This window comes from Enhydra lutris, unplaced genomic scaffold, assembly GCF_002288905.1.
Source record: "Enhydra lutris kenyoni isolate GAN:26980312 unplaced genomic scaffold, ASM228890v2 scaffoldscaffold5, whole genome shotgun sequence".
Taxonomy (NCBI): Eukaryota; Metazoa; Chordata; class Mammalia; order Carnivora; family Mustelidae; genus Enhydra; species Enhydra lutris.
This window is the reverse complement of record NW_019154089.1, coordinates 16,454,171-16,572,707: the sequence shown is the minus strand read 5'-3', so window position 1 is coordinate 16,572,707 and position 118,537 is coordinate 16,454,171. Positions and strand designations below refer to the sequence as shown.

Below are 118,537 nucleotides of genomic sequence, written 5' to 3'. Positions count from 1 at the left end.
CCTCCCACCCCCCCGGCCAACTCCAAAACAGGAATATTCCAGTGGCTAAGGGTGCTCAGTAACACACTGCTACCCACATGAATCCAGGGAGGCTTCGACCTGAGTTGCTCTCAGGATTTTGACATGGTTTCTATAGTTTCTTTACACTGTCCAAAGTATGGTACTACACTGTGGGTTGCCACTCCAAAACAGAACAAGCAGAGCAGATGTTTTGTAAAAGTAGGCGATGTATTTGAGGAAGCGTGAGTTGAGAAGCTAAGTGTGACTTTACAAGCCACAAAAGCTTTTCAACAACATTCAACAGGTATTTTCAGCTCTTGTTCTTTGTCTTGATGTTAGCTGCTTGAGATCGTGGGAAGCAGAAGAGACTCAGCCCTGAGCTCCTGGAGTTTAGAGTTTAGTGGGGACAGACAACTGACTCCCAGGCGCTCCCGGTGGGTGGAGCCCATGATAGCCAGGTGCAGTGCCTTGGACGTAGGGTGCTGGGTTAAGAGCACTAGAAACACTAATGGTGGGGGAAGGCTTCTTGAAGGAAATAACCCTTAAGGGTAAACCCAGAGGATGATTAAGAGCTAGGTCAACAACTGATGAAGCTGTCGTGAGAGTCTCAGAGGGAGAAGTAGCTTGGATTATGGTGATAGGAATGAAGTGAAGTTAAAGAAGAAGTGTATTGGGGGCTAGCACATATCGTACATAAAGGTGATTGGATGGATGTTGCGGGGAAGGAGGTTGTAAGGGACAGGAAGGAGTCAAGGACTACAAGCAGGTTCCCAGCCGGGTGGACACTGGAGCCTTTCACTGAGATGGGGGCAGTGATGAGTTCGGCTGTGAACGAGGAGAATTTGCAGGTGCCCAAGGTAGGCACGAACAGATACCCAGTGGGCCATTGTTACGTGGGTCTGGAAGTTGGGCAGGAAGACCAGGCTGGGCATGGGGGTATGGAGCACTAGCATGGAGATTACTGAACCTGTGGGTGCAGATAAGGGGGCCGAGAAGAGTGTGTAGAGTGAGAAGAGATCTAATCTAGGCTGGAGACCTTAGGAGCACCCACTCTTCAGTGGTGGGCAAAGAAAGAGGAATCTAGAGATCTAAGATAAACGCCATGGCTTGAACAGCAGCCAGCACCACCCTCCTCCAGCTTCCTAACGTACATTATCTTATGAATAAGGGGGACCCAGTCCTATTTTACAGTTGGAGACGCTGAGGTTATGTGACTTAATCCAGTTTCACTCAGAGGTTATCCCCTGAAATCATCTGGGAAATTAGGTGCGTGTATACTTGTGGGTGTTTTCCTGGGGAGTAAGTATATGGCCTTCATCAGACCCCTAGAAAAGTTCAGAACTGTTGTTAATAATCATACCAACAATAGGGATGTCTGGCTGGCTCAGGGGGGCATGTGACTCTCCATATCGGGGTCGTGGATTTGAGCCCTGCACTGGATGTAGAGTTTACCTAAACCAACAATATCAGCAATGGCTGACCTGTACTCGCTGCTAGCCGTGTGCCAGACCCGAAGGACTTTACCCTTCACCAGGCTATAATTGGGGCAGGACAGGCCAAAGAGCAGTATTGTGCATCTCTCTCCTTTCTACTAGTCCCTACTTCTCTGTGTCCCCCACCCCCAGGGAGGAGAAAAGACCACCAACCTAGTGTTTTCTCCCATGGTGTTTATAGGAGCCTAAACCTGTTAATGCTTCCTTCCTTAGAACAGGAAAACTGCCCCTTTGTCCTAATCTCACTTCAGGTTCGACCTTTACTCCCAATTTTCCCAAAGGCGACTTCCTCTTTTGCCAAGCTGGGAAGAGATGCTTGGATAAGTGGGCAGGAAGCCCCCTCCTGCTGAGCCGACTGGTTGTAGGGGCACCAGTGAAGCTGTGTGGCTGGTTTACCAGGATTCCTGCAGCCATAATCCTTCTGGCTTTCACCTGAGTGACGGGTGTGCCTCCTGGGTCGACAAGGTGCCCTGAGGCTCTGAATGGAAAGGCAGGTAGCCCCACAGGAGGCGAGGTGGGCACTGAGGCATGGGGGCTGAGGCGTACGGCTTCCTCCTGGGACTGCCCTTCCTAACAAGATATTATCTGCCCTTGGCATTCGGGTTTGTTACCATGCTTTTATGTCTCACTGCCGACTGGTGTGTGAAAACAGGTGCGGAGTATGACAACTATTTCTTTTACACCTCTCACTCTTGGGCTGAGCCCTGTGAAGACAGGAGGAAAACTCAACACTGGCGGCCACCGTTCCTGGATTCGCTATTGCACGAGGGAAATTGATGACATCGTGAATTTGTGGGAAAAACAAAAACCGTGGATACAAGGACCCCCCCTCCCAACTTCACTCTTTGTTCTCTGAACTTTTTATTATTACTTCTCTCTCTTAGCAACCCCTCTGGACTATTCACTTCCTGGATGTGGAAGTCCAGCTTTGTAGTTTTACACTGGATCTGTGCTCTTGGAGTGTGTCTCCATCTATATAGTTCAACAAACTGTTATCATAACTACAGGTCTTGGTTCCTGCTGCTTATCGATCTGTTCCTCCACTTGCTGTTTTTATCGGCCTACTTTGGGCCTCACCAACAAGAATGTCTTATTGTACCTGTCCTTTGGGAGTATTTCCTACAACAAATGCTAGATTGTTCTCACTCCCTGGCTTCCTGGCTTGCTATCAGTTAAGAGTTGCTGATACTAACAGTGTATGTTCAGCTCAGTGCTGACAAAAAACAAAACCAAGCCAGAAAACAAAACCCCACAGGAGCTACTAGTTGTCCTAGAAGTTTTCACTCATAGTGAAACAGACAAAACAATTTTGATAGGAATGCTGCCTTGGAAGATAATGGAGTCACAAAGCAGTCTGAGTTGCTGGCTGCCTTCTCTTGCCATATTACTTTCCCTTTGCTGCTGCTTCTCTTCTAAGAAGCTTCTGGTCACATTCCTCCCTGGAAGGTCAGTGAGGGGCGGGGGGGGGGGGGGGGTGGACCAACACTTTAGCACTATGATTCATCAGGTTCTGCATTTGATATTCAGAATCAATCTGATGCACGACAGAAATCAAGAACAGTCAACTTAGTATCTTGCCCAAACAAGTTAGCAAGAAAGTGGCCTGGAAACACTTAGGTATCATGTTGTTAACCCCTGCAACAGGGCCTCCCCTCTTATAAACTCTGTTGTACTGTAAGCTTTCCACGTCACTCTCCTTCAGGTTCTGAGTTCCTCCAGGGTGAGGACTGTGTCTTCATGTACACGTTAGACACTCCTCAGATGTCAGTTTACTTCTGTCTCTTCTCTTCCCCTAATCCATCACGAAACACAAGCTTGATTATGCTATCTAGTGACATGCCTTGCATTCTCCATAATTCAAATGTAGTAGTGGTATACCACTTGATTTAACTGAGGACATAATAACACACATGATATGAACAGTATAAAGCAACAGGTTCTTTACGTGCTCAGTTGGGTTGTAGAGGAAAGGATATTAATGAGGGTAGTAATAGACATGGTAGAAATAGACTTCATAAAAGATGTGGGGTCAGGGCGCCTGGGCGGCTCAGTGGGTTAAGCCTCTGCCTTTGGCTCAGGTCATGATCTCAGGGTCCTGGGATTGAGTCCCACATCGGGCTCTCTACTCGGTGGGGAGCCTGCTTCCCCTCTCTCCCTGCCTACTTGTGATCTCTTTCTCTCTTGCGCGCGCGCTCTATGTCGAATAAATAAATAAAAATATTTAAAAAAAAAATAAAAGATGTGGGATCTTGAGTCATGGAGGACTAAGAGGATTGGGACCACAGCAGTTACCTAGTTCTGCCTATGGGGAGTGAGGAATCGGGGTAAATAAATAATGGATAGACTAGAGAAGAACCTTGGGGCTGAACTTGGTGCTTTCCAAAAGTAAGAAACCAAAGCTCAGAACTGTTACATAAAGAGTACTCCATCCCATTGAGAGGTTAAGGCAAGGGGAAAAACTGAACTCTTCTTCCCCCAAAGAATATTTTCTAGGAGAGGTGAATGAGGGATGGGTGCCAATTGCCAACCATCAGTATCTTTTAGATTCACCCTCCGCAATGCTCCAGTCTCCTCAGGAAGAAAATAAGTTTTTAAAAGTGTGAGAAGGACACAGCTTTTCCTGGAGATCTTCCAGCTTTGAGTTAATTAATCTCACTTCTGAAGCTGTGAAATGTTAAGGTATCACACAGGTCCAGAGGGGTGCAGAAAGAAAACACTTAGACTCAAAAGGTTAACACTCATTTAGATGTGTACATAATCAGCAGGCAGGGCTCAGTCTGTGCTCTAATGAAGAACTGCAAACTTTAGGTTGTAAGGAAAGTTAGGACCTGTGGCAACTCTTTTAATTTTCAGGAGAACTCAATGTTAAAAGTTAGAAGATTGGGGAGAACATCCACTTCAAGTCCAGATTTCTCGTGGTGAAGAAAGGGAAGAAAGTGGAACCCTGCGAGGTCCCACCCCTCATCCTGGATCTCATAGTAAGTAGAGCTCAAATTGAAGTGTTGGGTCCAAGAACTGCGTTTTGAATACCTCAAGGTTTAAAGGATATGAAATGTCAGCATATCAGAAAATACCACTGGGAGGATACACGGAGCATGGGTATTTCTGGTTGCTTCTAAGAGGGGAAAATGAATGGCCAGGGAACAGGAGTGGGAGAGAGATTTAATATTCGCTGAATATCTTTTTGTACCTTTTGAATTTTGTGCTGTGTATATGTTAATCAAAAAATAAATAATTTATTTTTAAGAGTTCAGTGGAGTCCTAACTATTGCTTTGTTTCCCCCATTCTGTCATGTTTGTGTAGCACATTTTTTGGTTCAGGCTTTTGATTCTGCAAAAGCAAGGTTAAGCACTTTGGAAGAGGTGATGGCAGTTGGTTACTACTTTGTGGCTAGAACAAGAAGAGCTCCTGTACCTCAAGCCAGTGCTATTCCACAGTCCCAGTCCTGCCAGTTTTGACTTTGGCACAATCTGGCAGAATAAAACCCAGAGAAACACAAATGAATTAGTAGTCAGTGATTTCATTCACTTCAGAGCAGAATATGGTCATTAACCATGATGGGAAGGTCTCCATTAGCTAACACTGTCCTTTCTGAGACAAGGGAAGATGCAAAGGCGGGAATCCAACATAATTCACTAGTAAGCTCCTTCAATGGCAGAGCCACGTGCTAGAAGAATCAGGCTGTCCTTGACCCAAGCAGACTGTTGCCCAGCAGAAGTATGAAAATGACCGCCAAAAGGGCAGTGGAACAGTTGAAGAGCTAGCCACCTGCTGGAATTTTTCCAAACAAGGTATTATGAGAAAGGATCCTTGGTATGGTATCCCATGGGGATTTAATGCAAGAATCGAATATGAACGAGTAAGAGGACACTGGCTCAAACTTCCCAAGCCAGTTTTTCTTTTGGTGTTTCAATTTTAAACTCCAGTCGATATGGAAAATTAGAATGTCGTATGTTAGACTTAAAAAAGAAAATAATGATAATCCTGCTACTTCCTGTGCAGTAGGGAAAATACTCCTTCACTGGGTGCTGAGACCCTAAGGAATTTTGAAGGATGCAGAGGTGGGATTTACTTTATTTTCCCCTTAGGTATCTACATATAACCACCTATTAATACTGTTTACCTAAGTAGTATTTTAGTGGCAGTTAAACTGGTAAAGTCTAGAATTATCCTTACTTGCTATTTAGCTTACAGTATGTCTTCTAAATGATGTCTTTGAAACAATCTAATAATACTACCATTCATTAAATGCCCACTATATGCAACACACTGTGGTAGGTGCTTTATATGAAATTTTCCACTCGATTCTCAAATCAACCCCGTGAGTTACTTACAGAGGAGCCTTACGGAAATTAAATAATTTGTGCTGGTTAACACGTGGTAGAGCAAAGATTCATATCCAGGCTGTTATTTGACCAGTATTTAATGATTGCCTGTGTGGCAGGTATGAAAGGCAGAGGAGAAACAGCAGGGCTAATCTCTGCCCTCTTGAAACTTAGGATCTTTAGAAGTCTTCTAATTCCAAAGTCCATGGTTTTGACATTAACACTATACTACTTCCGTAGATCTGTGCAAAGGAGAGCAACAATTTCTAAGACAGTGACTCCTTTGAGAAAACTGGCATCCTGAGGGAATCTGGCCAAGCATTTCTGTGCTCTAATCCAACTTTCTTCATGCTTACTAAAGTCATTATTTCTGTTCTGTTCTCAGAAGATAAATTCTGTGCCCTTAAGAAGTATAAAGAGCAGGCTGTGGCAACAGACTTGGGTTCTGGGCCCGGCTGGTTCATTTACTAGCTTCCTGACCGGGAGCGAGTAATCCCTATGAGCCTCAATTTCCCCATCTGCAAAAATCGGCATGTTACCATTCAGTGTACCTGTAGGATTAACTAAATGAGATGATGAGCCCACTACATAGTACACGTTCGGTAGTAGAAGGTCGCTGTTGTTAACAGGATTAGGGAGCACAAGGAAACCTCGGGCACATGTGTTATGAAGGTTTGCTAGGCGCTTCTGGTAGCATTCTGTTTGTACAGTAGTGTACAGGTGTTCTTTCTCTTAAAGGTGCACGCAATCTGATCGATCCCAGTGTCTCGGGTTTACGTACGCAATAAATACTAGTTGAATGAACGAATGACTGAAGGCAAGGTCAGTCTCAGCGAATTAAGAGGTTCAGATGTGGAAGACATACATAAAACAGAAAGTTGATGCAATCCCTCTCAAGTCAGTGCCCTGGGTTCCCGTGAGTTTCACTAACTTAGAATGTAAATGCAAATGGACATAAAGGTAAATATAAATGGGTATACGACACTTCGGGCCTCACTGTGCAGTTGTGAGATCAGATTAAATGCTGCATGGGAGAGTTTTTGTAAACGAACCTCCTTTACAAACATGAGTGTGGCTCTGTATCAAAGACGGCCCACGCCCACGCTGCAGTGGCAGGCGCCGAGCCCCCGCTCCGCCCCCTCTTCCTGGTTTTTCCCGGCAATCCGCCCCTCCGGTGTCATGTGACAGGGGTGCCCAGCCGGGACCAGCTCCTGATAGGCCGGATTGCGGAACGCCTCCCGATTGGCCGGAGGCCGGCGGGCCCCCGCCTCCCTCCTCCTCCTCGCCGCGGCCCACGTGAGGGGGGCGAGTCACGCGATTTCCGGGAACCCGTCAGGAAGGACATAAACAAAACAAACCGAGGCAGCATGGAGAGGGGCCGCGGCCCCTGCAGCGGAATCGGACCCAGCCCTTGAGCCGCCCCCACACCCACAGGTGAGCTCTGCTGCTCTCCGCTCGGAGCCTGCAGGGGCCTGGGCTGGGGGACTAGCCGGGCGGGGGGCGGAGGAGGGCCGCTGGCCTACGAGGCAGCAGCACCGGGGCTCTGAGCCGGGCGGGCGCGGGGCAGCCGGGACCAGGGCCGAGTCTGGGGGCGCGCGGGCCTCAGGCTGCCTCCTGCAGGTCACGGGGTCTCCGGTTCCCCTCCCCCACCCCGGGCCCGGGACGGTTATATAAAAGCGCAGCGCGGCTGTAGAGGGGACCCACGGGTGGGCGGCAGGCTAGGCCAGGGGTGGGCAACGCCAGGCGTCTGCCCTGCCAGGCCGCCCGGCCCTTAACTGCTGCCTCTGAGCCTGGGGCCGTGGCTGCCGGCTACCGGCCTGTCAGAGAAGCGAGCGGGTGGGAGGGGCCGGGGAAGGGAGGGGAGGCGAGGCTGGCGGGGGAGGAGAGAGAGGGGCGTGTGAGGAAGGGCCGGGGCCGCGAAGGTTGGAACTGGGCAGGCAGGAGACGAGGAAGCGCTGGCTGGGGGTTGGGGGGGGATCCAGGCAGGGGTGTCTCTGGGGTAGCCGCTCCCCCTTCGCGTCTCCGCCCCAGGGACGGGCGAGAGGGGCCTCCCTCCGGGATTTGTTTATATGTCTTCTCAAAGCAGCTTGAAGCGGCTCGTAGGCGGAGCCCTCAGCGCGGAGTGGCAGGCCTCGCCGTCCAATGGGACCGGCGGATGAAGGCTGCTGCGCCAATGGACGTGAGGGAGGCGGTGCCGCGGGCCCCCCAGTTTCTTAGGCTGTGCCGGGGGTGGGCCGGGTGGGGCGGCCATGTTAGATGGGAGGGGACCGGTGGTGGTGGGTCACTGAGAGGGGAGGAGACAGGGCAAAGGGCGAGGGAGCCGGGCCGGGGGCGTTTCGGGTGTCCGAAGGCGAGTCCAATCGGACCAGGAAGTAGCTCAGGGGAGCCAGACCCCGACCCACCGCTCTCCCCTCCCGAGCAGAGGAGGCAGGGAAGTACCGAGGGCAGTCTAGCCGCCCCTGGGGGTGGTTCCTGGGACTAGATGGAGCTCAATCTCTGGATTCTCCCTCTTTCTCGGCCCTACCCTTCCTGACAAACACGGCCGCCAAACCCTGTAATTGCTCTCCTCTAACCCAAGAAAGCAAACCTTTTTGCTGTTTCTGAGCGGACTCGAGCTTTAAGACTACGTTAAGAAGGTGCTTGGATAGCTAGCGGTCTGAATTTCGGCACAAGGCCTCACATAGAGGCAAACAGTGAGGAGGAAGTTCTGCTTTTCTGGATTTTGCACAGAAAACCGGGACTAGAAAAAGCCGAGAAAGTTAAGAGCTGGGTGGGGTTTCCATTTTTTTCGTCAGGGTACCTTCTTAAGATTGCCCCCGCACTTTCTAGTCCTAGTCCTAGTAGTAATTTGCCCCTCCTGCTTACATAAATTTGTAGCTCACGTGAGTCAAGTTCATAAGAAAACTGAGCCTTGAGAAAATTACTTTGATTTGAAGGTTCTTTAGGACTTTGTCTTGTGAATATCCTGCAGGTGAGGAATAGGATCAAAAACTGACTTATTTCTTTTTAAAAAGCAGAAAATATGGTTTTTATATAAATCTGGTAATCTGTGGTAAACTGGTTGTCACTTCATTGTACTTTTAAATATTTTTTTTCCCCATTTTCTTTTCATCCAAAATAGCTGGGAAAACACCAGAGATGAAGGGGGAAATGGTATGAGTAATTAGAAAATCATTTATTTTACTTGTTTTCTGATCATTTTGGCATCCTGTCAACCTTATTAAATGCTTGATTTATGTTAGCATAACCTTACAACCTGTGACTGCGCTGGTATTGTCAAGGGTACCAGGCTCTTTTATTGATGCACTTCTGTTAAGCACGTCGGGTATCCTGCAGAGGCCATTCAGGAGTTGACTGTATTCAGGAATTTGCATTATCTCCTATTTTGTTAACCAGAGGAAAAATAATAATTGGTAAATAAATGATTTGTCGATTTCTGTATTGTTTTGACGTGCTTGAGTCAGTTCTGTTAAGAATGATATGTAAAAATATAATCCCTGATTTTTTAATAGACTTCAGTTCTTAAATATAACTGTTACAGCAAATAAAAGTATTAGTTTATTATTTATTGATTTTTCTTAAGAATGGCAAAGAGAGAGGCGCCTGGCTAGGTAGTGGGATATGCCGCTCTTGATCTCCGGTTGTGAGTTCAAGCACCACATTGGGTCTACCGCTTACTTTAAAGAATAAAGTAAGAATGGCAAAGAGAGCCGACGTGAGTTACTTGGGTATAATTCTTTTATATGACCTATATCAGCTTTGAAATTTTTAGGCTAGTAAGCATAGAAGAGACTAAATACATCCAGGAGGAGAGATTTTGGATGTTCCACTTACCATCCCTTCTCTGTCTGGACAAGTGAAAACAGACCCTTAGAAAGACTGTGTCCTACTTGGTTTACTAGTTCACTCTGTGTGGGTTCTTGGATGCCAGTTTAAAGACTGAGAGAATAACTTGTATGGTTCCCTGATGGTGGTTAACAATACAAGTGACCGTGAAAGTACAATGAGTTTGTATGTTTATTATTGTAGCACAGTTTTTAAAAGGGTTAAACTAAATCCACTGTTTGCTTTTAAATATAGTTTGTAGTCAGGATTGACAATTTTATGACTTGGAATTAATCAGCGGGGTTTGTTTCCGTGTGGGTGTTGACTTGGATGTTTGAGAGAAAAATTCTCTTTCATTGTATTCAGTAGTTCATCTAACAGGCTAGATAAACTCTTAAGCTAGATATAATTTGTCTGGTTGTTAGTCTGATGATTCTAAGATAGGGGTCGACAAGACTTTTTCTGTTCACGGTCAGATAGTAAATATTTAGGCTTGTGGGCCATGTAGTCTCTCTCAGCTCTGCAAATTGTAGCATGAAAACAACCATAGATAATATGTTTGGGGCTGTATTCTAATAAAATTTATTTACAAGAACTGGCTGTGGTTGAAGGTTGTAGTTTGTTTATCAACCCCTGTCCTAAGACATCAGTCACTGGGTTTTAATTACTTAGATGTAAAGATACTGCACAATATATAAACATGCACTTCAGCTAATAATTTGAGCACTTGCAGAATATACATTATCTCTGGCCCTGAAGAATTTTTAGAATAAAAGCACAAGGCAGCACTGTAGTCTGTATTTTTATTTCATTTGCGAATAGATGTTTTCCTGAAAAAAACACTTTATTTTTTTAGTTTTTTAAAGTAGGCTCCACGTTCAGTGGGGAGATCGAGAGTCAGATGCTTAACCCACTGAGCCACCCAGGTGCCCCTGAAAAAAACATTTTAAAGCAAATGTTGGAATGTTAAGTCCTTTTTATCTTAGAGATGCATTCTCATTGAAAAGTTTTTTGCTTTTTAAGATTATGATACCTAAGAACCTTAATATAGTAAAGGGTATAGTCTCATTGAGGTCTTAAAGTGGCATTTAGTGTATCATTCCTAACAAAACTGTTCACAGCTGTTTGAAGAGATGTTAGTCAAGTGAGTAAATACTTAACTCTCTGAGTTCTTTGATACATCATGCAGTTAATTTGGACGCCATACCCATGGTGCCGCTGCCTGAGATTTTGTAGAGTTACCTAAATAGGGTAGGATACTTTTTCAGACAAGATCCCAAAAGATACAGGTTGCTACCCCTCCCTTTCCTTGGAAAATGTGAAGTAGAGCTAAGTGTCCACTGAAGTGGAGATGCTAAAACCCTAAAAATATCACATAGACAAATACTTAATTTTTTCATGGGTAGCTTTTTGCTTTGTTTCTGTGTAGTATTTCTCCAGTTTTGTTGACTCGAACTGGGTTTTAAGCGCAATCGTGACAGTTGAGAAAGGAGAATATATTGACCTCTTAAAATGGAAAAGCATCATGTGGCCTGTAATTGTGTTTCTAGTTCTAGTTAGCCTACTATTTGGCTGGGTGACTGTGGGTAATTCAGTTTATTAATTTGTAATGGGAGAGATTAATGATGTTTTCTATCTCAGTGGGATACTGGGAAATTGTCAGTTATTGTATTCTCAACCTCTTGTAGTTTGACTATGCCAATATTTCTGGCTGATTAGAACCACCTCTCAAATCTCTATTCAGTTTTTGTTTTCATAGTTTAATGACCTCTCAGTTTACCTTTATTAGCACTTGTTCCACAGTACAGTATTTACCCATTTATGTTACCTGCCTGGTGAGCAACTTGAGCTCAGAGTCTGCCTCTTTATTTTTATATCCCCAGTGCCTCACTCTGTGCCTGACACCTTTTAGTGTTTCTGAACTTCCTAAATAAATGAGTGCATTGCTAAAAACTCCTTATCTGGAAGGTAGTAAGTCAGTCTACTATTAGTAGAGATGTTGGACTTAGTTGGAAGGGAGGAATTAATCACCATCTGCTGAAACAAAAAGCCTTCATTTAAAAATTGACCCTTTTCTTTTGAGAAAGTTTATGGAAAAGCTATTTTGATGATGTTTAAAAATCCCTTGAATTCTTTTGTTAATTTTTTTCAGATACATTCTATTATTTAGACTTGTTGAATATTCCTTCTAAGCATGACCCCCCCACACACAACCTGTGCTTTTTCTTTAGATTTGTCATTAGCTCTTGGCACACTTGGATCTCTGGGTGTTTAGCAAATATGATTGAAACCTCTTATTTATTAGAGTTTGTGACAATTATTTGTCTGTATAGCAGTGTTTGTCATCTTGGGGAAATACTGTAAAATCATTCTTGTTAATAAGTCTGATTCAGCCCAGGGAGGGGTGACATGGAGAGGGCTAGTCATGGAGAGCGTTTCTTGCAGGGGACTGCAGTGGGATTTGGTGACTGCAGTGGGACTTGGTGACTACAGTACTATCCCATTGTGTTGCTGGCCAAGGCTTATGTGCTTTTTCACCAGTTCATGACCTTTCTCCCAAAATCTATATTGAAACTCTCCTCCCCAAACAACTTTTTAAATCACCTATCTTCCCACTAATTCCCAGCAACTCTATTTTCATCCTGCTGTTCTGGCCTTTTAACACCAAACCTACTTTTACATCTTTTGTTACAAAGTCATGTTTTACGTACTTATCTTTGGGTATTGTTGATGTTGGCAGTTTCCCATGAAAGCACTATGAGCTTGCTGATTTTGTGTCCTCCAGTTTTCTTCAGATTCTTCTTGCACATTTATTTTCTTTAGTATATAATGTTCTGCCTTTGAGAGTTTAAGGTGCTTTTGTTTTTATTTTAGAGAGGAATTTTCTTCTCTGACTGCTACATACTATTCCTGATGCAGTTTGCCTTCTCTGTTATATTTTTGCCATTCAGTAGAAATTTAAAGCATTTTAAAAATAAAACTTTAAGGAAAGGTCCTTGATGGTATGGGGAGAAACTAGGGGTAGGATGCCTGTATTCTTGTTCAAAAGATTCAATATAGAATTCCTTTAAACAGCAAGGCTTCTAGCTTCCTACTTGTGTTGTATAAGATGTAAAAATTTCTTGCTTATAAAAGGACTTTACGGTTTTGTGAAATGCTTCTTAGTAAGGGTTTTCATCCTTACTGGTGAATCCTTTACTAGAATTGCCTGTAGACTACTAGAGGAAACAAGACCTTACATTTTAACATTAGGTTAATTTTTAGAACAACATGTTCTGAAAATACGGAGAGGAACTACTAACTCTGCCTTAGAAAGTTGTTGGAAAGTTGTGGAGAAGCTTCGCGAAAAGGTTCATTTAAACTCGGTTTTGAAGACCAGTGAAGGAAGCATTCTAGTCTAGTCAAGGAGGTATAAAAGGTATATGCGGGGCACCTGGCTGGTGCAGTCGGAGCATGTGACTCTCGATCTCAGGGTCATGAGTTTGAGCCCCACATTGGGCATAGAGCCTACTTAAAAAATAAAAGATGTATGTGATGTGTGGGGTGGGCTTGGATATGAGAAGGCTTCACCTAGGACAGGGCCATGGAGAGGGGATAGATGGAAGAGGAGGAGAAAACTACTTGGTGAGACTTAGGAGGAAAGGGCTTTTTTGTTTTCCTCTTGTTCTCTATTTCTCGTAGGTCTGCTCAACACTGTCAAGTCCCTGGTTCCTTTACTCTGTGGGTTTGACTTCGATTAGATGGTCTCTTTCCCCATAGTTTTTGGTTTTTCTTTTAGTCCTTCATCAAGGTCTGACACACCTCTCTTCTCTCTTGTAATCTGTCAATACCAAGATACCTATTAATTCTGATGTAATGTGTCCCTGACCTTTATTTTACTACCTTGCTTCCATCCCTTCCGATATTCCCTTTGGGTTTCTTTCCCCCCTTTTTTTGACTCTTACTTTTTTCATTATTTTTTAAGATTTTATTTATTATTTGTCAGAGAGAGAGAGAGCATGCACAAGCAAGGAGAGCAGGAGGCAGAGGGAGAAGCAGGCTCCCCACTGAATAAGAAGCCTGATGAGGGACTCGAACCTAGGACCCCAGGATCATGACCTGAGCCGAAGGCAAATGCCTAACCAACTGAGCCACCCAGGCCTCCCTTGACTCTTACTTTTCCTCTTCATTTTGCTTCATTTAAAAATAAAAACATTAGGGGACACCTGGGTGGCTCAGTGGGTTAAAGCCTCTGCCTTTGGCTCAGGTCATGATCCCAGGGTCCTGGGAACGAGCCCCACATCGGGCTCTCTGCTCAGCAGGGAGCTTGCTTCCTCCTCTCTCACTCTCTGCCTGCCTCTCTGCCCACTTGTGATCTCTGTCAAATAAATAAATAAAATCTTAAAAAAAAATAAAAAATAAAAAATAAAAACATTATTTAACACTATCTGCTTCTTTGCATTTGAACAGCAACATATGTCTGAGTTGATTCCCTTTTGGGAAATCTTGTGAGATCAACTTGGTTTTGATACCTTTCCAAGTACTAATTATCCATCTATGTGAATTTCCTTTTATGAAGCATTTTCCTTTGTATTCAGAGATGCCATTTCTCATAGGCTACAGTGCAGAATATGACCACTTATATGCTGTGTTTTCCACTTCTTAATACACCTTTAAATTGTTCTACAATAAGACTCAATTCAAAGCTTACATTTTCCTGAAACTTTCCCAAACTTACCAGGTAGAGATGGTAGTACTTTATAGTGTTTTCTAAACACCTCAGCTTTACTGAGGTGTAACTGACTTAAATGAAAATTTACCTAACTTTTTAGTTTTGAAAAATCTATGCAGTCATCTGACTACCTCTACAGTCATGATATGGAACATTCCCATCACCGCAAAAAGTTCCCTCATTGACCCTGCTTCACCCCTTGCCCCAGTTACTGATTTACTTCCTATTACTGTACATTTGTCTTCTGAAATTTCATTTAAATGCAGTCATAGAATGTTTTGTCTTTTGAGTCTGATTACTTTTTAATGTTAATAATGTTTTTGAGATTTCATGTCATTTCGAGTATCATTTGGGTACTTGTTATTGCATGGATCCCAAAATCCGTCCATCCATTTTGGGTTTGCTTCCAGATTTTAGGCCATTGTGAATAAAGCTATTTCGAACCTTCATGTACAGGTCTTTTAAATACTTCTCTTACCGTTAACTGTCTTTTATTTGGAGGTCCAGTGAAAGTCCTGAAGTTAACTGTGTTCACGAACAGGCTTTTTGCTGGTGCTGTGGTTTTAACAGTACCTCATCCATAAGCTTAGACACCTGTCGGCTTAGGTCCTCATCTGTGAAATGGAACTGGGTAGAGAATGGAGCAAGCTGGGGAGCACAGGCCAGTTTAAAGGGATAATTTGTTTCAGTTCAAGTGATCTTGCTGGGAATATGTACCCAATGATTTTTTTTTTCTCCAAGAGCGTGGCATTTGTTAACAGGACTCAGAAATCTTATATGAAATTTCCAATTTAAATGCTGGCAGTTAAATTTTAATTTTTTAAAAACACCAGTGAATGAGCCCAACAAAACCCATATGTAGGCATTGATTTGTGGCTGTAGTCCAGTTTGAGGCTTTTAGTTTAAATCCTCAGTTAACTTTGTATTTCCTTTTAAATTGTATGTAGTCCTGGTAGAGTGATCTTATTGGGACTTTGCTACCTAATGGTTTAGCATAATAACTTGCTGGTTGTCCAGACTCCTAAGTTAAAAAACTAATGAATTACTATAAACGAATTTTATTCTTTCCTCTACTAGGAATGATATAAGAATTCTGAGTGTCTGATGGAGGGTGGGATCAGGTTCTTGTTACTCTTTGTACTTCTCTGATAGGACAGATCATGCATGGTTATGTTTTCCCAGCACTTGGGGTAGTCCGTCTCCTTTGGTTTATTCTGAATCCTGTTGAGACAAGTATAGTATAAACTGTGTATTTGTAAGAATTAGAAACTGTGTAAGGTGTTATGGATATAAAGATAAATTTTGTGTAGGTCCATTTCCTTGGGTTACCCAGCATATCTGGTAAAGCCAGTATAACTAAGTATAAAAAAAAGATAAGCTGTATGTAATTGTTTGAATAATTAGAGCAATAATCTCTCTGAAGAAACCCTTTCCTCTTGTAATTTACTTACCAAGAATTTTTTTTTAAAGATTTTTTTTAAAGTAATTTCTGCACCCAGTTTCGGGCTTGAACTCAGAACCGGAGATCTAGAGTCCCCTGCTCCATGGACTGAACCAGCCAGGCGCCCCTACTTGCCAGTTCTTATTGTGTACAGAGATAACTAGTTTGAAGCTTATGAATTACTTTGTGAATCAAAAGATTTTTTTTGCTGACTAAACCAGCATAATTGACGTTGACCCTCATGAAGCCAAGGCAGGGATGTTAAATGACCTGTGTTGCCTGCAGATCCCTTACTTACCCTAGTTCCAAGCAGTTGGGTTTTTGTGATAATTAAGTGTGGAATTTAGACAATCTAGGATTCTGAGTTGAGTTCGGGTTTACACTTTCAGTAGCTGCAACACTCCAGGAACATCTTATATAACAAGAAAGGAATCTTAGGATAAAAAATAACCACGATTTATTGAGTATCTGTTTTGTGTCAGGGCACATATTATTGTGAATCACAAAATCCCTGTAAAGTAAGACAGGGAATTCTTGTATTTACAAATAAAAGAAGGCAAGTAAGAATCTGGAATAAAATTCCAAATACTCATAAAGCGGAACCTTTTATCTCGAATCTAGAGTTTGCTTCTCACAGAGCAAGCCTGTAGGAGTAGTAGAGCCAAAGAGGCAGCCAACCTTTCTCAGTGTTGAAATAAATGATTGCAAAACTGTATTCACAACCTCTTTGTAGCCTTATGCCAAAACCTCTGTACCAGCTGTTGTATAGCCCAGTGCCAGTGGTGTAGCCCATTTCGCATAATAGGAAGGAATTTGAAGAGGATTTCAAAATTGTATATATTCTTGCTACTTTTGAAAAGTGTCAAATCGGGAAAGGAGGGAGGAGACAGAGTTTGAGGAAGAGCCTAGGTTTCTGATCACGGGAGTGCTGAAGTTGTTAGGATATGTCCAGAGTGTCTTGGGGCAGCTCTTCCCCTGGAATCTTGCAGTATGGCTCAAATGTGTTTGCCTGCAGCACTGTCTGTTTCTGTGCTGCTGCCTTTAATCCTGTTCCCTTTTTACATTTTGTAGATTTCTGCTGAACAGCTCAGAAAACTAAATGATTCTTTAAATTTCAGTGTTTAATCTGCATAAAATATTTTGTCTTAATTAAAATGGGGGTGGGGAGAGAAAGAACAGTGTAACCTGTATTAGTCCAGTGCCTGGATTCAGTTGGTTTAAATAAATATTGATCCTACTCCTTCTTCTACCCTCTCCTCACTAGACAAGAATTCTCTCTGGTCTTCAGAATCGACTGAAATTCAAATAATACTTCTCCTGGAAGTGTAAAAGGAAATTCAGGAGTACAATTTTAAGTATTTCTGTTATATGATACTATAGTGGTTCAAGACTCAAAATTAACAAGCTAACTTACTAGATAATTTCAGAGCACATAAAAGATGATAAACATACAGTTGACCTTTGAACAACATGGGGGTTAGGGGGCACCGACCATCCCTCTCCCCCCATGCAGTTGAAACTCTTGTGTATAACTGTTGACGCTCCCAAAACTTAACTACCAATAGCCTGCTGTTAACCAGAAGCCTTATGGAGAACATAAACAGTTAACACATATTTTGTATGTGTATTCTTACAATAAAGTAAGCTGAAGAAAATACGAAGAAAATCGTAAGGAAGAGAACATACATATACAGTACTAATACTGTACTTATTGAAAAAAATCACGTACAAGTGGACCCACACTATTCAAACCTGTTATCCAAGGGTCAGCTGTATATAAATGACTGACTGACTTGCAGTGTTCTCTTTGTATATGCAAAAAGTTGCATGTCTGAAGAACCTATGGTCTTAGGGGATTTTCCATTCATTGTCCGTCAACTCTTGTGTGGATGCCTCTGCTGGGCAAGGCATTGCTTCTGGCGCTAATGAAATAGAGAGGAGATATAATGGTTGTTCTCAAAAGACCTTACAGTCTGGTAGTGGAGACAAGGAATTAGGGAGGAGGAAAAGAAAAACCACTGTGAGCAAAGGGCATGAAAGACCAGAGCCTCACTGTTGGAAATTCTGAGTGGAGGAAAGTGATTTTAAGTACCTCAAGGATTTGGTGAAATTGTGAGATCAACCAAGTATTAGTGCTGTAGAAGAGTAGTGGGAGATGAGATTGGAAAGATAGTTTCATTGTGTCTGAGTATTTTGATTATGCAAGAAATGTTTGGGAGTTTCTTAGAGAAACTCTTATCATGAGTATGGCGCTAATACCAAGTGGTGGTTTAGGGAGAAAATAGAATGGAACATAAGAACTTGAGAGAGAGGGGCTGGCGACAGGAAGATCTGTAGGGCAACTATTAGAATGGTAAATATATAATGGTGAGGCCCAAGTAAAGGGTTGAGAAAATGGGAAGGGCAAAGACGAACAGATGCATGTGTGCTGAGTACAAGGTAAGTTGTCAGTATATCTTTGTTAAAGAGAACTGGCATGATTTAACAAAGAACTGGGGAGGAGAAAGAAAAGAGTCAGTGTTGAGATCAGTGTTCCATGCCTGGATGTCTGAGAATGATGATAGTACTGACAGAATGGAAATGTTTTAAGAGGATGGTGGCATGTTGTGTGTGTCTAAGGTCATGGGATGTGAATGAACATGGGAATACCTGGTTCTCAGATGGCAAGGCTCATGCATTCATGTGTTGAGACTGAAGATGCAGACTTGGGAGCCCTCTGGAGAAAAGTTACTGCAAGTAGAGGTGGTCTCTATAATGATGGGTTTGCACAGAAACATTTGCTGAATGACCTCAGATAAATCTGTTACCCTTGTTGAACTTTTTTAATTAATGTAAAAATGGTTGGACGGAGGGTAGTGGATGACCATGATGCTAATACCCTAACTACTTTACCAAGTTGTTTTATCAAATGACAAGGCATAGCAATGCGTTTGTAGTCTATAAACAGTGATACAAATATAATCTGTGAATATTTTATTGCCAGTGGTAACCAAGTATGGCTGGGGTTAGAAATACATTATTTGGTTCTATCTAAAACTGTCCCATGCTCTCACTCTTGTGCTCTGAACAACTTAATCGACAGATATCAATGCTGCAGAAAAACCGTAATATCTTGTGATTGATAAGTTTTCAGAAATAAAAAGTAGCTCTTCCTGCTCAGCTCTCATTGATCCAGACACCTACTTTAATGATCTTTTTGGTTCCCAAAGGGTTTCTTAAATTAAGATCCCATATATTTCTCTGTAGCCAAAAGGTTAAAGTTCAGCAGAAGCCTTTGGAAAGGAATGGAATAAAACTCTGAGAGGTCTTGTGTCTTCCTACAACAGTGCATTCTAAGGAGAGATATTTTTGAGGTTTAGTATCTTTTCTTAGCTCCTCAGGATTCTTAGTAAAATAATTTTGTTTAATGAAATGTTTGTGGCAAACCTAACTCTCAACCCCCACATTTTTAAAACTCTCTGAGTGTGAGGATAAAAGGGTACTATTGGATTGATCCAGGGATAAAGAGTGTACAAAGCGGTATGATAAAAGGATCATATCTGCTTATAGGGTCACGATGAGTACTGCTTGGCTAGGAAAATGATGTTTTCTCTGAGGGAAAAGATAGGTCTTCTCTCTCTTTAGCCTCCTCTTTTCTTCAAGACCATCAGCAGCAGGGTTTGGAAAATAAATAATGAGCGTCTTTTGCTGGTAATTCCAAACATAAACTATAATCATCTAGTTAGAAGTGTACTTACCTGTTATCTATATTCTGGAGTCCAGAGAACTGCTGTTGAAGGGTAGAAAGTAGGGATTCACCTGAAGGTGTGTTCACAGAATGTATATCACATAATAAAGGGAGAATGTGGTACCCGCCATTTACCCAGTGTGTTTGTTGCATGAGCAGCATATGTTTCCTCTGTGGTTTGGGAATTTGTGGATCTCTGATTTCTGCTGTGCCATGAAGCAGGTAGTGGCTTGATTCAGTAAACATCTGAAGAACTATTTTCAGTAGAACTGTTTTGTTCACTATTTTGCTGCGCCGTTTTCTTTTTTAAAAGATTTTATTTATTTATTTGACAGAGAGACAGATCACAAGTAGGCAGAGAGGCAGGCAGATGGGCGAGGGGGACAGGCTCCCCAATGAGCAGAGAGCCCGATGCAGGGCTCGATCCCAAGATCCTGGGATCATGACCTGAGCTGAAGGCAGAGGCTTTAACCCACTGAGCCACCCAGGCATCCCTACTTGTGTGGTTTTCAAAAGGAGAGGAATTGTTGAGTGGGACAAATGAAGTATGGCAGGATGGATGGAACGTGAGTGCTGGGTCCTGGTTTGAAAAGGAGCTTGGGCAAACTGACAAACTGTCTTTCTTGCTAAACGGGAAACTCACGGGGTATATATATGGGATGTATAAACTTAAATTACCAAGTCAGTGGTCGTTCCTCCTGTCCCTTCCTTTTCTTCCCTTTCTTCATCTTTGCTTGGGGATTAAGCCTCAGGAGAAAGGACTTACTTAAGTTGGGGGTTAAGTAACAGGACAGTTACCACATCTTAGAACTGTGGATCTCGTACAGTTTAAAGACAACAGAGAGAGAACCCAGGAACTCTGCACACATGAAAGAAATGATGAGCATGAACCAACAAAGATTAGGAAAGATCAAAATAAACCATAGTATAGGAATTACATAATGGTATAAATGTGTTGGTATTTCTTCCCTCAAAAATTTTTTAAAATACCTTTCATTGTGAAACAATTTTTTCCATTTAAACCATTTTTAAACGTACAGTCCTGTGTATCTATTTCTAGAACACTTTCCTCATCTTAGACAGAATCCTAGGCAGATTCTAAACAGAAAACTCTGCCCATTAAACAGTAACTCTCCTGGTGTCTGGTAACTGATGTTGTTTCTCACAGGAAAATTTCACTCCTTTTTATGGCCGAATAATGTTCTCTTGCATGAATTATTATATTTTGTTTATCCATTCATCTGTTGATGGGTGCTAGGGTTGTTTCCACCTTCTGAATATTGTGAATAATGTAGCTGTGAATGTGGGTGTGCATGTATCTGTTTGAGTCCCTGCTGATTCTTTTGGGTATGTATGCAGATGTGGAATTGCTGGATGTATAACTTCGTGTGGAACTGCTAAAGATGCCTAGCAGCACCACTTTGCATTCCTACCAGCATTGCACAAGGGTTCCAGTTTTTCCACATCCTCCTCAACATCCTCAATTTGTTACTTTCCATTTTTTGGATAATAACCATCCTAATGGGTGTGTCAAAAAATTTTTTAACATCTACTCTGATAAATGTTGGATGACTCAAAAGTGCTACTTACTATTGTGAGAGCCAGTTCCCTTGAGTTAACCAACTAAATGGGAACAGTGTCCTAAGCCAGTGGCTTATAAAAGGGGAGCTGTAGGGATTTGAGCCATCATATATATAGTATCTGCTTTTTCATAAGACATTTTCATTTATAGTTTATATTTTTCAACCTTTGAAAAATATGTGGACTCTCGGGAATTAGCTGAAACTCTCAGTTTCAGAAGAGGCAAAATTTGGGGGCTCTTGGATGTGTGTAAGCTGCATGGGGCACTCTGGTCAGCTCTTGGGTGTGGCTTTCAAAGTTTGGATTAATGGCTTAAGCAGTCCCAGGGATGAGCTTTTGTAAAAGTCCTTTGGTCTTACCTGTCATCTTACTTCACCTTTTGCCTTGCCTAATGTACATAGTAAGCCTCAGCATATTTTCAGGTGGAGAACCAAAAAATCCAGGGAAGGACCTGGTAGAAAAGGCTATATGAAAGATATTGAGCTGTGGCCATCTTCAAATGATACCATTACTGCTCATAAATCAGTCATTTGCTCCATATTACTTGTAGGGGAGGAAAACTTTTCCTCTCTTCCCTTCTAGGTTCTTTGGCTGGTTTGATATAATTAAATTGACACAAGGCAGATTAACAGGAGAAAAACAAATTATTTTAATTTTATATGTATGGGAGCTCATCAAAATATGAAATTCAAAGAAGTGACCAAAGTAGGCAGCTTTTATACCTTTGAGACAAAGAGGCAATAAATCCGTTAAGAGTTGAAAAGACAAAGATGTTTGGGCTTGGGGTACCAAATTAATGAAGAAATAACAAGGTTTATTTATATAGCCTTCTTTGTCCTGCATTGCCTATCTCTGGCAGTAAGGATGCTTTCTATCTCCCAGATGCAGGGAGGGTACCTCTCACATGGGGAAATTTATTTCTTGGTTTCAGGGTAACAGGAAAGTCAGAGTGTCTTTCTTGCACTAGCTCTTTCTTGAGTAACTTCAATTAAAAATAATATGTGAGGGTGGCATATTGGGGCAGCCTGCTCTGAGCTAGTTTCCTGTTAACAGTATTTTCCTGTGCCTCGGAGCTGTTGTTGAGTTGAATGAGCCCAGGTACAGAAAATCTGTTGACAAATATTTCTGATAGACAACAGTCTTCTCTCCCTTGAAAAACCCACAAAACTGTATTGAGAACTGGTGAATCAGAGCTGTGAAAAAAAGGAATTCATGGGATTCGTGGGTAGCTCATTCCTACTGGGATAGGGTCCCATGTTGGGCTCTCTGCTCAGCAGGGAATCTGCATCTCCCTCTGCCTCTCCTTCTGTGCGGGCTTTCTCTCAAGTAAATAAAAATCTTCGAAAAAAAAAAAAAAAGGAATTCATAACTAGGGAAATTGATTTAGCCTTTCCTTTAGGGTGTTGTGGGGTTTTTTGTTGTTTTTAATAACACTAGTCTTGGGATCTGCTTGAGGGCAGGGTAGAGGATTTTAAGATCAAGTAAGTTTGGGAAATCATATCTGCTCTAGTCACCTATTGGTGATTAATAATGCACATTAGCACCTAGCACCTTAAGGTTTGCAAGAAGCCTTACGTAGAGTCAGTATATCTGTTTTATTTAATGTGGTGTTTTCCAGATCTCTTAACCCTTTTACTGAATAACCATTTAACGTTCCTTAGAACAAATGTTTCTTAGGGTACATATTGGGAAAGTAGACTATTGCTTTTAGTGTACATGACTTTAATATCAAAGTTTTGAATAAAATATGGGTATTCTTGAGCCCAAAGAAGTGTGAAGGCATTCTGAAGAGCCAGTTGTTACACTTTCCTCTTGTTGTTTGGCCATCTAAATATCAGTGTACCTTTGTATTTGGCTCCCTGGTATAGGAGATGATTTGGGAGCAGTGTATCATTATGGAAGATTCTGTGCAGTGGTAATTGCTGTAGAAACCTTTATTCTTTTTTCTTTTCCTTCCACTTTTTTCTTTTCCTTCCACTTTCGTTGTTCATGGTCTTTCACAATGAATGTTTGGAGTGGTACCAGGCATTTTGGAAAATGGGTGCAAAACCTTGGAGATAAAGATAATTGGTTGTGACCTTGGGTCATCAGTTTTAGAGAATTAAAAGACCTTCTACTGCTTGGGGTAGCATTGGCCCTTCACTCATCCTGTTTGCTGCTACCTGAGGGACTGGGAGAAGCAACTAAGGACCTTTAACTATCCCAGGAAGATGTGCTCAACTCTTCACATGGTGGATACCCTCACCTTGGGAATTGGTGTCTATAAAACATTCAGCCTTGCTGCCAATAGCTGTCACAGATGTCGAGTTTCTGAGATGGATGAGCTGTGGAACAAAAAAGCATTGCCAAAATGTACCTATTGATAATCATCACTTTTTATTTTATTGGTACATCCTAATTTAATATCTCATTCAATTCTCATAACATCCCTTTTATAGTTAAAGGAGAATATTTGTGATTCCTCAGTAGGGTGCTAAGACACAAACTTAAATAACTTGCTCAGATTCATAAGCCTGCTTAGTTTTAATTACGGGATCAAAACTGGATTCCAGGTCTCCTGTCAAGTGCTCCAAACAAGTGCTCTTTTTGCTAACTGCATTGACAACCTAGTTTTGAGGTCAAGTGTTTAAATTAAAAAAAATAATAATAAAAGGTTTCTCCTGCTCTGCAAAAGTAGAGTGCTCCTATGAAACCTTTCAAAAGCCGAAATGGCATAAAGTGGAGAAGCACTTACCATTAATTACGTGGAAAATTTTTTGAGCGTTCCCAGGCTCAGGGTATAACCTCTCATAGGATTTTCTGATACCTTAGGATACACCTAGCTAATGCATGCACAAGATAAATTGGTATAAAGCACAGATGTTCATAGACACAGTTCAGACCTGTGGCAGCTTGGTGCTGCGATGCTGGGTGGTTCCTGGGGAAGGAGCTGGGCGGGGCATTTGTTCCTCTGCTTGGGATGTGTTCTGTCTCTTCAAGGGCCCCAAACACAACAAACACTTAACACTATTTTTACCTATTTTCATAAAAACAAAAATCCTCTTTGGATTTCCTTCAGTTAGCAAAAATAGGTACCAGGGTAGGTCTTTGTTAAAGCGAAGTGCTGTAACATGGACTTCAAAAAGTGGGGTCACCTCTATTTGCATTTGTATTTTATGGTTTTATGGCTTAGAAAATTCGATGGCTAGGAAACTAGTATTATTAGTAGTATTGTGTTCTTTTTAGAAATGAGAAAAATGAGGCCTAGAAAGATTGACCTACCCAGTGTTACGTAGTTTGCAAGTGAGAGCTGCGACTGAAACTTAGCTCCTTTTTTGTCCAATGTTTTCCCAGATAAACCAAGCTGTTGGTAGATGGTGTCTTTAGTTGAGGACAATAAGTATTTGTTTAATAGAACTTAATCTTTTTGCGAAGTCTTCAGCCCTGTTGCTTAGTAAAGGTAAACTTAAGATTTTAGAGAGTATTAGACTTTTCTCTCATATCCAGGCTATAGACCAGGATTATACTGACCCACTTCATTGAATGTATCACTTGAATCACACACCTTTTTGGAGTTGAAGTAATAGGTCTAGAAAAGGTAGGTGACTGGGGATGCCTAGATGGCGCAGTCAGTTAAGCATCTGACTCTGGATTTTGGCTGAGGTCATGATCTCAGGGTTGTGAGATCTAGCCCCACATCGCTAAGATTCTCTTTCTTCTTCTCCCTCTGTCCCTCCCCACCCTTAAAGGAAGAAATGAAGGGAGGAAAGGAGGGAGGGAGGAAGGGCAACTGATGTTGTTTCTCACAGGAATCAAGGGAAGAATTAGGACTGAGATTGTATGTCAGCAGTAGGATCAAGGCATGAGGCCACATAAGGAGGAACTGGACCAGAATTGGCCTTTGTCAGGAGCCTAAACTGTAGCATGGGATTGAAATGCATAGTTAATTCTGTTTGTAGGCTCAGCCTGGGCACTTGATGATGTTTCCTAGGCCAGAACAGCAAGGTAGGAATGACAGCCCACCAGAGGGGAGAGCCTAGCAAAGATCCAGGAAATAGAAGTGGTTGTCAATTTACCCATCTAATTATGTGGAACAGTTATTGAATCTCTTGTTGATAGTCTCTTTCTTGTTCTGCAGAGGCCTTTGAAATTGATGTAACACTCTGACCCTCCAGTCCAGATGTATTAGGTATGAAGCAGCTCAGCTTAAATTGGCTCTTTACATCAGTCTATGAAAGGATATTGCAACTAGACTGAATGAGAGCAAGGTGCTGAGTGTAGGTCAGTGGTTCTCAAATTTTAGGGAGAGTCAGAATCACCTAGAGGACTTGTTAAAACACTTAACTGGGAGAAGAGTTTCTGCTTTAGTTGGTCTAGGCTAGAGCTCAAAATTTTGTAGTTGTAACACAATCCAAGTTGTTACTGATTCTGCTGGTCTTGGGATCACACTTTGAGGACCACTGATGTAGAAAAAGATGATAAAGTGGGTATAGCTGTTTAGTCCCCCTTAATTAAGGCCTTCGCAGAGGAGGGAAAGGGAATTAACATTTAAATTTAAGGCTCTACCATAGTCAAGACTCTGTGGAGGTGATTTACAATCATTATTTAATCCTTGAAACCCCTCTGTGGAGTATTTTCCTATTTCCCCCCAACATAAACATGTTAAAAACTTATTGGAATAATTCCTTTTTTAACATTTTTTAAAAGATTTTATTTATTTGTCAGAGAGCAAGAGAGCAAGCGCACAAGCAAGGGGAACAGCGGGCAGAGGGAGAAGCAGGCTCTCCACTGAGCAAGGAGCCTGACCGAGACTTGATCCCAGGACTCTGGGATCATGACCTGAGCCAAAGCAGACGCTTAACTGACTGAGCCACCCAGGCACCATTGTTGATTTTTATGTATTCATTACTCTTTTTCTTTTTTTTTTTTTTTAAAGGATTTATTTATTTGTCAGAGAGACAGAGAGAGTACAAGCAGGCAGAGTGGCAGGCAGAAGCAGAGGGAGAAGCAGGGTCCCCATGGAGCAAGGAGCCCAATGTGGGACTCAGTCCCAGGATGCTGGGATCATGACCTGAGCGGGAAGGCAGCCTCTTAACTGACTGAGCCACCCAGGTGTCCCTCTTGTAGATATATAACAGATTTAAAATGTGGGTTAATTTTGCAGGAATGATTATGCAATACATGGAATTAAATATTGAGAATACTTTCTCATGCAGAACATAAAGTGAAGGGGAGCTTTACTTTAACATTAAATACATCTTTCAGATCACAGGAAAAGATAGACCTCAGTTAATTTTGTCAGGGTGTTTTTTTTTTTTTTTTTCTCTTTTAATGTTGCCAATTGGTTATTGACCTATCCTTTTTTAGAAACAGAGAGAGGAATGGTGAATTTCAGAATAGTTGCTACTAAGAAATGACCAAATTCTTGAGATTGCAACCATTAAGCCTTACTCTTCTAAAGTGTTCTTTGTTAATGTCATTTTTGAAAGGTCAGCTTGTTTTTAATGGTGCTCAGTGAAGTTACTTTGTGTTGTTGTTTGACAGATTCACACAGAAATACTAAAACATAAATAAAAAGCACTGATCCAAACGTTTGAATTGAAGGCATTCTGGGAAAACCTGCCTTTTATTGTGAAAATCGTCTTTGATCTTGAAATTAAAAGTAAAGCTGGAAAAGAATTTACAAACGAGGAAAAAACAAAGTTTGGGATCGGACTCACAGGATCTGGGCTTGGAAATGCCTCAGGTAAATCATACAGAGTAGGTGCAAAGTTTTATATTTTCCCACTGCAGAAAGTCCATACTATTGGTTCTGTAAGTTCTCTGAATCTTAACACAGCTTGACAAACTCCCTTTTTAAGACATTTTATTTCTGATCTCAGCTAGTTTTGAATACATGTCCATCCTTCCATTGCTTCTGTTTCCTCCTTTGCTACACTTTGAAATGTAATGAGCTTGACGTGGGGAAATGTGGTGAATGAAAATTTGGTTAGAAGTGGGGGCCAGATCTGCTGGCTTTAAGGAGGCTCACCCAACTCCCCTGAAAATTAATCTGCCACAGAAAGCCCACTTCCATCTCCTTGTCTGCTTCCTGTTTCCCAGTTATTCCTTTATTCCTTTCCATTTATGCCTTTTGAATTTAAAAGTAGTTAGGAAATGGTGAGAGATTTCAACCTTTCTCTTTCATATATACACATATACTCCCCATACGTATATATACTTTTCAGAAAAGGTTACTGAGAATGATTAGATCTATTTATATTGTGGTAACTACTTTGAATTGATCAGTCCTGGTTTGAGGCAATCTCTGAAGTAAAAAAAGAAGCCCTGTTTTTCCCCACTGCACATCCAGACTTCTTCCTGTCCTCCTCCAATGGTTAGCTCTTACCCTCTTCCCTCTTTGGGTTCAGTGCTGAGGAGAAACGCAGAAATAAGGAGAGGGCAAGGACTCTTAGGTGGCTTCATGTAGGGCCAGGCAGAATTATGCCTTGAGCACAGAAAATAAGCACCTTGCTGGGATTATCCAGTGGCTCAGAGGCAGGCAGCAGAGGCAAAGAAAGGGGATTTGCTAGTTGATATTAAGAAGACCAGCGGCCTAGCTCCACCCCAATCTCCTGGCCAAGTGGATTACACATACTGATTGGGAGTTCTTTCCCATTTAGAGTTTAGTTTGGTGCTTGCGGACTACTTGAAGTTAGAGCTATAACACACTTACTTTGAGCTTGCAGCCTGGTAGGGTTGGGGAAAATTAGAGAAAGAAAAGACTGGATTGGGAAGTACCAGTGAAGAAAAACATGATGGGAGAGTATGTAAGAAGGCCAGTTTGTGGTAGGTAGAAGGTATATGAATAGAGAAATGTAAGCAAATAGATTAATAGAATCTTTTAAGTTTTAGCAAAAATTTGCAGATTAAGAACAAAAAGGCAAAGAGGGAATTTTTATTCTTTCACATCCTCTTCCTTCATCGAAGTTAGATTCCAGAGTGAGGCCTTTCACTTGTTTGGGCTGCTTTATGAGTGTGGGCCCTGACTTCCTTCTGGAGTGATTTGTATAGATGTTGAAATGGAAAAGTGGGTTGGAGAGAAAAGAAGGAGCATCATCTCTTGGTGCCAAGTCTTTTTCCCCTTATTTATTAAAGAATGACTTGTACCCTTTTCTGGGATCAGGATTAAGGCTGCTGAGCTCATGCCCAAGTTTCTGGTCTCACCAGTAAGATTTTGGGATATTTGGCTGATCCTGTATCTTCATCATCACATTCCAGGAGGCATTGGTTGCACTAAAGGTGCCCAAATTGTCTTTCAGATTGTTTGTGGAAATAAGACACTGGAGTCACTTAGGAGTACAGAATGAGACCAACCTGCTATTTCTGCAGACCCCAGGAAATAGGAGGGAGTGCTCAATATTGGGAAGATAGAAGAGGAAGTGTTGTTACAGATGGGTTTGAAGAAATGTTATATAGCCGAATAAAAGTACTCATTAGGTAGTGAATGCTGATTCTAGTGGCTGAATAAGCTTTAGTTTTTAGAAGTTAGGTATTAGTAACAGTTGCTACTCTTTTTCTATTTTTAGTGCATCTTCATTATTTTCCTAATTTAAGTTCACAATGTAAAGCTAGTTAAATTTCTCAAATGTGCTAAAGAGTAGAAAATATACAGAATTGTTGTAAAACTAAGAAGTTAGTAGGTGTCGGAGTTATGTGTAATAAATTGGTCTTGGAGTAGTCTTTAACTTTCTAAAGTTAAAATCATTCTGTTGTAGCCTAGTGTAAGCGGAATGGATCCGCCTTTTGGGGATGCCTTTCGAAGCCACACCTTTTCAGAGCAGACTCTGATGAGCACAGATCTCTTAGCAAACAGTTCAGATCCAGATTTCATGTATGAACTGGTAAGTAACATTTTCTTGGATTCTGCTTTAAGTTATTTGGGGTAAAAATATTGTGGTGTAGTTTTTTTTTTTTTTTTTATTTATAAATGCCTGAAAAGAAAAAAGGATATCAAGTTTGATTTTTTGACTGTCAGTCTAGTAATTTTAGAAGGCTTTATGAACCCATTGAAAAATAGTAAGAGCAGGGGAGGTGGGTGAGGGGATGGGTGAAACAGGTGAAGGGGATTAAGAGTACACTTACCATGATAAGCACTGAGTAATGTGTAGAATTGTTGGATCACTATATTGTACACCTGAAACTAAAATAACACTATATGTTAATTATATTGGAATTTTAAAATATGCATATGATTATAAAAGTAGTTATTTATATATAAATACATGCACACACACATAAAAGAAAATAGTAAGGGAAGAGTTTAAATATCTCCCAGTTCAGTTTTTGATGATGAGGATGGGAAGCTGTCTTTTTTGATATGCTGGACTGTTAAAGGACTCTTCAACTGGGATATTTAGGAATGATAACATTGAGCAAAGCATATGACACAGAGAATATGAGGTAAAAATAGCAATTCCAAGCAGTATACTTACCACTTATTCCCAAGGTAAATAGAAACCTAAGATTCCTAAGAAGAACATTTAAAAAATAATTTTAATTACATACAGCTTAAGCAACATGGAAGTATATAAAAACTGCAAGACTAAATATACAAATCTGTTAATTTACTGAAAATCATTGAATTGTACACTTAATACAGGTGAATTTTGTGGTCTGCAAACTGTACTTCTTTAAAGCTCTTAGAACACAGAGACACACACCCATAAGCAAAAACGAAGCAAGAAAGCCCCCACACAAATGCAAAAATCAAAACAAACTGGAAAAATGAAAATGTCCTCGTTTCCTTCCTGCACCTCCACCTTCTAAACCTTTTCCCCAAAGATAAGTACTCCTAACAGAGTCCTTCTGTTCATATGTAAATACATGAGTATTTTAAGTTGGATGACACATTCATAGATACTGTATACTGTAACTTAATCCTTTGAATGTAAAGACATCTGGTAAGCAGCCTCTCTTGCTAGTACATTAGACTTTAACTGCATTCTTTTTAATGGCTGCATGGTCTCACTAACACATTTTTAAAATCCTATCTCTGTCACACTCGTGAGGAGTATTGTAGTCCCCATGCCCAAGCGCTGTTAGCCAGGTCTAATCAAAGATCTTACCCTTCTGTGGTGGAATTTCAACTCCTCTTTGATTGGCTCTTTGCCTCTATTTTTAAGTTCTCACTTCAGAAGACAGTTTCTTCTGTGATGAAGGTAAGGTCTTCATTATTTGCTTTTAATTGAAGCTTGTTTCAAAGGAGAGCCTCAAATTTTTCTAAGTCAAAGATAAAGAAACGTAAACCTTTTTGAGAAAGAGTGTTTGTAGTAAAGTTTAAGAGTCCTTGATATTTAGACCAAACCTAAGCCTCTTGAGGGGCATATTTTCCCTTTGTTTTCCTTGTCCAAGAAAATGATATTATATGGACTGGTAAAGTGACATGTAAAGAGCCTTTATCTTAAAATAAAACAGACCAGAGGTCAAATACTGACTTGTCATTTTGGTACATGGATGTGAGGATGGAGGTGAATACTTCTTTCCTAAAATATGGTGTGTGATTTTTTTTTTTTAACTTTTCTCAGGATAGAGAGATGAACTATCAACAGAATCCTAGAGACAGCTTCCTTTCTTTGGAGGACTGCAAAGACATTGAAAATCTGGAGTCTTTCACAGATGTCCTGGATAATGAGGGTGCTTTAACCTCAAACTGGGAACAGTGGGATACGTACTGTGAAGACTTAACAAAGTACACCAAGCTAACCAGCTGTGACATCTGGGGAACAAAAGAAGTGGATTACTTGGGTCTTGATGACTTTTCTAGCCCTTACCAAGATGAAGAGGTCATAAGTAAAACTCCAACTTTGGCACAGCTTAATAGCGAGGACTCTCAGTCTGTTTCTGATTCCCTTTATTACCCTGATTCACTTTTCAGTGTCAAACAGAATCCCTTGCCCTCTTCATTCCCTAGTAAAAAGATCTCAAGCAGAGCGGCTGCCCCTGTGTGTTCTTCTAAAACTCTTCAGGCTGAGGTCCCTTTGTCAGACTGTGTCCAAAAAGCAAGTAAACCCACTTCAAGCACACAGATCATGGTGAAGACCAATGTGTATCATAATGAAAAGGTGAACTTTCATGTTGAATGTAAAGACTATGTAAAAAAGGCAAAGGTAAAGATCAATCCAGTGCAGCAGAGTCGGCCCTTGTTGAGCCAGATTCACGCAGACGCAGCAAAGGAGAACACCTGCTACTGTGGTGCAGTAGCAAAGAGACCCGAAAAGAAAGGGGTGGAGCCTCTTCAGGGACACGTCACTCCAGCTTTGCCTTTTAAAGAAACCCAGGAACTGTTACTCAGTCCCCTGTCCCAGGAGGGTCCTGGGTCAATTGCAGCAGGAGAGAGTAGCAGCCTTTCCGCCAGCACATTGGTCTCCGATTCATCCCAGAAAAAAGAAGAGCACAATTACTCCCTTTTTGTCTCTGACAACTTGGGTGAACAGCCAACCAAATGCAGTCCTGAAGAAGATGAGGAAGACGAGGACGATGTTGATGATGAGGACCATGATGAAGGATTTGGTAGTGAGCACGAACTTTCTGAAAATGAGGAGGAGGAGGAGGAGGAAGAGGATTATGAAGATGACAAAGATGATGATATTAGTGACACTTTCTCTGAGCCAGGTATGGTAATGCTTGGAGGCTTACCAAACTGACCTTTCTCCTGTCTTGAGATATGGGTGTTTCCTTTGCCTTAGTTTGGGGATTAAATGACTTACTATCTTGGCTCAAATAAGTAATTGCTTTTTTTCTATTCAGGCAGCTCTAAAATAATCACTTTCGCTCATATAGTGATTCAAAGGCTGATTCTTCGAGGGCTTCTTCTTAATTTATGTTAAGAGACTAATTTGTTACTCTCTGAGCAGCTGTGCAAAGATGCCAAGAATTGATTTAAAAATATTTCTATTTATATACATGTCCCTCTGTTACAGTCGAGGCAAGTTAAGAGTGCCCCAGTGGTAAACCAAGTGATGGTGCTTTATATTATTCATGCTTATAACCAACAAGACCTACTTCCTGAATAATGTAAAAAAAAAAAAAAAAAAACTTTTTGTGTCTGTCCCATCTTTCATTCACACAGTTTTTTTCCATTTAAGAAAAATACATGCTGTAATTTAATGAGCATGAAGGATTCTCTGCTTTTTTTTTAATACACAGCACATATAAATAAAAGGGAGGAAGAAAATGAAACCTGTGGGAATTGATTCACTTCATTCAGTATTTACATGCTTGAGCTGTTGCCACTGTTGGCTTGTGCAGTATTTATGAAAATGGTATTGCCAAGTGGCACACAGTTTAAAATGCACAAAGAAGTGAAGATCTTCAAATTTAAGCAAAAGTTGTTTTCTTCAAAAATAGTGTTGATGCTGTAACTTGTATGTAAAAAAAATAGTGTTGATGCTGTAACTTGTATGTAAAAAAAAACTAAGTTATTTTTAAAACCTTAGAAATTGCAAGAGCGCTCTTTTGTTATAATTGCTGGAATTTCTGGCAGTATGAAGATTGGTATTTAATTTTCAGAAAGGTTTTTAAGCCGTAGTAGATATATGGTATAGCTGGCGAAGCACTATTATTGCTAGAAAAAAGACTTTGCTTTAGTGAAATCTTTCTATTACACAAATGCTTAGATTTGTTTATTTGATACAACCAAATTTGACTTAGGTGGAGTTTCAAGTAAGGAAAAAGTACTTTAATCCGGAGGAAAAGGGCTTATGCCTTTTTTTGGTTTACTTTAGAACTCTGCATAGTTTAGATACAACAATTATTTTTTCTGCTTAGCAGGAAGATTTTTCTCTCAACAACTTAATAAAATTTGCTTTGAGGGGCACTTGGCTGGCTCAGTCAGTAGAGAGCATGTGACTCTTGATCTCAGGGTTATGAGTTCAAGCCCCATGTTGGGTGTAGAGATTACTTTAAAAAAAATCTTTAAAAAAATCTGCTTTGAGGTGTTTCAGGAAAAGTTGTGTTTGTAGCTAGTGGTAAGTTATATAGCTCCCTCCCATGGTAAGCCCAGACTGCTGTCTATGAGTAATCTTCAAGGTCTGACCGATCAGCCCTATCGCTTTGAGTTCCATATTTAGGATCAGGGTAGGAGGGTAGGGGAAGGGTGAGACAGCGGGAAGATGGGTAATAACTTAGGGAAATGGAAAATGTGGAGAAGGAGGGGTTTGTCCCAGTAGATGCTTAAAGAAACATGTAAGTCAGAGGGAGTCAGTAAATCCTGCCATCACCAAGGACTATGCTGTCTACCCGACTTCTGGTTGTAGTTTTGCTTTTATCTTGTAGTGTGTTTTTACCTGGATAAGTGTGTTGAGAGATGACTAGGTCTGTGAAGAGAGATCACTTAGTAAGTTGACCCTCATTTGCATTTTGTCAACCTTTTAACTCTCATGGGTGGGAGAGAGGAACCAGTGTTATAGCTGGTGTTGTCCTGTCATGCCACATTCCCTTGCCTTGTCTTCTCTAGAAGAATCCTGTTGTGTGAGCTTGTTGGTGGTAACCAACACTACTTTGAAACAGAGATGCATTGGCTGGGTAAAACTCTCCTCTTGACTCTGTTTAACAATGCTGAATGTTTGGATGGCATTTAATTCACTCCCTTCTAGTTGACCTGAAGTAAAGCCCCTTTGGTTAGTATTACTTGGCCAGTTCTCACAAATGTTAATGAATGACATGATTTAACCACAAAATCAACACAATTTTGTGGTATTATTTGGGCTCTATTCATATTTGCTAATGAAAATTTCCCTTTTTCTTAGAAGAAAGAGCTAAACAAGTGACTTCAGGAACGCAGAAGTGAATTATTGGTGGGAAGCAGGAAGAAATTCTTTGAAGCAAAAAAGTGAGGATAGTTACGGTTTTTTCAGAGTGCTAGTTTTAGAGTGGGTTGATTGGTTTAATTTGCAGCAGTTTACAAAGGCCCTTTTGTGATGACTAGCTCCCTTGATGCTGTTTCTTGGCAGTTGGCTACAACAGTGCCTGAGCCTACAAAGCTCCAGGAAAGGTGTAAAATGGAGTTTCAGTCCCTCCTCTGGCCTCGCTCCCAAGTTTTAATAGAGCCTATTCTGTGGACAGGCTCTGACTGTTTGGGGTCATTGGGATTACATGGTGTAATACTAAGAATTGGGCCCCCAGAATGAAAGTTTATTTTGTAATCTGTACTAAACATTTTCACGATTGACTTTACCAATAGTCTGCACTAACCAAAGCTGTATGGTTAGAATTTGACACAATAAATGTAGCCTTTTTGACTTACATTTGATAATCATGTCAGATAAGCTCAATAGAAGCTAGACTCCTTGCGTCATGGGACTTGAGTCAGTTCTAGCTCTGCCAAATCACTTAAAGCCTCCATGAGCATGTTTCTTTTTGTAAATGGGGTTAATGATACCTTTTTTACTGGGCTGTCAGAAGTCTCAGAGTATCTCTAAGTGAAATATATAAGTATATTAAATGAAAAGGACAGTGTTTTGCCAGAAGTCCAGGCCACCTGAGGAGGGTTGCTAAATTGGGGAGAATATCAAAACAGTTATCAGAGGGATGGGATGCCTGAGGAAGTTGTATATGAAAAAGTTTCCTTTATGCTTTGGGCCAGGGTAGATTTAAATATGGAATACTAGTTCTTCTATTTTTTTAATTGAAGTATAATTGACATACAATATCCTTTTAGTTTCAGGTGTGCATCATAATGACTGTGCATCATAATTACAACATGATCCCCATGATAAGTCAGGTTACTGTCTGCCACCATACAGAGGGTTGGGTTTTTTTTTTTTTTTTACTTATTTTTTTAAGTTTTTATTTATTTTTAGTTAAGTATGGTTGGTATATAATATTAGTTTCAGTATATAATATAGTGATTCAATATTTATGTACATTACAAAATGATCTCTACATTAAGTCTGGTTACCAACTGTTGCCATACAAAATTATTACATTATTGACTATTTCCTAAGTTGTACTTTATATCCCATGACTGACTGGCTTTATAACTGGAAATTTATACCTCTTAATCCCCTTTACCTATTTTCCTCCTCCGTATCTTGTATATGGTTTGTTTTTTGTATTGTGAATCTGTTTCTGTTTTGGTTTGGTTGTTTTGTTTTTGTGGAACACCAGTTCTTGACATTGGTAGGCAGTTGGAAGTGTTTTTGTTGGTCCATCTGCTTGTGTTGAGGTGGTCCCAGCCATACTAGGTTAATCTCTCTGAGCCAGTAGTTTGTTCAAGCCAGTAAGTTTTTCTTGGCCTGGTGGAGCCAGGTGTTTGGAAAATGCCATTTCTGGTAGCACCGTGTGGCCCTTGCATCTTTCCGAAAGCTAGGTTGATCACTGTAACAAGATGAAATCCTTAATTTGAAGTGTGGCATTGGCACAAATAAATAGGCCAAAGTTATTGTTTTATGTATCTAACACAAGTTCTAAAAATCTGACTTCTAGAAATGATGGTGTGACTTGTTCATCATTTCTTCGTAAGAAACTAGAGTTCACTGTCACACTCCTTGCCATATTGTTTTAAACTACCACATTTGCACTTTAATGCTGTTAATACCAGCATTTCTACAGAAACTTCTCTTGATTGTTGCCTTTGAAATCATTCTGGTCTCCACATTGATTCTTTTTTAAAAGGTTATGTTTATTGAAGTATAGGAAGTATAAATATGAAATTCGCCCTTCTTTAAGTGTACACTTCTGTGAGTTTTGAAAAGTGCTTGTAGTGCTGGTAACCGCTACCACCATCAAGATACAGAAGAGTTTCATCAACCCCCCCTAAATTTCCCTTGTGTTCCTTTATTTATTATTTTTTAAAAGTTTTATTTATTAATTTGACAGATCAAGCAAGCAAGAACACAAGCAGGGGAAGCAGCAGGCAGAGGGAGAAGCAGGCTCCCCCCGTGAGCAGGGCCCTGGGATCATGACCTGACCTGAAGGCAGACACTTAACCGACTCCCACCCAGGCGCCCCTGCCTTGTATTTTTTTAGAGTCAGCCCTCCCTCCACTCCCAACGCCTGGCCCACCGCTTTCTAGTTTTGCCTGTAGTTTTGGCTTTTCCAGAATGTCATACAAATGGAGCTATATTTCTGCAGATACCATCACTTTTTTAGTGTCAGTTCCAGAGAAGTCATGTTTTTAGGAGACAAAATGGTCATTCTGCTTTGTCAGTGCTACCCAAGTTTTCCTGTCCACCTTAGTGTTATATACATCCTACGTGGCGTCCATCTCCACTCCTCCATGTACTTAGCAGTAATGACGGGGCGTACACTAAGATGGGCATTCTCTGAGGGTATTTTAGATTTGTAGGTCATCCTGGTGAGGTCTGACCAACAGTTCTAGCAGCTCAAAATTAAGTTTTTTTCTGAAACTCTCCCTTAGTAAGGAAAATAACTTCTTAAAAAAAAGTGAAGTAAATGCATATTGCTTCCAGTAAAATATTAAACTAGGCATATGTGTTTTTATTTGTGAGTCTGTGAGAGCACTCTCATTTTTGTACTTTTACAAAAGGGGTAGGGTGGGAGGTAGGCAGAAAACCTATTCTATGGACAGGTTACTGCCTCACAAAACTCTGGTAGGATACAATCATAGAAATGCACACACTTGTCTGTCTGGGAGTGTTTTGGATGCATAAATTTTAGAAGGAAGGCATTTTAAATCATAGTGTAGGGTCTTAGTACCATGATCTAATGGTGCATTTGACATTCCTGGAGCTATATTTCATTATTCTCTCAGTGAGCGCCTATGTAAAGATATTTTAAAAAGATTTCCTACACTAACTCATACGAACCAGAGAGAACTATAAGGAGGATAAACAGTATAGTTACCTATGATTATTAGTCTCTGAATATTTTATGAGTTAGAGAGCTCCATATTAAAAGTCATTTTATAAACCTGGTCTGTTATCTTTGATATGCCAGTGATGTTTTCAGATGAAAGGAAATATATCAAGTGACAAATGGAAGAGATCTTTTTATTTGCCTTGATTGCTTTATTGAAATTTATAGACCTTAAGAAATTGGGGATGGGGGGCTTTCCTTTTTTTTTAAGGCTATGAAAATGATTCTGTGGAAGACTTGAAGGAGATGACTTCAATATCCTCTCGGAAGAGAGGTAAAAGAAGGTACTTCTGGGAGTATAGTGAACAGCTCACCCCATCACAGCAAGAGAGGATGCTAAGGCCATCTGAATGGAACCGAGACACCTTGCCAAGTAATATGTACCAGAAAAATGGCTTACATCATGGTAAGAGGGAATTGTGGTCAAACATTTCATGTCACTAATACAGAGATCATAAACCATGTTTCCTGTCCATGTACCTACGTACTCAGCCCTTACTAGTGAAGTGGAGAGGGGAACAGGAGAGCTGCTGTATTAGCTATCTCTGCAGAGATACTCACAAATAGCATTTACTGTTAGTGAGAGCCATCACCTAAACAGGGAGGAAGCTCTGTGCAGAAATGATTTCTGGTCACTTCCTATTCTATTTACCCTGCCCAGGAAGGGACCAGTAGACTGCTGATTGATTGCTGACCTGCCACAGTTGCAATAGACCAAAAGGGTTGGGGAGAAAGGGAATGGGCTCCAGCATCTTTCTCTTCTGTTCTTGTCCAGTCTCCAGGCTGAAATGTAAATAGGGAGATTGGAATCAAATGGTGGTGGGAAGAAAAGAGGAAGCAGAGGAAAGGTAATAATTGTAGAGAAAAGAAATGGAGAGATAAGAGTTGAATGGTAGGAGTTGGGAGAAGCTTATAATCTTAGGCGAAGTTTACCTCGGAAGATGTAATTAAGTAGAATTTCTTCTTTTATTTTGTATGATCCAAAATCTGTACCGAAAGGGCGGAGAGCACTAGTAAGTTTGGCACTCAATGAACAGTTTTAGTAATCTCTCATGCTACAGATGTAAGTTGCTAAGCAATTTTGTTTTGACACAGGAATTATATCAGAAGTATATTTGTGCCTCATGTTCCCTCTCCACTGGCACTCAGTCTGTACGGTACTGTTCTTAGTGAATAGACCTGGTTTTGGCCTTCACATTAGTTTTCTACGAGAAATGAAAAGACAGGTCCAGTAAATGGTAGGTAGCACATGGCCAGTATGAGGAAAATTGTTTGGTATATTGTAGTTCAGAAGGCCAGGCCATCTCTGTTGCCCTCAGTGATAGGGCAAGACCCCCAAGTCTTCTGTAATGTTATTTATCAAACTAACCAAGGAAGAGCTTTCACAAAAGGCAATACTTACTTTTTGGCCTTTTGAGTCCAGCACCAGAGTATATGTCTGGGAAATTTTCAGTCGCAGCATCAAAACATCTCGGTTTGAGTAAAATCTGTTTCTTTTCTGGGTGTATGTTCCACCCTTGCCCTGATTTTTGGGTACAATGAACTTACGCTCCAGTCCCAAGGTTTGTGATGCTTATTACCACTATGCATGTAATTAAGATTCTGTAATACCAGGGCTAGAAACTTTAAGGTGGAGAAGGACTTGGCAGGGACTGGAGCTGTGCCATATTTCCCCAATTTCTTGGAGGCACAGGTGGGAAGGAGAGGAGGCTAGCCCTTTTAGCATATCATGCTGAGACTTCTGAAACATGCCAGGACTTGACGGAAGGGTGAAATGTGGTTTTAAAATATGGCTGTAGAATATATCTTTGGTGAAATAAAATGATCTAATTTAAACTTCTTTTAAACCATCTGTAGGGAAATATGCAGTAAAGAAGTCACGGAGAACTGATGTAGAAGACCTGACTCCAAATCCTAAAAAATTACTCCAGATAGGCAATGAACTACGGAAACTGAATAAGGTGATTAGTGATCTGACTCCGGTCAGTGAGCTACCCTTAACAGCCCGGCCAAGGTCAAGGAAGGAAAAAAATAAGCTGGCTTCCAGGTAAATGCTAATCATGTTCACCTGTGTAAATAAAGTCTTGGTGGTGAGATTTTAGACTTTCAGTGAGCTTTTATAGATGATCATCAATCATTTATTCAGAAATATGCTTTTATAAATATTATAATGAGAATATTGTAATTTTTCCTTTAAAAATAAAAGATGGTATTTATGCTTTGTTTATGCTTCATAATACCAAAAGATGGTGTTCTGCTTTTAAAGGGGAGAGGTGAATGGACTCAAGTGCATTGTATTATAAAAATGTAAAAATTTATCATAGTTTTACTTTTTCTTTGTTTTATGATAGGTCATTTTTTAAATTGGGGTTATGATTTACTTGAAGTAAAATGTTTACCTTTTAATGTACACTTTTATGGGGTTTTTAAAAAAGATTTACTTAGAGAGAAAGTGAGTGCCAGTAGGGGGAGGGGCAGAGGGAGAGGGAGAGAGAGAATCCCAAGCAGACTCCAAGTTGAGCATTGGAGCCCAGTGTGAGGCCTGATCTCACAACCCTGAAATTACGACCTAAGCGAAAACCAAGAGTCTGTTGTTTAACCAACTGAGCCACCCAGGCTTGTCTATGGTACACTTCTTTGGGTTTTGACAAACGTATCCAATCATATAAACACCACCACAATCACCAGTAATCATCCATTTAAAAAATTTCCTCATGCCTCCTTGTAAAGGAAACTCCTTCTGTCACCCCTAATCCCTCCAACCACTGATCTGTTTTCTGTCCCCAGAGTTTTGCTTTTTCTAGAATGTCATATAGATGGAATCCTATGATATGTAGCCTTTTGACTCTGGCTTCTTTGATTTAACATGATGAATTTGAGATTCATGTTTATCCATGTTGTTGAGTAATAGTTTGTTCCTTTTTATTGCTGAATAGTATTCCTTTTTAGGGATATACTACAGTGTGTCCATTCACCAACTGAAGGATATTGGACCAGCTTCCACTTTTTGGCAATTATATGTTTATAAGAAATTGCCAAAGTAGCTATTTCTGAAGTAATAATGTAAAATTTTTTAAAAAATCACTGTTTTTCAAAGTAGCAGCATGTGGTATTTTATATCCCAATTAGCAATATGTGATGGTTCCACTTACTTTACATTCTCTTGGTATTGTCAGTTTTTGTTGTTTATTTTAGTGTATTTGTCATTATTTTTGGATGTGTGCTAAAATTTTCAAAAGTCGTTTGGATTAATGATTATATTGTATGTTTTTTGGAAACTGAGTTCCTTGATAGAAACATCAGTAGGCAGTGATTTTTGGTTGTTATTAGAAAATGTTTGACAGCAGCAAAAAGAAGTATATTCTGAATGTTCACTTAAAAAAAGAAGTGAACTAATTGCTCCTTCCTTTCACAGGGCTTGTCGATTAAAGAAAAAAGCCCAGTATGAAGCTAATAAAGTGAAATTATGGGGCCTCAACACAGAATATGGTAAACCTAAACTTTTAAGAATTTGATTAATCTCCTATTACTTTGCCAACCATTCTCTTTTTCTTTGGTTTTGTTATCTGCCTTCCCTGTATCCTGCCAAGTTTTAGGCCAGCCTCCTTTTCATTCATTCAGTAAGCTACGTACTCACTCTTATTCATTCATGTTCTCCTTTTAGTGAGTGTCTGTATCTGTGGCTCCCCATGCCAGATCTCCTCTCTCTCCTAAAGAGCTTCTCTACTTGTGACCACAATAATCTCCTACTTCATTTTACAATTATGTTGCTGTGTTAGCCAGTTTTAGTGACTAGTGTTTATTTTAATCTCTGAGTGGATAATTTAGATGTGTATTTTACAAATTTGACTGCTCATTAGAATCATCTGTGTACATGCTAACGTACAGATTTCTAGGCTTCTCCCCAGATCCAATGAATTGGAATCTGTGCAAGTAGAACTCAAGAGTACATATTTTTAACACTACCCCCATATTACACTTAGGCAACTATCTTAGCACTTATTTGGTAACTGTTGGTTTAGCTCGGTACCGCCCAGTCTATGACAACATGGCACATGTAAAAATTATCATCACTGAGGTATCTTGGAATTTATCAGAGTAGGCTGCTCATGGGAAGGGAGGCCCCTGTGGGCTGAGAGGATTAGCATCTCAAACACCTGGAACCCTTTTACCGTACACTAGAGGTTTGGAAAGCTGTGGTTTTGATCTTCTGTAATAACCACCTTTCCTTTCCTCCTTGCTCTCTTACTATTCCTTAAGCCTGGTGTCATAAGAGTTCGTATGTTCTTTTGCCTCTAAAATTGTCGTCTTCACTGTATAGCTCTTGGGCTAAGTTGTATCTGAAAGTGGATGAGTGATAAAATGATAAGTTACTATTTGTTTCTAGAGACTTTCTGAAGTCCAGCACAACATCTGGCCCATAAGTGCTCAGTAAACTTTGTGCAGTTTTCTTAATTTGTATCTTGATTATCTTGTTTCCATTTGTGAGGGCAGAAAGAGGATTTCCTATTGTGAAGTTTACAACTTGTGAAATGAGCTGATGGTTTTATATATTAATGGCCACTCAGGAACTCTCATCAGGTAAATGAATTAGGTAAAACAATAGTTGGTTTGTTGGAAAGGAAATCTACCCATTTTCCTATTATTCTTTCTTGCTGTTGAAGCGTTCGGACCTTGAGCTATGTGAGTATATATACACATAATGATTACAATATCGTATACATTCATATTCTCTTTTAGAACCAGATGACTTGGGCTCCAGGGAGATGTGGTGGGCTATTGGGAGCCTTCTGGGTCTGTGTTTCCTTGGACAGTTGTAGGCATCTGTATGTGTTTTATTCAGTTAACGTATTTATCCATAATTATGTATATATGTATATCCATAATTATTTATAGTCAGATATTTTTGCATTTGTCTGCTAATGCACAGCCCCCCACACATGCTTTGGTCTGTGATGTAAATATATTCTGGGTTAGGGAACACCTGGGACGTTGGTAATGGCCAGGAGTATGTGTGCTTCTGGATGTGTTGTTCTATCTCAAATTGAGTTATGGTAGCTGTCTTAAATTTTTCTGGTTTCTAAAGCTGACTTAAAGCATCTTATATTTTCATGTAGGAAAAGGCCCATCTTTAAAAGGTACCATTTTCTTCTCAATTAGCATGAAGGAGGACAGGCTCTTACCATTCATTTATTTCTCTTCCACTTCTGTCTTACTAGCTTCTCTTCTCCAGTTTCTGGGAAAGAACAGCCAGCCTTAACTATTGGTTTAGAAGTCATTTCAAAACCTATGAGATGCTCTTGTGCAGTTTGCCATGTGTAGTTTGAAAAATCTTCCTAGAGTTTCTGGTACATTTCTCAAGAGAATGGTGTCCTCGATTCCTTGAAATATCTGTCAGATGGTCTGTTATTGTTTTGTGGAACACTTATTACCCACTACCTGCCTATTAACCCAGTAGTTTCTGGAATTTGTAACTCACAAGTCAGTGACATTTGAATACAAGGAGGGATGTTTTAGCACTAAAAAATTGAGACAAATAATCTCAGAATGAAATAAACTTTATGAAAAATTTACTCCATTATCCTTATCCTTTTTATTTATTTATATTCTGAAGGTCTTAGTTACTCTGCATTATATGTTTTATACTACATACAATTAAGCACAACACAATACCCTGCCTTTCTAATCCCTTTATTTTAGGATTAAAGAGTTTGTATCCCTTAAGATGTTAAAATGGAATTTACCTGGCATTTAGAGGGTGAAGGATTAACAATATGTAAACACAGGAGTTAATGAATCATCATCGTTTCTGCTAAAGATTAAGTGCCCAAGTAAATAGAAAAGACCACACTGAGAAGGGACATCCCTAAGACATCCCCAATTGGAAAATGAACCAAGTCATGGAAACTGTGGTAACCCAAGAGCTACCAAAGAGCAAAAATTTTTAATTCTGATGAACTCCAGTTTGCCAGGCTTTCCTTTTATATTTCTTAGTTTTAGTGTTCTTAAAAACTTTGCCAACTCCAAAATGCAAATACTTTTTTGTATGTTTTCTCTCAGAGTTCATATAGTTTTAGGTTTTACGTTTAGGTTTATGATCCATTTTAGGTTAATTTTTATTTATGGTATAGGTTGAGAATTGATGTTAATTTTTTTCCCATATGACTATCCAGTTGATCAAACACCATTCATTAAAAAGACCTTCCTTTTCCTGTTCAGTTGTTTTTTTTCACCTTTGTCAAATCAGTTGACCCTAAACATGTAAGTCCACTTCTGGACTCTGTATTCTGTTCAACTGATCATTTGTCTACCTTTATGTGGGTACAAACTGTTTTGATTATTGTAGTTTTATAGTAAATCTTAGGTAAGTATAAGTTCTTGTTAGTCCTACAATTTTGTTTTTTCAGAGTTGCATTGGCTGTGCTAGGTCATTTACATGACCATATACATTTTGGAATCACTCTTTACAAAAAAAGCTTAATGAAATTTGGATTGGGATTGCTTTCAATCTGTAGATCAATTTGGAGTGAATTACCATTTCAACAAAATGTAGTCTTCTAATCCATGAACTTGGTATTTCATTTGTTAATTTGCCTTTAATTTCTCTGTGCCTTGTTTCATAGTTTTCAGTGTAGAATGCCCAACATCTTTTGTTAGATCTATTCCTGGGTGTTTTATATTTTTTGGTGCACTGTAATTGGAATTATTTTTGAAAAATTTTTTTAAGCTCTGCTGCTAATATATAAAATGGATTTTTGCATATTATTATTGTATCCCGTTATCTTGCTAAATTTGTTTATTAGTTCCAGTGGTAGGTGTATAGATGCCCTGGATTTTCTGTTTAAGCAGTCATCATCTGCAAATAGGGATGGCTTTATTTCTTTTCTGATACTAATGCCTTTGCAAACAAGGCAATCACCATGTCCGTCCAATGTCCTAGATATTACAATAAGGCAAGAAAAATAAATCCGTCTTGGGTGTGGGGAACCTTTCACCTTAAAGTATGATGTTGGCAGTAGGCTTTTTTGTAAGATGAGATGCCCTCTATCACTTTAAGTTCTCCCCTTTTTTTTTGTAGTTTCATTTATCACAAATGGGTGTTGAATATTATCATATGGTCTTTTTTGCATCTGTTGGAGCAGTCATGTTCTCCTTTATTCGGGTAATATATCACATATTTACCTCTTAATATGGTAAATTACATTAACTGATTTTTGAATATTAAACCAACCTTGCATTCTTGGAATAAACTCTACTTGGTTGTGATATATCATCCTTTTTATATTAGAGTCTATTGAAAATATTCTATAAGATTCTGTTCTAGAACATTAAGTTGGATTTTGTGTTAATATTTTGTTAAGGATTTGTGTATCTGTATTCAAGAGAGATATTGGTCTGTGATTTTCTTTTTTTTTGTAATGTTTTTGTCAGGTTTTAGAATTTGGGCTATTTTGACCTTAACAGTGTGAATTGAGCCATGATCTTTCCTCCTCTTTTTTGAAAAGTTTAATAAGATCAGTTTTATTCTTCATGTATATTTGATACAATTTTCTATTAAAACCATTCTTTGAGGAATATTTTTGGATAAATTAATTCCTTTACTTGAAATAAGCTGTTCATATTTTTCATTTCTTCTTGTGTCAATTTTTTAAGTTGCATTTTCAAGGAATGTGACCATTTTTACCAAGTTACTTAATTTGTTGACATAGCATTTTCTTATTATCTTTTCAATAGCTCTAGATTCTTAAGTGATAACCCCTTTTTCATTCCAGATATAGGTGATCAATCTATTTAGCTAGGGATAGGGGGGTGGGAGCGGATATCAATTTTGTTGCTGTTTTTAGGGAATCACTTTTGGCTTTGTTAACTTTCTCTGTTGTATGTTTCTGTTGTTTTATTGATTTCTGCTCTTTATGATTTACCTCTTTCTATTTACTTTTGGTTAACTTTCTTCTTAAACTGGGGATAGTTTTTAAAGTTTTGTCTTTGGAGGACTTGAAGGACTTCATTTGATTTATTTAGTAAATATTTACTAAGATCCTGTGATTCATTATACAGGCACTATTATAGTTCTTAAAGCCATGAAGACAATAAAGTTGCTTACAGGATAGTAGACATTGATACATGTCTACAGTGTGTCATCAAAACCGGCACATCATTTGAAATTTGTTTCTTTGGATTAAAAAAAAAGCTTATAACTGAACTCTACATCTAAAACTAGTGGTGTACTATATGCTGGCTAATTGAATTTAAATTTTAAAAAAGCTTATAACCATAACTACTTAATATTTTCTTACAAGTTTTCCATTTTTAACTGAATAACTGTTATTACACAATAAAAAGAAAATTCTTCCATATTAGTGGCATGTTCCAAATGTCTTGTTCTGTCTTCCAGATAATTTATTATTTGTAATCAACTCCATCAAGCAAGAGATTGTAAACCGAGTACAGAATCCAAGAGAGGAGAGAGGACCCAACATGGGGCAGAAGCTTGAAATGCTCATTAAGGATACTCTTGGTAAGAATATTGGATGAATTCCTAACAGTAACATGTGGTGTAAGGCACATGATTTAAGGAGATATTAAACATTCTTTTAAGGAAAAACTCAAATGTTCTTAATTGTAGTTACTCTTCTTTTTTTTTTTTTAAAGATTTTATTTATTTATTTGTCAGAGAGACAGGCACAGCGAGAGAGGGAACACAAGCAGGGGGAGTGAGAGAGGGAGAAGCAGGCTTCCCGCAGAGGAAGCAGCCCCATGTGGGGCTGGATCCCAGGACGCTGGGACCACGACCTGAGCTGAAGGCAGACGCTTAACGACTGAGCCACCCAGGCGCCCCTGTAGTTACTCTTCTTTACAAGTTGTTTTGTCTTTTGAGATTTTGCATTCATAAACATGTATTGCTGGTTGCCCTGATTTGTTATTTAGACTTCATCGCTGGACTGTTTTAATACTTAGGAAAGATGAACTTCTAGCTCCTTTAACCTTTTATGGGAAAAATAAAGATCCCTGAGCTGTCAAGCCTGCAATTTATATTTTGGTAGAGGTTCTTACCTCTATGTTTTACTCAGTAATACAGTTCACAGGGTTCTAATAAACTTAATTATCTGTTTTTTCCCTGAATAGATTATATAACATGAGGAAGAACAGAGGCAGAGTACTACCTGACAGGGAGGGGAGAGGTAGCTAATACAGGAGAACTCTAGAGGTGCAAGAGCTTAGTTGCCATAAGAGCAGATCACCTTACAGATAAGTAGCATCCCAAGGACATTGTAGCATAATACAATCCATGAAAACCCTGAAGCATCATAAAATTGGCTCAGCTGTTTTATGTGTTTTATTTAGCAATATGTATTGTAGGATTGTCTTTGAAAACTGTTCTTATGCAGTCATTGTGTAGAGTGGCAAACTTCAGTTACCTGAGAATTTTCTTCATTTTTCCCCAGTATGCTATGTATTGAATCAGATCACTTAAAGGAATTAGAGCTTAGTTTTTAATAATTATTTAGTTTCTTACCTGAGTTTTAGGGTAATGAACACTATAAATTGTTCTATTTTTTTTTAATTATAAATATCTTGGAATTTTTTTTTTTACATTTCTGTTAGGATGATTTTTCTTACTTCCAGTTACTATAAATTCATTCATCAAAGTTTCTCCAGTGCCTACTATATGCCAGGTGTTGGGGAATACAGGGATGAATAAGAGAGATTTGATAACTACTCTTAGGAAGCTTGTAGTCTAAAAATGGAAGGCAAAGAATAAACGGGAAAAAATAACGGATTGTGGCAATTCCTGTGAAAAAATCAAGATGTTTAGATGGAGTAGAGTGAGGAATAGTAGTTTATTTCTGTTAACAGAGAAATACTTCTCACCGCTACCAAGGTGATTGAATTTTCTTTAATAAAAAATAAATACACATTGAATGCTTCCATGCACTTCTTAGTAGGTTTCTCATGTCTTTGCAGTTACTAGTTTAGCATTGTGTTCATACTGCATATGAAATATTCTGGTGTTTTTGAAGGGCAATTCGGAATCATTAATAAAATTAGCAATGCATAAAGATTTTGACAAAACAGTTTAACAAATTGACAGCATTCATGTTTGAAGGCCAAAGGAGAAGATTTAAAGGAGAGATCAAGAGCCCGGAAAGGATTGCTTGAGTGTTAGGAAAGGATAAACAGCTGAAATTTATGGGTATTTACTAAGATCCAGTACCTTTCTGTCAAGGTTGGTTAGTTATCGACTTTCACAGCTCTGTGAAGGAGGTATTATTATTATTCTGATTTTACAAGTGAGGAATTAGAAACACGGGAAGGTATTAAAGTAACTTGACGATAAGTTATACGATCAATAAATGGCTGAACCAGGCATAGAATTAAGTTCTTTGAGTTCCAGTGTTCACACTGCCCCCACATGCCATCCCTTAGGCCTGTCATCTAACACCCATCTGTGTAATAGTTGACCTGAGTAGTTCACGTGTGGCCTGCTAATCACTTCATCCTGTAGGCTTGCTTGAGAATTTCTTTTTCTTGACATTCTTTGTAACATTTGACACTTTTGAGCATTTATCTTCATTATTGAAACATTTTCTTTATGGTAAGATACCTTAGGTCTGCATGCCTTGTTTCCTGTCCTTTTACCAAAAAAGGCTAGGTTTCTCTGTGGTTCCAGCAATAGCCACTGGTCTAAAAATTAAAATCGTGTTTTAAAAAAATAAAAGCTTGTTTATTGTAGTGGTTAAAATCAGAGTATTTGAAGTCAGTTTGAGATTTAACTCTTGGCCCTGCTACTTACTACATTAGGACCCTAGGGAAATGACATGACTTCCCTCAACCTCATTTTCTTCATCTGTAAAATATGAACAATGGGTGGATTAAATGGGAAGAGTGCATATAAACACTTAGCACCCTGCTAAGCACATAAATTCTCAATACTCAGTATTAGTTGTTACCATATTACATCTTCACCACTTAGATTTTTTTTAAGAGTTTTGTTTCCACCTTGTTCCTGTAATCCATCACTCATACTTTAGAAAATTAAAGATTTTGTTCATGACAGAGCCAGTTAAGATCATGACCTGGGCCAAAGGTAGAGGCTTAACCCACTGAGCCACCCAGGCGCCCCTCAGTGATTATTTCTTATCAGTAGTTAATTCTCTTTTGCCAAGCTTTGGGAAATGACTTTATATATATAGTGACTAGGTAAGTTCTTAGGATACTAAAATGAATTGAATATGCAGTTATATTTACAGAATGACTTTTTCAAAGTGGAATTGTAAATACATACCAAAATAGAGTACATACAAAATGAAACAAAACTAAGGACAGTATATTTATACAAAAAATTAACACTATGAAACATTAGAAGTCTATTTTGAACAAAACTATCTTTATATGGAGAATAATCTTAGGCAAAGAGTAGTTCCTAAATATCAATACTTTCCTGAACAACCAGTTACTTTTTACCTCTACTTAGATTATTAATTCAGTACCCAAATAGGAAGTCCTGGTGAATTTGCTTCACTTTTTCTTCAAATGAACTGAGGCTGTTTTAATATTTTATGTATTCTTTCAGTCCATTTCTGTCTTTCATGTTCTTTAAAATCATTTTCAGTTCCTTTATTAGGTAGAGGGAGGAACTTAACTGTACAAGTAAAGATTATTTTTATGGGGCACCTGGGTGGCTCAGAGGGTTAAGCCTCTGCTTTCGGCTCAGGTCATGATCTCAGGGTCCTGGGATCGAGCCCTGCATCGGGCTCTCTGTTCATCAGGGAGCCTGCTTCCGCCTCTCTCTCTGCCTGCCTCTCTGCCTACTTATGATCTCTCTCTGTCAAATAAATAATCTTTTTTTAAAAGATTTTTTTTTGTTTTTAATGTAAAGACCTTGTATGTTGATAAGTTTGTATATTCTCCTTACATACAAAAAAGTCAGTTTTACCAGATTCAAAATCCTTGACTTATATTTTTTTTCTTTATTTTAAATGATTTTCTGTTTTTCTTTTGGCATAAAATATTGCTATTAAAAAGTTAATAATCCCCCCCCTAAAAAAACCTAATAGTCACCTTACTTTTTTTCCTTATAACTCATTTGCTATTTTTGCCAATGTCAATAGGATTTTTTCTTTTTCTTTCATTCCCAGTAATTTTAGTAAACTTTGTCTTGGAGTTGTTCATTTTAGTTGATATTCTCATGGGTACACTGTGCTCTTTTAATAGGTAGTTCAGATCTTTTTAGTATTTGATCTGTTTCCTTGCTGGGTTTTTTTTTTTTTTTTTTAAGCTATGTGTGGACCCCACTGCAGGGCTTGAACTCACGACCCTGAGATCAAAACCTGAGCTGAGATCAAGAGTTGGGTGCTTAACTGACTGACCCACCCAGGCACCCCTCCTTGCTTTGTTTTTGTTGTTGTTATTGTTGTTCAGGGACTTACTATTTGTGGATGGGATCTTCTTTGCCTATCTTTAGTATTTTCTGAGGCAAGTTCACTTTTGGTCAATTTTTTTATCTCTTAATTTCTTTAAAGTTCTTTCTTCTTTGTACCCCTCCTTCTCTTAAAAGCATTATTGTTGTGTTTATTTGCTACTCTTATGTTTCTTTGGTTTTGTCTTTTTTTAATTATTTAAATTCAGTTTAACAAGTACTGTATTATTAGTCTCAGGCATAGAATTTAGAGACACAACTGATGCATCAAGTGTCCTCCTTAATGCCCATCACCCACTTAGCCCATCCCCCCACCTGCCTCCCCTCCAGCAACCCTCACTTTGTTTCCTAGAGTTCAGGGTCTCTTATGCTTTGCCTCCCTATCTTCATCTTATTTTATTTTTCCTTTCCTTCCCCTGTGTTCATCTGTTTTGTTTCTTAAATTCCACATATGAGTTGAAATCATATGATATTTGTCTTTCTCTGACATTTTGCTTAACATAATACTCTCTTTTTCCATCCACATCGTTAAAAATGGCAAGAGTTCATTCTTTTTGATGGGTAAGTAATATTCCAGTGTGTGTGTGTGTGTGTGTGTGTGTGTGTGTGTGTGTGTGTTTGTGTGTGTGTGTCCCCACACTACATCTTCTTTATTCGTTCATTCTTTCAGTTCATTTTGAAATTCATTGAGTTCTTTCTGAAATAATAGTGGGTTGTAACCATTTGGGATAATAGTGGGATATGGGTGTTTATAGTCATATCTTTCAGGCACACTTTCATTGTAGGAGTCTTCTCTTTTATCTTACAATAACCTGTTTTTAAAGATTTTTTTTTTATCCATTTGAAAGAGAACATGAGCAGGGGGTAGGAGCAGAGGGAGAGACTTCCCGCTGATCAGGAAACCCAATACGGGCTCGATCCCAGGACCCTAAGATCATGACCTGAGCCAAAGGCAGATACTTAACTGACTGAGCCACCCAGGTGCCCCACTTAAAATAACTTTTTATGGGATTTTTTATCTTAATACATGTAAAACTGTTTTTTCTAAACCTTGAAAAGAAAGTTTAGTTCACGACTGCTTTCCTAACTTCAGATTTTAGAGTCCTCTGTTTTCAGTTAATACAAAACTGTGTTTTGTATTCATTTATGAGATGGTCATTCAATCCAGCCTAAGAAAGGGACACAGGAGAAGAGCAGGAAGAAAGTTTACCATAGAGAAACAAAGTGACCACATGCCACAGGGAGCCAAAAGGAGGGAACAGTAAGGGAAAGGGTTTAACAAAGCAGATAGGAAGGAGACAGAGAGAGCAAGTGGAAGAAAAACAAAGGAACCTGTGGGCAAGTGCCTTTGGAATTAGCAGTGATGTTCAAAAGCAGAAGGTGTGAGGGGATTTTGCTGGTACATGTGTATGTCCCTAGCCCACAGTCAAGTGGGGGCAAGAAGAAGAACCTGTGGCAGGGCAGGTGCACATGGCAGCTTGCTTTCTGAAATTTCTTGTTCTGTGCTCCTTTCCCATTTTATCCTGGCCATCTCTATCTTTCATATTTGTTTTTCCTGTCTTGCCTAATTTTGATTCTTACCAGTCCTGCCTCCTATACTGCAAGGGAGTCCTGGTTGGTCAGTTTTTAGTTCACAGAGCTAGACTGCTTTAGCCCCTCAACATCTTATTGTTGGCTTCTTACACTCCCCTTTTACTCACTGTTCATTTGGACCATTCTCTCACAATTTCAGCTGTTTTCTCATGTTGGTCTCCTGTGGGTTCCAGGGAGTAACCTGTTGGCTATGTTTGACTTCTTTTGTTTCAGGTACATTAATCCCTTTGACTCATCCTACACCAATAGTGGTAATGTTAATGCCATACAGGTCTTGTAGCTTTTGGAAGTTTGTGTCCACCATTTTGAATTTTGGGGTCTGTAGAGGTATGTTGTCACTCGATAATGTTTTCCATGGGTTGATGGTTTCTGTTTAATCTCTCTTTTTAAAATTTATTTGATAGAGATCACAAGTAGGCAGAGAGGTAGGCAGAGAGAGGGAAGCAGGCTCCCTGCTGAGCAGACAGCCTGATGTGGGACTCAATCCCAGGACCCTGAGATCATGACCTGAGCCGAAGGCAGAGGCTAAACCCACTGAGCCACCCAGGCACCCTTTAATCTCTGTTTTTATATGGGGCATTGGGAAGATTAAAAAATCTGTGCTGCCATACAGCAGTCTTTCCAGAACTTCTCTCTGGAGCACTTTACATAAATTGGAGTTTCTTTTTCTTAAAGATTTGGTAGAACACTCTTTGAAACTACCTGGTCCAGTGTGTTTTTATGATTAACTCTTTGAAAACTTTCTCTGTGTCCTCTATGATAATTTTTATGTCAGATTACAAGCTCTTCTGAAGTCTGTTTGATTAGTTTGTATATTCTTAGAAAATTATCCACTTCCTCCATGACCTCAAATTTATTAAAATCGTCTTTGTTTTTTAATAGCTTCTATATCAGTGGCTAGTGCTTCATTTCCATTTCTTACTTTATGTCTACTGTGTTTGTCTTCACTTCTTGAATTGGTTAATTATAGGTCGTTCTACTTTCCGTCCAAAGAACCCGCTCTTGAATCCATCAGTTCTTCTAATTTCTTAAATTAGATGCTTCATTCACTTCTTTTTTATTCTTCGTTGTTCATTGATAATAATAAAAACCTTAGAAATTTCTCCTTAGAGCTGCCTTAGCTATTTTCATAAATTCTGATATGTCATATTTGTTTTCTAAGTAATTTGGAATTTTAAGTTTGATTTATTCTGTGTCCCAAGAATTGAGAGAGATTTAAAATTTTCCCGATGGTAGACATTATCATTTTCTAGTTTTGTTATTAACTTTTCTTTTTTTTTTTTGTGATTCAGATTTTTTTAGCTACCTAACATGGTTACATTTATTTACATTGTTATGTTTATTACAACCTAATTAACCATTCTGTAGACATTTAAAAAGTATATATATTTTCTGTTTTATGTTAAGACTCCATTATATGTTGATTAGGTAATCTTAGTTAGGTCTTTTTTTCCTTTTAATTTTTATAGAAGGTGTCCAATTTACTCTGTGTAAAACTGAGAAAGGTCCCTGCTAATGTGTTTCAGTTTTTTCTAATATTTTCTGTGGTTTTATTTGAATGATGGAGTGCTTGAATAGAATTCCTTACTGCTAGGTCTTCATTACGGATTATAATCTCTGTCATCATGAAGCATACTTCTTTGGTCTTGTTTATAACTTTTTCTCTGAATTCAGTTCTGTCTGATACTGCAATCATGAATCTAGATTTCTTATTATTTATATATCCTTAGTGTACCTTTGCCTACCCTTTAATTTTCAGTCTGAATCACTTTATACTAGATACATCTCTTTTTTTTTAATTTTTTATTTCTTTTCAGTGTAACAGTATTCATTGTTTTTGCACCACACCCAGTGCTCCATTCAGTCTGTGCCCTAATACCCACCACCTTGTTCCCCCAACCTCCCACCCCCCCGCCCCTTCAAAACCCCCAGATTGTTTTTCAGAGTCCATAGTCTCTCATGGTTCACCTCCCCTTCCAATTTCCCTCAACTCCCTTCTACTCTCCATCTCCCCTTGTCCTCCATGCTATTTGTTATGCTCCACAAATAAGTGAAACCGTATGATAATTGACTCTCTCTGCTTGACTTATTTCACTCAGCATAATCTCTTCCAGTCCCGTCCATGTTGCTACAAAAGTTGGGTATTCATCCTTTCTGATGGAGGCATAATACTCCATAGTGTATATGGACCACATTTTCCTTATCCATTCATCCGTTGAAGGACATCTTGGTTCTTTCCACAGTTTGGCAGCCGTGGCCATTGCTGCTATAAACATTGGGGTACAGATGGCCCTTCTTTTCACTACATCTGTATCTTTGGGGTAAATACCCAGTAGTGCGATTGCAGGGTCATAGGGAAGCTCTGTTTTTAATTTCTTGAGGAATCTCCACACTGTTTTCCAAAGTGGCTGCACCAACTTGCATTCCCACCAACAGTGTAAGAGGGTTCCCCTTTCTCCACATCCTCTCCAACACACGTTGTTTCCTGTTTTGCTAATTTTGGCCATTCTAACTGGTGTAAGGTGGTATCTCAATGTGGTTTTAATTTGAATCTCCCTGATGGCTAGTGATGATGAACATTTTTTCATGTGTCTGATAGCCATTTGTATGTCTTCTTTGGAGAAGTGTCTGTTCATATCTTCTGCCCATTTTTTTGTATGATTGTCTGTTTTGTGTGTGTTGAGTTTGAGGAGTTCTTTATAGATCCTGGATAGATACATCTCTTTTAAAAATATTCAAGTTGGGGCTCCTGGGTGGCTCAGTGGATTAAAGCCTCTGCCTTCAGCTCAGGTCATGATCCCAGGGTCCTGGGATGGAGCCCCACATGGGGCTCTCTGCTCAGCAGGGAGCCTGCTTCCTCCTCTCTCTCTCTGCCTGCCTCTCTGCCTGCTTGTGATCTCTGTCTGTCAAATAAATAAAATCTTAAAAAAAAAAAATTAGAATGACTGAAAGGTCCAGCTCTAACATACATAATCTTGGGTGGTTTCTTTAGTGGAAAACTATGAAATCATTCCAAATGTTAGAAAAGAACATTCAATGCCTGGAGAAATGTTTATAAGTCATTAAGTGAAATGTTTCAGAACACTAGACAGAATAAGTCCCTATTTGTAAAAAAAAAAAAAAAAAAAAAAATTAAATTAAAAAAACATTCAAGTTAAAATTTAATTTTGATAAGTATAGCATAAAATTCACTTCTGGATTTTTATACATAGCATAAAGTTGAATTTTATTTGTTAGACTGGGAGTTTTTCTTCAATAGGTGAGTTTAGGTCATTTTTTATTTATTGGTACATGTTTGATTTTAGTTTTGTCATCAAAAGTTGTTAGGCTTTGTTGATATGGCTTTTTCCTTTTTATGTCATTCACTATATGATCCATTATTATAGTTGCAGTTTTTATGTGTTCTCTGATAATTTTTAAGCTCTTCATTTTTGACCTGTGAGTTGAATTTTTAACTAAAACATAACATATATATTTAATATTTTTCCCTTTTCATTTAAGACTTCAATCCTATAAGAAAAGTAGAAATGGTATATGAACGTCTGCTTATCATTCAGCTAGATTCACCAGTAGTTAATATTTTGCTACATTTGTTTTATTTTTGTCTGTATCTACATGTTTTTCTTCCTAAGTATTTGAAGGTAACTTCTTAACAAATTCGTCATCCCTAACTAGTTCAGCATGTGTTTCTTAAGAACAAGGACATTTTCTTACTTGGGAACAATACCAGTATCACACCCAAGTACTTCAACACTATTATAATATCTGTATGGAGTCCATATTTAAACTTCCCCAGTTGTCTCAGTAATGTCCTTTATAGCCTTTTTGTTTGTTAAGGATCATGCATTGCATTTATTTATATCTTTTTGCCCTCTTTAATCTAGATCAGTCTACAAGCCCTTTTTTTTTACCCCCCATGAAAAATTCAGGTAGTTGGTCTTGTAAAATGTCCCAACATCTGGGGTTGTCTGTTTCCTCCTAACTAAATGCAGTTAAATTTTCTTGGCAAGAATCATCATAGGTGATTATCATTTTCATTCCATCACTCAGGAGGTACATACTATCAAGTTTGTCCCATTATTAGTCACGCTGCATTTAATCACATGGCTCAGAGAGCATCAGTACTTTGTTTCTTACAGTATCTTTTGACTTCTTCCTATGAGCAATGATGAGACATTTTTCTGTTCCATCTCATTTTAATCATTTATGTTCTCATTACCTTTAAAACATGCTTATACCTTTGTTATTTAACTTACTGATCTGAAGTATCTTTTGACCTCAGCTGTAGAAGATAAGGAAGATGAAAAATTCACATTACACTATTTCCCACCTTTTCCCCCCTCTTCTCTTCCGCCTTTGTTTATTCATTCACTTTTCTTTAAAATGAAGAAAAGGAAACCTAGAAAACATACATCAAGTCAGTGTTTTCAGTTGTGTGGATAAAGCCCACCCATGGGACGCACTGAGGCTGGAGCAGTCGGAAGAGACTGGCTTACAGAACAGGGCGGACGTGGTCAGTTGGGGAACGACGCTTGTTGACAGCTCTGGGGTTTGGGTTTGGACTGTTGCTGCTTGTCATCTACCACGCTTTAAAATGTTGATTAACCATTCTTCATTCCTGGCTTGACCTTTCTAATCTAAAAATTGCAAGCTCTAATCTGGTGAGTAGAATTAATTTCTGGGTTGCAGTAGCGAGCCGCTGAGTACTTGGCTGGGACCAGTATCAAGCTGGGGGCCACGCCTGACCCTCAGATCTGCCTCCTTCTCACCTTCCTTTTATGCCCTCTCCATTTCTGTGCCTAAGTGTGCTGCCTTTCTTTTTCTTCAGGTCTCCCAGTCGCTGGGCAAACCTCCGAATTTGTTAACCAAGTGTTAGAGAAGACTGCAGAAGGCAATCCCACTGGAGGCCTTGTAGGACTAAGGATACCAACATCAAAAGTGTAATCAGCCTCATTGGACCACTGGTCAGAAATGTCTGTGTTTGTCACGTTATTCCTTGTAAATTTTCATTCTGTTTTGCATGTCAGTTTAGCATTATGTAAACATTTATGATTAGGTTACATTGTTTTAAGAACTAAGTAGCATAAGTGAAGCATGATCCAAAATACTTGATTATTGCATTTTCAGAGCATAAACCATGGTTAAAACCGCTACTGTCATCAGAATCGAAACTCAAACATTTAAGTAAATGTTTAGATACAGAGTGCAAAAATCTGTTAAAGTAAAACATTTGGGAGGAGTGAAGACATTAGTAAAAGCCAAATATTGTGGCAGGTTTATGCTCTGAACCACACAAAAAAATTGAGGAAGCATTTTTTTAAACAGTCAGTTTAGATTGTTTTTAGAATTATTCCTTTTGTTCTAATTTTCCACAAACATTAATCTCACTTGTACATGGCACAACCCAGCACTCACACCCATGTGCCATATTAGAAGTTCATTTTCTGAGCTCAATATGGTATATATAAATATATATAAATATATATATAATGTCTGTGCAAGTAAGAAAAAAAGCATATTCTTTGTGCCTTGTATTTTGGGGAAACTATAAAACTGGTAATATTTTGTATGATGAAAACCCTAATGAGGAAACACAAGATATATAGATGGAAAAATTATGGGGTTTAAATGTTTTTTTTGTTCCAACTCTTTTTCAAATTTTTTGAATGTATATAGGACTATGTTGAAATGTAGATATATGCCACAGAGTCTGTGTATTGTATAAAAAACAAAACAAAAAACAAACAAAAAAAAGATGGCTCTAGAAAACTCATATTTCGGTACTTGACCGGAAGAAGACAAATACTTGCACATTATTGCGATTGTTTTATTTTTTGTACCAAAGACAAATGCAACTGATATGGCAAACTGCCAGTCTAAGTAAAGTTTTGCACAGCTTACATGATACTGTATGAATGTATGAAAAAAAGGAGAAAAAAAAAAGAAAAATGAAAAGGTCAGGGTTAGGGATCTTACTGAACTGTGAATTTTATTTCTGTTTGGGTCCAATTATCTACAGAAGGAGCATCCACACACACAAATATTATTTTGCTGTTCCTCTAGTTCGCTTCCATAGTAGATAAGTTGGTGGCCATTTAGATGTCTGTAAGTCTTTTTATTTCTGCACTTAATTGTAGGAAATTTTAATATATTTCATTTTAGTAAGCTATTGGTAAAATAGTTTTTGACCTTGAAAATTAAAACGTTTATTTAGCTTATTGTAGTATACTTCCACCAAACAACCAAAATACAGATTATTTTTATTGTATTATGTATATATATATATGTAAAGAAAGAAAAAAAGCTAAAAATCTCTAATTCTTTAGTTGCCACTTTTCCAATTGATGTATTATTGTGCATGTAATATTTTCAAAGATCAACACAAGCTTAAAACAAAAACAATTTATAGATTTTTATATTTTTGTACAGGTATTTTCAAACTAGCTTCTTCAAACTTACATGTGACTTATTCTTCTTCTATAGTTTCTAGAACTGAGAAATATTAACACATTTAGTTTTTAGGTGCTCTTTTTTGCTCACGTAAAACAGCTTCATTAGTCAGTGTTTTAACTGTGTTAAAGCTTTACCTCTGATGAGAAATTTTTTGTGTCAAGGCAGCATTATAAACCTTCCCCACAGACCTTCCCATTCTGTCTCTCTTACTGTTTGATCCTCAGATCTTGTGTTTTGAACTCTGAAAACTGGTGGCTTAAAAACTATACTTTAAAAAAGATCCTATCTAGCCAGAAAAAAATACCAAAAATTTCAGACCTAGCTGCTGGGAAATTACCTGTTTCTCCAACTGTTTCTCCATTACCCCCTGGAGAATTTATTCTTTAATTATATTTTGTCTTTATAGTGTGTTTTCTTTTCTTCTACTTTATCCCTTCTCCCCCACTCCCCTACTTGTAAGCCTAGCATATGAAGCTATAGCTTATAAAGTTTGATTCTAAAACACAGTAACAACTGAACAATGTTGCTTATATGCTTCTTTGACATCATGAAAAGGAAACTTCTAGAAGGATTGTCTTAACACCTTAGCTGAACTGTGATGCACAAGATTTTCCTGTGTGCTTGGTGGAAATGTACCTGGTTAGTGCATTCATGCTGAACAGATGATAAGCTCAGAGCTAATGGTTTAAAAGAATGTAAGCTCATTGTTTAAAGTTTTTCCTTTTTAGATGGGAGAAGGCAAAGCACAGGCTTATAAATTGGAAGTATATGAAGTTTTGACAGAGTGTGTTTAGTAAATTGAAACATGTCCCAAAATGTGGCAGTTTTGCAATCAGGTGAAAATCACTTCATGATAGAGATTCAGCTGATGAGGTTTATAAAATTGCCCCTTTCTAGCTGCTCTGTTAGGAATTCTGGTTTTTGATACTTTTTTCCTGTCTGCAAACCAGAATTTGATTTTTTGGTCTTGCATTTCAAAAAAAAAAAAAAAAAAAAAGACTTTGAATCTGTTTAGTAGATTCCATATCCTTGCATTTCAGTGTTTTATATGTACTACTTAAGTTAAATAGTTAAAAGCTTTTAAATAGTTGAGCTTTTTAATGTTGACACTTTATTTTGTACCTATTTATATATGTATGTATATCTTAGAAAAGCACTTTGTTAAAAAAAAAATTGCATTTTATATGATTCCTGCCATTTGCTGCTAAATCTGGGCTGGTCAGAATGCTGCAGCGATACTTGATCTAAATAAAAACCTGGCAGTAAAATGTAGAGTGAAAGTTAAATCCTCTTGCTGTTTTAACTTTATCATCAAGATGACATAGGCAAGCTGTGCAGCTTTACATTTTAACCAGGGGACTCTGTGGCATTTAAAACCGTCTAGAAATGGTTGTACTTTAATGCCAGTAATAATCTGCTTCCTCTATTGTCATTAAAATATATACGTTTAGTGTATCACACAAACAAATCTTATAAGGGTAACGTAAAAACCCCAACAATTGTACATGTTCTGTTTTTGAAAATTGTGGCATGTATTTTTGGGTGAAGATCATTAGAGAAGAGCTCTCTAAAGGTTTTCTGTGTTCATACATGGTATACAGATAGCTCATAATGAAGTCCAGAATCTTACTTTAAGTGAAGGCATTGTGAATTCACCTCAAATAAACCCGTTGTTCCAAAAGCAATTATAAACTTTGACTCTAGTACTACTATGATTGAAAAAAAAACAAAAAACAAAAAACGTTCTTCCTCATTACAGATACACTGGATTCTTTATAGAGTTTGTCTCCATATGAAAGCATGCTGTCCAGTTGTTCTTGTTAAGATCTTGTCTGAGTTTTGAATTGGGCGCCACACTTTTTCAGTCAATATGATTGCTTGTTCTACTGTACCATGTATGATTCTTGTCCTTTCCTATATCCTTCATGACAGATTATGATGTGGCTTTATATTGTGCCTTACTTGTACATTTAAACTTAACGTCTTCATTCCCTTCCAATTCCTATACCGTTCACTTTGACCTTTTTGGTAAGAGAATCAGAGCAATTATAAAAACATCATGAAGGATTTCAGATGGGTATGGTTTCCAATTCCCTCTCTTTATAGTTATTTTATATTTGTATGAAAGACCAGTTTTGAATGGTCTTTAAACCAGAGAGGGAAAGACTAGCAGTCATTTCACTACATCCCTTGTTTCTGACTTTCATGAATTTGTCCGACATCTTCTTTCTGATGCTTGACTTGATTTGCTTCTTAGCAATAGTCTGCATTTAAAGAAAGGTGTGTTCAGTCCATCAGCTTGAAATTGACTATTTCATCTTTCCAGAATTTTTTAGGAGAAGAATACCCGTTTTGTTTGTTTTATAAAACAGATGACTAGTCTCTTTAAAAGAAACAGAAGTACAGTACTTTTGAAATACAATGCTGTTAGTTTGGATTTCTTTTTTTATATATAATATTCATACAATTATCTGATGTTTGCCTTCATTAATAAAGCTGTTAGTTTATTCACCAAAATGTCAAGAATGGATGTGCTTTTCTTTATTCCATACATTTAAAAATATTTTAGCTGCTAAGATTTAGTTAACTTTCTAAGAAACAAATTCAAGTTGCCTTCAGCAGGAATTAACAAAAGCTTATGTTCCCTTTCTTTATATAGTCTTCCTACAATTCTGTTCAAGTATTTTCTAATTAATTATGTAAGAGAATGTTAGCATCTCTCCAAATCTTGAAACTTGAATTTTGAGAATGCATTGAATTATGCTTTCAGTGTTAAAGTAAAAGGTTTCAATTATCCTTCTAGTGAAGTCTATTGTGGAATACCATTTCCCATGGAACTGAGGCCATTTCCACAACTTTGCACAGAACTGCAGTCTTGTTCTTCCCTTAGATCATGACAAGTCTCACACAGTGCCGTAATACTTGTGGATTCTTTTGTAATCTTTGTAATCTTAATAAGGGCATTATGAGAAGATGACTCCATGTTTTTTTAATATTTCAAACACATTGGGATGTAACAATGAATGTCAACTGTAGGAATGGTTGTTTCGTTTTAAGGAATAAGTATGTTGGGGAAAGATGATGAAAATGTACTACTGACAGTTTTACACTTCCATAGGCAAGTGGGATTATGTGTTGAAGCATAATCCTCGTGCTTAGTAAACTGACCGAAAATTGTAGAAATTACACCTAGGAACTGAATTATGCCAAATTGCCATTTTTCTTTAGAAAAGAGAGGTTAGGGTGTAGTAGTGAGGGAGTAGAACCTTAAAACTACTTCCAAGTAATATTCTGGAATTGAAGACTTGGTGACTAGTGAAGAACATCAGAGTTGGGTATTTCAGTGTGCCAAGTGTGGGTGAACTAGATTTGCCTCTTTCATAACAATGTAAACACAATGGTGTAGTTAATTAAATTCTGGGCGGATGGGAGCGGGACTGATTACTGTGTCTTGCCCTTCGCCCTGTGTTTTTTTCGGAACCAAATAACAGAAATGTGTATGTGTGTACTGTATCTGCCTTTCCACCACATTTTTATGACACTGTATTCTACTGCCTGCTTTTTTTTTTTTTTTTTTACCTTCTTTCCCTAGGATTTGTCCTATATCTTAGCATTTGTGATTAACAATGATACTAGGGCTGACCGCACATAAGAAGTCACAAGAGAAGAGCGGAAGGGCAAGAATTCAGAGCATTTGTTCATATAATGTGGCAACCTCTTTTGCATAGTGGCGTAGGATCCTGTTTGTAATGCTATCATAAATATTCTGTAGTTTTGTTTCCCCATTCCCCCAACTGGAGCTATGAAACTTTTTATTGGATTCAGTCTTGTCTTTTGTCTAGAAAGAATTTTATCTTGTTGACGCATGAGCTGTTTAAAAATTATTCTATTAAATGTTGGTTAATAGTTGTGCAGTTTTTCTTTTCAGAAGAAAAGGCAATTCAAATGTTGCCTTTGTTTTCTGTCACCTTCCAACCCCTCAGCACTTCTAGTCAGATACAGATTCATCAGTGTATGCAACATCCTTTGTAATTTAAAATAAAAAAAGATGAAAAGGTTTTGAATTGTTTGCCTCATGTTTTCTCCCTTTCTCTGTTGCTTTTCTGTCGCTTACCAAGGTAACCATCTGCTTTTCTGCAAGATAATCCACTGCAAAGAAATTCCAGACTAAAGACAGCCATGAGCTGTGGCTTGTGGTGCCCCTCTCCCTGGTGTAGGGCATAAGAACTAACATTCTGGATACTTTGGGCTGATTTTTCAGTACTCTAGTGAAATGTAGCTATTATGGAGAATTACTTATTGATGAAAACATTTGCATTCTTCATAGTTTGGAGCACAGTTTAGTTTACAGGTATTTTTTCCTCTTTGATTGGGTAAGCAAGGGAGATAAACTGTTTTGAGTCTCTCCTCATTTGTTATGTGTTTAATAATTCATAGTAAGTCTCTGAGATAGGCTGGGCATATACACAATCTTTTTTTTCTTCAAGATTTTATTTATTCGAGAGAGAGAGCACAAGCAGGGGAAGGGGCAGAGGGAGAAGCAGTCTCCCCCACTGAGCAGGGAGCCCGGGATCCTGGGATCATGACCTGAGCTGAAGGCAGACGGTTAACCAACTGAGCCACGCAGGTGTCTCCATATACATAAAGTCTTATGTCAGGGGACCTGAGTGAACACCACTGAACAGTGTGTTCCTTCAAATCCTAAACATTTGTTTAGCATATACTCTGCCAAGACGTGTGCTAGGCACTGGACTATAAGGAGATTAGAGAGAGATTCAGGAGCTCCGAGTTTGCTGAGGGGAGACAGCATGTGAATAAGACAAGAGCTGTTACACATGCAGAGGATTCTGGGTATATTATTGCCGAGATACTTGCGAGGACACAGGAACCACATCCGGTAGGGTATACAAGAGAAGAATTGACAGGCTTGTGTGCATGACATCCCAGGATTCTTGAAGTTCTTTTTGCTTCATTCAGGTGACATTGGGGCTGTCAGAAAGCAAATTGGAGATAACCTCTCATGGACTTGACCTCCGTCAAGACCACTCCTCACAGGAGTCTCCATCATGGTCTGGGAACTTTTAAGGAGCTGAGTGAGCCGGGTCAGTATAGTCCTTAGGAAACAACATTTTGTGGGTAGCACCCAGTTCAATGGGTCATTCACTTGCCCCTCCTTTCAGAACCAGAAGAGCCCTTTAGCCAGAAAGACATAAAGTTGGGAAATGTTTTAATATCCCAGCTGAAAGGTTTATAATGAGGAAGGAGTGTTAGGAAGTCTAGAAGGCTAGAGTGGCTGGCATTCATGACACCCCCTAGGTGCTTTTCTGTCAGGTAACTCAGCTCTCAACGGTGCATTGAGGTGGATGGCCATGTCCATTTTACAAAAGAGAATAGACTCAGATAAGGGGACTCACCTCAGACCCAGCTTATATGATAGTCCCAATTCAAACTCCAGTCTGCTCCTGCACTCAGAGACAATTCATACTCCTAAAGGACCAGGCCAGGTCACAAGTAATATTTGCATGGATATCTGTGTATGAAGAAGGTAATAGGCTTAGAATCTGAAACAGAACTCAAGCCAAAAACTAGCAGATGTAGTAACCAAAAGCTCATCTCAGGATCTGAGGGTAAAGGTGATAAAAGCAAAATAACATTGGCAATAAGTCAGAGTGTGGGTCACCACATTGTACATCTATTCCTCAAAGATGGCCTCTAGCTTGAGGGCTTAGAATTGGGTCTGTTTGTTAGAAGGGAGCATGTTGGAGGGTGGAGAAAAAAGGAGCTATGTTTTTTTCTTTAACTACTGCAGAAAAACTGCGTGGAAACTGTCAGCTACATAGGAATTTCCAGCAAGAAGCCAGATGTGAAAGGGGCCCAAGGTCATGTGTCTAAATAGGGAGCTTCCATCTGAGGATCCAAAACTTTTGAGTGACCTGAAAAATGTCCGTTTCTTGAAAAGATTTTAGTCTTAAAACATTACCAGAAATGAACTTAAAATGTACAAGGTCTAGATAAAGAAAACTTTAACATGAAGGACACAGAAGAAGACATGAACAAATGGAAAAAAAGACCCAAGTTCTTGAACCAGAGCAGCCAACAACATGAAGCTGTCAGTCTTCAAAATTATATTAAAAATGTAATGCTATCTCAAAAAATATAAATGGGGTTAAAAAAAAAACCCACAAAGTTCATAGGGGAAAAAATAATTGGGAGATGCTGGGAGGAGAAAAAGATTGGGCATTTAAACCAAACACATGAAAACCCGTAAAACTATAAACTGTCATTTTGGTCCATAAATAGGCCAACAGAACAGAATGGAAGGTTTAGAAATAGATTAAAACGTAAGAATTTATTATGGTAGATGTAGCATCCAGAACCAGTGAGAAAAAGATGGATTCCTCAGAAAACAGGGTTGGAACAACTAGGAAACTCTGCAAAAGAAAAGTTGGCTCTGTATCTCACACAGTAAGCCAGTATGTATCTCAAAATGTATAAATGAACAAATAACAGAAGGAAATGTGGGCAATTCCTTTAAAACCCATGGGGTGGGGATGGGGAGGCCTTTCTAACTTGGATCCCAAATCCAGGAGTCATAAATGAAGATCGACAAATTCTATGTGAAATAAAAATTTAAAAAAAGCTTCTTTAAGGCCAAAACCATCATAAGGCAAGTCGAAATTCTATAGTCTATGCAAAAAGCTAAGGGCTAATCCTCCTACTATATAAAGAGCTTCTGGAAACTGGTATGAAAAAGAACAACCACACTGTAGAGAAGTGAGCAAAGTAAATACAAAGAGCACTCAATCTCATTCATGATAAAAGAAATGCAAGTTTTAAAAATCTTAGTATTTGTTAACACAGCACGTTGGCGGGAAAGCAGGCATTTGTACCACACTGCTGTGGGACTATAAATGGATATAAACTGTCTGAAGAGCAATTTGGTAGTATGTATCCAAATTTTAAAATGCACATATCTTTCGACTAGCACTTTCTGCACTGGGCAAGTCATTCTCTCTGTGCTGTTTCTTCACGTGTAAAATGTGGATAATTCTACCTCATAGGTTTGCCATGAGAGTTCAGTTCGATGACACACATTAAGAACCTAGCACAAAGTGCCTGGCACATAGGCAGCGTTCCAAAAATGTCAGTAATGTCATAGCAGCTAATGCCTGTTGAGTTCTTAAACACATGCCACACTGCTGCACTATGCTTGGCGCTCTTCATGTACTACCTCATTTAATCCTCCAGACAACCCTGTGATTACCACCAGTTAGCGTCCGGAGGATTCTGAGGCACAGAGATGTGAAGTGGGTCGTCCAGCAGGAGTCAAGCAGGGTTGACTCCCAAGCCTGCAATACCGTGCCTGATAGGTGTGGTGGGATGATGAACACCTTTTTTTTTTTTTTAATTTTTTTTTTTTAATTTATTTGACAGAGAATACAAGTAGACAGAGAGGCAGGCAGAGAGAGGAAGGAAAGCAGGCTCCCCGCTAAGCAGAGAGCCCGATGCGGGGCTCGATCCCAGGACCCTGGGATCATGACCTAAGCCAAAAGCAGAGGCTTTAACCCACTGAGCCACCCAGGCGCCCCGGGATGATGAACACCTTAAGGGGCAGTGTGGAACAATGGAGAAACAGATGGGCAAGCTACATAACCCCGTGTGTACAACACTACCCAAGGGGCTATATTTGGTTTTTGAGAGAAGACATGGCTTTCAGTGAAGGCTCTGCCACGTTCAAGTTAGGTAACCATGGGGCAGGGGTGTTCAGTTTTGATTTCGCTGTCATCTACTCTTCGTCCATCTACTGAGCTGTAAAACTGGGGCACTGCCTATTTCAGCTGTGGCTGAAGGATTAAGAGAAATACACAGCTAGGCATTCAGGTCTTCATAATTTATGCTTGCTGATGTGAACAAAAGTACATGGGGGTAGGAGCGAGAGGGGGGAAGCCTTCTAAGAAAAGGGAACAGCACATTCCAAAGCTACAGATCCAAAAAGAGCTTGAGGAATCCAGGAGAGGGATGGGCTGAGGAGCTCACGGCCTTGAAGACCAGCTAAGAAACTTGGGACTATTTAATAATAAAAATGAAACAAAAGAGCCACCATTTGTTGAGGGTCTGCTCTTAATTATTTCCATCAAAACTACTCCAGCGAGGTAGATTTAATAAATACACCTGTACACAAAAAGAAACTGCCAGGAGCCATAGAAGAGGTATAGGCAGGGAGGTGGCTTGATCAGTTGTGATTTTAGAACCCTTGGACCAAGTGTTGAACTGGCAGGGGTGCTTTAAGAGACCTGCCTTGAATTCCATACATTAGAAGTAGTAATACCATTTTTCTTTTTTTTTTCATTCGCTTCACAATTTATATTCACTGTACAACATATGAAAAATACAAGAAAATTTAAAGAAATATAAAAAATTGTTAACTCCTCCTTTCAGAGACATCCCAATTGATATTTTCCTTCCAGTCTTTTTTTTTCCCCCCTTATGAAAAAATATGGAGTCATTAGAATGGCTCTTAGATATAAGATGGGGAAAAGCCACTGTTAAAACGCCCTTGATACTCCCTCTCTTCTCCGTTTTCCTAGGACCACGGCAAGAGGCCAAGCTGAATCCATCCCGAGTTTTCACGAAAAATCCCCCAGGACTTACCGCCTGGACCCTCGCTCGCCTCAGGCCGGTCTCTAGAGGGCGCTGCCGAAAGACCGCACGCGAAGGAACGCGACGCGAAACGCGCATAAATTTGGGCGCCGCCGCTGCCCGTCGCTGGCGTCCTCAAGATGGCGGCCCCGCAAGATGTCCACGTCCGTATCTGTAACCAAGAGATTGTCAAATTCGACCTGGAGGTGAAAGCGCTTATTCAGGTACTAATTCCCCAGACCCTGTCGGGCTCCAGCATCCCTAAACCCAGGCTCCTGTGGCCTCCTATGAACTCGGTGGTCTGCCTCCCGAGCTTTAACCACTTGGTCAAGTCTCTGAGGTCGTTGGTCCCGCCCCACGGCCGGCTACCTCGTTGTGGTGCCCCTTTGGTCCCGTCTCCTTGACCGTTGGCCCTGTTCCTCCCTTCACTTGCTGTTGTCTTGCCCTGTCCGGACAGTCCCATGTTCCCCGGCCCCTGACCAGGCTTCCCCTTTGTGGCCCTCATTGGCCGCCCCCTCACACTTCTCTGCGACGACCACCGCACAACATACCTGCCACCCTGGTAGGCCCCGCCTTCTGACACCAACTTCCCCACCATTTGGTGGCGTCCTGGGAGCCATTAGCCCCACCCCTTCCTGGCCAGCTGGTCAGGGTGTGGTGTCCCTTGGTACCAAAGGCTACCTGACACGGGAGGCACCCGATGAAATGAACTTTGTAAATGAGGAAATCGGGTAAAATGCGAAGGCCTGAATCAGAAGGCCTATGGTGGCAGGACTGCGACCGGACGGGGAAAGTCAGCCTAGAGAAGGGACTTAGGGAGTATCTACAACTTTGTTGAACAGATGGGGTAATTGCGATGCTTTGCCTTAAGCCATTTAAGGGCAGAAGGCAGCAGAGCAGTAACCAGTTGGCATAGGCAAGAGTTAGGAATGTAGAAATGGTTCCTAGAATTTAGCAGAAAGAAACTGGGAGTTTTAAACCTTGATTTTAGGCGTCATTTCCCTTTCCAACAAATGTTACCAAACATTAGATGTAGACTTAGCTTGCAACTAGCTGTGGCAAAAAGTGAAGGACAGTAGGACTCTACATGGAAACCAGACGCAGAATAAACGTTACAGTGGTGCCAGGGTGTGTGATTTAACAACTAAGCCAGGGAGTTAAGTGAGGAAACTTGAGGCAAACATGTAAACGTCTTCAACTTCACTTCTTCATACACATTGCAGAATTTCTGGGATGAGTCTAGAAAAATAAATTTAGGATTCATACAAATAAAATTGTCTTTTCACATAATCTAAGTTGCTTTAGTCCCCTTCTGTACTCTCTAATAAGACTCCTCTTATTAGATGTCTGTGTGGTGGGCAATGTGATGAGGAAACTGAAGCAGAGAGAACTCAAGTGACTTTTTGTTACACAGCCAAAAAGTTGCTACAGCCAGAATTTGAATCCACATACCCTGGGTCTAAGGCCTGCTCTAAAACTTGACGCCAGTAATTTTGAATGTCCAGAAACAAATTCTAAATCTACCCTTGAACATGGCTCTAAACAGTGTGATTTATAATAGATGGTTTGTAAAATCAGGTTGAAATTAACCTTGTCCTATGATGCCATGAATTGAGCATCCTGATTTTCAAGTTGGAAAGATCTAAAGTTTAAGTATCACCTTCGGATGTCCATTCTTTTTGGACATACAAGCTGCTTTAAGCCTTTTTATACTGACCGGGCGGCGTTTTGTTAAACTTTAGGAACTAATAAGTCAAGACAGTCGTGTTTCTTTTTATGCTTTTATATTACCTGCTCAAAATTAATTTAAAGAGATATGAAAGAAATGTAAATGATAATGTTTTTGCTTGTGTTGCAGAGGTAAGCACAAAGATCAGGATGAATTATAGTCAGTAGGCCAGCCTTAGTTGTGGTCTAAGCCAACTCTCACTGTACAGATGGTATCATTTCATTTTATTGCCTCGAGAAAGGCTCCCCTCACCTCTTCAATGTCTCCTAGGATATTCGAGATTGTTCAGGACCATTAAGTGCACTTACTGAACTAAATACTAAAGTAAAAGAGAAGTTTCAGCAATTGCGGCACAGAATACAGGTGAGTAGCTGCAGAGCTGAGATGTGGGGAGATTGGGGAACAATGAGGAGGCTCCATCCTGGCAGTAACCTCTGCTTGAGAGCTGTCTGGGTTCTTTAGTAAACATTTTGACAGTGCGAGTAACTGTACTACCGTGTTCTCCAGGTAAAAGTAAGGAACTCTTGAATGCATCGTCAGTGTTTCCTGGGGTTTTTTAATCCTGTGTTTTTCCTAGCCTCTTCCTTCCTGTTTCTAAGGTGTGCAGTCACTTCATATGCACATACAGCACTCCCGAATCCAGCTAAGGTATATGTGCTATCTCAAAAACCACTGGAGTGAGAAGTACCCATTTGCATAGCCTGTTTCTGCTGCTGTGCCCTAGTGAGAATAAGATGGGTGCATGGATCTGCCCATCCCTAAGTGGGCCTTGGGGCACCTGGTCTCACTGCTTGTGGTGCTGGGATTTAAAGACTTGTGATTTTCCTGTGACATGGCCCCAGATGCTCCTGACAACTTCCGTTGTTCAACAGAGGACAATCTGTTTCAAACCTGGACGAAAACCTGGCCATTCAGAAGTAGTATGTCTGGGTCTGGTGCGTTGCCTTCTTAAGGGATTTGCAAGGCAATTGTGAAAATAAGCAGTTTCTTTCATAAGAGTTTACTTAAGAATTTTAGCAATATCACTGAACCTAGCTGATCTTTTTGCCTTCACTCTAGCACTGATTTAATCATTTAGTTTTTATTTTTGAAAGGCTGTTATTTTCACATGTTTTATATATATGAATGTATGTGTGTAAATATGGGCACACAGTGAACCTTCAAATTGTTTGCTACTAGTCGATAACGAAATAGCTGCAGGGTTTGAGAGTGAGCATTTAGACATGTAGCAGTTTGGTATTTCCATGTTATCTCCAAGTGGGACCAGGGGGCTCCTATTTACTAACTTTTTATTCCCTTTTCATTCCAGGTGTGCCCTAGATTATAGGAGTGAATCTCTCATTCCAGGGCAGCTGTGCATAGCTCACAGGTTGAGCGCTCTGGTTCTTAGTTCCCTTCTCTCCCTGGGGTCCTGAGGATTATCCTTACTTTCTTGCAAGTCAGCCATATACTTATAAGGATGTTTGTTCTCTGTTACCTGGCATTCCTAAGTGTTCTCTCTTTATTTTTTTTTAAAGATTTTATTTATTTATTTGATAGACACACAGCGAGAGAGGGAATACAAGCAGTGGGAGTGGGAGAGGGAGAAACAGGCTTCCTGCCAAGCAGGAAGCCCGATGTGGGGCTCAATCCCAGGACTCTGGGATCATGACCTAAGCCAAAGGCAGACACTTAACAACTGAGCCACCCAGGCACCCCTCTAAGTGTTCTCTTTTTTAGAAGGGTTTTCAAGTGCTATTGTATAACCGCCTAGAAAGAGAAGTGCTCTTTGGTTTTTATATTGGGTTTTAAAATTATTTTAATATAGACCTCTTTTCCCCCAAAGGAGCTTGAGCAGTCAGCTAAAGAGCAAGACAAAGAGTCAGAGAAACAAGTTCTGCTCCAGGAAGTGGAGAATCACAAAAAGCAGATGCTCAGGTAGGTGGGGCCTGTGCTAGGTCACTGGCTCCCTGGGAGGCTTGTACAAGGGTTTGCCTAACAAACCTGGCTTAATGATTTAATTGTGTCATTTATACACAGACTGAGTGTCTTCTCTAGATCAATAGTTCTCAAAGCAGGGGCCAGCAGTGGTTGTTGGTAGGTCAAATTGTGTATAGTTTATAAAAGCATATTTACCATTATATTATATATATATATTTTAAGACAAAAGGTTGCTTTTGTGATACAGGGTCTTTTTTTAATTAATAATTTTTATTTACTTATAATACATTATTTGCCCCAGGGATACAGGTCTGTGAATAGTCAGGCTTGCACATTTCATAGCACTCACCGCAGGGTCTTTTTTCTTTAAGGGTAATTGCTACCAGAGAAAGTCCTGCTTAAGATGGACCAAAATTTAGAAAGTTTTAAATGGAACTTTATCTTAAAAAATAAAACACCCCAAAATATAAAATGTTATACTATGTTAAATGGTGGTTATTGTTGTAGCTGTGTGCTAACCTTTGTATAATTAAGGTATGTGCTATTTCTGGGTATTGAGTTGTGGGACTTTCCAACAAAATTGTCTGATAGCATGAAAGAGTACCCGTCCCTTCACATTTGACTTTTGTATCATAATCATAAGTGTTGTGGCAAAAATATTTGAGGGCTCCATCAGCTTTCCCAGTCCTCTGGTAGGCAAGTCGTTCTCTTTTGAAGCCCCTGCTAATCCTCCTCCTCCTGGGTGTTCCCTTCAAACTTGTTAATTGCTCTAACTCTGCCAGATCTGTATTTGTCTCTGGTTTTGCTTCTGATTTGAATAATTCTCCAGCATCATCCTTGCTGAGCAACAGCTGTGTTTAAGAAAGGTGTTTGCTTCCGTTGGCCACCAAGGATACTCAGATTATAAACACTAAGTCAGGAAGACCCCTTGTATAAAGTATAGTAAGTTACACCAGATAAGATGGGCTTCGCATGGGTTTAAAGCTGAGAATGGCCACTCACAATGTGGAGTTACAGGGGAGATAGAGAGACAGCAGTAAATGAATACTTAGGCAGTTGTGTGTGAAAACTGGTTGTGCTTGCCTGGGTTATCATGCTTATCACACTGTTCAGCAAATGTTTGTTTGCTTGTCCTTTTCCCCAGTAAATTGAGCCCCCTTGAAGGCAGCCACTGTGGTTTAACTCATTTCTGTGTCACAAGGCCCGGCAGAACCCCCTTGCTAACAGTTCAAAAATTGAATGGATTCTTTTTAAATATCAGGTGTAGAGTGGCATAGCATTGCTGTTCTGGTGGCAGAGATCTCATTTTAATGTTTTAAGCACAGAGGTGCTCTTAGAAAAACACCCTGCCAGTTCACATGCCCTGTGTTTGACTTTGTAAATATCTCAGGGGTTAGCACAGTTGATGTGAACCAGCTCCCCAAGAGCTCTAGTTCTTGAGTTTGATTCTCCGAGGGGCGCAGTTAATATTTTTATAGTCCCATCGACAAAGGCTGCACTGCTAACCCCAGGGAGCTGTTCACCAAATTTGAGTTGTCTCTCATAAGGGAAGTCAGGTAAAGAAAGAATAAATCCCATGAAACTGGGCTCTGCTTAATACCTTGTGTTTATCTTATTCGTGATTGTTCTGGGTGTCTAAAGACAAATCTTAAAAAAATACTGAGCAAGACCAAAGTGCTGAATCACTGTATTGCACACTTGAAACTAATATTCCACTGTATGTATCTAACTGGAATTTAAATAATTTAGGAGCGCCTGGTTGGCTCAGTCAGTTGAGCGCCCAACACCTGATTTTGGCTCAGGTCATGATCTCAGGGCGCTGGGATCAAGCCCTGTGTCAGGGCTCTGTGCTGAGCATGGAGCCTGCTTGAGATTTTCTCCCTCTCCCTTTGCCTCTCACCCTGCTCTCGCCCTCACACGTGCTCTTTCTCTCTCTCAAAAAAGAAAAAAAATTAAAACTTTAAAAAGAAAAGAAATATTGAGGAAAACTACTTTCCTATGATTTTCCTACTTCTCATAATACCTATTGATTGGCTAATGGGCCAGAAACTATTGTTCTGGGTAGGTACTGGTGATCCAGGGATGAGGAAGACATGGTTGTTTTTCATGGTTCTTCCATTTCTTAAAGAAGTGGAACCAACCAGTGCACAAGGCAGAGAGCAATAAAATGTTAGTGATAACTTGACAGAGCAGGGCCTCGTACCCCCAAGGCGAGTTTGAAGTCTGAAACCACTGCAGGCTGTCAGCACAGAAGTACCATGGCCAGACTGCTCCCTCTTGCTGCCCTGGAAGGAAAGGGATAGCTATAGACAGTAGGGCAGTAGGAGAACATCCCAGAGGCAGCCACCAGGGTCCAGACCAGAGATGTCGTTGCCTGAGCTGGAGCAGTTGCTGGGGCAACCAAGAGGGGGAAGTGGCCGGAGGTATGGACTCTCTGGTGTCCACTCCTGGGTGGCCTTCCCCCTCACTCCCTTGCCAGAAGGAAGAACTGCTGTGACTTGATCTGACAGAAACTCATGCAAGACCCTTCTGATTTCAGCAATCAGACCTCATGGAGAAAGGCTAATCTCACTTGCAAAATCGCTATCGACAATCTAGAGAAAGCACAACTTCTCCAGGGAGGAGACCTCTTAAGGCAAAGGTATCGGTCTTTCTGTCTTTCTGGGCCCTGATGAAAGAACAGATAGCAATCGGCAAGCTGCAAAACCTGCATAGGAAACCCCTTCTTGTTTTCAGTGTAAAACTGGCACTTTATTGTATAGGTAATTTTTTTTAAGTATGAAAGAAATACATGCTTACTTGTAATTAATTGGTAAAATAAAGAAAAATGGTAATGACAAACAAACCATACTGTCACTGTGTTGCACGCGTTTTGATATATTGCCTCCTCCCACCATTTTTTTTTTACAAAGTCAGAATCATACCGTATATAAAACATAGGGCCCTGCTCTTCTTCACATAGTATAGTAGCACAAAGATTTGCTTGTTATTTTAGAACTCTAAAACAAAGTTTAAGAGTACATAGTATTCCCCTGTGTTAGCTAATCCTGTTTGTGTCTGTTTACATTTCTGGTTTGTCAGTATTGTAAATAATACACAAGGCCACATCTTAGGACATAAGGCTTTGTCCACATTTTGGATTTTTCCATTGGAGAGTTTCCCAGAGATGAGATTATTGAGCCAAAGGCATAAATGTTTCTAAGGCTCCTAATACGTATTGCCAAATTGCTTTACAGAAGGTAGCAACAGATTGCATTCCTACTAGTAGTCTTCAGGGGTATGGTATCTGCATACCTTTGCGGGTGTTGACTGTGATCATTGATATTTAAATATGTTATTTTGATAGATAAAAAAAATGGGATCTCATTTGAAGATGGGTTTTCTTGCGGCCAGGGTTTTGTTGACATGCCTCCTCCCACTCTGGACTTATAGGAAAACCACCAAAGAGAGCCTGGCCCAGACGTCCAGTGCCATCACGGAGAGCCTCATGGGGATCAGCAGGATGATGTCCCAGCAGGTCCAGCAGAGCGAGGAAGCCATGCAGACGCTAGGTAAAGCGAGACCTGGAGTTAGAAGCTTCTCTCAAAGCCCTTGCTCTGACACCTGCCACCAGGCTCTTCCACCTTTGCCCCTTCTTCACAGCCTCATCTCCAAGCTTACTGACTTGTGTGGCTTCTCACTTCTTCAACAGTGTGGTGTTACCCAGAGTGGGGTGTGTTGCTCTTACTTCTCTTTTTGGTTTTGTAGTTGTCCTGGAAGATCTGCACAGCCCTGTCAAAATGTTTCCCCAGCAGAAGCACTCCCAGGGCCTCATGTGAAAAGCAGAATTCCCAGGCCTTCTCCTGGAGAGTGGGTGCCAACAGGGTTGGGGGAGGAGCCTGGCAGTCTGTTTTTTTCTCTTGAGTTCTGTGGACCATGTGACCAGACAGGTTGGGGAATCATTGCTTGAGGAGATGTTTAGTGTATTGGCTGCTAGTTGGTCTGCTAGGGCCTCAGCATGTGATATACTGTCCGGTGTTATATTTACTGTGAGCACCTTTTAAAAGATTCAGTGAGAGGCCACAAAAGAAGCCACTTGAGCACCTGGTTCTCTCCAGCAGCCTTCCCATGTTGTCTCCCTTATAGTGTAGAAGAGAATTGACCCTCTTCAGGGTCGTCTGTATAGGAAAACAGGAGAGAGTTTACTGTTTGAGACAGTTTAGGAAGATTTCACGAAGAGACAAAAGCAGAGAGCACAGTACGCAGTTGTTAGCTCCTGGCCAGTCTTGTTTCAGCCCCACCCTTCCTGGGCCTCCATCTGGATTATTTCGAAGCAAATCACAGACATCATCTATAAATATCTCAATGTATCTCTCTAAAAGATAAGAAACTCTTGAAACAAAAAACAAACAAAACCAAACCACAATACCATTATCACCCTTAAAAGGTATCTATAATTTTGAGCCACTTTTTTTTCAGTGCACTGCTCAAACAGCAGGAAGGAAAAGCAAAGCAAGCAACTTGTCCCCAGGGTCATTTACCTGGGCATTTAGGCTCAGTACCAGGTGATCACCTCTGCTACATGTATGCTGGGGGCGGGGCTCACGCCTTGGAAGAGGCCTGGAGAATCTGCAAAATAGGAGGCCACCTGGCCTTTGAGTGGAGGGCTTTTCTGCTTTGATGCAGGTGACAGGATCCTCCCCCGCCCCCACCTGCACACACACACACAGTTAATACACACATCAGAAACAGATGAGATAGTTAAGTGGTAAGAAGGGTGCACAGATGCTGAATGGCTACTGGGGTGCTGAGGGCTGTTCTTAGGGCCCATTTTGTAGGAGGGAAATCTATTGAAGAGAGAAGAATGCATTCTTAATCCTTTCCTTAGAGCTCACAAATTCAGCTTGATTTAAGAGCCTAATAGGACTACAGTTTTGTTTTGTTTTGTTTTCTTAAGCATATAAGGGATATAGTGTCTGGAATTTGCTGGAATTGGGTGGGGTAGTATGGGGACCAGAGTGCCAGGGAGTTGGTGGTTCTTGGTTATGGGTAATGGGCACAGGGCATTTCATGATACTGTTCTGTCTACTTTGGTGATGCTTTAAAATTCTCTATAATATGAAGTTGAAAAAGAAAGGCCTATGAGATTTTTTTGAGCTGACTCTTACTTAGGCTTTTTGGGATGGCAGTAGGCATGGAGAAAGGGCCAAGAGAGGGATTTTTTATCCGAGTGTGTGTTTATTTTTCCCCTTCATCTGTCTTTGTATAAATGCTGCTCTGTTTCCTCTGGTAATTTCTTTTACTTATTTATTGACTTTTAATTTTATGAAAGGTGATATGCATTACATGATTAAGAAAAAAGCCTCTAGGCCTGTATTGTCCAACAGAAATAGAATGTGAGCCATGTATTTAACTTTAAATTTTCCAGTAGGCACCTTAAAAAAGGTAAAAGAAACCTATGAATTTATTTAACCCATTACGTATAAGATATTACCATTTTAGTATGTAATTAATATCAAAATCTACTGAGATATTTTATCTTCCTTTTTCTCATACTGAGTCTTTGAAATCATGTGTGTACTTTGCACCTAGGGACATCTCAGCTTGGTTTAGCCACATAACACATGCTCATGTGCCACCTGTGTCTAGGGGCTGCGTTATTGGACTGCACAGCCCTGGACATAGCTCTCTCTTCTGACCCCTGGCCATCAAGTCTACTCCCCAAGGGCAACCACTGTTAACAGTTTCTTTTATATGCTCTGAGCTCCTCCAAGCATGTATAGCACAAGCAAATATTGTTTATCCCCCTCTTTCTTAACAAATGGAAATTTTCACATATGCTCTTTCATACCTCACTCTTCCACTTAACAACATATTTTTATTCTGTGGATGTTCTGATGATGTTACGTTTTTGGGAAGAATCTTACCAGGCAGACCTTCTTACCCAAGTGTCTGGCTCAAATACCCATACTCAGAAGTACATTTGTCTCCTAGGCACAGTGAGCCTTAAGGCACATGCACCTCTCCTTAGATTTCATACAGTGGCCTGAGCCTAAGTGTGACGTAGGCGTGACATCTTTAAAGCTACAGCAGTGTCCCAGCACTGAAGAACTGATAATGTGTGGGGCTGGTGGTAGGGACCAGCCCAACTCTTTTGGATTCCACCAAGAGCAGATCTGACTCTCAGGGGTCCTGGTAGGGTGCACCTCAGGTGGAAAGTCTTGGTAACTTCTAGCTTCTGACCCAAAAAGACTTAAGAGTGCCTGGCCACAGTCACCCAGGTTCATCTTGGGACCGGTGGTTCTTCTCACCAGCGCCTGCCTGCTTTGGAAAACTGAGATCAATGGTCAGGAAAGGAACTTTCTTCTTTTTTCCCTGGTGATGTTCACATTGAAAAATACCTAGTTGTGGCCCCGTGACATTGTATATAAACAAATCATGTCACTCTGAGCTGGATGGGACCTAGAGAGGTGCTTTCCTTATAATACCCTTGTTCATTGCTCCTCTGGATTGTTTCTGCGCACATCTTTGCTTGTGGCTGAGGGGAAAGTGCTACAGAGTGCAATGTTATTTGCTGGTAACCCAGCCAGCAGGGCAAAGTCTTTGGATTTGGTGCTCTACAGTCTCTGAGTCGGGCTCCCTCCCTCTTTTGTTTCAGCCAATTCTTCCCGGACTATCCTGGATGCAAATGAAGAGTTTAAGTCCATGTCAGGGACCATCCAGTTGGGACGGAAGCTTATCACAAAATATAATCGCCGAGAGCTGACGGACAAGCTTCTCATTTTCCTTGCCCTGGCCCTTTTCCTTGCTACGGTCCTTTATATTGTAAAAAAGCGGCTCTTTCCATTTTTGTAAGATCTGGAATTACCAGCTTTTGCCCATTAAGCTCCAGTGTCAGGATCTGTCCATGCTTCTGAGCTCAGCCCAGGCTGCCAAACCGGTGCACACCTCGTACACCTCTGCGGCCTGCTCAAAGTGCTCATCAGGTGGTTTGCGGACCCAGCCCCCCAGCTTTCTGCAGGCAGCCGGCTGGCCTGTGGAAGGTGAGTAGAGCAAGAGGAAGCCTGTTACCAGGACACCTGCAGGACACAGGGACTCCAGGAGCCATCACCCGGTGTGTGTGGCTGTCCCATGGGGCATGCAGAGGCCAGCCTTCAGGATTGGATCCTCCTCACTCTACTTCTCCTGCTATAGCCTTAATGCCAGATCTGGAAGGAAGAGAGAATTGGGGAGAAGAAGGATAAGGAAAACTCATGTCCATTCCTTGAATAAACTTGACTAGATTTAATAGAATGAAATGCATGTGGATTTATAAGGTATCCTTCTGGGAATGTGTATCCTGTTTTTGATGTCCAGATTTCTTTGACATAAACTTAGATCATTTATTTGTTCATTCAACAAAGGATTATTAAGCGATAGCCACATGCAATGTATTACAGACACTGCTGACTGTTACAAATACTTGGTAAAGCAGCTGTGGTTCCTCCCTCAGGGAGCAAGAAGAACAAGGTCTCGTATGCGCTAAAAAAGTAGGTTACAGAAAGCCCCCACAGGAGGTGGCTGACACCACATCTAAAAAGGCTCAGGCAGACATCCTTCTCTTTCTGTGTACCGTGGTGGGCCTGGCCTGGGGGTGTGCCATGTCTTGGGGGCTGGCGCATGTCTCTCTGAGGTCCAGAGCTAAATATAACCATGAGAGCAGGGCTAGTGATAAGCTGAGGCCTGTCTGGACCTGAGTTCTGTTGAGGCCTGGGGGATACTAGGGCTCAGGCTGGGAGATGTTAGTGTCTCCTTATGCTATAGGCCTGACTGGCCTCACTTATGAAATCCAGCCTCCCCACTATTTATAGCCCCAGAGGCCCTGGGAGGTGTAACGTAAAGGCAGAGGGGAAAGTGGAAAGAACATGGACTTTGAACCTTGGTTTTGAGTCTCGGCTCTACTATAAGGGACTATGTGACCACAGGCAAGTTACCTTGTGTCACTAAGCCTCAGTTTCCCCACGTGTAAAGTGGGGGTGCTAGTCCATGTAGACATTTGTAGAGTCAAAATGAGAATCAGACAAGAATGTAAAGTAACAAATGCAGCTTCTGTCTGACTGGACAGTGGGCTTCCCGAATGGGGCCACCTCCAGGACTCTGGGCCCTGAGGTTTCCTGCAGCAAACGGGCTTCAGTGAAAGCTGGCCTGGGCATCGGAGGTTCTGTTTAGATCTGCTTGAGCAGAGGGAGGGTGTGAACAGTTACGGCTTCAGTTACGAAGTGCCAGATTGTCACAGGACCAAGTATGTAAGAGATTGGCTGCACACCTCAGACTAGTTAATGAGCACGTTCTAGGTTAAGTGTGTGTGTGTGTTTGTGTGTGTACATGGTACAGATACACACTTCTCTATATATATCATTCTTAAACAATTTCTGGCCTCAGAAGACACTCAGTGCAAAATGTACACGCATGTGTCTTATTTATAGTCAAATTAAAGCTGAGAATAAAGCACAGATGGGAAATTCCCACTCAGATTCCAGCTGTAAGTGCAGCAGATGGATGTTATCAATTTAGGATTTTCTTGTCTTAACATTTTTCTTTACTACTTCCCACTAATTGTCAACATCCTCCTTACAATATGGGAATGTGTGGGCTCTGTACTCCTTAAAAAAATCTCCCTTTGACTTTATTCTTCTTTAACTTACTTCCTTCTCCAAATAGGTTGAATTTGAAATGTCATCAGTAGCATTATGTCTTGCAACCCCAATCACCCAGCCACGGGGATTCAAAATCATCCCCAAGTGAGTGGGCTGGCTGGGCAGAAAGCAGCCATTGCCATGTTCAACCGTGAGGGGGCAGTGTTCACATTTGCTCTGTGGTCTTGCTGTGTTTAGGACTCCCCATCAGTCGACGTGGAATATTCATTTTTTTTTAACATTTTTTTATTTTATTTTATTTTTTTAAAGATTTTATTTATTTATTTGACAGAGATCACAAGTAGACAGAGAGGCAGGCAGAGACAGAGAGAGAGAGGGAAGCAGGCTCCCTGCTGAGCAGAGAGCCCGATGCGGGGCTCGATCCCAGGACCCTGAGATCATGACCGGAGCTGAAGGCAGCGGCTTAACCCACTCAGCCACCCAGGCGCCCCTTTTTTAACATTTTTTAAAAAGATTTATTTATTTGACAGACATCACAAGTAGGCAGAGAGGCAGAGAGAGAGAGAGGAGGAAGCAGGCTCCCCGCTGAGCAGAGAGCCCGATGTGGGGCTTGATCCCAGGACCCAGGGATCATGACCTGAGCTGAAGGCAGAGGTTTTAACCCACTGAGCCACCCAGGTGCCCCTACGTGGAATATTCTTACGGATTTTTTTTTTCCAGATACCAGACTTTGAAAAAAAAACAAAAAACAAAACACCATACAAATGTACAAAGTTTACCTATATAGCTTTTGGGAGATGTTTCATAAATGATTTTAATTTTCACTGTTAACAGGCAAACTTATATTCCACATTTTGCTAAGACGACAGTCGAAGAGTTAAAAGGACAGAGCAGCTGTCAAGAGGTTGTTCATTCAAGTATTTACTGAGAACCTACTTTGTATCAGGTACTGTGCTAGTGCACTCAGTGAACAAAGAAAGATTCCCTGTCCGTCATGGAACGTACAGTATGTGGGGGAGGACAGGCAGCTGATAAACAATTACGATACTAAGTCATTCATTCTGTTAGAAAACAAGTGTTTTAGGGAAAAGTGAATCCGGCTAATGGAGACCTAGAATGTAGGTGTGGGGATAGTATGCAGTATTAAGGGGGATGGTCAAAGAGGGCGGCCTCATTGAGGTAAGATCTGAGCAAAGGCTTATTGAGGAGGGAGATGCCTTAGCCATGTGGACTGCTCAGGGAGGAGGGGTCCACACAGGGGCCAGCTGTAACTAGTGCAGAGGCCTACATTGGGAGCATCTGTGACACTGATTTACCATCAGAAATCTATATTTGGTGTCCCCAGTCCTGGCACAGAGCTGCTAAATCCCTTGGGCTTTCCTACAATGAGAGTGATAAAGGTTTCTTTTGTTGTCTTCATGAGGCAACTTTTGGAAAGCACTAAGGATGGGGCTAGTTGCCACTGGGCCTCAGAGGAGGGGAGAGGGGCTAGAGATGGAGTCCAGTCACCGATGGCCAGTGATTTAATCAGTCATGCCTGTAATGTAATGAAGCCTCCACAAAACCCAAAAGGACTGGGTTCAGAGATCTTCCAGGTTGGTGAGGACGTGGAGATTGAGGGAAGATGGCGCACTTGGATAGGGCATGGAAGCTCTGCATCCTTTCTTCATGCCTTGTCCTGGTATCTCTTCCATCTGGCTGCTCCTCAGTTACAGCCTCTTGTAATAAACTGGTAATCTAGTCAGTAAAATGTTTCCTTCATTTCTTTGAACATCTCCAGCAAATTAATTAAACCGAAGAGGAGGTGCTCATGGGAACCTCTTATCTGTGGCCTGTTGGTCAGAAGCCTCCGTGACAACCTAGACTTGAGATGGGCAGCTGAAGTGTGGGTGGGAGGGCCACAGTTTTGTGGCACTGAGCCGTTAACCTGTGGGATCTGATGACCAGGTAGGTAGTGTCCAAATTGAGTTGAATTATAGGACTAGAATTCCAGCTAGAATTGCTTATTGGTGTGGGGGAAAAAACCCATACATCAGAAATGTTTCCATGCATGTACTGGAGCATGCCTGTGGGGGAACAGCAAGGAAGCTCGTGTGGCTAGAGCAGAGTGTGAGGAGTGGTAGAGAAGTGACACAGGACATCAGCCAGAGTGGGGAACAAAATCATGAAAAGCCTTGTAGGTCATTGGAATGATTGAGCTTGTACTTTGAGGGACATGGGGAGCCACTTGGGGCAGAGGAGTGACTTGATATGACCTATGTGTAGATAAGAAAGTGAATGAGACGAGTGCAGAGCAGGGTGGCCAATTGGAAGGACCATTGCACATGTCCAGGTGACAGATTGATGGTGGCTTGTATGTGGCTGAGCAGTAGAAGTGGTGAAAAGTAGTCATATTCTGTATATATTTTGAAGACAGAACCAATGGGATAACATTTCTTGAAGAAATGGTATCATTCTTGAAGGAATGAGAGCTAAAACTATGACATTCATTTTTTTTTAAATGTCCCTTTAATCTGTATGCCCAACCTGGGGCTTGAATTTACAATCCTGAGACAAGAGTCTCATGCTCTACCAAGTGAGCCAGCCAAGCGCTCCAAAACTATGAAATTCTTGGCCTAAGTAAGTAAAGGAGGAAGAGATCTGGAGTTGGGTTTTGGACATGTTGGGCTCGAGATGTCTGTTAGACCTCCTAGTCAAGATGCCAGGTACACATGTAGTTATGTGTGAGTCTAGGGTTTGGGAGAGCAGTCAGGGCTCATGGTATAAATGTGGAAGAAGACACATAGATGAGATTTATAGCCATGAGGTTGGAAGAGATTGCCCAGAGATTTGAGTGTAGATAAAGAAGAAATAATGACCCAAAAAAGAGGAAACAGCACATGAGAACGAGGAGGAATGCCCAGAGACAGAGGAGCCACTCTTACCAGTTAGACTTCTTAGGGAGTCTGTTCTTTTTTTTTTTTTTTTTTTTTTTAAAGATTTTATTTCTTTGACAGAGATCACAAGTAGACAGGCAGGCAGAGAGAGAGGGAGGGAAGCAGGCTCCCCGCTGAGCAGAGAGCCTGATGCGGGGCTCGATCCCAGGACCCTGAGATCATGACCTGAGCCGAAGGCAGCGGCCTAACCCACTGAGCCACCCAGGCGCCCCGGGAGTCTGTTCTTTTAATCCCCAAAACAGGAGACTTTCTGTTCTGCAAGAATCTGTTTTTCATCGTCGTCTTCATCCATCCTTGTCATTATCAGTGTCATCGTCAAAAGCATCTCGTGCTTGTTGAGCTCCCTCTGTGTGTTAATTACCTGAGGACTGCACCTAACTATAGCCGCCCCCCCTGCCTTTAAGGACGACACAGAATGACCGTGGTTGCTGTGCACTGGCTGCCACAGGGGATCTGTGGAGGGAGGGAACAATCTTCTGCGATGGGACAGGGACGATGATGCCTTCCCCCCAGAGCCACTGCTCTGTCTTCTCCCCTTTACTGCTCAACTTATACGACACCGTCGGTCTCCTCACCTCCCACTTCCCCGTCCACCTCAGTCTGATTTCTCCTACAGTCACTCTCCCTGAAACAAGCCTCCCTGGGGTCATCAGTTACCTCCAGGCTGTTCTTCTGAAGGATGTCTGCCCCCACCTACCTCATCCTTAGCATTTGTGGACCATGGTGGGCATTCGTTCTTCCCAGAAACCTCCTGCTTCTGCCATACCACCCTCTCGGTTTTCCTCTTGTTCTCTGGCAACTCCTCCTCACTCTTCTTTCTTCACCTTCTCTTCAGCCTTAAGTGCTGGCTTATTAGAGCTGCTTCCCTCTTCTTCTATGTATTCCCTCACAGGCAAGGTCATTGTTATCCCCCCCCAGTTTCACAATCATCTAGAGAATCGCTGTCAATAATTTCAAAGTTCTGTCTCCATGACTGACTCTCAGGTGAGCTCCAGTTCTCTCTCATCTCCACCTTCTATCATCTCCACTCAGATGTCTCTGTCTCTGAGACTCCTCCACTTCAGGAGGGACCTCTCCCTTATAGGCACTGGCCTGGCTCTTCTCCGGCTTCCCTGTCTTCCCTGACACACCTCCCATTTCCCCTCCCAGGGCTTCCTTTTCCCTTCACCAAGCCGTCTGCTTCACACCTCTTGCCACTTGCCCAAGAGATGAGACTTCATTCAACAATTCAATATTGTTCTGAAGGAAGACAGATACAATGCGTTAGTGAATTCAGGAGGGCAGAAGGCTCCGCTGGAGGCAGTTTGGCAGGGTGACCCAATTTGATATTTTTCTAAAGAAAAAAAAAAAAAGATAGTAAAATGTAAAAGAAGCTTCCTTTTCTTCCTTGACTAATGGTGGTCTCCCCTGGGGGCCCTGCCTTGAGTTTGCCCAAGCTGTGTTTCTTCCCTAAACAAGGGCAGAATAAAAATAGCTGGGGGCTAATCTAAGAGATACCAGCCTGGAGTCTCAGCAGTTGTCAGGAATGAAGGGCTGCAGGCTGGGGTGAGGAGAAGGGTGGCTCTTATCTACCCTCCCAGCTGCCCCCCCCAACCCCAGTCCCCAACAGCAGAGCCCCAGGGCCCCTGGTATTGGTCAACTTGGATTCTCAATGGCTTTACTGTACACAGGGTCCCATATCTGCCCTTTGGTTAGAGAGGGGACTGGGTTCTAATTGTAGTCTTCCTGGCCATATGCCCCTGGGCAGGGATCATCCCTCCGTTGTTTCCTCATCTGGAACACAGGGATACCCAACAGCATTGACCTCTTAGGAGTGCTGAGAGATTAAAGGACAAAAGTCACCCAAGAACCCACAGTGGAGCTCACACAGTCACCCCGATGGCCATTGCATTCATTCCCAAAAAAACGTGGAATGACCTCATTCCCCTTTCTCTTTGGAGCTTCATTTTGTGGGAAGTGGTGGTGAGGTGAAGAGGGTGCTGGAGTTAGCAGGGAATCAGGCCCAAGGATGGAGCAGAGTTTCTCAGATGGCAGAGAGCTGAATGGGACAAAGCAGGTGGTGGCAAATTGGCCATCTTTCTCAAAACATTAAAAAAAAAAAATCAACGGGAAGAATTAGCTCAATGTAAAATGTTCTGTTTATTATTATTAAATCTTTGCTCTCCTCTCTCTCCTCCCCCGCCCCCTGCAATCTTGTTCACTGGCAAAGAATGCTCCTGGGTGAAATGAATCTATAAAGTAGCAAATGAATATGGACTGGAAAATGAAGAAATGGTCAATCAATTTTAATCTGACAGCTTGATTGGTAGGAATAACAGGGGACTCCTGACAGAAATGTCACAATATCTAAGAAAGGAGTTCTTAGTTTGCAAAAGATGGCTTGGCCATTGCATTCTCTGCCACTACCTGAACAGGTTTGAGACCAGTGGATTCAAGGACCGAGGGGAGGTGCATTGTTAGACTCTGCAAGCTCCTGGCTGCCTTGTTGAAATGACCTCAACCCACTCCACCCCCCAATCCATTCCAGAATCGTACCACACGTGTGCTTCCGCTACACTCTGTGCTGGGCTCTAAGGACAGAAGAATAAGATTCCAACTGCTTTGCGGAGACCACAGCCTGTTGGAGACAGACCTGGAGCTAGATAGTTACCCCAGAGGGTGCTAAGTGTCCTAAAGGGAGCCACAGGGGCCTTGGGGAGCACAAAGTGACAACTCCTTTAGACTGCTTAGAAGCAGCAAATGGCAGTCAAAATAAAATTAATAATAAGCACTTCTAATGAGGTCCAAAAGCAGTGCTTGGTGAGGTGTTCAGTAGGTGATGATGTTAATAAATTTATTGAGTGCTTACTATGTGCCAGGCACTGCATTATTTCACTTAGGAATTCTACCACTAGGTAGTGTTATTACAGCTGAGGCAACCGAGACCCAGAAAGGTCCAGAAACATACCCAAGGTCACACAGCTGGTGGAACTAGAGTTCAAACCAAGCCAGCTAGGCTCAAGAGTCGCTAGACTTCTCCTGACAGTAGGGATAAGAGAGGCCCACAAAGTTCTGGGGGCAGAGGCCCATTCGTGCAGATGCCGCCCAGCAACCATAATGATCTAAAGGGGAAGGTGGAGATGGAGGAGTTGAGGGTGCGGGGTTAGCAGACCCCTGTGTGAGGGCTCCTGCTGAGCCCGGTCAGCACAGGAGCTTCAGGAACGGGACAGTCGCATAAGCAAAAGAAAGAATTCGCTGGTTCACCTAATGGTAAGTGGCTTTAGACACACCTGGATACAGATGTTCTACCAAGGATGTTAGAAACTGGCATCCGTTGTTCCCTCTCCTGTTTCTCTCCACTTGGCTTTCTTCTGAGGTAGACTCTGACCAGGTAGCAGGTTTTCCCCTTCCTCCGTGGGCAGCTTCAGCCTTATATCCACTTTGCTTGGAGTCCCTGAGAAAGAGCCTTTTCCTTAAGAGGTCCTGAAAATCTGTCAGTGGCTCCCTGCCCGAGTCCCTGTGGCCAGGGTTCCAGGATGTCCTGATTGGTGAAGCCCTGGTCACGTGGCCAGCATGGGTGTGGGCGTGGCGTCAGCCCTGCCTGGACCAACCACAGAGTGGTACGTGGGAGGGGATGGTTCCTGCAAGGAAATAAGCGCAGTTGAGCTGCGTTTTTGCAGGTAAGGTTGTGTTCACGCCGCAGGTTGTGTCCGGGCTGGGGCTTATTTCCTTTGTAGGAAGGAGCATCCTTTAACCGGTGGATTGCTTTATTAGGAAAGCAATACATGTTCATTGCAGGGAAATTAGAAAACATGTTTAACTCCTCCTTCCAAAGGAGATAAGAATTCGTATCTAAAGATTTAATAATCCTGTCTAGAGAGAATTGCTGGAAATATTTGGGAGTCGATGCTGTATTTTTCTTTCTTCTTTTCTACCTTCGATATATATATGGGATCATGTTATACATCCTGGTTTGTTTGTTTTGTTTGTTTGTTTGTTTTGCTTTAAAAAATAGTTGGTCAAGATATAATTTATAATAAACTGCACATAATTAAACTGCACAATTTGATGATGTTTGTCATGTGTACCACCGCAATCAAGGGAATGAGCATATCGGTTACCTCCAGAATGTTTTGGTGACCCTTTGTAATATTTAGTATATGTGCTACGGAAGTGAGTTTGCTGCCACCGCTCCCATACTTTCTCCAGAGGCCCACTGATCTGCTTTCTCTCACTGTAGACTCCATTGTACTTTTCATCACCTTATATAAATGGATCATATATGTATTATTTTGGGGGTGTGGCTTTTTTTAGTCGGTATAATTATCTAATTATTGACCTTTTACCTTAGTATAATTATTTGAGTATTATTTCATTTGTGTTGTTAAATGTGTCGATAGTTCCTTTGTGTAGTGGAGTACTATTCTGTTATATGGACAAATCACAGTTTGTTTATCCGACCTGGATAGTGGGCTTGCACACCCATGTTCATAGCGGCATTATTCACAGTAGCCTAAATGTGGAAATAACCCAAGTGTCCCATCAATGAATGAATGGATAAACAAAATGTGGTTATACATACAACGGAATATTAATAAGCCTTAAAGAGGAATGAAATTCTGCCACGCACACTACATGGATGACATATTTTGACGACATTATACTAAGTGAAATAAGCTAGAGGCAAGAAGACAAACACTGTATGATCTCACACAAGATGTCTTTTTTTAAAAGATTTTATTTATTTATTTGACACACAGAGAGAGATCACAGGTAGCCAGAGAGGCAGGCAGAGAGAAAGGGGGAAGCAGGCTCCCCGCTGAGCAGAGAGCCCGACTTGGGGCTCGATCCCAGGACCCTGAGATCATGACCTGAGCCGAAGGCAGAGGCTTTAACCCACTGAGCCACCCAGGCGCCCCACAAGATGTCTTTTTTTTTTTTTTTTAAGATTTTATTTATTTATTTGTCAGAGAGAGTGAGCTCAGGCAGACAGAGTGGCAGGCAGAGGCAGAGGGAGAAGCAGGCTCCCTGCTGAGCAGGGAGCCCGATGTGGGACTCGATCCCAGGACGCTGGGATCATGACCTGAGCCGAAGGCAGCCGCTTAACCAACTGAGCCACCCAGGCGTCCCACCACAAGATGTCTTTGTAGTCAAATTCATAGAGACAAAGTAGAAGGGTGCAGCTCTTGGGGGAGGGGAGAATGAGAAGGGACAATGGGGAGTTGCAGTTTAGTGTTTAATGGGGACAGTGTTTCCATTTAGGGTGATTTCAGTTTAGGAAAAGTCTGGAGATGGATCCTGGTGATCATACAATAGTGTGAATGTGCTTAATGCCACTGAATTGTATAATCCAAAAGGGTTGAATTGATAAATTTTGTTTTATGTATATTTTACCCCCAAAAAATTGTCCTAAAGCAGAAGGGTGGATTTCCTGGCAATGCACAGGAGTGGCTCCAGATCTGAAGGAGAGCTGTCGTAGCCTGGCAGCTGTGGGCCTGAGTCCTGAACAAGTCGTGACTCAAAGCACTTGTGGCCCTAGCAAGTGCCCCTGCTGCCTCCAATCTCTTCTCTTTGGAAGGCTTCGTCCTCTCAGCCTCTTCGTGGCGGAACATGTGACCACTTGCTGTTCTGAGATTTAAGAAGACAAAACTTTCCCACATTTAGTAAGAAAGATAGTAGGGAAGGCTTCATGGAATGCAGACACCAAAATCCTCAAAGTCACGTTCAGAACTCCCTTTTTTATCCTCATATCACACCTCCAAGGTTGTGGCCATTCTTTTCCAAAGTGAAGTTTTCTTTGACTCTCTCCCTTTTCCTACTGCCCCAATTAGACTTGGGCTGGCTTATTGCAATAACTTAATTTATTAATTTATTTATTTGTTTGAGGAGGGCGTGGGGGCAGAGGGAGAGAGAATCGGAAGTAGGCTCCATGCCAGTGTGGAGCCTGACCTGGGGTTCAATCTCAGTCTCACAACCCTGAGAGTATGACCTGAGCTGCAATCAAGAGTCAGATGCTTAATTGACTGAGCCATCAAGGTGCTGCATGCATTAACTTCCTGAGGTCTCCCTACCCTAGGCTCTGAGGGATGGGCTTACGTAAGATGAAGAAACTTAGCACATTTCAAGAATGTGTGGGTGAATGGAGAGGAAGGTAGGCAAGGTCATGAAGGAGGTGAGGGGAGAGGGTTCACCTTGGGAAGGGGGTTCATGTTCCACTGTAAGAACATTTTGAGAGAGTGTATATATGTGTAGGGACATCTACTGTCTTTGGTTTCTCTTTCATGAGGGTTCAAGGTGAGGTTAGGGGTGCTGAAAAGATGGATAAGATAGGAACTCATGGGATGGTGGGTAGGATGGCTAGTAGTGTTGGAGCTTTGTGGAGGTTCTGGGAACCTTGGTTCAGGAAAACGCTGTACAATCATTTTAAAAGATGTTTGCAAATTTCTTGACATTCTTCCCATCAAAAAGTGTAGTCTAAATCCTCTCCCTTTGAATATGGGCTGACTTTCATGATGATCTTATAATAACAAATTGCAGTGGAAGTGATGCTGCGTGACATCTGAGACAAGATCATAAAACAATATAGTGTCCATCTGGCTCTCTTGGGACACTCACCCTTAGAACCCAGCCACCATGCTGGGAAGATGCCCCGGCCAAACAGGGAGGCCATTTACTGGTGTTAGAGCCCAGCTGAGGTCTCTGCTGACAGCCAGCATCGAATGCCCATGTGAATGAGGAGGACTTCAAAATGACTCCAGCACCAGCTACCACCTGACTGCAACTGCATGAGCACAAGAGGCCCCAAGGAAGAAACGTTGGCCGAACCCAAGGATCCCCAGAACCGTGAGACAAGATAGCAACGGCCAAGTGTCATTTTGCACCACTGTGTCCGGGGTCATTTGTTACACAGCAATAGAGAGCTGGAGAACGCTGCCAGTCTGACCTCAGAACATCAGCTCCTGTGGTAGACATTGTCCTTATTGAAGTAACATTCATGTTTTGATAGTAAAGTGATTCATTTCATGGTAAAAGTGATAGAGGGTCTTGTGAGAAAACTTGGAAAACAAAATCAAAGAAGAAAAAAATTACCTGAAAACCTACTACCCAAGATAACCCCTAGTACATAATAGCCCCTCAATAAATATTTACTGGGGGAAGTGAATGAACCTGATGCCCCCCCCCCACCCCACACCTCATCCATTTTGGAGCATGTAGGTTGTTTGCAGGTTTTGGGAATGTTAGGTTTTTGACCTCTAGATTTCACTGTGCTGAGCGAGATGGAAGCAGGGCATGGTGAATCAGTTGGGCAAGCCATTCTAAGGTTTGCAACCTTAACATTTGTCTTTCCCAGGTAGAAAAGCATTCCCTGGAGCCTTCAGCTTCCTCCCATCTGGGGCGTTGACTCACCCCAGCTCAGAAAAGAGATCGCAAACATCTTCCTTCTGGAAAATGGATTTACATAGGAAGGTGAGCTTTTAGGGATAATATTTATATCCATCTTTCAGTTGTGCTGCTCATGTTACTAGCGTCATGCTGACTTCAAACACTTCTCCCCAGTAAGTATAGGCATTGCTATCAGCTATTCTCAGGAACAAATGTGGTCGTGTAATCCCAGGGCCTACAAAGAATGTGGCAGCAACTGAAACCAAATTATTTAACCATTTTCTGAACCAAAAACCAGAAAGCAAATAGCAGGGGTACTTTTGAGCAGATAATATTAGTGACCCAAAATTTTATCAATCCTCTGACCAAAATACATGTAGTTCCTTCTGACTTGAAAGAGTCCACTTACAAGGTTAATGTTTTTCCTTATATATTTTAACACACTTGACATTGCTTTCTTCCGTAGTGTCTTGCAGTGATGAAAATGGTAGAAGCAGAGCAGAGTTCAAAGGGGAGGCCTCCCTGGCTAACCAGGTGTACTTTCCTCCTTTAGAGACAGGAAATAGGTATAGCTAAGCACAGATGAGGTTATTTGGTTATGGTAGGAAGTTGTCTGGGAGAAGGACCCATATTCCTTTTCCTTGGGCAGGAAAGGATGTCCCTCTCCCCCAGCCTCAGGGTTGAGAGGCAGATGCCCTGGGGTGGGCATCTGCTGTGTCTTTGTGTCCTATATCTGTTCCCCTTCAGCTGGGAATATCCCACCTCTGCCAGTTTTTCTTTGGGAAACTACCCTTTCCTACTCTCAGTCCACATGGTTAGAGTAGAGTTCACACAACACTTAATACCAGGGGTTGGAGATGTGACCTGGACAATCAGGGTCAGATTGGCTCAGTGATTGGCTCATGTAACCAAAGTCAGGCAACCAAGCATCAGTCCTGGGATGTTTACTGGAATTCTCCAGAGAGAAACATTCTCTTTCTCTGGGATTGCTAAGCTCATAGGAAGGGACCCTGAAACTACTATCTTTGGGGAAGCCTGTCTAGATGAGAGCCGAGATACAGAGGGACAAAGAGACAGCTTCTTCCTGACATAATTAAGCCCCAGGAACCAGCCATGCCTGAAACCAGCTGTATTTCTGGTCTTCCTATTTAGGGCCTCCAAAAATTAAATTATTTTACTTTGGCTTCTGTCACTTACAACTCAAAGGGCTCTTACTCATACAGCCCCTGTGTACTGGAGGAGGGAGAAATTAAAGGAGGAAATTGGCAGGCAAACCCCCTTCCCAAAAAAGGCTTCCAGACAAGGGCCCTCCACATCAGTATGGCCTAAACCATAACAGTTTTTGTCCAGACCTTTCCCGACAAAGGCTCCAGGCCCCATTGGCCTTGTGGTTTACTTCGACCACCAGTTGTTCAGTTGACTGTGAACTAGTCTTAACCTAGAGTTGGGATGCTAATTGCCCCCAAAGTCTGGGATTTGGCCCTTGTTGACGTTAAGCCTGACCCTTGGCTTACCACAGGTTTGTGCCCCAAGACCAGGCCCTACTTGACCACAGAGATGAGAATGGGATGCCTGCTTCAATCTGACCATTGACCAAGAATAAAGAAATTGGGCATCAAAAGCTTTACCAGCCCCAGTGTGTTTCCTGTTTGGGTTGCAAGCTCATTACCATCATGCAGCTTCCCCACCCTGTCACTGGCCCCCAGCGCCCAAACCAGAAACTCAGCCTCCTTCCCATCTCCTTTGTCTCTGATCTCTTCTGACTAGTCATGAGCCCCACTCCACTTCCACAGAAATACTTGATATGAAGAAACGTGACCAGATTCAAAATCCAAAGAAGTTCCTATATTATAATTGCCAAATGAAAGAAAAGAGAGGTTCTTTAAATGTAGTTTTGAGCATCGTAAATTTTTTGACATGGCAAGACAAAATTTTCTAAATCTTTTTTTTTTTTTTTTTTAACTACTTGTGAAAACAAAACCTCTTGGCAGTGCTGGCTCTGAAGAATTTGAAGCACTCGTCATTAAAACAGGGATTGTAGGTGGCCACGAGCCTAAAGCCTGACACGAAAGTTACATTCATGGAAGGAAATTCTCAGTCAGACTTTTGACAATATTTCATTCCATTTTCCTTTTTTTTAAGATTTTATTTATTTATTTGACACAGAGAGAGAGAGAGATCACAAGTAGGCAGAGAGGCAGGCAGAGAGAGAGGAGGAACCAGGCAGAGCAGAGAGCCCCATGCAGTGCTCGATCCCAGGACCCTGGGATCATGACCCAAGCCGAAGACAGAGGCTTAACCCACTGAACCACCCAGGAGCCCCTCCATTTTCCTTTTAAGTAAGTTTTCTCCTCTTTGTAATTTATTTTAAAATCAGAATTACATCATATGAAAGTGTGATGAATTTTTTTCACGAAGCTCCAGAGAGACAGGTCTAAAACCCCTCTTGTCCGCTGCAGCTGCCATAGCGAAATTACCATCTTGGTTAAACTACTTTCTACCCTTGATGGGTCTGATGTATCTCTTTAAAAAGTCTGACAACTAGGAATCCAGAAGCTTGGGTCATCCTTACTGCCATCATCTTTCTAATCTAGACCCAGCACACTCAGCGTTTTCTCCCCATCCTCATCTCAGGATCCCACTGAAAGCCTGCAGCTAGCCCGCTAGGAGAGTGAGAAACAAAACCATGTCAACCACGGAGTTTAACGTTGTTGCATGTGGAATGGAGGTGCAATGCCTGTCTCTTCTCTACTTTTCAAACTGGTAAGGGAGAATAACCTGATTATCTCTTGAATCATACTGACATATAGATACGCTCTCGTATGCAAATTCTGTATGGAAGAGGCCCCATTTCCAAAACCCATGTGAGAACAAGATGACTTCCCTTTAGAAAAGTGACTGCACGGCATGTAAAACACAAAATCTGAAGTCCTTGCAGATTGTAACTCCTTGGCAGATGTGTGCCAGAGAACAGAGAAGCTTAAAACTGCATGTTCACTAGGGCACTTATCCCAGAGAAATGAAAGTTTACATCCTCAAAGAAACCTGTAGATGAGTATTCAGAGTGGCTTTAATAGCTCCAAGCCAGAAACAACTCAAATGTCCTCCAACAGGTGAATGGCTAATCAAATTCTACTATATCCTTGCAGAAGAACACAACTCAGCAACAAACTGTCCATCTGTGCAACAACCTGGGTGGGTGTCATGGGAATGATGCTTTGTGAAGAAAGCCAGTCTCAAAGGTCTGTGTGCCCTCTGAGCCTGTTGTTGGAACCGTCTCAAAATGACAAAACTAAGGAGAAAGAGAACAGATTAGAGAATGCCAGGGGACAGATGTGGGGGTCTCTGGCTGTGAAGGGGTAGAATGAGGGAATTCCTATGTGGGGATGGAATGGGTCCATGTCTTAATTACAGTGGTGGTTATATCCATGGGATAAGATAACACAGAAACACACGTGCATGCACACGCACGCGTGCGCACACACACACACACACACACACACACACACTCAAGAACATGTAAAAACTGGTACAGAATAAGATCAGTGGTCTAGTCAACAATACTACATCCACGTCAGTCTCCTTTGATGTTGGACTACTGCTCTAGAAGATGTTACCATTGGGGGAGGCTGGGTAAAGGGTCCATGGAATCCTATGTACTTTTTTTGCAACTTCCTGGGAGTCTATAATGATTTCCAAATACAAGGTTTTTGAAAACCCTAAACATTAGGGATTACTACAGAAGAATATAAATCAGAAAAGAAGGCTTCTCGCTAGGCTCTGGGGTTCAGGTTACTTGTGCTTGACTAAGTACTGTTCAGGGGCACAAGTCCAAGTGCAAAGTGTCATGTGCCTTATGTACTTGTGAATTTGAGTTGTCTGTTCCCCCTAGAAAAGATCAGGCTGCAGCTCGTCAACTGAAATGAAACACGGCTTTAATTCCTGGACTCTCAGTCCCCCTCCCCCCAGCCCCACAGTCATCCATTTGGTTGGAGACTAGAGGTCACTGATGGCAGAAGTACATCCCTCCTGTCTCACTTCTCACCCTCCTGGCAGGGGCCATGGATCCTTTTAACAGAGTGGCCCTTCCAGGTGTGGCCCCCTGTGTGCTTCTATCTTTCCCTTGTGGGTGTGGTACGCACTCAGGAGGCCATCCAGTGCCCCCATCATTGGCTTGAAAGGCAGCCCTTTCAAGGAAGCAGACAGAGCTCAGCTGTCCGTGCCCTGAGAATGGTTATGAATTGGGGCGGGAATTCTCGAGAATCATAACCAGCTCCGATTCCCATGCTTAGGGCCACTCAAACCACCTGGCTTTGAAGCCCCAGCTGGGGTGTCTGCTTCCAGCAGAGCAGAGTTCAGGGAAGGAAAACAGATGGCTGAGTCTTTAGCGGAGGATGGGGGACAACATCCTCAGGCCAAGAATCCAGAGCTCTAGATTGGTTTCAGCATCCCCTGGGGAAGCTCTGAGCCTCTGGAGGAATAATCCAGGGATGCTGCCAGCCTCAATGGCACCTTTGAGAGGTTAGAAAAGTGTGCCCCTTTGGCGGGGTGGTCATGGGTCCTCAGCCCACAGGTGGACAGCGAGTGGCATCTCCTGTGAGAGTATTCAGCTGGTTCAGGGAAAGGCGGATGGCCAGAGGAGAAGGTTGGAATGTAGGCTGGGACAGGCTGTGAAGAACTTTGATTTTCATACCAAGGGGTTTGAACCTCATTCAGTGCTTGAGCAGAGGGCTGGGTGTTGTCAGTCAAGTGAGGCATACCCTAAAACCTAGACCTGAGGAAAATCTGGTTTTCTACCTAGTGGCCATAATTGACTCTGGTGGTTTTGAAACACAGTCGTGGGTCCACTGACACTTCTCTTTTGGAGTAGTCTCCATGTCCTTAGGCTCCATGTCCTTCTTCTTGAAACTCTGAAGGCTTAGGACTATTTTGATGATTGGAGTACAGTGGAAGTGATTCTATATAACTTTTAAGGGTAGGTGATGAAAGGCTGTACAGCTTCCACCTGGTTCTTCTGAGCCCTTGCCCTTGGAAAACTGAGCTGCCATGTAAGAAGTTCAATAATGCTGAGGCCACCATGCTGTGAGCATCCCAATCCACATGGAGAAGCCAGTGTAGATGCTTGGGCTGTCAGTTCCCACTAGGGCCAGTCTTTGGGTCATCCCAGCCTAGGTACCAGACAAATGAGTGAAGAAGGCTGCAGGTAGTCCCAGTCCCTGGCCATTGCAGTCTTCCCAGCTAGGGCCCCAGACATCATGGAGTAGAGACAAGTCATCCACACCGTGCTTCATCTGGGTTCTTGGCCCACAGGAGGGTTAAATTGTTGTTATTGTCTTATGGCACTCAGTTTGGGGTGGTTTGTTACACAGCAATAGATAACTGGAACTTTATCAATAACCTGAGTAAGCCAGAGATCTTAACCTCAATACTTTCACTTGGGCAAGGCATGAAGTAAGAATGTGAGAATGAGGCCTAGTGAGGGAGTGGTGGGGCCAGCAAAAACACTGTACCCAGCAGGGAGCACCCACCCGATGGCCCTGGGGTGGAGCCTTTGTGGTATCTGGATTAAACCAGTGTCACCTTGGCGAATGTGAATGAAGAGTTGGAGCACACCCCAAACTCCAACCAACGTCACCTGGGGCGATCTCAGGGTCTCCCAGCTATTGTATGAGACTGTATTTCATGACACAGAAGTCTCACCAATTTCCATTTAGAGAAACAAGCTGGTAATCACTTCAGCCATGAGGATAGGAAAGAGCAGCCCCCACCCCAAGGCGTCACCCCACAGTACCTCCAGACCCTGTCCCTCAGGGAGAAGTGGGTCCTCACCTCCCTTGCCTCTGTTTTCCGCCTCACCCGCAAATGCCTCTTCATGATGGGAGTGCCCTTGTCCTGTCACCCCTGACCCAGGCTCTTCACCAGCCTACCTACAACCCCCACCTCTGGGCTTCTAGGCCTCCACATGGAGTCCCCATGATCTAGCACAGTGTCTACACATAGTAGCTACTCGCTAAGTACTTGGTATATGAGCAGAAGCCTTAAAAACACAGAAAATCACTGTCATATAATTCTAGAGGCTAGAAGTCTGAAATCAAGGTGTTGACAGGGCCGTGCTCCCTCTGACAGCTTGAAGGGAGATTCCTTCCTTGCTTCCTCTAGCTTCTGGTAATTGCCAGCAATCTCTGGCATTCCTTGGCTTGTAGACACGTCACTCCAGTCTTGGCCTACACCACCACATGGCCATCCTCTCCCTCTGTGTCTTCATGTCATCTTCCCTTGGTGCACAGCTATCTCTGTGTCCAATTTACCCTTTTACTAAAGGCACCAGTCATACTGGATTAAAGCCTACCCTAATGACAACATATTCATTAATTATGTGAACAATGGCCCTATTTTCAAATAAGGTCACATTCTGAGGTACTGGGTGTTGGGACCTCACATATGTTTGTGGGGGGCAAAATTCAACCTATAACAGTTTAGATAACACAAGTCCAGCCCTGAGATAAGGATCTTCTCCCAGGATGCTGATCAAAAGCCTTCTGAGACAGCAGGATAAGGATGAGAACCCAGTCTGGTGGCCAGTGGAGGCACCCCAAAGCTTCAGCTACACCATAACCTTATCATCCCATGTTAAGGTGCCCCCTTTTATTGCCTTTCAGCACATCTCTTCATAGGGCAGCACTCACTACCATATGTCATTATTTTCTTCACTATAAGCTCCAACAGGGACAGGGTCCTTATATCTTGTTAACTCTTATATGCCTAATTCCCAGCACAGTGTATCAATAAACTGATTCAGTGCATACATGAACGAATAAATGAATAGTGACTTGTTGGAGGGAAAAGAGATTTCAGAAAGCTCCCTTTGAACCACTGTGCAGGGGCAGAGACTGAAATCGAGGGGACCAAGGAGGTGGGCGCAGCCATAGGCTGGTGCATAGAAAGCATTTGGAAATTGATTTGTGGAGGTTTCAACCTGAAAACAAAATTGCTGCCCATATGGCCCAGGAGATGAGACATGTTTATGCAGTGATAATGGCACCCTTGGGAACCAGGGCAGGGCTGGGTAGGGGTCAGCACACGCCTAGTGCTCCCGACAGACCAGCAGGTGGGAAATGTAGAACAGCGTGAGAGCAGGCAGTGGCCTTCCCCCGGCTCCCTCCTTTCAAAGTGTGTGATGATCAAAGATGACCCAGTGAGGCTTGTTAACCCACCCCTTTCCAGACCTATCTTGCCCATTATATCCTTCCTTTCCAGTCTGCAGCCACGGTGAGCAGGGATAGGGAGAGCAGAGCCCACATATGTACTCAGCAAACCCTCTTGCAAGAGCTAGGATAATAAATGGGCCAGTGGGTGCTAAAACCAGTGCTTTTGCCACTATCCTTTCCAGAGGAAGACCACCCCACACCTCCCGGTATACTCCCTGAGACAACAGAACCTTGTCCATCCCACAGGCCCTGTTTGCCTGTGGCTGTAGGATGGGGCTGTTCCTCCCACCCAGGACTGGGCTCTGTGGAGATAAGAGGGTGGGGACTGTTGGGCTGGGTTGGGCTGGGTGGCATTTAGGGATGGGAACAGCCCTTATGCTGGCCAAGGCCCAGCTGGAGAGGGACCCCAGGTGACCACAGTCCTCAGGAGCCTTTCTCATAGATTCAGAGTGAGGATAATCTGCAGACATCCAAAGAAGGTTGATAAGGCCCTGGGATGAGACAGCCTTAGTGATGGCCCCTGAGCCCCAGTGGCCTACCTCGTTCACCACATATTTACCCAGCCTTGGGCAGAGGGGAGGGGAAAGGAGGAAGGGAAGAAGGAGGAGAGGGCAGGTTCAGAGGCTGAATGCTTGGGTTCTTAAGTCAGACTGCCTGGGCTTACACTGTGGCTCTCACTGTGGTGCTGCCATCACCACACTTGCCGTGTCCTCTTATACTGGCTTTTTGCAATTCCTTCTTTTGGTATCAGTTGACTGTGGTCACAATAATGCTGCGTAACAACAATAAAACCACTGAACCTTGGTGGCACCCAACAATACATGTTAAATTAACTCTCTGGCTCTTCTGGGCCCTCTCGGTCTGGCTGGGGGTGGGCTGATGTAGCCTGGCTGGCCCACTCCATGTGTCTCTCCCCTCCTTCAGCAACCAGCAGACCAGCCTGGGCTTGCCCTTCTCATGGAGAAGGCAGAAACACAGGCGCACAAGACCAGTCGGGCAAGCGAAGTACCCCTCCAACCTCTGCTGCCTGTTCATTTGCTAACATCCTATTGGCCAACAAAGTCACATGACCAAGTACAGCATCAGGATCCAGGGACGTCTGCTCTGCCGGTGGAGGTAGGGGGATGAGAGCAAATACATGGGAATAATAAGCAGATCCACCACACATCCCCTCCACACTGTGAGTTCCAGTGGGATGCTTATTGACTGCTGGATTTCTAGTCCCTGTCATAGGCCTGGACACAGCCTAGGTTCTCAATAAATGATAATTATGAGAGCTAATATATGAGAGCCCTTAAATATAAGCTAAGAGGACCCATGGTGTGCCAGGCACTGTGCTAGCAGCTTTACTTCTATGTTCTCATTTAAATGTCTTACTGTGATGTAGGTCCTGATAGTCCCATTTTACAGATGAGAGCACAGAAATCTAAGGCAGCTAAATGAATGGCCCCAGGTCACATGACTGTGTAAGTGAGGATCAGAACACAGTCTAGGCAGCCTGGCATCAGATCTTAGCTCCTACAAACTATAAAATGAGCCCGAGGGGGAGATGCCGAGCTTAGCTGTGGCAGGTGGCAGTGGCATGATAGAGAAGGCATACTTTGCCCTAGATTTGAAGAATGGAGTCAGGTTGGGGAGTGCATTCCAGACAGAGGGAAGGGTATATGCAAAAGCACCAAATTTCTGACTGAGATATGTGGGAAATGAGGCTGGGGAGATGAGCGGGGTAAATCAAGTGGCAGAAATTGCTCATTGTCTCCTCTTTGTGCTGTAACAATTTTTGGGTGGGCACGAGCATAGACACCAACTTATCTACATTTGTCAGCCTTCCTTGCAGCTAGGTATGTACGGTGAAGCAACTACTTTCAGATAATGGGACAAGAGTGCAAGTTCTAAACTTTGAGACTGTGTCCTTAAAGGAAGACAAGGGCCCTGCTCTACTTGTCCCTCGTCCCCCTGACTAGAATGCTGATGGGACAGCCGAGCCATCTCAGAGCCTGAGGTGCTTGCTGCATATTGAAAACAAATTGCAGAACAAGATAGAAAAGAGCCCAGATTCCCAAACCCATCCAGTCATAAATTGGAACAAACTTGGCCTGAAAGAGAAATAAACTTCTCATTTGCTTAAGCCATTCTAGTTTGGGGGTCAAAGGCAGTTATAGCGCCTTTGATCCTAATTAGAGTGTCATACAACTTCATCATCCCCTGCAGAGGAGTTTAGTTCTAGCCCCAGAGCAGGGGATCCAAAGGCTTAGAGGCACCAGGCCAGCCATGCCAATGAGTAAAGCAAACTGGGTACTGTTTTCCCCAAGAAATATCTGCTTTCCTGTTTGAAATACAGGATCCTCTTCACCTAGCTTTAATTTTTTCCAGTTTTGCAAGACAAGGCCAAAAGAAATCTTTCTCTGTTCTCAACTCTGCTCTAAGAGGAACAGCTGGTGCTACCTCATTGTCAGGGACAATAGGGAGTGGTGGGGACTGTGGCAAATTGGAGAGCAGAGGCCTACGCAGCCTCTCCTAGTGCCTGCCTCAGGGGACCATGAGCTCCCCTGGCGAGATAACTCAGTTTTTCAAATTTAATAATCTGAGTGTTTAAATCTAGCACCGTCTGTGTCGTGGAGGAGCACAGAGCCCTCCGAGAGAGCAGCCAAGCACAGAGGCTTCACAGGGTAAGAGCGTGGGTCTGGTGGACAGTCCCACAGCTCCACGGCTTCTCCAAACAGCAGTGCGAGGCCAGTGCACACGAGGCCACTGGGGACCAAAATGATATGCGACAAATTGCAGGGAGTCTGGACCCGCCCTGTCTTGAGCTTCACCCTTACAAGGAGGAGGAACCACAAGGCATTTATTTTCCAAGCTCCTGGCATAATCTTTATAGGAGTTACATAAATATTCAGGAAAATCACATACACTGTGTTCATTTAAAGAGAGAGCGAGAACCCTTCGTGGGCTAAACATTGCAGTTTACAACCTCAACTCTGGTGACCGGAGAGCATGATAGAATTTTGAAAAAGGACCTTGTGGGGAGAGAATTGTGTGGAGAACCGACTGCAGAATGAGAGACAGGGTCAGTGTCCCAGGCTGGTAGGAGACAAGGTGGTGACCGTGGGCACAGAGAGGACAGACAGGTCAGGGCCCCCGGCTGCTGCAGGACGGGGAGAGGACTGGCCTGCAGGCATCGGGCTGTGCCTCTGGGAGGCGCTCTGGCTGGCCCTGTGGTGCGGGCTTGGGAAGGTTCGGGGGAAGCTCTCTCAGGAGCCTCATCCGGGAAGCACCGCAGCGTCAACAGCAGCCCATCTGGAAGCTACCCAGGAGCTCGGCGTGGGTGAGGGCGCAGTTCCCACGGTGTGGTTCCCACAGGGCGAGGCACAGGTCCCGGGGGCATGAAGGACAGTTGTAGATGGTGCACAGAAAACATTTTCTTTTCAGTAGTTCGGTCCATATTTTCCCGTACCTTTGGGAAGTGTGACTGGCATGTCAAAGCTGCGGTCTCACAGGTATTACTGTTCAGGATCAGGCAAGTAAAAGCAGTGAGCCGCCTAAGGTGAACTTAGGGAAACTGTCAAGCAAATAACCACCTGAACGGGTGTGAGTGGACCTGGGAGAGACAGTGAAAGTGAGGCTTGAAGGATAGGGCTGGCTGGCCTTCCGGGTTCCAGTCCAGCCAACCATCTTTCCTTGCTTTTGGTTGTTTTGTGTAGGCTGGATGCCGGCTCGGGGTCTGTGCTCAGATAGGTCACTCACTGCGCACAAGTCAGCCTGCTCAGTCTTTTTCGTCCTCATTTGAGGACAAGAAAGCCTAAATGTCAAGTACTGGCCCGGACACTGACTCAAAGCCAGTGTCTGGCTGTTTGGGACAGTGTGATGGGGGTCATTCTTCTGTGAACAGCTCCAAGAGGCTGGGCTGGAGGACGGCTGGCTGGGCTGAGGGGCTGAGCTGGGCCCTTCAGGGAAGAACAACACTAAATGAGGTGTTGAGCACTTATCAGAGTTGTTCTGAGGACCCTTGCAGGGACAGCCAGACTTTGTTTTGCTTTTCAGTGTAAAATGTGTTTTTGTTAGTTTTTCAAGGAAATATATGGTCATTCCAAAATTCAAAAAGAAGGAAGGAAACAGACACACATAATCCCACCAGAGCTGATCACCATTAATGACAGCCAGATATTTTGGTCCAGGTTCATAATCTCAGAATCTAGTGGAAAGCGTTTTCCTTCCTAGGAGAAATGTCCCCCCATATGTCCCGCTTTTCTGGTACTCCATCAGGCTGCCTCCCAAACATTAACAAAACTTGACAGGTCTGAGGACTTTTCCTCATCTAAGAGATTGTTCTGGTTTCTACTTCTTGATTTCTGGTGTTCCCCACTGTCATGCTCTGTTGTCTCTCCTCCCTTCCAGCTGTCCTAACCCCATCGGTCCATGCCACAAGGCTATACAGAGCTTGGCCTGACAGCTTCGGCATTGAGAACACCGGACTTTCCAGTGCCTTCTGAAGAGGGCGATGATCCTAGCCCAGCTCAGAACAAAATACACAGTGTTTCTGGTAAAGAGATTAGGAACATAAAAAGGAGCAAGTATCTGGGCATGGGAGCTAATTGCTTGCGAGGCCTCGCCCACCGTGGGCTCTGCGGCTCACCCCACACTTGACTCCGGACCGCAGGTCCCAGAGGCTGTGGATGAAAGAGCAGAGAGGATGAATTCCAGCATCTTGATTTCAGCCCACAGCTTGGACAGCTGCTGAAGCAGGCCCCTGACTCCACCAGGGGAAGGCGGCCCAGCCATCTGGTTGGTGGGAGTCAGGGGCACGATTAGCTGCTTCTAAATGCCGTGCTTAAACCAGGTTCTCTGGCTTTGAAGATGATTCCTGTAGGACCAAATAGTTCATTTCCTTGAGGGGAAACACTGTCAGGTTTAAAAGCCATCATTCTCCAGGGAGGCCGGGTGGCTCTCTACTGGTCTGTAAACACTGTGAAGGAGGGGCTTGGTTTCTGTTCTAACAGCTCCTTGAGATTTACACTTAATGGGAGCAGGGTGGCACAGGAAACAGATGGACAGTGGGACCATCTACGGCCCCCAGACAATTTGGTCTCGTCATCTTTTGATTGTCATGTGTGCAGTTTTTTTCAACCAATGCAGCTGTGCTCTCTCCTGTGTAACTACTGTTCTTGCAATCAGGGCACACCATGCTCAACCCTGGCATTGCGCCTCCAGAGAACACCCATCCATTTGCCATGCATTTATTGAGCAGCTACTGTGTGCCAGATGGTGTGAACCAAACAGAGCCCTGGAATCCAGAGGATAGAAGCGTGGGCTCTGGACCAAGCCTGCCTGGGCCCTGAGTTCAGTCCTGACTCTGCCCCTTATTCTCCAAGTCCTGGGCACTAAAATGTTAGGCCTGATCTGTAGCAGCAAGATAATGATGGTGTCTGTCTACAGGGTTATGGTGAGGATCAAATATGGTGTTGCAAATGCAGCCTGACTGTTCGTATTTGCTCCATGAGTATGGACTATGATGGCGTAGTCCCCGCCTTCCATGGGATATAGTCTAGAAGGGATGACAACAAACCAATGCACTTGCAAATGTGTGGAATAGACTGTAGGAAGTGGCACCCAGCTTAGACAAGGGCTCAGGAAGGCCCTTTCTGAGAAAGCTGCTTGTAGGAGTGGGTGATGCTGCTGGCGATGTGGGCAGGCCTTGCCGCCTGGGGAAAGAGATTCAGATTGCCTACAAATACCAGGGAACACTGGGGGTGCCTCGTGCAAGGAAGTGACAGCATCCGACTTCTCGATCCCTGTCTGTGTGGACACTAGACCATAGGGAAACATGTTCCTTTTCTATTACCACAAACTCAGTGGCTTCAAACAATACAAGTGTATTCTCTTACAGTTCTTGAAGTTGGAAGTTCTAACATCAAGGTGTCAGCAGGGCCACATTCCTCTTGGAGGCTCTAGGGAAAAACTTTTCCCTGCCTTTTCTAGTTTCTAGAGGCTGCCCATCTTTATCAGCTCCCGGGTGCGTTCACTGCCACCTCTGTCACCATTGTCACATTTCTTTCTCTGACTCCAATCCTTTCTCTTATAAGGCCCCTGGTGATGACATTGGGCCCACCGATAATCCAGAATAATCTGCCCATTTCAAGACGCTTATCCTAATCATACCTACAAAGGTTTTGGTGGTGTGTGCATGTCTGGTTTGTTTTGGTTTTCGTTTTGCCATATGAAACAAAATTTTCACAAGTTCTGGGGATTAGGACATAGACATTATGGACCTCATTGCAGGAGACTTTTATTCTGTCTAACACAGGGAGCAGGAATGGAAAAGAGGAGACTGGCTAGGAGGCTGCTGTGATCATATATGCGAGAGAGGACGGTAGCCTGGATGAGGTTGGGAGCAGTGAAAGTGGAGAGAAGCAAGTGGAATTAGAAAGATTTATTGGTTGCCTGGCAGAGGGAAAATGGGAGATTGAGTAGTGTTCTGGCTCTTAAAGCTTTCTTCTGGAATTGACATATTAATATCACTTCTGCTCACAAGTGACATGGGCGTGCTGACTTTAAGTTAGTGGGGAAATGCAATCATGTTATGTGTCCCACAGGAAGACAAACAGAGTGTGTGTGACTGCTACATCTGTTGTAGAGACCCTGAAGCTAAGGGCCATCTAAGGCAGCATTCGTCCAGCTGGCTTCTCTTGCTCCTTGAAATAAAATCCCAGCTCCCTACAGTGGCTTCATATTAGTTAACGATAGCCAAAATAGTGCTGTGAAACAATCCCTTTCCACCAATCCGGTGGCTTAAAACCATCAGGTTGTGTGTGTGTGTGTGTGTGTGTGTGTGTGTGTGTGTGTGTGTTTCTTTCATACATCTTTGGGTTGGCTGGAGTTTGGCTGAGGTTGGGTGGGCTTGGCCCAGGCTCTAGTTAGGCCCGGGCCTGCTCCAGGTGTCTCTCATCCTCCTTGAAGCAGTGGGCTGGCAGAAGCCCAAGACAGCAAGCCCCTCCATGAAAGCATCTATCAAGCCTCTGCTGTGTCCTATGTGCTAACATCTCATTCGTCAAAACAACTCCCCTGGGCAAGCCCAAAGTCAAGAGTCAGGGAAGTTCATGGACAGATGTAAATGCCATACAGGGGAGTGAAGACTTATGACCAATCTGCCCCGTGTCCACAGGCTAACTTCTCTAACCCCATGTCTAGTCCTCTACCCATCCACTGATCCAAACATCCAAGTGCTCACTAAGCACAGACCACACTCATTTCATGTCAAAGTCATTCCTACCTCAGGGCCTTTGCACAAGCTTCTCCTTCTGCCTTGAACTCTCTTCCGCAGACCCTTCCATGGCTGCTACATCTAAAAACTCAGGACTTAACTAAAATGTTACTTCTAATATATGGCCTTACCAGACCGCAGTGCTTAAAACACCTCTCTCTCCCCCCATCTCACCCACTTCCAAGCACCCTCTATCATGTCACCCAGCTGAAATTTTTTTCTTAGTACTACAACCTCAAATGATCCCATATATGTATTGGTTTATTTGTTTATTGTCAGCCCCCTCCCCAGAACCCACAATGCATGATGGCAGGGATCTTGCTCACTGTTGGGCTCCCTAGTGCCCTACACATGTTTGAAAAAAGTGTATCGAAGGAATTTCAGCAATGCCAGGAAGGAGCAGGAGGGAGGGATGGGGGCAGGGAGATTGAAAGGGTGATGAGTAAATTGCAGACAGTCATATTGTTTAATTCTGACCCCAGAAGTGCATTTCTTCATCTTGAAAGTCAGAATGAATGAATAGACTCTTTCATGCAGGCAACACGTATTTATGACATGGTTGCAATGATGCAGGCTCTGTACCAGGGGAACCTCTTTCCCCCTAGGTTGCCCGTGACTTAGCAACAAGACAGAATGGCAAAGATTTACAAATGCCATGACTGGTACAGAAAACAAGTGCAGGAGATTATGAGTCTGCAAGTGTTACTGCTTCCCACATACAGGCTTCATTCATTCACTTATTCATACATTCAGCATATATGAGCACCTACTATGACCATAGTGTGTTCTATATTAAGCACCATGGGCATAGAGATGCATCAGATTTCTAATGGTAACCACCGTGTTACAAAGTCAACTTTCGAACCCTGGGGAATGCCTCTCAGAAAGGGTGGGCCATGTGACATGCACCTTAATGGGTGAGTCAGAGTTCACCAGGGAGAAAGGAGGAACTTCAGACACAAGAGTGCAGGGTATATAAGAGAAAGTACTGGTTTTGAGACCATGAGAAGAGAAGAGGGGGTCATCATTTTAAGGAAAACTCATGCTAGAAAAAAGGGCTATTTAAAATAAATGGAGGGTTGGGATGCCTGGGTGGCTCAGTTGGTTGAGCGGCTGCCTTCAGCTTGGGTCATGATCCCAGCGTCCTGGGATTGAGTCCCAAATCCGGCTCCTTGCTCGGCAGAGAGCCTGCTTTGCCCTCTGCCTCTGCCTGCCACTCTGTCTGCCGGTGCTCGCTTTCCCTCTCTCTCTCTCTAATAGGTAAATAAAATCTTAAAAAAAAAAAAAAGATAAATAAATAAATAAATAAAATAAATGGAGGGCCGCCTGGGTGGCTTAGTCAGTTAAGCATCTGCCTTCAGCTGAGGTCATGATCTCAGGGTCCTGGGATTGAGTCCTACATCAGGCTCCGTGCTCAGTGGGGAGCCTGCTTCTGACCTCTACCTGCTGCTCTCCCTGCTTGTGCTCTCTCTATCTCTGACAAATAAATAAATAAAATCTTTTTAAAAATAAAATAAAATAAATGGAGTCCAAAATGTGAAAAAAAAAATTCTGAAAGAAAAAAAAAAGATAGTTTGGGACTTTGTCTTGAAGAAAAGAAATGAAAAATTAAGAAAATAAGTTCATCTAATAGTGAACAAATGTTGTTACATTGACAGTTATTTTAATTCTTTTTTATTAAGATTTTATTTGGTTTTTTTTTTTTTTTTTTCGAGAGAGAGAGAGAGAGAGAAAGCTCAGAAGAAGAGTGAGAGGGAGAAGCAGACTCCCCAGTGAGCAGAGAGCCCAGTGTGGAACTTGATCCCGGGACCCTGAGACTGTGACCTGAGCCAAAGGCAAACACTTAACTGAGTCACCCAGGCACCCCAACAGTTGTTTTAATTCTTAAAGGAAACCAATATGGAATCCAACAATCCAACATTGATTTTGGGAAAGATGTGATTTTCTGGCCTGGCCAAGTTCACCACATCCTTCAGTTTGCATTTGATTTCAGAGCACAGGCCGCTGGGCAGGTAGGTTTCCCTGGGAACTCTCCTTCCCGCTGGCTTATTGAAGCAGAAGCATTCTTTTGAAGCTGCCTGTCTCAGCATTTTCCTTATCATGTTTCTCTTTGTGGATGGTTGTCCACTCTCCTTCTCCGCCAGACCCCAGTTGCCCAGGACGGAGCTGGGCTGCGTGAGATTCTCTGATGCCGCAGTCCTCAACGTCTGGCCTCCTGTGTCCTTTGCCAGACTTGTCTTTTTATTTTGTTCCTGATTTGCACCACATCATCAGAATGCTTGCCAGCCAACTCACAGAGATGAGCGAGATTACCAGTAGCCTTGTTGGGGACTAGGGGGTGGTTCGAGGCAGGTAGGGCACCTGTTTGGGGTGGATGTGATGCCTGGTCTGCTTCCCTGTGCCTCAATATAGGGACTTGCACAGGCAAACCCTCTGTATATGCTGTCTGTGGCTTAAGACATGGGGGAGAGGACACGGGCTGAGGCTGGGAATGGACAGGGGGAAGCTCTGGCAACCTCATATGCCTGCTTTTCCTTGAGGGTAACAGGAGCCCTGGAGAGTCTAAACAGGGTAAGCCATGTCAGATTAGACTTCAGAAACCTCCTCCTCTGAGACAAATCAATTTGCTTGGAGGGTGCAGGGAGGGGCCTGGAGTCCCAACCAGAATGGGACTCTCCAGAGTTGCCCTCCCCTGTGGCAGCCAGTAGCCCAGGAGACCTCCCTCTTGCAGCCTCAGGTCCCTCTTTCGTATGAGTTATACTTGAAGGACAGATGCCCACCCTCAGCTGAGAAGGGATTCTTCTGGAATCAGGGATTGTCAAAGTAGGAGATACAGAGAAGTTAGAAAGGGGGTGGATTATTTTGGATAGGGTGGCCACAGAAGCCTCTGTGAGGAGTACTTCTTTTTTTTTTTTTTTTAAAGATTTTATTTATTTATTTGTCAGAGAGAGAGAGAGGGAGAGAGAGCAAGCACAGGCAGACAGAATGGCAGGCAGAGGCAGAGGGAGAAGCAGGCTCCCTGATGAGCAAGGAGCCCGATGTGGGACTCGATCCCAGGACGCCGGGATCATGACCTGAGCCGAAGGCAGCTGCTTAACCAACTGAGCCACCCAGGCGTCCCGAGGAGTACTTCTTAAACAGGAAACCAGAAGGTCAAGAAGGGGCCAGTCAAGCAATGCATATGTGGAAGGAGCTCCTGCAGAGAGAAGAGCATGTGCAAAGGTCCTGAGGCAGGGTGGGGCTTCACTGGTTCAAGAGACAGACTGCAGATTGGTACACTTCGTGCAAGAAGGGGATGGGCTAGGGTAAAGCTGGAGAAACAGACACAGGCTGGAGCAGCAGGCCCAAGAATTTGGTCCTAAGTTTAAGTCATTGATGGCCTTTAATTAGGGGAGTGATATGATTCCATCTGACTTGTGTCTTTGTAGGATTCCACTAGCTAGAGGTCGGCAGAGGGGAGCAAGGAGACTGGAGGTTGTGGCTAGAATCCCAGTGGGACCAGATAGTTGCTTGACCTAGGGTGGTAGTAGTGGAAATGGAAAAGAGTGAACAGATGTGAGGTGTAGTTTAGAGGGTCCTCCAGCTGGACTTTCTGACATCTGTCCCAAAATCTGTCCACATCTCTGCTCCACCTCTCACTTCAGAGGCAACAGAATGTGCTAAAAACAGCCTGGGTTTCCGAGTGAGACAGGCCTGGGTTACACTTACTCCAGAGTGTTGCCCGTCCTTCTGCCTTTCTGAAACTTGGGTTGTTTTTTTTTAAGATTTTATTTATTTGTTAGAGAGATAGCAACAGAGATAGTGAGACACAGCACAAGTGGGGATGGGAGGTTTTGTCAGAGCAGAGAGAAAATCACGGAGGCAGAATGTGTGATAAAGATCGCATTGGTTATCAAAGCAGACAGTGGAGTAATCAAAACAGGAATTAGGGCAAGAGCGTGCCAGTTGGTTAGAGGATGGAAGAGGATGGGATAATCTTTGGTGTCTGTCTTTTGGGAAGAGCTATGAACAGGGCTTAGAATGGATCTAATGAGCAGGGCTGAGTTAGGCTTTGACCACCTTGCCTGAAGCAGAGGGAAGGAGCCCCCCTCGCATCAGGGGACGCTTCTACCTGCAGCGAAGATGAGTTGAAAAGACTGAGATGCCATTGGCTGCATGGGAGGTGGGCGAAGATGAAACTGGACCCGCGTACAGAAACACCTGGTGTGGGGCAGGGCCAGCCCCTCCTGGAGGAACCATCAGCTGGTTCTCCGGGGCGACTGGGCATCACACAGGCTCAGATTGTAAAACTGTGTCTAGAGGTTCTAGTTCAGTGTATCTGTAAGGATGTTCATCACAGTGTTGGTTCTGAGAGAAACAAAAGGGCCCCACATATTTTAAGCTAGGAGGCTGGTTAAACAAATTACACTGTATATGAACAACATAATTTTTTTTAATTTTTTATTTTTTATAAACATATAATATATTTTTATCCCCAGGGGTACAGGTCTGTGAATCGCCAGGTTTACACACTTCACAGCACTCACCATAGCACATACCCTCCCCAATGTCCATAACCCCACCCCCCCTCCCCCAGCAACCCTCAGTTTGTTTTGTGAGATTAAGAGTCACTTATGGTTTGTCTCCCTCCCAATCCCATCTTGTTTCATTAAATCTTCCCCTACCCCCTTAACCCCCCATGTTGCATCTCCACTCCCTCATATTAGGGAGATCATATGGTAGTTGTCTTTCTCCGATTGACTTATTTCGCTAAGCATGATGAACAACATAATTTTTTACTGCATCCAATAAAAGGAGAGTCTTTGGGCACCTGGGTGGCTCAGTGGGTTAAGCCTCTGCCTTCAGCTCAGGTCATGGTCTCAGGGTCCGGGGATCGAGGCCCCCATCAGGCTCTCTGCTCAGCAGGGAGCCTGCTTCCCTCCTCTCTCTCTCTGCCTGCCTCTCTGCCTACTTGTGATCTCTCTCTCCCTCTGTCAAATAAATAAATAAAATCTTAAAAAAAAAAAAAAAGGAGCGTCTTTATGTTGTGCCAAAATACCAACTATTACGGAAAGATGGTGATCTGAGCACTTATTATATGCCAGGCACTGTTCTATGTGCTTTGTGTAAAGAACCAATCTGATTCTCCTCACAGATGAAGACCTAGATACTATTATTATCCCTGTTGTATTCTTGAGGAAAAGAAGGCACAGAGTGTCTAAGTAAGCCGCCCTAGGCAACAGAGCTTTAAGGGGCAGAACTGGGATTTGAACTCAGGAATGCTGGGTCCACACGCTCAAAAACCTTCACGATGTACTGTTAGGGGAAGGGACATGCCTGGGTTTTTTTGTCCTTAAAAAATTTAAAGACAAAAGACATGCCTAGAAAAATCACTGGAAGGGAAAACCGATGTTGCCTGGCTCTCTCTGGGGGGCATCATGGGTCATTTTCACCTCTCTAGCGTTTTCTAAATTTGCTGCAATAAAATGTATTAATTTTATAGTAAGGAATACTTTTAAAAACACAGATTTTGGTTCTTGGAAAACTTTTAGTTTCATAGCAAAATTGAATAGAAGGTATTGACCATTCCCAAAGATCCCCTGCCCCTCTACCATATATAGCTTCCCCCACTGTCAAGACGTGGCACGAGAGTAACAGTTGTTACTAATGAGGAACTGACACCGACATATCCTGATCACCCACACAAAGTTCATAGGTTATATTAGGGTTCACTTTGGTGGTGTACATTCTGTGGGTTTGGACAAATGTATGATGACATGTCTCCAGCATTATAGTATCACACGGAATTTTTTCACTGCCCTAAAAATCCTTTGCACTCCACCTAATCATCCCCCTCTTAAAAAGATCCCACTGATCTTTTTAATGTCTCCATAGTTTTGCTTTTTCCAGAATGTCACAGAGTTGGAATCATAGTGGGTAGCCTTTTCTGACTGGCTTCTTTTGCTTAGTAATATGCATTTAAGGTTCTCTGTGTCTTTTTATGGCTTGGTAGCTTGTTTCTTTTTAGGGATGAATAATATTCCATTGTCTGGATATATCACAGTTTACTCATCCATTCACCTGCTGAAGGACATCTTGATTGCTTTCAAGTTTTAGCAGTTAGGAATAAAGCTGCTATAAAATATGTGTGCATTTTTTAAAAAGATTTTATTTATTTGACAGACAGAAATCATAAGTAGGCAGAGAGGCAGGCAGAGAGAGAGGAGGAAGCAGGCTCCCTGCTGAGCAGAGGGCCTGATGCAGGGCTTGATCCCAGGATCCCGTGATCACGACCTGAGCTGAAGGCAGAGGCTTAACCCCCTGAGCCAACCAGGTGCCCGCCAATGTGTGCACTTTTTTATGTGGACGTAAATTTTCCACTTCTTTGGGTGGATATCAAGGGCACGATTGCTAGTATGAGTCTGCTTACTTTCGTAAGAAACTGCCACACTGTGCCAAAGTAGCAAAGTGAATGCATTCTGCATTCCCACCAGCTGTGAATGAGACTTCCTGTTGCTCCCCACGGTCACCAACACTCGGCACTGTCAGTGTTTTGGATATTGGCGCTTTCATTTTTTAAGACAGAGTGAAGTCCCTGCCAGGTGCTCCTTGACCACCCCAGGGTCCCTTTGAGGATTCCGTGCTCTATTGGGTGGTAGGTGCTGGTTGCCAGGGCTGACTGGCTCATGATAGCCCTTCTCTGCGAATAGTTGCAATGTCCAGGGTGGGCCCTGAGTTCCCTCCGGCCCAGCTGATTGATTCGGGGAGAGAAATGGGACCTACTTGGCCTGTCATCTGCTCTCCCAGGTACCTGAGCACAGATGGAGTTTCCACAGGCTGCGGTCTCTGGGGCTGAGTGGTTTTCTAACAACGCCGTCTAAAGAGCAGGGTTGTGCTGGGAACTGTTCCTCCAGGCGGGGTTTCAGGCTGCTCTGGGTCTGCACCTCTTGGACCTTGTTGTTTCGATCCCCCCTCTTGGATCTGACTAACTGCTCTAAGATCTGTTCAGTGAAGTACTCATTTGGGCTTAGTTAACCAAAGCCAGCTTCTGTCATCTGCTCCCGTAGAACCTTAAGCCAATATCATTTCATTTCTTGTAACTGCAGCTAAATGATAAAAGATAGCACAGAAATTAAAAACCCTTAAAATGCAGCTGTAAATATGAAACATATACCTTCTGTAGTTGTAACTTGAAAAACCCTATTAAAACATATGATCAAGACACATTTTGTGTTGGGGTGCCTGGGTGGCTCAGTGGGTTAACCCTCTGCCTTCGGCTCAGGTCAGGATCTCAGGGTCTTGGGATCGACACCCTCATAGGGCTTTCTGCTTAGCGGGGAGCCTGCTTCCCCCTCTCTCTCTGCCTGCCTCTCTGCCTACTCGAGATCTCTCTCTCTCTCTCTTTCTCTGTCAAATAAATAAAATCTTAAAAAGAAACATTTTGTGTTAATAGAGCAGTTGCCAGAATAAAAAAGAAAAGATCTTGGGCACCTGGGTGGCTCAGGTACTTACTTAACTCAGATACTTACTTAACGAAGTATCTGACACTGGATTTTGGCTCAGGTTACGATCTCAGGGTCGTGAGATGGAGCCCTGTGTCACACTCTGTGCTTGGCGGGAGTCTGCCTGAGGTTCTCTCCCTCTCCCTCTGCCTCTCCCCCAGCCCTACTCACGTACACTCTCCCGCTCTCAAATAAATAAATAAATCTTTAAAAAAAGAAAAGATCTTGAGACACTGTGGCAAAATGTCATCATTAAAAAACTCTATCTTATAGATCTAATAATACAAAATGGCATATTAATAAAGTTATTCACTGTGGCATCATTTGCAAGACAAGAAAGCTGGAAACCACCTAACTATCCATCAATAAGTAAATGGTAATAAATAAATGGTACACCCATGCAGTGAGACGGTGTGTAGTTATAATACAAAGAATAAGGTCTTTATGTACTGATATGGAACAAACTCCAAAAATTATTCAGTAAAAAAAAAGAACAGTGAGTCTAAAATCTGCCACATAGGTTAAGAGGGAAAAATCCTATATATTCGCTTGTTTATGCGTGAGACATCTCTGCAAGGTGCAGTTTGTCACCGTATATTCTTTTGTTCTTTGTGAAAATTTCCTAAATATTTAAAAAATGATTGGATACAACATTCAGACAGAAGGGGCATAAAACCCATATGTGCAGTTTTACTTGGAGTAGAAAACAACACCCATGTAATTGCCACCCAGGTCAAGAAATATCACGTTGTTGGAAAAATCTACAATCGATCAAAACTTCTACCCTTTCTCTGGAGCTAACACAGTTTAACTCCATTTCACTGCTCCTGGTGGATAAGTTACTGTTGTCTGGTATCGTAATTCTTGACTTCCTTTTTCTTAACCCCACGTCTTACAGTCAGTGTTTGCTTTTATTTGCCCACCTCTTTACACCTTGCTTTGTTTTTCACGTGTCTTCTATCTCAAACCCCACATGAGCTTATTGTAATTTTTAAATGAATTAATAAATATTTAAAAAAATGATCACTCTTAATTTCTAATATGATAAATATCAATAAATATAACCAAACCAAACTAAAACTTTTTGGGGACTTCAATAATTTTTAAGAAGTGTAAAGTGTGCCTGGGACCAAAATATTTGAGAACCACTGTTCTAGTGGACTTTTACTATTTCACCAGTCACTCTTTGATTTACTCTCTCTGCAGTGAACTGGGCTCACCCTGCCAGGTCTTCATCTACTTGTTGCCTTGGGTGTAAATGGAACAACACTTCCAACACCTTCCTCAGCTTTCAGAAAGCTGGCAACAACTTCTCCTCTTCCTCTTCCTCCTCCCTCCCCTCCCCTTCCCTTCCCCCTCCCCCTCCTCCCCTTCCTCCTCCTCCTTCTTCTTCTTTACTTTTGGGACTTACTTTTCTTACATATTTTATTTATTTACTTGAGAGAGACACACACACAGAGAGCAAAAGTGGTGAGGAGGGGCAGAGGGAGAGAGAAACAGACTCCCTGCTGAGGACCCTGGGATCCTGACCTGAGCTAAAGGCAGACATTTAACAGACTGAACAACCCAGGCACCCTGGGACTTAATTTTTTAATTGTGATAAAATATACATGACTTATAATTTAACATTTTAACTATTTTTACGTGTATACTTTAGTGGCATCAAGTACATCCACATTGCTATGCAACCATCACTATTATCCATCCCCAGAAAATTTTCATCTTTCCAAACTGAAACTGTATCCATTAAACACTAACTCCCCTTTCCTCCTCTCCCAGCCCTTTGGCACCCATCATTCTACCTTCTGCCTCTATAAATCTGACTACTGTAGATATTCATATGAGTGGAACCATACAGTATCTTTCTTTTCGTGTCTGGCTTATTTGACTTAGCATAATGTCTTCAAGTTTCATTCATGTTGTAGCATGTGTCAACATTTGCTTCCTTTTTAAGGCCCAGTAATATTTCATTGTATGTACAGATCACATTTTGTTCATTCATTCATCAGTGAACACTGGGGTTGCTTCTCTTTGCTATTGTGAACAAAGCTGCTATGAACACTGGTATACAAATAGCTGTTTGAATCACTCCTTTTACTTCTTTTGAGTGTAAATCCTGATGTAGGATTATGCATCAAATGGGTATTCCATGTTTCTGTTTTCGAAGAATTGTCATACTGTTTTCCATAAGTGCTGCGCCATCTTACCTTGCCGTATTTGTCCACATCCTTGCCAACATTTGCTGTTTTCTTTTTTTTTTTTTAAGATTTTATTTATTTATTTGAGAGAGTGCACAAGAAGGGCAGAGGGAGAGAGAAACAGACCTCCCCTGCGGAGGGAGCTCAATGTGGGGCTCGATCCCAGGACCCTGGGATCATGACCTGATTCCAAGGCAGACGCTTAACCGACTGAGCCACCCAGACGCCCCAACACTTGTTATTTTCTGTTCTTTTCATAGTAGCCACTTCCGTGGGTGTGACATCATTGTGATTTTGATTTGCATTTCCCTAATGATAATGATATTGAGCATCTTTTCATGTGCTTATTGACCATTTGTATGTCTTCTTTGGAAGAATGTCTATTCTAGTCTCTGAGCATTTTTGAATTGAAATTCTACATCTTTTGTGGAATTTATTGTTTCATTTTATAATTGAATAGCCTTATAGAGTTGCACGGTGCTGACAGACTACACCTGGATGCTGCTTGGATGCCAAAGACCTTGACTGGGCAGCTGTGGTTCTCCTGGTACACATTTACAAGAATTTCTCTAAACGCTGTTTAAATGAGGACTACTTTTTTTTTTAATAAGATTTTATTTTTAAGTAATTTCTACACCCAGCATAGGGTTTCAACTCACAACCCTGTGGTTAAGAATCACATTCCACCTACAGAGCCAGCCAGGTGCCCCAAATGAGTCCTACTTTTTAAAGTTAGTTCATTTGTCATTATTTTTATTTTCTGAGGACATATGAAAGTGGTTTGGATAATGAGTACTTAATGAAGAGGACCCGATACAGTGTTTTGGGGTATTTTTGTTTGTTTGAACTAGTTTTCTGAAACACAGATAACTCTCTCTTTCCGTTAAAGACTTTGTTTTTTTTTTCTTTTTTATGAAGAGATTTATTAAGCCCTTCCTTTTATACCAAGAACTTTACTTATACAGAATCAGCTGTTTAATCCTTACGAACCCCCAACAAGTTCTTTTTTTCTCTTTTTTAAATTAAATTTTTTTCCGTTTTCAAAAATTTAAATTCGGGGCGCCTGGGTGGCTCAGTGGGTTAAAGCCTCTGCCTTCGGCTCAGGTCATGATCCCAGGGTCCTGGGATCGAGCCCCGCGTCAGGATCCCTGCTTGGCAGGGAACCTGCTTCGCTTCCTCTCTCTCTGCCTGCCTCTCTGCCTACTTGTGACCTCTATCTATCAAATAAATAAATAAAATCTTTAAAAAAATTTAAATTAATTAACTAACATATAATGTATTATAATTGGTTTCAGAGGTAGAAGTCAGTTTCATCAGTCTTATATAATACCCAGTGCTCATTACATCACATGCCCTCCTTAATGTCCATCACCCAGTTAACCCATCCCCCCTCCCCTTCAGCAACCTTCAGTTTGTTTCTTATGATTAAGAGCCTCTTATAATTTGTCTTCCTGTCTCATTCTGTCTTGTTTTATTTTTTCCTCTCTTCCCCTAGGATCCTCTATCTTATTTCTTAAATTCCACATATGAGCAAGATCATATAACTGTCTTTCTCTGATAGACTTGTTTTGCTTAACATAATACCCTCTAGTTCCAACCACATCATTGCAAATGGCAAGATTGCATTTCTTGATGGCTGAGTAATATTCTATTGCATATATATACCATATCCTCATCATACATTCATCTGTCGATGGGGACTGTCAATGGACATCTGGGCTCTTTCCATAGTTTGGTTATTGTGGACATTGCTGCTATAAACATTAGGGTGCAGGTGCCCCTAAGACTTTCTTTTAGACACTCCCAGGGCTGGGCATCTCCTGACTCTAGGAGAATTAAGGCTGAAGCCCTTAGAAGTAAGACTCCTGCCCCCCAATATTCTTCAGGTTTCACTACAGACCATGAGCAGTGTTGCCGGAACACTGGGATCAGCCTGGTTTCTGAGGCCTCATCCTGGAAATGGGGTTGAATCCAAATCTCTAGGGGGGAAGGGGGGAAGGGGGGTTGGGCATCTCAGCATGAAGGTCAAGTTTAGGAAACTGAGAATGAATGTTAAAGCATTTAGTGCTCAATATGTAATCCACGTTATGCGAGGAACTGTTCCAGACACTGAGAATTCCAAACCCCCTACCCTCATGCAACTTCGCTGTAACAATGGAGACCATAAGTCAATGCACCGCCATTTCTGGGAAGGATAATGCTGCGGTTTCTCTGTCTGGCTTTGATCTCTAGCTCATAGTTTCCAGGCCTCTTGGTGAAAGGGCCTCTTGCACATACTGCCATCTCTCTCCCTACTGACATTTTTAAAACTTTGATTTTGTTCTGATGCTCATTGTAGTGGACTTAGAATATAGAGAAATCAGAGTTTGTATCTTACATTGTATATAAATTTGAATCATATGCTTTTGAGGTGAACAATACCAAAAATAATCATCTCCCTTTAAGTGCAAAACTGGATACATGAACTGTACTTTCCATTTAATCCTGTTGCGAACCAGGCTTGAATTATTTGAAGTCCTGAGGAAGCCTTCCTGTTATAAAACTTGAGATTACCGCTGGCCAGGCACATATTGGTGCCTTCCCTTCCCTTCCCACTGCCCCCCACAGCCTGCCCTGGTTTGTTGCAATGGAGGGGGAGGGTTGTAGCCTATAAGCTGAGTGAATCTTGATTCACTGCACCTCTGTCTCTGCAGCTGAAATAGTATCTGGATGCATTTCACAGAATTGTCTGGAGGCCTGAATGGGCATATGACTCTAAAGGGCTCAGTGCACAGCAGACTAAATAACACTTGACAGCTGGAAAACAGTGATCATTAGATAATACAAAATAATATATGTAATAGCATGTAATATAAAATAATAAGTTTATACTATTTTTTTCCATACTTGAGATCTTCCTGGAAGCACAGTTTACATCTTTCTTCCTTTCTTCCTTCTTTCCTTCCTTTCTTTTTTTCTTTTTCTCTCTCTCTTTCTTTCTTCCTCTCTCTCTCTCTTTCTTTCTTTCAGTATTTTATTTTGTTTGTCAGAGAGATAGAGAGCACAAGCAGGGGGATTGGCAGGCAGAGAAAAAAGCAGACTCCTTGCTGAGCAGGGAGCCCAATGCAGGACTTGATCTCAGGACCCTAGGATCAGGATCTGAGCCAAAGGCAAATGCTTAACCAACTGAGCCACCCAGGCTTCCCTCATCTTGCTTTCTTTCACTTGGAAATATGTCTTGGGCAGAGCCCCCTAATTCTAAAGCTAAGTCCTGAAATTCAGGACACCATGATTGATTTTGGACGTACACTTTAAAATTGTCAAATATAAAAAAATTGTCAAATATAGTATTCTATATATATACATATACAAAGGAATATTATAATTTGCAAAATTTAATTGGCCATTTAATATTTATGTGGCTCACTGTAAGTCATATCTTTTTTTTTTAAAGATTTTTATTTTTTATTTATTTGACAGAGAGAAATCACAAGTAGCTGGAGAGGCAGGCAGAGAGAGTGAGAGAGAGGGAAGCAGAACCCTGAGATCATGACCTGAGCCGAAGGCAGCGGCTTAACCCACTGAGCCACCCAGGCACCCCTGTAAGTCATATATTAATTGAAAAGTTAAATAATAATAAAATGAAAATAAAGAGCATATATATGTATAGTTTAAAGCATAATAAAATGAACTCATGAGTACCCACCACCCAGACCAAGAATACTTCACACGCCCCCACTGAAAGCTCTCCCATTTACATTCCTCTTTCTCTCCCCCCAGAGGCAACCACTATCTGAATTTTGAGTTAAATCATTCACTTGCTTTTCTTTTTTTAAAGATTTATTTATTTAGGGGCACTCGGTCATTAAGTGTCTGCCTTCAGCTCAGATCATGATCCTGGGGTCCTGGGATCGAGCCCTGCATCGGGCTCCGTGCTCAATGGGAGGCCTGCTTCTCCCTCTCACACTCTCCTGTTTGTGTTCCCTCTCTCCCCCGTCTCTCTCTCTTTCTGTCAAGTACATAAATAAAATCTTTTTTTTAAAATATTTATTTATTTATTTGAGAGAGAGAGATAGCTTGCACATATGCGTGCAAGTGAGGGGGAGGGGCAGATGGAGAGAATTTTAAGCAGAGGTCCTATTGAGGGCGGACCCTGCTGGGGTGGGCTCTATCCCCCAACTCATGAGATCACAACTTGAACCAGAACCAAGAATCAAAGGCCCAACCTACTGAGCTTCGCAGGTGCCCCACACCTGCTTTTCTTTATAGTTTTGACGGCTAGGTATACATCTTAACTAATACATCATTTGTTTTGCTTCTTTTCACCATGATGCAAATGGAGTATCATTGTCTATATTCTTCAGTGACTTGCTTCTTTTGCTCACCTTTGAGCTTTGATTCATCTTTGAGATTGATCCATTTTGGCAAGTGTGCTACTTTCATTTTCACTGTTTCTACTGTGTCAATTTCCTACATTTTATTTATCCTTCCAACTGTTGATAAGCATTTGGGTTGTTTATAATCTATACTGTTACACACAAGGCTATTTTGAACTTAATTACATAATTACATATGTCTCCAGGTGCACATATGTGAGAATATCCCTTGATATGTGACTAGAAATAGAATTACTAGATTTAGGACGGGATCATATTCAACTTTATTAAATTGTGCCAAACTGTCTTCTAAAGGTTTTCTACTTGGTCACACCTCTTCCAAAGGAATAATTCCCATTGGTTCTTACTCTCCCAATTTCTGGTACTCATGGCTAATTTTTGCCAGTCTAGTGAATGAATTATATAGAACCTCATCATGACTTTTTGTTTTTCTTATTAATGAACAGATCAGTTGTATTTATATATTTTGAGGACATTTGTACAAACTTCTCCATGAAATTCTTGTCCATTTCTTTTACCCAGCCTTCCCTTTTGGATAATTTGTCTTCATTCATTCATCTATCACATTTTATTAAGCATCTACGAGTGCCAGGCTCTCTTCTATATGCTTGGGATACATCACTGAACAAAACGGTACATTAAAAGGTGACAAGAGTTAAAGGGAAAAAAAGGTAGGGACTGCCAGGAGTATGTGTATGGGGGTGTAATTTTAAATAGAGTAGTCTGGGTCAGCCTCATGATAAGGACATTTGAGTAAAGACTTAAAACAGATGAGGTGGGACACCTGCGTGGCTCTGTGGGTTAAGCCTCTGCTTTGGCTCAGGTCAGGGCCCTGGGATCAAGTACCGTATTGGGCTCCTTGCTCAGTCTGTTTCTCTCTCCGCCTGCCACTCCCCCAGCTGGTGTGCTCTCTCACTCTCTCTCTGACAAATAAATAAATAAAATCTTAAAAACAGACAAACACATGAGGCATTAACCAGGAAAATATCTGGGAGAATGTCATTCCAAGCAAAGAAAAGAGCCAATGTAAGGGTCTGGGGCAGAAGTATGTGCCAGGTTTGTGTGACAAACAGCAGGGAAGCCAGAGAGGCCTAGAGTACAGTGTTGAGGAAGAATTTTAGGATTTCATTATATATTCTGCATACTCATGTTTTGTTGGCTACATGCTTGTAAATATCTAATGTAGACAATCTTTTTCTTTAATTTTATGCTTTTTGGTATATAAGTAACATTTTCCTGCCATAAGTTCATAAAATATTTTCCTACATTGTCTTCTAACTGTTATACAGGTTTGTTTTTCACATTAACTCTGATTTAGTATTTGTGAATGATGTGAGGAAGGGGTCTAATTTCATTTGTTCTTTGTCTCATGAAGCACTGTTTTATAGAAAAGTCTATTCTTTTAA

General features: G+C 41.8%; 2 protein-coding genes and 1 long non-coding RNA gene across 6 annotated transcripts; 2 read left to right on the top strand and 1 right to left on the bottom strand.

Annotated features, from left to right (window-relative positions):
- The first annotated feature begins 8,730 nt into the window (after positions 1-8,730).
- Positions 8,731-62,824, top strand: LOC111140811 (CREB3 regulatory factor). Of its 3 annotated transcripts, XM_022492999.1 has the most exons (10): positions 8,731-8,790; positions 26,628-26,829; positions 28,841-28,966; positions 30,650-31,736; positions 37,153-37,347; positions 38,799-38,988; positions 40,357-40,430; positions 45,337-45,459; positions 55,784-55,919; positions 62,386-62,824. In XM_022492999.1, exons 2-9 carry the CDS (start codon positions 26,821-26,823, stop codon positions 55,897-55,899), a joined length of 1,920 nt encoding a protein of 639 aa, XP_022348707.1. In that variant the 5' UTR covers positions 8,731-8,790; positions 26,628-26,820; the 3' UTR covers positions 55,900-55,919; positions 62,386-62,824. The 3 variants fall into 3 exon arrangements, with proteins under 3 accessions (XP_022348707.1, XP_022348706.1, XP_022348708.1); XM_022492998.1 differs by lacking the exon at positions 62,386-62,824 and having other exon boundaries at positions 55,784-58,405; XM_022493000.1 differs by lacking the exon at positions 62,386-62,824 and having other exon boundaries at positions 26,628-26,843; positions 55,784-58,405.
- Positions 61,993-66,102, bottom strand: LOC111140813. The gene is made up of 3 exons (XR_002640169.1): positions 66,061-66,102; positions 62,823-62,938; positions 61,993-62,397 (listed from the first exon to the last, which is right to left on the bottom strand). It is a non-coding gene; the product is annotated as an uncharacterized LOC111140813 (long non-coding RNA).
- LOC111140812 (BCL2 interacting protein 1) lies at positions 66,066-78,568 on the top strand. Of its 2 annotated transcripts, XM_022493001.1 has the most exons (6): positions 66,071-66,272; positions 68,048-68,140; positions 69,603-69,694; positions 72,237-72,338; positions 73,130-73,248; positions 76,335-78,568. In XM_022493001.1, the coding sequence occupies exons 1-6, from the start codon at positions 66,189-66,191 to the stop codon at positions 76,529-76,531; spliced, it is 687 nt and encodes a 228-aa protein (XP_022348709.1). In that variant the 5' UTR covers positions 66,071-66,188; the 3' UTR covers positions 76,532-78,568. The 2 variants fall into 2 exon arrangements, with proteins under 2 accessions (XP_022348710.1, XP_022348709.1); XM_022493002.1 differs by lacking the exon at positions 72,237-72,338 and having other exon boundaries at positions 66,066-66,272.
- Positions 78,569-118,537: the final 39,969 nt, after the last annotated feature.

What these genes read in the sequence shown, in the direction of transcription:
- LOC111140811 (XM_022492999.1), top strand. An exon ending in TGACACTTTCTCTGAGCCAG is followed by an intron (nt 31,737 to 37,152) that starts GTATGGTAATGC and finishes TTTTTTTTTAAG; the next exon opens with GCTATGAAAATGATTCTGTG. An exon ending in AAAAATAAGCTGGCTTCCAG is followed by an intron (nt 38,989 to 40,356) that starts GTAAATGCTAAT and finishes TTCCTTTCACAG; the next exon opens with GGCTTGTCGATTAAAGAAAA.
- LOC111140812 (XM_022493001.1), top strand. Translation starts at nt 66,189, where the DNA reads ATGGCGGCCCCGCAAGATGTCCACGTCCGTATCTGTAACCAAGAGATT. An exon ending in AATTGCGGCACAGAATACAG is followed by an intron (nt 68,141 to 69,602) that starts GTGAGTAGCTGC and finishes TTTCCCCCAAAG; the next exon opens with GAGCTTGAGCAGTCAGCTAA. An exon ending in GGAGACCTCTTAAGGCAAAG is followed by an intron (nt 72,339 to 73,129) that starts GTATCGGTCTTT and finishes CTGGACTTATAG; the next exon opens with GAAAACCACCAAAGAGAGCC.